This window comes from Microtus pennsylvanicus, chromosome 3 (assembly GCF_037038515.1).
Source record: "Microtus pennsylvanicus isolate mMicPen1 chromosome 3, mMicPen1.hap1, whole genome shotgun sequence".
Classification (NCBI taxonomy): Eukaryota; Metazoa; Chordata; class Mammalia; order Rodentia; family Cricetidae; genus Microtus; species Microtus pennsylvanicus.
The window spans coordinates 17308311-17449587 of record NC_134581.1 but is presented as its reverse complement, the minus strand read 5'-3'; the positions used below and the strand labels follow the sequence as shown (position 1 = coordinate 17449587).

Here is a 141277-nt window from a genome sequence, read left to right as displayed (position 1 = left end):
TGTTGTTGTTTTGTTTTGTTTTTTAAACTGTTCTCTGAAGGTCCTGCTCTTTGTGCTGGCCTGTGTCGTCACCTCTCTGCCTGTCTTGTATTGATCTGGGGTTCTGCCTCCCTCACCTACTGTCCTATCTTGAGGGCAGAGAAGATGCAGGCCTAGTTTATCTCTGGTCCTTAGCAAGGTCCCGAAAAAACTCCCAAGCAGTACAGTGTTCATTACTAGGTGTGTAAGAAAAGAGGGATAAGTGTACACTCCGGGGGCCGTGCCTAAGCCGGACGGGATGAGTGTACACTCCGGGGGCCGTGCCTAAGCCGGACGGGATGAGTGCACACTCCGGGGGCCGTGCCTAAGCCGGACGGGATGAGTGTACACTCCGGAGGCCGTACCTAAGCCGGACGGGATGAGTGTACACTCCGGGGGCCGTGCCTAAGCCGGACGGGATGAGTGTACACTCCGGGGGCCGTGCCTAAGCCGGACGGGATGAGTGTACACTCCGGGGGCCGTGCCTAAGCCGGACGGGATGAGTGTACACTCCGGGGGCCGTGCCTAAGCTGGACAAAGAAGGCCAGCCTCGATTAGAGTTCTGCCAGTGGCAGTAGCAGCAAGAAGCTGAGAGCCACAGGAGATCAAAAGTGTATTCAACCACTGTGTGGGGTGTGTGTGTGTGTGTGTGTGCGCGCGCGCGTGCGCTCACGCACGTGCAAGCAGTGCATGTGTGTGTGAAGATGCACGTATGTATGAGGGTCCATGTACACATGTGCAAAGGGGGTCCAGAGGTCAGCCTCACATGTTATTCTTCTGGTGCTGTACGATTTGGTTTTCACCGACCCAGCACTCACCAATTAGTCTGTGTCAGCCGTGAGAGCGCCAATCGTCCCCCTTCTCCCAGCCCCGGGGTTATAAAGGCGCCACACCAAGCTTTTCCACACAGGTTTTGGGATCAAATTCAGGCCACTGTGCTTGCATGTCAGGCACTTTAAAGACAGCGTCCTCTTCCCAGCCCCGTGTTTGCCCTTTTGACATCATGACAAACAGTGTCACCTGCATTTGAGATCTGCAATGGTGAGTTAAAACACAAAACAAATTACGCCAAAAATGAAAACTTCAGTGGACAGTTTTGTATCTGATTACATTCCCAGCTCCCCTGGGGCACATCAGGACGTGGGCCACAGACTGAACACACCTATTCAGATGAACTCACAATCCAGCCCTTCCCATTTCCATCTAGAGGATCATGCCAGGTCACTGTTCAGATATCAAAAGAGACCAAGGTGAGCTGCTACCTGGCTACAGAGGGGAGGGGGCCTCTTCCATGCACTTGTCTCTCTCTCTCTCAGACCTGCTTAAATTCAGACTGAGGCCTAGTCACATCTGATCAAGATGGAATATATATATATATGTTTCTTTCTTCATTTTTCTTTTTCTTTCTTTTTTTAAAGATTTATTTACTTATTTAATGTACATTGGTATTTTACCTGTGTATATATATATATACCTGTGGGAGGGTGTCAGATCCCCTAGAACTGGAGATACAGACAATTGTGAGTTGCCATGTAGGTGCTGGGAATTGAACTCAGGTCCTCTGGAAGAGCAGTCAGTGCTCTTAACCTCTGAGCCACCTCTCCATCCCCTTTTCTTTCTTCCTTCCTTCCTTCCTTTCTTTCTTTCTTTCTTTTTTTTAAACTAGACAGGGTCTCACTACAAAAACCTGGCTAATCTGGAACTCTATGTAGACCAGGCTGACTTGGGACTCCCAGAGATCCACTTGCTTCTGCCTCCTGAGTCCTGGGATTAAAGGTGTGTATTACCATGCTCAGTGTTTTGGTTTGTTTTCTGTTTTCAAGTTGCACTTATTTCCTGTGTATGTGTAGAGGTGAGCAAGTGCCGTGACCGGCTTGTGGAGGTCAGAGGACAAAGGTCAGGTCTCCTTCCGCCATATGTGGTCCAGAGACTGAACTCAGGTTGATGACGTAAGTTCCAGGAAAGAGGCTGCACATTCCACCTAGCCTTCTGCAAGGCTGATTAAAACGTCAATCACTGTGCAGAGGTCAGACTGTTACAGAGTCCAAAAACTAATCACAATTCTAATAAATTACAACTTACCTTAGCATTCTGACTGGCCATTCTTTACCTATCTCTCTGTCTAACCGAGTAAGATAAATGTGTTCACTTAACAAAAACATAGTTGTTTTTCCCCCACCAACCAAAAAGCTAAGAACGAGGTCCACCCCACCCCTCCTCTGCTTGAACCCACCAGTTTAATGTTTCCATCAGTGTATTTGAAAGGTGCCTCAACTTGTAGTGTTTTGTTTTATTTTATTTTTTTTCAAGACAGGGTATCTCTGTGTAGCCCTGGCTGTTCTGGAACTCACTCTGTAGACCAGGCTGGCCTCTAACTCACAGAGATCACTTGCCTGCCCACCAAGTCCTGGGATTAAAGGTGTAGACCCCAGATCTGTGCTTCTAATTTTTTAGGTACCGTGCAGATTTCGGAATGCAGCCAGTGTTCGCGGATAGGATCTGTATTCAATGAGTCCATTGACCTTGTGGGTAGTGCTGTATCTGGAGCCGCTAGGATCCCGAATCTGAGACTATTCTCATCATTGAGAATCAGAGGAGACCACACAACCTCACGGAGTTGGGGTCTGGAGGGGTGATGGAGAACTGAACCAGTTTGGCAGGCTTAGGCCAGTGGCCACTACGTGGGGGTGGGGGAAGAGTGCTGGAGCTAGGCACAGACAAACTGCTGATTTTGCAAAATGACTGTCAGCTTCTCTGTTCCCCTCTCCTTCCCCTGCATCTCCAGGGCATAGCCATGAAGGAAGTACAGTCCACCTTCCTCTTTTACTTGTGTGTGTATGTATGTATGTGTGTGTGTATGTGTGTTACTGTTGTCTGAATTCAAGACCTTGTATACGCTAGGACTTTGCCGCTGAGCTAGGACTTCTTTCTAACTCAAGCACAGGGGCTTCTGCCATGATATTTTTTCTTATATACTCAAATGAAAGACAGGACAGTGTATGGAGTCCATGTAGTCTCTAACCTGGGTGACTTGGACAAACAACAACAACAAAACCCAGGAGCATTCCTGTGCAGCCTGAAAACCTGGGGAAGTCCCCGTTGAGTGGCTCTGCCGTTGTTTCAGCCACAGCCAGAAGCAGAAGTAGGAAGCAGACTCCTGCCCAGGGCTAGTGTTTGGCTTGTTTATCTCCCAGGCCGCAAGGCTGCTCTCTGGCAGTTCAGACAGAGCGTCCATCTACCCGCTTGTCCATCCATCTCACACTAGCTCTGAGCAGTGAGGCTGGAGTGGTCAGAGTTATTATAGCCACAAGGCAGAGTGGGAACCAACCCTGCTGCACTGAGGTTAGAAGGGAAGTTTCTGGATGACTTCCGGCCCTCTCCCCCACACTGTTATTGGCTCAGCCACACCTGGAAAGAGCTAGGACCCTGGTCAGGCGGCCAGGGGCTGCATCTCAGCTTTGCCATTTGAGTTGTCTTGGGCAGGGGACTTCCTGCTGGAAGCTTCAGTTTGCTCGTCTCTAAAGAGGTTGGCAGAGCTATTCTGCTGGCTGTAGATCATGTGTATAAAGGCAGGGCCTCGGCTGTCATTATTGGGTACGGGGATTGATACTTGGAACCACTAACTGACAGGGCTCCAGTGTTTCTCTTTCCACCCAGAGAATGACATTCCTAGTCAGGAGTCCCTGCCCAGGTCACTGACGAAGTCTAAAGATGGGCATTGGAAGTCCTCTGTGAGAGAATCTGTGGGCCTTGGTGTTGCCCCCTCTGGTTGAGGAGCAGTGAGGACCAAACAAGCTGAACTCCAAAACAGGAAAAGATGACAGGAAGAAACTATCAACTTGAGGAAAGTCTGTATACTAGGATTTTTTATACACACTTGAATGTGTGGATGTGTGTGTGTGTGTGTGTGTGTGTGTGTGTGTGTGTGTGTGTGTGTGCGCGGGTGTGGATACACCTGTGGGAACGCGGGGAGGCTGGAGGAAAAGCCCAGGTGCTATCTTCAGGAATGCCGCCTGCCTCCTTCGAATCAGAGTCTCGTCTTGGCCTGATGCTCACCAATTAGGTGAGACTGGCTGGCCAGTGAGCTCCATGGGTCCTCCGGTCTCTGCTTCTGCAGCACTGGGATTATGGAAATCATCATGCATGCATTTTTTTAAGTGGGACGAGGGTCAAATCTGGGCCTCATGCTTGCAAGACATATATTTTGCTGAGCTATGCCCCCTGCTGGTCTACTGAGATTTTAACAAACAGCTCACTTGGTGCCCTAAGCCTCTAAAAATCTTGCAAACAAAACTTTCACGCCACCCTACAGTTTCACATTCCGTCGACTTGGAAAAACTATTGTTATTTTTAAGTAGTCACATGCCCCCCCCCCCCCCCCCGCTACCTGCAGACCCTTCTGTCCTGTGTTCTCATAACCCCAAGAAGCAGGGAGGGACGACAGACCTGCAGACCTCGTTCACCCTGCTGGTTTCATCTTAGGAAGGAAAAATGGGTCCTCTCAAGCATCTGGACATTCTCCCTGCCAAAGGCAAACAATCCCACTTGAAGGAAAGGCAGTGGAAGGTGTGCTAGGCATGGGAATGTGAGGAACAATTGTAGTTCTGGAAACTGGCACGAGGCCGCCATACTGGGAAAACCCATCAGGAAGGAAATACACTGTGGTTCTGAGGTGTGTGACTTCTCTCATGCCCAGTGGCCTGTCTGGGCATGATGGGACCATGATATAGCCAAGTTCCACATGATGCTGTCAAGTAAAGGGACATGACCTGTAGGTCTGGCCTCAGCATAACCCTGCCCAGTGAGAACATGCAGTTCTCCCATCTACAGCTGTGAGACAGAATGCACAGCTGGATTCTTATATTTCCAGCTGCCTGGCCTTTCCTCAGCTCAGTTGTCTTGCTCACATGATTTGGATGTCACCAGGGCCCCCTTTCATTCAATCAGTACATATTTTCTCAGCACCTACTGAACACTGGGCTCTGTGCTGGACTTGGAGAGGACAGAATGGAAGACAAGGCACCTATCCTCAAAGCGATATTACAGCCAGGTGGTTATAGCACAAGTAATAATATGCCACTATAGGCAATGGTGGCACACACCTTTAATCCTAGCACTCAGGAGGCAGAGGCAGGCAGATCTCTGAGTTCTAGGTCAACCCAGTTGACAGACAAAGTTCCAGGACAGGCAGGGCTGCACAGAGAAACCCTGTCTCAGGGGATGTGGGTGGGTAAGCAATATTACAACCATGTGTGGAAACCAGGTTATTGAAGGACATGGAAGCAGGAGGCTGAGAGAAGTGTGGTGATGTCAGAGGCTATTGCACAGGATTGTTCTCTGAGCCAAATGGCTGCCATCTGCAGGAATTCAACTGGACCTGCGGGCCAGAGGGCATCACAGCTGGGCTTGTTAACTTCAAAAAGGGTGTGGGGAGTCTCTCAGGACCCGTACTCAAGAATCCAGCCACCCCTCCTGTGGTAGTTTTAATGTAATTGGCTCCCATAAGCTCATAGAGAGTGGCAATATTACGAGGTGAGACTTTGTTAGAGTAGTTATGGCTTACTGGAGGAAGCATGTCACTGTGGAGGCAGGCTTTGAAGTCTTATATATGCTCAACATATATAAGTTGAACATGATGTGTCTCAGTTCACTTCCTGCTGCCTGTGACTCAAGATGTAAGATTTTCAGGGACTGGAGAGATGGCTCAGTGGTTAAGAGCACTGACTGCTCTTCCAGAGGACTAGGGTTAAATTCCTAGCACCCACATGCCAGCTCACAACTATCTCTGAATCCATAATCTGACACCCTCACACAGACATACACGCAGGCAAAATACCAATACAAATCAAATCAAAGTAAATAATTTTTTAAAAAAAATTTTTAAAAAGTGGTGGCAGCACTCAGGAGGCAGAGGCAGGTGAATCTCTGTGCGTTTGAGGCCAGCCTGGTCTACAAGAGCTAGTTCCAGGACAGGCTCTAAAACTACAGCAAAACCCTGTCTTGAAAAACCAAAAAAAAAAAAAAAAAAAAGATAAGATATAGGAATTCTCAGCTCCTTCTACACACCATGTCTGCCTGCACACCATATTTCCTACCATGATGATAATAGACTCTGAACTATAAGTCACCCCATGGTCATGGTGTCTCTTCACAGCAATAGAAACCCTAAGAAACCTCTTTAACTTGTATGTAATTCTGCCCTAATTGCGCATGGCCTGGGGTGTCTGGGAAGGGCTGAAGGATATAGGTGAGGAGGGATGAAGGGAGGAGGGAATTCCATCTTCTCTCTTTTTAAATAATTTTTTAAAAAAAGATTTATTTATTTATCATCTATACAGTGTTCTGTCTGCATACATGCCTGCAGGCCAGAAGAGGGCACCAGATCTCATTACAGACCGTGGTGGCTGAGAATTGAACTCTGGTCTTCTAGATGAGCAGTCTGAGTCAACTCTCCAGCCCCCGGGAATTCCATCTCTTTTGTCTGTTTGTTTTGTTTTTTGGTTTTCGAGACAAGGTTTCTCTGTAACTCTGGGGCCTGTCCTAGAACTAGCTCTTGTAGACCAGGCTGGCCTCGAACTCACAGAGATCCGTCTGCCTCTGCCTCCCGAGTGCTGGGATTAAAGGTGTGCCCCACCACCGCCCAGCAGGAACTCCATCTTCATAGGCCTGGGGAATAGACTGTCGTCCTAGATGGGTGTAGACCTCCCAGGTGGCTGTGTTGTCACCCACACTCTTGGCCATAAACTCCTATCTATTGCTGTGATGGTTTGAAAGAAAATGGCCCCCAAAGGGAATGGCCTTGTTGGAGGAAGTGTGTCTCTGTGGGGGTGGGTTTTGAGGTCTCTGTTACTCAGGCTTCCGTGTTTTTCTAAGACCTCTCAGACTGCTGTTGGGGTGGAGGCACAGGCAGAAGCGGGCAGCAGTAGCAGCAGCCTGGCCTAAGATGGGTTTGCTGCTATGTAAGAGAGCAGAGAGCTGGCTCTAGATGAGAGACTGCATCCCCTGAGCCAATGACGTGAGGACCAGGTGCAGAAGTGGCTGTGGGGGTACGGGGGGGGGGCAGAATGCTTTCTACACCACGTGGACCTGGGAGACCCCAGGAAGACTGTGTGGGGCGCCTGGTGAAGCAGGCCCAACAGCACTCATAGGAGCACCCAGCACAGAGGGACGCTACTGGGAGCAGGGAACGGCGTGGCTTAGACTTGGATGGGAAAGCTGTAAAGAAAACCAAGACCAACCGCTCAGACACCATGGAGGGATCTAGTGAGAGGCAGAAGAACCAGTGGCTGGGTCTGGCAAGACTGGCAATAGGGGTGGCAAGGGCTGTGCAAAGAGGGTGGGACAAAGACAGCTGCAGCTGTGAGGGGTCGGGTCTGGGTGCCAGCTTGGCTATGGGCTACAGGTCATGTCTGCTGTGGAGAAGAGACAGCAGAGGAGGAGAAGTATGTGACAGAAGACAAGGGATGGCTTTAGACTGCACAAGAAACAGCAAGACCCAAATACAAATGGAGAGGGCAGACGAGGTGCAGAAAGCCCTGCTCATTCTCTACAGAGGGCATGATAGGGGTCAGGGAGGCGCAGGACACAAGACTTGGTAAACACAGATGGGCCCTCCTTCAGGCTTGACTGAAGTGTGACTTGCGGTGGGAAGTGTGTGGTTGAGGCAGTGGCTGAAGGAAAGCAGGAAGGACAGAACTGTGATGGGGGCTGTGGGCACACCGAGACAGGAGGTTTAAAGGGAAGTCAGCAGCAGGTGGCATCATTGCTTGCAGTTACCGGGGCACCAACTGGCCCACCTACAGGCTCAGTGCGGTGCTGGTCAGACCTGAGCAGAGCACAAGGCCTGCAGGACATCAGTGTATACAGCCACAGCGCAGGCCAGCTAAGTTATTTCTCCATTCAGCAGTCAACAACAGAAACACCCAACACACAAGAATTTATTTTCAGGACTATAATTTTACTATAGATTAATATTTAATATATAATTTATTTCACATATAAAGACAATTCTGGCTACTATTTGGATATGGTAATGGCCGGGGGTTAGGTGAGTAACTGAGGTCACAGTCAGGCCTGGGCAGACACCATCTTGCTCATGCCTGAGAAATAGGCTTTCTCTCTCTCACTCATCACTTCGAAATGCAAGGGTCTCCTGCAGAAGTTGCACTCCGCTGATGAATGTGGCTTCAGCTCCAACCCTACTCGCTTCCACGTGACCAGCAGCTTCTCTGTGGGGAAAGACAGTGTTTGAGCCCCAAAGAATCAGAACACGTCCACACGGAAGCCTGCACCCCAGTATTCAGGGCAGCAGCAATCCTGACTTCCAACAGTGCAAGCATCCAGCGCCCATGCACGGATGCAAATAGGAAATCATATGGCAATGAAAAGAACAGAGCTAGTCAACACCATGAAGGTATCTGAAAACCTTTTTTTTGCTTTTAGAGATAGGGTTTCTCTGTGTAGCCTTGGAGCCTGTTCTAGAACCAGGTTGGCCTTGAACTCACAGAGATCCACCTGCCTCTGCCTTCTGAGTGCTGGGATTACAGGCATGTGCCATCACTGCCTTTTAATTCTGTATTTCAAGAAAGTAAAAATTTCTTTAATCCCAGCACTCGGGAGGCAGAGGCAGGTAGATCTCTATGAGTTCAAAGCCAGCCTAGTCTACAGGAGCTAGTTCCAGGGCATGCACCAAAACTACACAGAGAAACCTTGTCTCAAAAACCAAAAACAAAAAAGAAGGTAAAATTTATGGTGTGTGAATTAATCTCAGTGACACAGTTCTAAGAGTAAAAACACAACCCAGAGTTGGGTCTTACTTTACAAACCAGCTGCAGTAGCTGCTGCATGGTCAGTACGCTACCTGAGTATCTCAGGGACCTGGGGAAGGGGAGCTCAGGGGTGGATGGCCTACTTAGCCTGCTAAGACCCAGAGTTCAACTCCAGCACTAAAACCAAACCAAAGTCCTCTGAGTATCTTGAACATAAAGTCTATCCTTCGAAGTTACCTGACTTGGGAAGCTCCAAGAGGGCCTAGGGAGGCAATGGCCAACTAAAACTAAAAGCCCCTTCAGTGTCCACCTCAGGATGGACATGGCGGGTGGGGAGCAGCACAGAGCCACCAGAATGACGTAGTTCAAGGACCTCATATGGGGAAAGGGAGAGAGTGCAGAGGAATGTGAGCGGGATTCTAAAGGCCAGGGCAGACTTGTACCATCAGAGGCCTCTAGTCCCCTCAACAGCCACAACCCACATGACAGAAGAGAGGGCATGGGGGGGGGAGGCTCCCTGAGAGCTTCCAAACAGACCGTGCACACTGTCAAGTGAGTCACTACTGTTTAATTTTATTTTATTATTATTATTTTTTTGTTTTGTTTTGTTTTTCGAGACAGGGTTTCTCTGTAGCTTTGGTGCCTGTCCTGGAACTAGCTCTTGTAGACCAGGCAGGCCTCGAACTCCCAGAGATCCGCCTGCCTCTGCCTTCCGAGTGCTGGAATTAAAGGCGTGCGCCACCACCGCCCAGCTACTACTGTTTAATTTTAGAGTTTTGTCATGTGCCAGCCGAGGGCATGCTTAGCTGCTTGGGACAGGAAGAAACTACTGCCCACCTGAAGCATCAGGTAAACCCTGCCAGAGCTTTGTGCGGTCCCAGTGTGGTGGAGACATTCCCCGGAACCACTGCATCAACTCACCGAGGAAGAAGTTCATCATCTGGGGGGTGTGGTGTGGGGTGGGGGCGATCCGTAGGAGCTCCTCCCCACGCGGCACCGTGGGGTAGTTGATGGCTTGGACGTAGATGTTGTGCCTGGTCATCAGCTCGTCACAGATTTCTGTGTTTTTAGCAGCATCGGCGACCTAAGGTCCGAGACAGCAGGGGCAGGGTCAGAATAAGACATGCTAATTTGGCAGAGACAGTCAAGAACACAGTGTCCATGCATGTGGCTCAGGCTCAAGGCCAGACTGCATCCGAGTGTACAAGCCTGGAGGAGGTGGGCGATGCTGCCTGGACGCCTGCAGTTTAAGGGAGCTAACATTCGCAGGACGGGCTACAACCCTGGTACGAAATGTCACACAGCTGCCCTCTCAGGTCCTGTATGGTCAAGGAGGTGCTTTTGTTTTGTTTTTTTCGTGCAAGCAAATCCTGTTCCCAGGAGGGTCTGCCTGCTCTGGGGTACTAGCTATTTCCGTACACTAACCGTGATGTCAGCAGGGATGTGACTGCAGAGGGAAGTGCAAGCCCGGCTCTGAAACGCACCAGGGGGAAAGTCACACCTCAAAGCTGCCCGCACTTGGCTTCCAGAGCTGGCCAGACACAAGTTCCGTGTTTACCCTGTTAAGGTTACTGCTCTGGAGAGGGAATCTGTGCTCTAGCTCAAAGACTTCCTTCTTATTGTGAAGGCAGCCCAGACACTGAAGACAGAGGGCCACTGGGTGGCCCCAGCCCTAGCAATCACCCTGCACAAGCCCAGCTTTAGGAAGGTGGACAGAACACTGGCACGTCACGTGTGGAGTTCGACCACGGACAGGCCATTACCCGCACAGGGATGATGTGACTCGGGCAGTGGATGACCGGGAGGCCGGCGTCCATCAGCATCTGCCTCATCAGCTTGACATTGCGCTGGTGCTGGCGGCGGAGGGCGCGCCCCTCGGCACTCTTCAGGATCCGCACGGACTCCAGCGCTCCAGCCAGCAGCATGGGAGGCAGGGAGGTGGTGAAAATAAAGCCAGCAGCGTAGGACCGTACGGTGTCGATCAGCAAACTTGTGCTGGCGATGTACCCTCCGACACAGCCGAACGCCTTACCTGGGAGGAAGAGGAGCTGTTAGGTTGGCAACAGCAGTATGGGCGCCGAGAGGCACCACAGACTTTGCGGCCGTCACCCGGCTAAAGCGTCTGTGGCTGGACTGAACCCTTACTTGCTGTTCAAGCAAAGGGCAGAGTCTGGACAATTGGCATTTGCTGGATAAATACAAACACTCAGAACCTGTTAGGGCTGACTTAGGGTCAGGCTTGTTTTTCAGTTCTGGCCAAGGCCCTTGTATAATCTGTGTCTCATATTTCAGGATTAAGGGCTCCAAAAGGGTTGGTTCTCAGGAGCCTTAACTCTGTTCTGCAGTGAACATTTTTCTCAACCACAAGAGGATTAAGCAGGGGCAAACTCCTCGAGTGGAAATTTCTCTGCCTAGCACTTCCACCTCACTGGGCCACACCTCCACCATGTCTACCCCACACACTAGAATTGGCATTTAAATAGGGGGCTTTCCTCTGGGTCTGGAGGAGGCTTCACTCCCTTGACAGGGCTGGAAGACGCTGGGTTTTCCTTGCTGGTCCTTAATTAAGTATAGGTTCTAACTTAGCATTCACTGACTGCTACATGGGTTTCTCACTGCCCTTAAGAAACTCAGAATGTTTATAGAAAGAGAAAAGAAAAAGAAAAACCCTTGAATTTCTACAACCTCTCAGCAATTCTCACAGACGAAGGCAACATCTACAGTAATGAGCTATAAATACTCATTTATCTTCTCTCAGGAATCCTGATACAGCTCCCAGTGCTATTTCCATCACATTGATGGGGAGAAAACAAAACAAAACAGGCATGGAAAGGTCACACAACCAGGGAGCTGCACAGCCGGGACTGAGGGCCAGACTTTGGTGCCATATGAGGAGAGGAGCAGGCTGGGACAGCGGAGCGCTGGCTCCCTGGGCCAGGCACAGAGCACAGCATTTCCCAGCACCTGCTGGAAGAGCACTGGGGCACTCGCTCCTTCAGAATCCAGCAGCACAGAGTGAAGGCTTTTGTCACAGTATGTAGTAAGAGCCAAAAGAATGACTGGAATGAGCTCAGATGGCAAGTAATGTAATTCCTGTCATGTTTAGCTGTGGGAGTCTACGAGCCTCCATGTCCCCAGGGATGCTCCAAAGCGGGGCTAGCATCCACTGGAATAAAAAAATTCACTGCAAGATGGAAGTGGTGGCATGCCTACAGAGCCAGCACTGGGGAACCTGAAGCAGGAGGGCCATCGTGAGGTCAGCCTGGGCTATAGACTAAAACAAAATGCACCCCAAAGAGAAACAGTCTAGGCTTTACATGCTACCACACTGCTTCCTATCCTGATGCTGGTCAGACCAGCCAGCCGCTGGTCTTGTTATGTATCCGAAGTTCAGTGTAAAAGCAGAATTTACAAAGCACACACACCAAGTGTCCCAGAAATGATGTCCATTTTTGACATGACTCCATCCCGGTCACCGATCCCTCCACCTCGAGCACCATACAGCCCCACCGCGTGGACTTCATCCACAAACGTGACTGCTCCAAACTCATGGGCCACATCACACAGCTCTTCCAGTGGGCACACTGCTCCTAAAGAAAACCACGGAAAATATTAGTATTCGTGGTTAGAGCCAAAGCAGAGGACTTACATTCTTTTTCTGTTTTTCTGAGACAGGTTTCTCTGTATACCCTGGCTACCTTGGAACTCTGTCTGTAGACCAGGCTGGCTTTGAACTCAGTTCCATTAGTCTCTGCCTTCTGAGTGCTGGGATTAAAGGTGTGTGCCACCAATGCCTGGCTTGCCTTATATTCTGTGGGGTCACTTTTAGTACTGGAGAGAAAATGAACTTACCCCAGTACCTGTTTGCCTTGAGGTCCCAGTCTAGCAACAGCTAGAGCAGAAAACCCAGTTACCCCATCCATACAATGTCTCTCAATTACAGAATCCCAGCAGAGACAAAACTGCAAAACCAAAGGAAACCTCCTATTTTTGTTTGTTCCTGGCAATGAGTGTAGCACCGGAGACACCGCGAAGCAGAAGCCTGACGACCAGCTCTGACCCCAGGGCCCACATACCGCACCTTTTAAACAGTTCCAGGCTTCAGACTGGTCTCAGCATAGACTCACCATCCATGGAATGAACAGTTTCGAATGCTACAATCTTGGGAACTGCGGGGTCAGATCTTTGCAGCAGTTCTCGGAGATGGCTGACATCGTTGTGGCGGAAGATGTATTTTGGCACTCGACTGTTGCGAATCCCTTGGATCATGGAGGCATGGTTCCCAGAATCAGAGTAAATTTCACAGCCTGATGTGAGAAAAATGCATCTTAGGGGCAGAGGCATCAAAGACAACTGACATCCTGGACAGGTACAACAGACCTTTTCCTGCTGACAGTGCCTTGAAAATGTTCACTATGAAAGACACCGTGAGTCAGTATTTGTCCTGACATGGTAACTAGCTACTGCGTCTCTACTCGGAAAATGCAAAGGCAAAGATAGCCCATGGCTGTTGGGATGGAAGTCGGCTGCAACGCACTTGATTTAAAGAGCTGACGCCCTGCGTTCTATCCCAGCATCATGAAACACAGAACACAAAAAAACACAGAACATGGAGAACAATCCTTAAAGCCACAATGCCACATACTCAGAAGCCCAGCATTCTGAGGCAGGAGAACCAACAATATGAAGCCAGCCTGTGTTACACAGTGAGATTATGTGCAAAAACAAAAACTACCAAAAAAAAAATGGGTACCTCATTTAAACTCAATGAAGATGTGACTATATGCAATGAAGCATCTGCTAAAGGAGCTTCTTAGAATATGACTACAATCGAGTCAGGGGCTTGAGGGCAGGACCTTCTGACCACGTTCTGCTGGAACTCCCAGTCAGCACCTCGTGCTGATCCAGGCTGCCAGGCTGACTTGGAGGGGCCTTCTTAGTAGCCAGTGCTCTTGTCATTATGCAGACCTTCAAACGTGCTAGGATGCTGACACAAGGCCTCCTTACCAGGCATCATCTTAGCCAGGGTGAAGAGGGTGGAGTCGTTGGCTACGAAGCAGGAAGAAAACAAGAGTGCTGCATCTTTGCCATGGAGGTCGGCCAGCGCCTGCTCCAGTTCCACGTGGAACTTACTGGTGCCAGAAATATTCCTAGTCCCACCAGCTCCTGCACCATGCTGCTTCACAGTCTCCCTGTTAAAAATAAGTGAAATACTAATACTCCAGGGTTCAGATCTCCAGAACTTATTAAAGATTTACTTATTTATTATGTGTACAGTGTTCTGCCTGCATGAATGCCTGCATGCCATAAGAGGGCACCAGACCTCATTACAGATGGCTATGAGCCACCATGTGGTTGCTGGGAATTGAACGCTAGACTCCAGCCAGTTCTCTCAATCTCTGAGCCATTTCTCTAGTTCCAGAATTCATTTAAAATCCAGGGGTCTTACATTCCTACAACCCTAGCACTGGAGCAGAGGGGATCTCAAAAAACAAAGATAAAAGGCTTATGGAGTAAAGACCTAAGGCTGCCCTCAGGCTTCTAAGCACACCCCACCCCACCCTACACATACAAGTACATAGCACACATAAATACACACTATAACACACACTCTCTCTCTTCTCTCTCTCTCTCTTTCTCACACACACACAAACACTTTAGGGTTGGGGCTGGAGCTCAGTTGGTAGAGTGCTTACTTAGTATATAAAAAGCCATGGGTTCAATTCCTGGTACTGCATAAACACACATGGAGTATGTGCCTGTAATCCCAGCATACACACAAAACAACAACAAAACCATGATTATACTTCAACTAAGCAAGAAAACTCACGGTTCTATTTTTATTTCATTTAATTTTTTGTTTGTTTGTTTGAAACAGGATCTCACTATGAAGTTCTAGCTATCCTGGAACTCACTATGTAGACCAGGCTGGCCTTGAATTAACAGAGACCTGTCTGCCTTTGTGTCCCAAGTGCTGGGATTAAAGGCATGCACCACTATGCCCAATTTATTTTTTATTTTAAAAAAAAAAAAGAACCTTTTAATCCATGGTTCTAAACATCATATAAATTGGTCCTCTTTCCAGAACCCAAGAAAATGAAAATTATGCTGATCTCACCTAGGAGCTCTTTCATTATGAAACCTGGGCCATAAATCTTAGAGCGATTGTTAAGAATAAGTGTTCAGGGACTGGAGCAATGGCACAGTGGTTAAGAACATTAACTATTCTTCCAGAGGACCCAGGTTCAATTCCTAGTTCCAGAAGATCCAATATCCTCTTCTGACCTCTAAGGCACACACATGGCAGACATGCAGGTAAAATACTCATGCACATAAAATAAATAAATCTTTCAGCATAAGTGTTCATTTAACAGTCATTAAGACATATTAGCCATGTAACTTAAACTAAGGCTTCTTTTTCTAAGAATAATCATTGCCCCAACAATAAGTTAATAGAAAGCACACTCTAGAAGGCAGCAAAGCAGTCACACATTAGGACACATGCAAATGCTATTGCTCAACCTCATATGGGACTCTCTTTAGCAAGCCCTTGGAGAATTTGATGAGCAACTCTCTCAAGCCATGGTGGGCCTCCTGAAGGACAAAGATGGGACCTCCATCCTTTTAAACACGTCATCCTGAAATAGCCTTTTCCACTACCTTCATATTTGTCTCTAAGAAAGTCAACAGCGGTGGTTATCAAAGGCTGAGAACATGTGCCAGTGAGGTGGCTCAGCAGGGAGGGGCTTTGCTGTAAAGTATGGTGGCCTGCACTCAATCCCGGGACTCCTGGACCGGAGGACCGAGAGCTGTGTCCACAGGGAACAGCAGTATCACCGTGGCACACTTGCAGTGACTAAATATTCTCCCACAAAACGTCCAGCTGTAAAAGCCATCTATGTCTTGCCAAATAATGCCAGTTACTTACATAACTGCCCCACACACGCGCGGGTGGCGACTCATGCCTAGGTAGTCGTTACTGCACCAGACCGACACCTGCTTTTTGGTGAGGAGAGAGTCTGTGTAGTCATCAGCCATGGGGAAGATTTGTGCTCTCCGGTTCACAGTTTTAAAAACTCGGTAGGTATGATCATTTTTTTTCTCATCAATTTTCTTCTCAAAGAAACGATCATATTGAAAAGTGGAAACAGCTAAAATGGAGACAAACAAAAGACAGTGCAGTCTTTTAAGAAGACTCTCCGGGTTTGGGGAAAGACAGACCTGAGTTCAGGTCTCAGCTTGGCCATTTCATGGCTATATTCAGGACTAGAATGATGTCCCAGTACCGTGACAAGTGCAGGGTACACTGTCCAGTATATAGGCGAAGGGTAACAAAAGAGAGGAGGCCAATGATCAGTAGCATCAGTGCCACTGAGCCCAACAGTACTCAAGCAAGGACCACAGGGCTCTCCCGCACCATGCCGCTTCGCCTCCAATCTGACATACGGTTAACTCACAAACGACAAGACTCACATTTTGGCAAGTTATCCTGAAGAAGATGAGACACTCTTTCTGGCCTCTGCTTCCGCATGATATCCTGGAAGTTCTTCAGCTGCTGGCTTGGATCCTCTCCACCAGTTTTCACACTGGTCACACTGGGGGTCACAGAGTTTTGGGCAATTTCTATGGCAAAAATAACAAGAGGCATAAAAGATGGACTTTATATTCTTAGTTCACAATACCTTCTAGGCATAATAGTTAACGGGGGTGGGCAGGCACAGCTGAAGCAGTTCATCAGTTAAGAGTACTGGCTGCTCTCCTGGAGGGGGTGGGCAGGCACAGCTGGAGCAGCACTGACTGCTCTCCTGGAGGGGTTGGGCGGGCACAGCTGGAGCAGCACTGACTGCTCTCCTGGAGGGGGTGGGCAGGCACAGCTGGAGCAGCACTGACTGCTCTCCTGGAGGGGTTGGGCGGGCACAGCTGGAGTAGCACTGACTGCTCTCCTGGAGGGGGTGGGCAGGCACAGCTGGAGCAGCTCATCAGCTAACAGCACTGGCTGCTCTCCTGGAGGACCTGAGTTTGATTCCCAGCATCCACATGGTAGCTCACAGCTGTCTGGAACTAGAGTTCCAGGATCTGACATCCTCTTCTGGCCTCTTTGAGCACCAGGCACATTTTGGTGCACAAATATATATATATAAGCAAAACAGTAAAATCAATTTTTTTTCAAAAAAAAAATATCTTATTGTCTGGGCAACTTGGTACATGCCTTTAGTTCCAGAACTCGGGAGGCAGAGAGAGGCAGACCTCTATAAATCTGAGACCAGACTGTGCTACACAGTGAAACCCTGTCTCAAAACACAAAACCAATAGAATAGACTGTTGTCTACTTCATGAAAAGAAGCCAATCATAACCAAAGTCAGTTATAATGAGTATAGAATGTCTCCTCCTTCAGTGTGTTTATTATATTGAAGTATTTGATCCTGGGCTGCTTTGGGCTTTTCGAAATGTAGTACTGTAGTAGCCCAGGCTGGCCTTGAACTCAAGACCATCTTGCCTCGCGCCTCGCGTGTGTAGTGCTAAGGGTACAGGCTTCAGTGCCATTTTGTTTTCACAGCTACCAGCCAGTCCCAACGGACATGAATTAGAGCCTAAGGCTCCCAGCTGACCGGCACACCTTCTGGACTCTCTACAGCCTATTCCCCTCCTGAATACTTCTTGCATGAGGCAGTCTTCTTCTTTTTTTTTTTTTTTTCGAGACAGGGTTTCTCTGCATTGCTTTGGAGCCTGTTCTGGAGCTAGCTCTTGTAGACCAGGCTGGCCTCGAACTCACAGAGATCCACATGCCTCTGCCTCCCAAGTGCTGGGATTAAAGGCGTGCGCCACCACCGCCCAGCTCCCCTTTTTCTTTTTTCTCTTCTTTTTTCAAGATAGGGCCCCTCTAAGCATCCCTGTATGTCCTAGAACTGGCTATGTAGGTCGAAATTAAGCTCACATTGATCCTCCTGCCTCTGCCTCCCAGGTACTGGAATTAAAGGTGTGTGCCATGCTCAGCATGCTGAGGCTTTTAGGGGTGGTTGGGAGCTCGATGAGGGTAAGGTTGCTCTCCCATGACCACCAGAAGGACAAACAGCTTGGGAGTCCCAAGCTAGCGCTTACTGCAGTAATACTATGGTTCTATCTTCTATCCTTCGAAAGGGTAAGGAGTACCAAAGAGACAAATGAATGCTGGCCTCTGCTCAAGACGACAGGTTATTTCCAGAAAGTGAGCATGACTTGGGAAGCTGGCTACCTCCTATTCCTTCACCAGAAAGCAAGTCCCACATTTTGCAATACAGTCGGGATGGTCTAGCTTGAGGATCCCCTTCCTCTCTGGCACTAGAGAGGAAGGTATTCCCATTAGCACTATGCTGGCCTAGTAAGAGCTCACACATAAACCAGAGGTCCCAGGGGCCCAAATGACAGGATCCCTCTTCCCACGGGCCAGAGTAGTTTCTGTTACCTTTCCTCACAGCGTGCATTTCCTGCACATCCTCCTGAAGCTCCAGGCTGGCCTTGCGGAAGACACTGCTGCCTGTCTGGCTCATCTGTGCGGCCAAGAAAGGGCACTTGCTCCCAGAGCCCTGGCTTGTCGCGGGTGACGGGTGTCCTGACGGGAGCTGTGCGCCATCTGGAGTCAGCTGGGATTCGTCAGGAGCCTGCTGGACTGCGGCTTTGGCAGTTTTCTCTTCTGAGGGAGGAAATGGAAAGAACAGGCATCAGGACCTGCTTGCACAAGCAAGTCACCGAGTCACAGCACCTCAAACTTTATGCTCGTTCTAGTCTGTAACCCATGCTCGAGTTTCCTTTGTTAAACTCTGCTAACATCCATTCTCGCCCGCCTTGCGGTACAGCGGTCCTCTGAAGGGCTGGTTGGCCCAGACCAGTTAGCACCCAAACTCACAGGCATTCTTCTAAACCCAAGATCACTATTTTATACTTTCAGACAAACCAACATTCTTTTTCCATTTGTTAAGACAGGGTCTTACTATGCAGCCCATGATACTTGACTTGGCAATCCTACTGCCTCAGCCTCCAAAGTGCTGGGATTATGTGTGCACTTAGCCCCCAAAACTCTTGACTTGGATCACTGTCAGCAAATTCTACCTAAGGCAATTGGTAGCAGTCACCGTTACTCACTTCACGGTTTCTAAACAGATTCCCAGTAAAGCTCAACCAGTTTTAACAATACTTCTGAAAAAGAAAGAGGCCATCACTCAGATCTTCACACTGACCTCTCTCGGTTCAGACTAATAGTGTGCCGGAAAGGACGCAGGCTCCACGCACACAGCTCACCTACTTTCTCGTTTAAGTTCATCAGAGCTGCTGACCTAACCCAACGGGCTGGTTTGGGGCTCTAAGTTACAATGACTCCTCGATCCCTTGAGCAATGTGCTCACCTTCCTTCTAGAAAAGTCTCCCTTTATCATTTTGGAATACTCCCATGAGTCACTGGCTACTCTTTCTACAACTTGGATAAGGTGTCTCAATACAGTTTCCATAAAATTTTCTATAAAAGGAAGTTAAGAAATGTTATTTTGAAATTAACTTAATTTTACAAGTAATGTAGATGTGTTGTGGAAAGTCTAGACAACAGAAGGGAAATGAGCCTTTTAACTCAAACACGGTCACCACAGACACGCTGAGAAAAGATAACTAACTCCAGACAGGAAATCCCCTGAAGGACTGAGCCCTGCTCCCTTACAGAACAAACGTTCCTTTCCCACAGGTTCACACCAAAAAGAAGCCCGGAAGGCGAAACACTCACTAGGATTAGGCGGACTCTGAAAAGTCCTTCTCCTAGATATGGCTCGGTGGTTAGGAGCACTGACTGCTCTTTGAGAGGACCCAGGTTCAATTCCCAGCACCCACATAACAGCTCATAACTGTCAGCAACTTCCAGGAGATCTGATTCCCACATACAGACATACTTGCAGGCAAAACACCAATGTATATAAATAAAACTAAACAAAAAAAACCCCAAAAAGCCCCTTTCCTGGCAGAAACTGACCAAGACCACTCCAGCCTGTTCATTAAAGCTTATCTGCCTGAGTGGGTCCACGCATTGACAGCACTAACTCCACGCCGCACTCACACAGTGCACCCAGAGCGAGCCCTGAAGCTGAAGAACAGGCAGTAGGGTGGTGGGTGCCAAGCACTGGGGGAAGGAGTATGGTGGTTAATTAAGTTTGGGAAGATGAAGAAAGTTCTGGAACTGGATAGTGACAGAATGATACAAGCATCTGTAATACTACGGATTCACACACTTAAATGATTCAAACGGACACTGTAGTGGTGCCATGCTTATCATCCTAGCACTTAAAGGGCTGAGGCAGGAGGATTGCCACAGCTGGAGGGCAATCTGGGCTATGTTATGAGACTCTAATGGAAAAAATAAAAAGCTAAAATGGCAAGTTTTATGCTATAGGTATTTTGCAAACACACACACACATTTTACTTAAAGGGAAGAAAAAAAACCAAAAAAGATGGCTCAGTGGTTAAGAGCACTTGCTGCTCTTCCAGAGGACTCAGGTTCAATTTTCAGCACTGAGATGGTGGTACAACCATCTGTAACTCTCCAGAGGATCTGACCCCTTCTTCTGGCCTCCTTGGACACCAGGCATACAGTGGTGCAGTCAAACATTCATATACATAAAATACAATGAATACATCTTCTAAAAAAATAAAAACCTGGCAGCAGTAGCTGAGGTCTGTGATGTCAGCACTGGGGAGGCAGAGGAGGGGTCATGACTATGTGGCCAGTGTGAGACCCTGCCTCAAAATGCTAAGCAGGGCCGGGCGGTGGTGGACGCCTTTAATCCCAGTACTCAGGAGGCAGAGGTAGACGAATCTCTGTGAGTTCGAGTCCAGCCTAGTCTACAGAGCGAGTTTCAGGACAGCCAGGATTGTTACACAGAGAAACCCTGTTTCAAAAAATTAAAAAAAAAATACTAAACAGATTTTAAAATCACTACTTTACGAGTCAAAGGCCAAATCTTCATTGAGGAACAGACTGCAAGCGGCTGCTCGCAGCAGACAATGAGGAAACACTAGAGCCCAGCAGACCTGACATGAGATCCAGAAACCTGTATTGTTTCTCAAAAGCTCCTAATCCAGGAGTCAGAGGGCAGTTACACAAGAGGACCCCCTCCCATGCACAGTGCTGATCCCTCCCCTAGAGTGGCCCTTACCACCAAGGAAGTGTCTCACTGCTAACTCTACTCACTCTCGTTGGCTGGAGGGGTTTCTTTGGTCTGCTGGCAGTGGATTGCTGACGTGGACAGGGCTCGAGGGGCTGGCTTGGCTCCCACTTCCATCATCATCTTGGGGCAGTTTTGAGCATAGAACAAGAGAGATTTTCCTGCCTTCTGCAGAAAGGCCTGAGGAACTCGCGATAAGAATGGGCATCTTCGAACCACAGTCTCCATGTCTGCAGAGGGTGCTGGCTCCTGGAGAAGAACCCACTGTGAGTGATGTCAAGGGTGCCCTGGGCATACCTCTCACTCAAAACCAAACCAAACAAACAAACAAAACTAACAACGACAGCACCGACTGCACCGAGGTAGGACTCAGTAAAGGAGTGGCGGCCACACTCTACCCAGGTCACCACTTCATTCTCCACCTCTACATAAAAGCCCTCGGGCAAAGCAACTTCTCCACAGTAAATTGGGACGATTAATAACCAAGGGGGGGGGAGATGAAGGACAAAGCAGAATAGGTGTGGGAGGCCATAGGCTCCTCGAGGAGTGTGCACCTTAGCAAACATACAGGGGCAACAGTGAGGCCAGCGAAGAAGTCACTGTCACCTAAACAGGCAGGGAGGACGCCTAGGGACCCTAGCAACCCGAGGGAGGAGAAAGAGTCTAGACCAGCCTTGAGTTCCCGAGACAAGGTCATGCCCCTACAGCTGGAATCGGGAAAGGGAGCAGAAAGAAGGATAGGGTCAGGGCTGACTCGGACAGGAGCAGGGCTAACCAGCCCAGAGAGTGGGGCTGGTGGAAGAGGGTCAGCGGTGAGTCAGAGGTTCCCCGGGGTCGCAAGGGTAGGAAGGAGATTCTGAAGCCGCCTGTCAAATGCCGAATGTCACGAGAGGACGGAACCGGGCCTCTGAGGTAGCCTAAGCGGTAAAGATGAGGTGGTGGTGGACGCTGAGCCATGGTGGGGGCCAGAGGGGGATGGGGCGTGTGGCCGCGGTGACGGGGCGCGCCGGCTTCCCGTGACCACCGAGCGCGATCCTTACCTGCGCGGGCTCTCGACGGGACGGCGGTGGGCGCTCTAGTGGAGGGCGCTAAATGGACCAATGCCCTTGTCCGCTATAGCAGCCTGGGGGACGCAACTGCTGTGTGGCCCTAATATAGAGCCAGAGTGACCGCTGCGCATGCGCTGTGGGCGCGGCCTCTCCGGCGCACGCGCACCGGAGTCGACAGAGCAGGGAGGCTGGTCTCTCCGTGTAGGGCTCTGCTCCAGCTGGTGGACTGTGACTCAGGCCTAGGCTTCCAAGACCAGGAGGGCAAGGTGGTGGGCGGGCGGGCAAGGGCGGACGGGCAAGTCCCTTTTTGGACTCCATCCTTCGGTCCTCTGTCACCTTCCACGTACAGCCAGCCCTGTGTGTCAGACCCCTAGCCCCGGTGTAGAGCGTAAACCAACCACTCAGAAACTTGCCTACTAAAAGGGTTTCTTGGATTTAGAGTTAGGGGTTACAGATCCTAGAAATCTGATTAGCTAGGGGCTTAGTTTTGCTTGTGACAATGACAGGGCTTTTCTACTGGATGGATGGCCCAAGAATAGAATGGCCCTGGTGAGGATGTGCTGAGGGGTCTTGGACATCGGACTGAAGAAGCAGCAGCAGAAGGGAACCCAGTGGCAGCACATTCTGGTCCGAACAGAAGAGAGAGAGAACTGAGGAACTCGCTAGTTGGAGCCCAGAGCTCCAATGCGCTAGCCATCTAGGTGGTGAGGGCGACATTACAGCAAGGGCCCGACACAGGGTTTAACAGCTGTAAGTTATTGCTCTTGGATTTTGTTGTGTTTGCTGTTTTGAGATAAGGTTTCTCTGGACCCGCCTCTTAGACCAGGCTGACCTCGAACTCACAGACGTCCACCTGCCTCTACCTCCCAAGGGCTGAGATTTAAAGGCCTGTGCCACAACCTCCCGGCTCTTGTTTTTATTTTGAGACGAGGTCTTCTGTAGCCAATCTAGGCTGGCCTCAAAGTTTTTAAAAAAGGATGACCTTGAACTTTTAGTCGGCTTGCCTCTGCCTCCCCAGTGCTGGGATTTACAGCTATGAGTCACCATGCCTGGTGTATGTAGCACTGAGGATTGAACCCAGGGCCTTGTGGCAAAAACTCTGCTAGTTGAGCTACAGCCCAGACCCTGTTTTTGTTGTTTTCACGAGCCAGGGTCTTGTTCTGTGGACCAGGCTGCCTCAGACTTCCCCAGATTCTCCTACTTCTGTCTCAAATGCTGGGGTTACATAAAGTGCTGCAAAACTTAATTAGCTCATTTTTATTTTTATTGAACACCGTCCAAAGTCCTTGCTGGCCGTGATGTACACCAGTTGAATGGCTTAGTGCTCCATTCTGTATTAATCCCAAAGATGGGAGGAGTACACCAACCCAAATCATCTTGGCCAAATTAATTAGAGCAAGCAGTTAATTAAGGCAAGTTTTTTTTAAATTTGTGTACATGATCTGCCCCCTACCCCAAAGCAGGGTTTGAGAAGTCAGCATTGGATGTGAGGAAGCATGGTTTTCATAGCTCAGGGTAGGGGGTTTCCAAGTGGGGAATTTGGCAGGCAAAATAGGCAGGGTTACAGCAGCGGAACATAGCACAGCAAGTGAGTCCTAACGACCTCTGAAACAAAGACATGATTGCAAGGTGGTCATAAGGTGATCATAACAACAGGTAGTCATAACAACCTTTTGAAACTAAGGTATGCAAGATGATTAAAACTGAAACAAAGACACAATTGCCATTTCCTGGAACAGGCAGTGCAGAACCATTTGTAGTAAAGGTTACAGGTCAGGTATAGCCTAATCCTTGAGAAACAGATTTAGTCATAATCAGGAATGAACTGAGTTTGTCTTTACTATAAGGTGGCTTTTAAGCCTAAAATGGAGGCAGGTTGATTCTTCGCCTGGAAGAATCAGAGTTGAGTCCTGCCTCCTTTGAGACTCCTGAGACCTTACCTGAGGGGAGGGGCCTGGCAGTCTCTCAGGAATGGCAACCTGGCCTCCTTATTCCACACCCTTCTCAGCTTGCCCCAGACTGGATCTGTGCCAGGCCAAGAGCTGCCCTCCTGCAGTTGAGGAAAGAACCATTCTGGATGCTTCTTTCCCAGCTGGACATCAATAAGCAGAACAAAGTCCAGAGTAATAAAGATGGAGGTGTGCCTGGGTACTTCCTGGTTTTCCCCGAATGCCCAGTTAGCTGGCACAATGAGCCTGTGACTGCCAAGGAGGCACTTTAATCCGTAGTGGCACTGTGAGCACGCCAGGACGAGGGCTCCGTTTGAGTTGTCCAAGACCTGGCTCCCACTTTGCTCTGGGGTAACACCTATCAGTCAGAGAGGAGAGAGAAGGCCAGCACTTGAACTCAGAGCTTAGACCTGGTGCTGAGTGGATTGCACTTGCTCGGGGCCTTGCTTTCCTTATCCGAGCAATGGGATCATAATGCCCACTGCCTGGCTGTCTTAGGAACCGTTTGGGTGGTGAGTAGCAAAGCAGAAGCAGAGCAAACTGAGTATTGGAGCAGACATGAGTTCTAAACCCATCTCTGAATTTCCAGTGGCTTTGGCCTTCAGAGCTAAGGCTTGATTTCCTCATTTGCAAAGCTTTTCCAGCTCTGCAGCTTGTCATGGGCAGCAGTGTCAGGGTGAAGTCATGACTGCAGGGACTTATTGTTTAAACTCGGGGTAGCCAGCTCTCTGGGAATTTCCTGTTTAATAAGGGGCGGAGGCTAGGGGACGAGGAGGCCCACCCACAAGGAAAGTGAAATAGGATGTTGTAAAACAATCCCAAATAGAGGAACTATTACTTCAACAGGAAGGAGGGAGACTCCAGTCACCAGGAAGGCGTCCTGAAGAGAAGTAGACGCTGGCTGGAAGGGTGGGTCTTTGTGGTGTTGGGAGAATGCTGGGTAGAAAAAGGAGTGGAGAGTCCCAGGCCTGTGGGAGGGGAGCGCGATGTGTGAGTCAGCCTGAATAGCTTGGCCACTTGTGTGCAACAGCCAGAGCGGGGACAGGAGGTGAGAGCAGACAGGCCTTAAATGAGCCACAGGGTCAGAACCCAAAAAAAGGATCATTACCAGGGTTCTGCCCAAAATGCAGGGCTCTGGGCTACACTCCTCGGTTGTTTTTGTTTAGTTGTTTTTTTTGTTTTGTTTTGTTTTGTTTTTTCGAGACAAGGTTTCTCTGTAGCTTTGGTGCCTGTCCTGGAACTAGTTCTTGTAGTCCAGGCTGGCCTGGAACTCACAGAGATCCGCCTGTCTCTGCTGGCGAGTGCTGGGATTAAAGGTGTGCGCCACCACCGCCCAGTTTACGCGCCTCGATTTTTTGAACCAGGAGTCTGTATTTTAAACAGACCACCCTTCTGGTTTGGTGGGCATTGGGTCTCTTAGGGCCACATATTGGGATATGCCATTCTAGTGGTTTGTGTTTAAGACCTCAGAGGACAAAGCTAAATTTAAGAATCCTAATCCTAGTCCTGCTACAGTCCAGCTTCCTGAGCAGATACTCCATTCCTCAGCTTCCATCTTTGTGAAGTAGGAGTGACCTCACCTGCCTTGGTTTGTGCCTCAGTGAGCCTGTGCCGGTCCAGCAGCCATCCTCCCTTGGGTTGCTGCTTCCAGGCTAAGTACTCCCTCCTTCAATTTCTCTCCCCACCCTGTCCCCTTGCATCCTCCCGCCACCCCTCCTGACCTGCAATATGAACTCTTTATCCATTGCTCTGGCCCTGAGCCGGGTGCCCAAACCGCTAGAGTTCAGGCAAGGTCAGCCCTCATTCTAGGAATGACGTGCAGACCTTACTACTTCTCAGCCGGCCTGCGTCACTGTCACGGTCAAGGACTGCCGCACAAAGCACCCAGCCAGCGGTCAAGGCAAAAGGAAAATGTCAACCCTTGCCCCCAGAATCCCCACTCCTTACTCTGGGCCCCACAAGCTGTTTTCAGGAGCACCCCTCCACAACAAGTTCACTAGCCAATCTTACTGATTACCACTCTCTGGCCTCAGTTTCCCCTCAAGGAGACCCTGGTAGCAGGGGGCAGTGATACCTAGCATGCTCACTGTCCTAGATTTAACTCCCAGCAATGCAAAGCTAAACTGAAAAGAAAAGAAAGCGTTCCAGCCCAGGCTGCTGCTGCTTCCTGTAGCTTTGGAGCAGAGGAACATCTTGGGCCAGTACTCGTATGTTAAAGTAGGTGAGAGGGCTACCGGGCAGCCTGGCTCTGCCCTGGAGGGCTGGAATGTGAACTGCAGGTTTACAACAACAGGGCTCAGGAGCCACTGTGTGAGATGGGCTGTAGAGGCCGAGGAGAGAGACTGAGGTACCCACTTTGCTTTGTCCCTGCCTTTGGAGTGACTTCAGGTGCTGGTTATCTTGGGGCAAGGGGAGGGGTGTAGACTCTGACTTCTGTTCATGAAGATGAGTGTGAGACTGGGGACTCTGGCTGGAGGGGAGCTGTAACAGGACCCCAGACCTTAGCATAATTGACTCCATGATGGAAGTACCTACCATTCAGGCTATAAAACTCAGCACACAGACAGTACCACCTGCCAAAACTAAAACAAAGGCTTAATCCATCAAAGTCCGTAATTCTGGGGAAGTTTCTAAAGTACTAACTTTGCTTTTTGGCTTCTGTAGTTCCTATTCTGGCTAACTGTTCTTATCAACTGAAATATGTCAGCCCAGGACATGGTTTTTGTGCTTAAAAGTCACTCTGAGAAGCCGGGCGGTGGTGGCACACATCTTTAATACCAGCACTCAGGAGGTAGAGGCAGGCAGATCTCTGTGAGTGCAAGGTCAGCCTGGTCTACAAGAGCTAGTTCCAGGACAGGCTCCAAAGCTACAAAGAAACCCTGTCTCAAAAAATAAAAAAAAAGCACAAATAAACAAACAAAAAACCAAAAAAGCCACCCTGAGAAAGGTTCAGTACTACACTGAGATCTCAAACACCCAGTGTAGTTGTGGACCAGCTAATAAAGACTCTATTGGCTTAAACCCACGTCTGAGCAGTCTTCTCTGGTGGCTATCCCACAACAGAACAAGGCTGTTAATGCTTCCAGAAGCAGGTTTTCATAGGCTTCTTTCAGGACAGCCCACCCCAACCCCATTCTAGAGATTAGGAAATCCTCAGAAGGCTCCAGAGATCCCCAGAATCTAGACTTCCAGCCATATACAACAAATTATAGCCTAGATATCTGCTTGGCTAAGATATCTTGTATTTTGTTTTCATTTTGTTTTTGTTTTTATGTTTTGTTTTTAGGTTTTTTAAAAAAGAGAACCTACATAACTTGTTTGCTTGTTTGTTTTTACTTAAAAAGCAATGCCAGGCTAACCAGATGGCTGGCTGCCAAGTCTGACAGTCTGAGTTCAATCCCTAATATCCACATGGTAGGAGGGAACCACCTCCTGCAAGTTTTCCTCTGACCTCTACACACATGCATTCAAACACTCAGTAAATTAATAGAAACATATTTTACAGCCGGGTGGTGGCACATGCCTTTAATCCTAGCACTTGGGAGGCAGAGGCAGGCAATCTCTCTAAATTCCAGGCCAGCCTGGTCTACAGAGTGAGTTCCAGAACAACCAAGGCTACACAGAGAAAACCTGTCTCGGGGGGGGGGGGGGACAGTAATTTACAAAACCGATGTCTCTACTGCAAACAAATCTGGGTCAAAATAGATGACGTCAAAATGATGTCAGTCCCATTTGGGTGTAGGGTTTTCAGCTAGCCAAAGGCACTGTCAAATTTGTTATCATTGCTTCCATTTCTAAACTATCCTTGAAGAAATATGGGGGTCACATTGTCCTCGAGGTAATCCAGAAAGTGACACTTGCTATCTGCATTCATGTTTTGTTTACCAGTTAAAGAAGTAATTTTTTTCTTTTCTTTCCTTTTTTCTTTTCTTTTTCTTTTTTTCTCTCTTTCTTTCTTTTTTTTTTTTTTTGAGACAAGGTTTTGCTATGTAGCTCTGGCTGACCTGGAACTTGCCATGTAGACCAGGCTGACCTCAAACTCACAGAAATCTGCCCGCTTCTGCCCTGGCTTCCGCGCGCATGCATGTGAAGGGTTTGTCCTCTGGCTTGGCAGTAAGTGTCTTTACCTGCTGAGCCATTATTTCTCCAGCCCCTTGTAGGCTTCTTTTGTGAAGCTGTTTCTTGTCATGATTCATGACAACATCAACCAGGGATTTTAGTAAAGGCGTTTTCACCAATGGGCAGGTCCTCAGGCCGAGCCTCCGTCCTATTGGCCATCTTCCACTATGTCCAGGCTCAGGCTGTCTTTGATCTCTCTTCTCACCTTGACTGATGGTCTCCTGTGCTGTTGGGGAGGCAGAATCCAGGAAAAGACCCAGTGTGGGCCACGGTGCTGGGGGGAAAGGAGGTGGGAGGTGGATTCTGGTCAGAGCTGAGGCCTGGTATCAAGGAGAGGCAACCTGAGACAGAGCAGTGAAGCCAAGGATTTCATGAAGGCTGGGAAGCCTCGTGAGGAAGAGGAACATGATAGACACTAGCGAAGCTTGAGCCAATCAGACAACGGGGAAGACAGATATAGTCACAGATGGGAAGGTGGCAGTCCCAATCAGCTGCAGCCTGATTTCCACTGTTAGTCAGCTGCATGCCATCGCCTGCAGTGGCCTGAGTTCCATGCAGACCTCTACTCCCTGGAAGAGAGATTCTTGACTTGGCTGAAGAAGAAATTTTAGGAAGAGCCAGTGTGAAGCAAAGTTAGATTAGGGAGAAGGTTGAACGTTGTTTTCTTTGTTGTTTTAACATAGCTTTAAGTAGAGAGTTGGTAGAAAAAGAAGTTCTTGGGGAAAGACCACATACACCCAAGCGTGGATGTGGAGAGAAGAAACAGGCACTGGAGGACTTTTTTTTTTTTTTTTTTTTTTTTTTTTTAGCCTTTTTAGCTGCAGGGGAGTCAGCCTCTGGGGAAGTGACTGTCTACACCTTTTAGCAAGTCAGTTTCCATATACCAAAAGTTCTTGTCTGAAGCTCCCAAAGAGGCAATGCCAATGCAAATCCCTAGCTTCCAAGTTTTGCAGAGGTTTTAAACCTTTAGGAAACTCTCAGATAAGACTTACATACTTCAAAGAGAAGATACCAGATACTGCTAACACTCCCTAGCCAAACCAGCTGCAGAACACTACAAGGTCTCCCGAAACAATTACTCTTCAGGAGTAATGTCCAGCCCTCTGAGTAGAGAGCCACAGACCTGACTTGGGAGCTCTTAAAGGTCCCTCCCAAATGGTTGCTAAGAAACATCTGCTTTTCTTTCTTTGCCATCTTCTTTTTATTATAATTTTCTTCCTTTTCTTCCTCCTCTTCTCTCACCTCCTCTTCTTCTCACCTCCACCCCACCTTTTTTTTCCCTTCAAGACAGGGTCTCCCTATATAGACAGGGTTAGTCTTATGAACTCACTGAGATCTGCCTGCCTCTGCCTCCAAAGAGCTGAGATTAAAAGTGTGTGCTTCTACACTGGGCTTTCTCCTCCTCCTCCTTCTTCATTCCCTTCCTCCTCCTCCTCCTCCTTCTTTCTTTCTTTGAGACAGGGACTCATTGTGTAGCCCTGGCTGGTCTAGAACTCACTATGTAAACTAGGCTGGTCTTGAACTCATCAAGATCCATCTGCCTCTGCTGAGTTCTGAGTTCAAAGGAGTACAGCACCACACCAGACCCTGTCCTCTCCTTGGATAAATGAAAGTATCTAGAGGTGCTTAGGACAGACTACAATCTGGAAAGACAAAAGCATTGAGCCACAAGGGTTTCCCAAGGGTGTTAGGATCCATCTTTTACTGTAAATGGAAATTTTTTGTGATATTTCTAGAAAACAACAGATTTATAGCTGGCAAAGGAGGAAGACCGTATATACACCCCACCTAGACCCTAGAATGATTCATTGCTATCTCAGAATTCTTATTTAAAATATCTTTGCATAAAAGGAATCTTGTCTCTGTATGGGCAACCTTCATAGCAAATGCTGTCAGTTGTACTGGAATATTCTTAAGCTATTTTTTAACATTTATTTATTTTAGGGGGAAGCGTACACACGGCATGGCACACACGTCGAGGCCATGAGAGGACAACTTTCCGAAAGAAGCTGGTTCTGTCCTTCCACTGTGTGGAAGACGGAACTCAGATCATCAGGCTTGGTGGAGAGCATCCTTACCTGCTGAGCATCTCATCAGCCCTGTGCTAGACCTGGAAGGCTTTGGCGGACTCCGGGACTAGCCCCTCTATTCCCTTCCCACGTCCCCTTATTTCCCCCGTCTTTCTATCCTAAGCAATGTGATTATCACCGACAACAGGGGCCTTGGCCTATGATCCCATAGACATTTAAGGGCCTACTCTTCAACTCTTCATTCTTTCTGGAACAAAAGGGAGGGAGAAGCCAAGAGAGTGAGCAAAGGCTGCAGTGTGGTGGCAAAGCCTGCAATCCTAGCACTCTGAAGGCAGAGGTGGACAATCTTTGTGAGTTCAGGCCAGTCAGGGCTATCTGAGACCCTCCTGTCTCAGAGAGAGAGAGAGATGGAAGGAGGGAGGGATTAGGGACTCAGAGGGGAAGTTGATCTAGGTGTGTATGGTCAGGGAGGACAGTTGGGGGGAGTTGCTAAAAATTAGTTAGCAAATACATTCATGTGTTTGGCCAGATGCTGTTACTGTTGCCAACTTCAGGTTCCTCTTGAAGCAACCGTACAGGATAGTGCCACAATTAGTCCCTATATGGTACAGAGTCCAGGACAGGTAACTTGTATGCAGCTTGCAAGAGGGAAGTGTGATTGACTGTTGGTCTTAAAGACCAGTTTTTCTTTCTTTTTTTTTTAAAATATTTATTTATTTATTATGTATACAATATTGTGTCAGTGTGTATGTCTGCAGGTCAGAAGAGGGCACCAGACCTCATTCCAGATGGTTGTGAGCCACCATGTGGTTGCCGGGAATTGAACTCAGGACCTTTGGAAGAGCAGGCAATGAATGCTCTTAACCACTGAGCCATCTCTCCAGCCCCAAAGACCAGTTTTTCAAACCTAGAGAAAAACTTCAAGAAACCAGGCTGTAGCTGCATTGAGGGTCTTGGGTCTCAGTGGAGGTGTTTCTGTACTTTGGGTGCCTGGTCCATTTGGAGTCCGAGGACTACACTGTAGCCATCCAGAATCTCAGGAGGCAGGACTCCTTCCAGACCCCATACACTTGGGGACATCACCCATTCCCATCAGTGTATGGTCAGTGACTCTGAGCTTCTTCCCATTTGGGGAGTCTCTGGAAGGAGACAGGCTCTTCTGCCCCACACCACATAACTTTCTTCTAATAAGAGAAAACAGGATCTTGTTCTTTCTGCCTCTTTGCCTAGGTCCAACATCTCTATCCCTTCTGCATGCTAACAATAGAGGGGTAACAACCACTACCTGTCATGGACATGAGAAAGCCAGTCAGGGGTGTGTGTGTGTGTGTGTCTGTGTGTCTGTGTATGTGTTTCGTGACAGAGTTTCTCCATGTAGCCCTGGCTGTCCTAGAACTAGATCTGTAGACCATGCTGGCCTCCAACTCACAGAGATCTGCCTGCCTCTGCCTCCTGAGTGCTGGGATTAAAGGCGGCTAGCATGTGTGTTTTAAACCTGATTCTTACAAGTACCTATCCAGTGTCCATATCCAATATTTCCCCTCCAGTCCCAAGCAGTCAGCACAAGCCCTCACTTCCCTCACACACAGAAAGCGAGTGATACTTCTGTGATGTTCAAATGTCCCATGTAACCTTAGCTTGAGCACGGGATCACTGTTTAAACACTGTCTAGATGTTGTTGTGACTGACACCTGTGAACAGCTGGTTTTAAAGGAAGGAGATTGCTCTGGATAAGGAGGGTGGGCCTCCATCAGTCAGCTGAAGGCTTCCGGAGCAAACACAGATTTCCTGGAGGAGCAGGCTTCGTGTCACAAGCTGGGAATGCAGAAGTCTGGCTGGAGTGTCCAGCCCACCCACTCTTCTACAGAGTTCAGACGTGTCAGTCTCTGCAATCACTCGGGTCATTTTCTCCCTCGCCCTCCATCCTATCGCTTCCATTTCTCAGGAGGACCCTGACTAGTTTACATAGATTGGGGTGAAGACTCAGTGAAAGGGACAATGTCTTTCTGGAGTCAACTCTTCCCGGGAGCAGCAGGCAGGAAGTGTCAGTTGTTGACTGCAAATGAGAAAAGTGAGGGCTGGGAAAGTGAGGCTTCTAAGGCCTCAGAGAGCTGGAGTCAGGATCCCAGCCAGACCTGCCTTTTCCTTGTCACCCACCTCCTCACAGGTTAGCCAAGGGGCTCACCACGGGGGCTCTCTTTTCCCAGGAGTTCCCTTCTGGTTTACTTTAAGCCCTCAGGCGCTGGTAGGGGAAGTAAGACCAGAAGCCCTATTAGGACTCTGGTATTGAACTAACTGATTCTTGTGCAAGAGCGGTTGGGGGTGGTGGCTTGCCAAGACTTATTGCTGCAAAACTGTCTTGTGGCTTTGAGATAAGTGAAGTTAACGAAGGAGCAGCGACAGCTGGGAAGCCTGGCCCATGTCCCAGCAGCCCTAGGGAGCGAAGGTCTTTGAGAGACAGACCTGGGATCCGCATCACAGAAGCCTTTGGGACCCACAGAGGTGAGGGCAGTGGAGGAGCCAGAAGGCCCTAGTCCTCCACACTCTCAGAGGTCCTGGAGCCTGGTGCAAGGGGTAGCAGGGCACTTCTTTACCCGGTTCCTCTGGCTTCAGTCCTCATCCTCAGCCCTTCCCCCAGATCCTCCCTTGGACTTTATCTGTTTGGTAGATGTGAGCAGTTTCAGGCACTAAGGGACCCATAGGGCTTGGGCACACAGAGAACAGATGGGCACAGTACTTCTGGCTTAGTGGAGAAGGAGGTAGGGCACGACAGCCTAGTGGGCAGAGGCACTTGCCAGGAAAACCTACTGACCTGATCCTCAGAACCCACATCGAGGTGGAAGGTGAAAACCAACAGGTGCCCACACACCCATATCATGCACACATGCAATAATAGCATAAAAATATAAGAAATAGTCATGGAGACCCTATGACCATAGATTATCAAGACAAACTCTACTACTGTTAATATTTGGCTGCTAATTTTTTTGTTGTTGTTTTTATTTTTCGAGACAGGGTTTCTCAGTAGTTATGGAGCCTGTCCTGGAACTCGCTCTGTAGACCAGGTTGGCCTCGAACTCTTAAGATCTGCCTGTCTCTGGCTCCTGAATGCTGGGATTAAAGGTGTTCACAAGTACTGCCCAGCTTTTTTAAAACTTTTTTTGGGGGGGGGTTTCATGACAGGGTTTCTCGGTGTTTAATAGTCCTGGCTGTCCTGAAACTCACTTTGTAGATCAGGTTGACCTCGAACTCACAGAGATCTGCGCGCCTCTGCCTCTGGAGTGCTGGGATTAAAGGTGTGCGCCACTACTGCCCTGCCTCTAATTTTCTCTTTTTGAGACAGGATTTCTAGTCAAGGCTGGCCTCTAGTTCCCTAGGTCTAGTTAAAGATGACCTTGAACACCTGGTCTCCCTGTCTCTATCTAAATGCTGATTTATGCAGTGTCAGGATTGAACTCAGGGCTTATACACAATAATCAGGCTGTCTAGCAACTGAGCTACATCCCCAGAATGATGGGAAATGCTTTTACTTTTTATGTTTACTTTTTCTTATGTGTATTTATAAATGACTGCATGTATGTATATGCACCTGGTTGTAAGACTTCATGTGGGTGCTGGGAACTAAACCCAGGTCCTTTGCAAGAGCAGCAAGTGAAACCTCACCAGCTCCTGGATGGCACATTCTCATTGTGAAGGCACCCTAAAGGTGGTTTGCAGTGATAATCTGTTCGGAAGTAAATTGTCAAGAAAATAACTCCACCCAGCTCGGGACTGTGCTGCGGCCCCTCAGTCAGGGCTTGCTAATGGAAGCTATCTTCTCAGAACCTGCTGAAAACCATAGGGAGGGGATCCCCTCTGGTCCTTCCATTCCTGTGGGTTCTTCTCAGAGCCATGGTGGGAGGCATGATGACAGCAGCCCCTGGCGATGGGACAGGGGAGGAAAAGGGAGAGAGGCCTGAGGTCACCTCAGAAGTAAGGTCACCTCAGAAGTTACAAGCTACTCAAAACAGACAAGATGGTGGGGTGGTGGGGTGGGAGGGGGCTAAGAAAGTGAGTCTAGTGGACTGGGCTGATGTGCTTTCAGCTTCTAGCCTGCCATAGCAAAAATTACATGCTTCAACTACAGGGTCTTGTTCTGTGGGGTGAGAAGACAGCTCTGTAGTCTTGGGGTTCAATCCCGGGCAAAGCAGGCCTTAGGGTCAGCAGAGTGAACTATGTTAGACCCAGCCTGGGGGGTGGGGGACCTGCTGGCAGGAGGGCATGGCCACTTATCTTCCTAACCTCCAGAGTCCGTCGGCTTGATGCAGTTACTGGTTGTGACACCAGTTCTGTGCTTCCCCCCAACTAACTGCCACAGGTCACTAAGCCCCAGGTTCCTCTTTGCTTAGCCTCCCTCACAGAGGTCTGCTGAGCTCGCTGTGCCTTCATTACCCTGACCTGGGGCTTTGGAGGGCACCATGCCAGCACCCTCCCCCCACAACCCTAGGGTACACAGTGAACACTTGTTGAATGAATGCATGAATGCATGAACGAATGCAGTTATAAGTGAATGAGGATTGTATGCTGACTATGTGTGAATGAGTTTGACGTGGTTCCCTAGGCCCCAGAGAAAAGAGTAGTCTGTTAGTCTTTGGGCATATTGCGTCAGTCAAGAAGTCAGTGTGGAAAGCTAGAAGCGGATGGCTGATCAGCAAGGAGCCTCAAGAGAGGCTGGGGAACATTTAGTGAGATCATGCACAGGCCACCCAATTCTTGGACACCCTCAAGGGCCTGCTCTGGTAGGTTCCATAAGTGACAGGTCTGGATACCCACCACCACATGCCAACTAGGCATTATATATACATAATATATATACATGCATGTATGTGTATATGTATCTGTGGTCATACAAGCCCTCCAGTGTGTCCTCTGATACATAATATATATACATACATGTATGTATATATATATCTATGGTCATACAAGCCCTCCAGTGTGTCCTCAGCAGACAGCAGCACCTTTTGCTATACTGACCCTGGGAAGGTCTGCACTGAGTCTTAACCTGTGAATATGAAGTCAATGGAAACCCCTTGGAACTGACTTAGGGTAGAGGTTGTAAGACTGACACAACCATAGCACATGCATGTGTGCTGAGTCTTTGTTTGATTTTGTTTTTATTTGTTTGTTTTTCATGACAGGGTTTCTCTATGTAGCCCTGGCTGTCCTGAAACTCACCCTGTAGACCAAGCTGGCCTCGAACTCAGAGATCCACCTGCCTCTGCCTCCTGAGTGCTGGGATTAAAGTTGTGCACCACCACTACCAGGCTTTCCTTTATTTTTTTTGTCATATGGCAGATCTTCATCTCAGACCCCAGTACTCCTTCTAGGCACTTCTCCCATACCCTTTTGTGGCCCGTTCATTAGAAGATGACTGTGGCTAGGCGTGGCACTGAGTGGTCACCCCACACCAGGTGCAACACTGGAGCCAGAGGACACAAAGCCCACACTCTGAACTGGCATTTTTCCCTATGACCAGAAGGCTATTGGAGTGTTCTGTGGTCAGCTAAGTTGGTGTATTATATAATTCCCTTTGCGTTAGCTGTATTTCAAAAACAGTTTTCCTATACACTGCCTGCGTCTTAGCAGGCCAAACATCGCTGGCCAGCTCGAATGTGACAATTCAAATGTGAAAGATTTTATGGTCAGTTTCCTTTCAGGATAGCCTGCTGATTGCATTCACATACACAAACCTGGACAACTCTTGGATGCATGCACAATCTCAGCCCATGAGTATGCAGAGAGACACAGACTCCCATCACATATGGCCATGTTCCCAAGCCCCCATTACCGGGATAACACCACAAATGCCAGCTGCCTTGGGTAGCCAGCCTGTCACATTGTTACAAGTGACAGTATAACCAATGTGAGCCCCAGGATTGATAGCCACAGTGTGCCATGGTTGTGACTTCACCATACACACGTGGGCTGAGTTGAGCACTCATAGCCTTGCGCTGCTTCACCTCCACTGTGTTGACCCCCAACCCCACCCCACCCCCGCCACCGCAAAGGGCTTCTGGGATATGTCATCACCTGCACTCCCAATGAATCCAGTGGAATCATAAGGCCTGTCTGTCATCCCCCTGTTACTTCCTCAGTAGTCCCTGCTCAGAGCTGTCCTGAAGGCCCTCAACATGCCCGAAAAAGTATAATCAGACTGGAACGTGGACTCTGGGATAGCGTGATCAAGCTGAATGACCCTCACAGCCCCTTTCTTTATGGGTCTCAATTTCTCCATCCACCAATGGGAATATGAATGGAGCAGGCAGTCTCTTCTAGCTCCTGTGATAGGGACATCTCCAACTCTTTGGCTCCTCTGACATTCCCTAAGTCTCTACTCCAATGGTATTGCCTGAAGCCTGTTGTTAATGAAGATCCCTGCAAGGTACCCTTGCCCTAACCCTAACCAATCAAGCCATTCCTGAGGCCTGGGAGGGGCTCCCTGGGGCAGAGCTGGTGTTTGGTTGTCTACAGAGCTGGGAGAGGGACTCTTGAGCTCACAAGCAGAGAGATTGCTGGGTGACCCACCTAAAGCCTCTGGAAAAAATGCCACCTGAGCTCAGAGGGTTAGTCTCCAGAAACAAAGGAGAAAAGCCTTCCAGAGAAGCTGCCTTGCGACCTGGCAAAGGACTCAGGCAAGATGGGCACTCTGGGCATGCATCGGTGGGTGTTGTTCTAGGAAAGTCAAGGTGGTGGTCTCCCTGGTGTCTTTCTTGTTCCTCGCTCTTCCCAGATGCTCAGCCTTCACAGACAGTCCAGAGTTTTGATGTTTGAAGCTCTGTAGCCAAGTTCCCTTGCCCCTGAGTCTGGGGAAAGGTCAACTGATGTGTACCTAACCCAAGTCCTGTCAGGGTCACCATGAAACAACTGAAACTTTTCTTCAAAGGGCAATTGAGTGGTCACTCAGTGAGAACACAAACAACATTCCAAACTGGTATTTTTCCCTGTGACTAAATGTTTACTGGGTGTCCTCGAGCTTTCTGTGGTGAAGCAAGTTAGTGTGTTATATAATTCACAAGTTCTGAAGAAAGGTGAGCCGGCTTCATTTCTGAGGGTTTTGGCAGGCGTTGTGAGTACACTGTGTACGTGGGGATTGTTTAGGGATGTGGGCGGAGGAGACACTCAAGTGTGCTTTGTTTCCCTCATAGCTGAGCCCAGAACTTGTCCTAAGAGCATCTAGGGAGGTCTAGCCGGGTCAGAGGTCTCCAGAAGTACTTGAGGGCTGGGGACCTAGTTCAGTGCTAGAGCACTTGTCCACCTGACCCCTAGCATGACAAAACAAACCAACCAACAAAAAACCTTAGAAGCCCTGGAGTACAGCGAGCCTTCCCGGCACCTCCCCCCACATTTAGATCCACATCTGTGTGGTCTCAGGGTTCCTTTAGCAGCAGGTGCCTCTCTGCCCACCACACCTGAGAGGACAGATGTCAGTGACCATATCAAAGAGCCCTTTCAGAAGCCCAAACTAACACTGCCCTTCCACAGCTTAGAGTAGACTAGAGGCTCCTTTTTAGAAGCTATTTCCTCATAGGACTCTCTAAAGCCTAGCTACTTTATTGACAGCCCTTCATCTTTCTATCCAACTAAGAAATCCCTCCCTGGGGCATCTTCCTTCCCTCCGTTTGAGGGTGTGCCAGCCTCATGCTTTCCTTCCCCTATTTCCCCACCCTAGTGCCTGCTCTTCTACAAAGCCCTGGCTGGCCACTAGGGCTTTTGCCATCCTCTGCCCCTCCCCACCTTGCTCTCAACTTTCCTCTCTATGCCTGAACTTTCTGATCTCTGTAACCCCAGTCAACTCCAGGAGGATAAAGCTTGTTGACGGCTCCACCCCACAGTACACAGTTCAGGGGTGGGGGAAGGGATCCATTATCAAATGAGAGGAGCCTGGAGCAGCCCAAGGAGCCCCCACAGGCCTGATGTTTGGACCTCTCAGGCCAGCCGGGCTGGAGAAGATGGAATTCTCCCACAGGAGGGAGCAGCCCCTTGACAGGTCTGGAGTCCTAGGACAGTCTAGGCAGGGAGCACAGGTATCTAGACCTGGACAAAGGGAGTGGTCCTGTGGGTCGTGTAACCGGCTCCATGAGTCTTATCAGTGTGAACCTGTGTCCTAATCCCTGGAGCTTGTGGTGTTCCTGACAGCGCACACGGGTCAACGCAGTACGGATGAACTCGGCTCACCCAGTGATCTGAGCTCTCCACAGTGAACCTGATAAGCTCCCAGGCTGTCCCTGCAGTAGAAGGTTCTGAGTGGAACAGGAACCTGACAGAAACAAGCCTGTCCATCCTAACCCACCTTCCTGGCCCAGGAGGACTCCAGTGGGCAGCTGTAGGAAGAAAGGTTTAGCTTGGGCCAGACTGATTTCAGATATCTGAATGTTCCAAGGAAGGATGGGGAGGGGCAGACCCTCTGACTCACTTCTTTCTTTAGCAGGAGGTGGTTATCCATAATCTCCATTGAGGTTCCCTGATCCCTGACTCCACAAGTGGCAATGCCGGCTGGACTTCCCTCCCACCACACACACACCTCCTCCATCAAGTCAAAGCTGTGCTTCGGGGCAGCCTTGGAAGTCCAAGGCTCTCCTCTCTGTGCGTCTGCACAAGACGTCAGTTCTGGCCTTGCTTAACGTTCCTAAGGAAAATTCTGTGGAGCATAGCCCTACTGGCTCTTTCACAGAGGAAGCTGACACTGTGCCCTGGGCCTGGCTTGTAAGCTGTTGTCCTCTAGGCACTTAAGCCAGACCTTGGATGTAATGCCATGACTGTATGTAACTTCCCAGGCACACACCCGGATGCTCTGATGGATATGTAGGTACTTGCATGAAAAGTTTCCTGTCCATTCTCTCTCAGCTTCCCCTATTTATTCTCGTTTCAGACACCACTTGTTGACAGGTAAGAATGTGCCAGGCCATGGAGCAGCCCCATGCCCCAGGGTTGTATTCCCCTAAGAGATACATCCAGCTCCATCCCCCTGCTATCAGTGAATCTGATCTTATTTTGAAATAGGGACTTTGCAAATGTCAGATTAAATAAATTCATCTTAGATGAGACTGGGCTCAGAAGACGAAAATCTGGACATGTAAGGTAAGATAGCCACGCGAAAAAAAAAAAAGGAGGCAAAACATAGAGATACTGTTCACAGGGGCAATGTCTAGATGGAGGTGGGAAGTGTGCCCCTCCTTGGCATGTCCAGCACACCCTATTGCCTATAAACAGAAGGTTCATGTCCCCTGTATAATCTTCAAAGCCTCCCTGGTTACTGTCCAGGCTCCTGGGGCCCACAAGGTTGAGAGAGAGGAGGCCCAGGGTCTAGATTTAGCATCTTCTCAATAGGAGTCCCCATCCACTGCCCTGTGCCCACTGCACTCTGACTCCAGTTTCCATACTGACCTGAGGACAGGCCCTGCTGCTGCTCCCCAAGCAGACCAGAACAACCTGGTCCATCTGTGGAAGCTTGGCACGATTTGGTAGACCCCGAGCCAGGGAGGGTGGGGAGGAAGAAAGGGCAAGGCCACGGCCTGCTGGCTGTTGAACTGATCTTTCTGTGAACTCACAGAGGCTGGTACAAATAGAGGTTTCTAGAATCCCTGTGCCCATGAGCATGACAGGGCACCAGCACACTCAACAGCATGGATGTGGGGTATAATGGTTTATATTGACACTCCATCTGGTCCCCTCTGTCTTGCCATTTTGCCTAGACAAGCCTCACTTCCAAATACAAGGACTGGAGACCCTATGCATGAGGCCTTTCTTTGTCCCAGGAACCCTGAGGCCCAGTATAGGGCAGAAGGGAAATGCCGGGCTCAGCTGTGCCTGTTAGGAATGGGTGGACAAGTGGACTCCCTCACTCTTCAGGGAAAGCCTTGGGCATTGATTGTTGTGTGACATGCCCCAGGGGCTCTTCAGTGACAATGAGTGTTTGTCACTCAACATGGTAACTTTCATAGTAACAAAACTACCTCTGTCGCTTTCCCTTCCCTGTAGGGATATTTTGTTTGTGATCTAAGTGACCTGGAGACCAGAGTGCAGAGCTAAGCCACTAGAGGCCAGGCAGTGGTGGCACACACCTTTAATCCCAGCACTAAGAGATATGACTGGGGAGAGAAGGGAATATAAGGTGGGAGGAGACAGGAGCTCAGATGCAGTCTGAGGATTCAGTCTGAGTGTGCAGTCTGAGGTTTTGTGCAGACAGATGCAGTCTAAGGATTCATAGGAACAGGATGGCCCCTTTGGTAGAGGTAAGAACTCTCTAGTGGCTAGCCGCTCTGCTTCTCAGATCCGTCAGGTTTCACCCCTGATAGCTGACTCTGAGCTTTTATTATTAAGACCAATTAAAATTGGTGCTACACTTCCCTGCTCACTTTCTCACACCATCCTGGTATTTCCTATAGGCACTCTCCAGATAAATAAAAAACCTTCTAATCCACTGGTTCCCAACCTTCCTAATGCTGCGACCCTTTAATACAGTTCCTCATGTTATGGTGACCCCCTAACCATACAATTATTTTTGTTACTACTTCATAACTGTAATTTTGCTACTGTTATGAATCGTAATGTAAGTTTATTTTTGGAGATAGAGGTTTGTTGAAGGGGTTGAGAACCACTGCTAGTCCTTTCTCCAGGTCAGCCAGAAAAGCCCAGGTTAAAACACACAGGCTTACATAGGTACATACACACACACACACCGATCCAGGTGCACACAATCTCAGACACAGTACAATCCCACAGATCCATAGACTCACACACAGCTGCTGTGAAACAGACACATGCACACAGATACGCAGCCATAGATACACAGGTGCAGCCACCCCCAGAATACCCATTAGTGTGTGCACATACAGACATGTAAACATGCATTGGTAGAGGTGACACATGCACACATAACTGTCCATATGCTTGCACCCCATTCCATATGATGAAGAAAGGATCTAAATGAAGCAACTGACTCCTCCAGGAACAATCAGATCCTCAGCTAGAACAAGATGGGGTCCCAGGCACCCCAGGAGAGATGAAACTGGCCTGAAGGAGTCTGAGCAGCCTAAGCTCTACATGTTCAGTGATGGGCATCCACAGAGCATGGAGACATTGAAGACCCCGTTCAGGGTAGGGGTCAGGCTTCCCCTGCACACTTCACAAAGTATTTATTAGGCAGAGGGAATATATAGAGTAGGGATAAGGGTGGGAAAATGTGGCCCAGGAAGTCATCCTAGTTGGGAGGAGCACAAAGGGAAGGTAGAGAGGTGACAGGGGCTGAGCAGGTGGACAATGGGGAGTCTGGCCTTATCCTGGCCATGGGGAACCACAGGCAGACTTCAGCTGAGGAGGGACCACATAGTGGGTCCAGGGAGGCGGGCAAGCGCTTTCTCTCTCCGGCTCAATCTTTGCCTTATACAACCTGGTGGTTCTGTGACTCATGACTGAACCTGAATGGGCTACAAAAGTGACCCTTCATAGAGAGTTTCGCCACCTGTGTGAGCCCTTGCTTCTCAGAGCTGGGCTGAGAGGTAACAGTCCCTGAGAAGTGAGTTCACCCTCTAGGGAGAGTTTGTCCCTGCTTGACTCTCTGACTCTCCCCTGAACTTTCCCCCCTCCATGTTTCTCCTGCTCTGCCACTGGAGTGCCTCCCTGCCCCCATGCTGAGTTGACCTCCAGTCAGAACACTCACCAAGTTCAGCCTGTTTGGCGGCCCTTTTCCTGTCTGCCTTCCCTTTCTCAGACACAGTTAGTCACCAGCCTGGCCTGCTGAACCAGGTACAGGAGCTGGGGTGCAAATGCTACTCCCTAAATGTGTGGATCCTGTAACCAGGTTGAGGACAGAGCAGTGTTCCACAAACACCTGTGGAATTAAATTGCTTGATCCTGAGCACACAGGAAGCCCTTCCCTGAGCCCAGGCTTCACAGGGGATGGTGGAAAGGATCTCCAGATGTCTGTAGATTCCAGGGGTTGACTTGTTAGACAAGTCTGGATGGCTTTTCCTGTGCCCTGTCAAGGGCAAGTGCCCAAAAGCAGTCAGTCTCTGCCTGCTCCCAGGAAGCTCCAATTCTAGCGATGGAAGAAAAACCCAACCACCTAAGCTGAGAGGAGACTGGAGTCTCAGGGTGCAGTCTGGGGTCATAGAAAGCATCTCCGAGGAGGTGATGTGCAGACTAGGCCTGGAGAATGTGATCTCACAAAGTAATGATTTGGGGTGAGCCAGGCTGGCAGAGAGGAGAGCACGTGCAAAGGCCAGTGTGGTGCAGTGAGACCTGGATGTGTCCCTTGACCACATCCATCCACTAAGACCAAAAAAACTCTCCCTTGTGTCTGGCAGTCAGGCAGGCCTGAGGTTAAACCCCGTCCACTAGAGTGGACGGAGAGAAGGAGAACAGACCTGGAACTGATTGTTCTAAGACCCAGAACCTTCTGGCTTTGACCGCAGGGCAGTCTGTGAGCTTGCGAGGATCACCCTGGGAAGCTGTGCGCACTGACATGGCACAGAAGACAGCCATCCAGACTTGTTTAGTCTGCAAAGGGAGGCAGCCGAGGGAATCGTGAAACAAGATGAGGTCACAGCTGGGACTTGTTTTGTACCTCTGGTCAGTCTCACAGCCAGGTGATGGTCCCCTGCTTCCTGAGGACAAGACAGGGATGTTCCAGTGAGGCCCCAGGACTGTCTCACAGCCACGATGGGGACTTTTGCAAACTCCTGCCATCTTCCCCGACAGAAGCCAGCTAACGCAGGCCTGAGAACTGACACGCACAACAAGACCTCTGTGGAGTCTCTACTGTACCCTACATCCCCTGGAGGCCTGGGTGGACTCACTCTGTTTAATGACCAGCTGAGTAGTCAGGCATGGCATGGTGGTGCACACCCAGAATCTGAACAAATACTCAGGATGTGGAGGTAGGAGAATTCTGAGTTTGAGGCCAGCCTGGCTACATCCTGAATTCAAGGCTAGCTTGAGTTCCATAGTGAGATCCTCTCTCAAGAAAACAAGGTTGGGTGTTGATGGCACATGCTTTTAATCCTAGCACCCAGGAGGCAGAGGCAGGCAGATCTCTGAGTTTGAGGACAGCTTAGTCTACAGAGTTAGTTCCAGGACAGCCAGGGCTACATAGAGAAACCCTGTCTCCAAAAAACTAACCAATCAACCAATCAATAAATAAATAAATACCAACCAAAAAACAAAAGCAAAAGCTGTCAGCAAGACAGTTCAGCAGGGAAAGGCCTTGTCACCAATGATGCAAGTCTGACAATCTTAGTTTGATCCCAGGGACTGAAGGGACAAGGAAGACATTCCACAGAGTGGTCCTCTGATCTTCACAGGTATGTTGTGGCAAAGTACCACGTTAAAAAGGGCCAGCGAGCCGGGCAGTGGTGACACATGCCTTTAATCCCAGCACTCAGGAGGCAGAGGCAGGCGGATCTCTGTGCATTCAAGGACAGCCTGGTCTACAAGAGCTAGTTCCTGGACAGGCTCTAAAGCTACAGAGAAACCCTGTCCCGAAAAGCCAAAAATAAATAAATAAATAAATAAATAAATAAATAAATAAATAAAGGCCAGGGATGCCAGGCGGTGGTGGTGCACACCTTTGATCCCAGCACTCAGGAGGCAGAGGCAGGCAGAGCTCTGTGAGTTTGAGGTCAGCTTGGCCTATAGAGTGAGTGCCAGGACAGCCAAGGTTCCACAGAGAAACCCTGTCTTGGAAAAACAAAAACACAAAGCAAAGCAAGCAAGCAAACAAACAAACAAACAAAAAAATGGCCAGGGATGTGGCTCAGTGATAAAGAGCATGCTTAATACAAGCAAGGTTCTGGGTTTGAATCCCCACTACTGAATATAAAAATAGTCTTAAAAAATACGACCAGAGACTGGAATCACACATAGCTCAGTGGTAAGAGCACTGGTTGCTCCTCTGGAGGACCCCAGCACCCGCATGGAAGCTTACAACTGTCTCTAACTCCAGCTCCAAGGGATCCAACACTCTTCTCTGGCCTCCACAGGCACCAGGCACACATGTGGTGCACCAACATGCATACAAACACCAATATGCATAAAATAAAATTACAAAATATGAGCATCTGCGTGACAACTCCGAACTGACTGGTTGCTTTAGGACAGTCTTGGCTCCATCTCTTTTGTGGGGGCAGGTAAGTCTCCAGACCTCCCCCGCTTAAGTATTGCAGAAGCCCAGACTGGCTCAGATCTCCTAGTCATTCTCCTTGAATACATTAGGACTAAGAAGTCAGGCCCGCAGACAGACGAGTTCTACTCCTAGTGCCTCAGTTTCTCCAACAGTAAAATGAGCTTAGCTCTGCACTGCTCCTGGGGTCATGGTTAAGACTTCATTTGCTTTAGTTATCTATCCACTCAGCAGGTGAGGGTTGTTTTCTGCTGACAGTCTGGCTCCAGGCTACTTCTTGAAGTCCCATTATGGCCTGACCTCTTTGGGCATATATATTCTTAGCTCAAATCCTCTGGAAACAGTCAGAGAAGTCCTTTTATGCGACATAAAAAGTTATGGCCAATCTCATTCTGTCCTGCTCCAGAAATCTAGGTTGGACTAATATACCTGAACCCTTGCCTTTCCTGGGATAGTGGGGCATAGGCCAAAAACCTTCCACAGGTACCATAGATTGGGCACCACACCCTTTCATGACCTTACCGGAAGACTGAAGTCCAAGTGGTCAATAATTTTCTTGAGGCCACAGAGCCAAGTCATTTCTGGAGCTGTGCTGCAGTACAGTAGTGGCAATACAGTAGCCACTAGCCATACACAGCTAACTATGTTTAACTGAATTAGGCAAAACAAGCAGAAGGATTCGGTTCTTCAGCCACAGTAAGCACATTTCAAATATTCCATCCTCACATGTGACCAGTGGATAGCATGTTAGACAAAGCACATGACATTTGCACAGCCCTAAGTGTTTTGGTCACCGCTGGCCTAGAACCAGAGTTCTCAGCCCTGGCTGTCCACTGGACTCACCTGGAGAGCTTTAAAACACTAATGTTAGGCTATGCATGTTGAGCAGAAAGATCTCTGTGAGTTCAAAGCCAGCCAGGTCTACAGAGCAACTTCCAGGCTGGCCAGGGATATATAGTGAGACCATGTCACAAACAAAATCAGTGATGTTAGGCTGGACATGTAGCTCACTAAGTAGAATGCTTGCCTAGCGTGTACAAGGCCTTACATTTGAGGCTGGTGTCTTTTGTTTTTAATATTTATTTATTATTTTATATATATGGGTGCTGTATCTGCATGTATGCCTATAGGCCAGAAGGGGCATCAGATCCCACTATAGATGGTTGTGAGCCACCATGTGGTTGCTAGGAATTGAACTGAGATCCTCTGGAAGAGCAGCCAGTGCTCTTAACCACTGAGCCAGCTCTCCAGCCCTGAGGCTTCTGTCTTAGACCATACACCACCACCACCATTACCACCACCACCGATGCTGCCACTGCCACAACCACCCCGTGCCATCCTGGCATTATGAGATCCTGGTTTTGATTCCCAGCACCACATAAACTGAGCATAGTGAGGCATGCCTATGATCCAAGTATTTAGGAGGCAGAGGTGGGGGGGGGGTTGGAAATTCAAGATTCTCTTAAAGTGGCAACATGATGAATTTGCTGACAGCCTAGTATACAGGAAACTGTTTAGAACAACAAAATACACCGGGGCGCTGGTGGTGCATGCCTTTAATCCCAGCACATGGGAGGCCAAAGAAGACAGATCTCTGTGAGTTCGAGGCCAGCCTGGTCTACAAAGCAAGTTTCAGGACAGCCAGGGCTACACAGAGAAACCCTGTCTCAAACAACAATAAAACTAAAACACTGATGTTGGAGCTTTCCTCGCAGAGGCTGTGCACACCAATCAGAGAGCTGCTATTTAGAAGCTATTGGAAAAGATCTACACTTTGAGCTCAACCTGTGCGTATTCACACCCTGCTCTCAGCCCGCACTTGCAGGCCCACAGCAGGAAATACTGTTGAGAAATTTGCCCTCATCACAGCTGGGATTCACAGGCTCATCCCCTAGCCTGAGACTTTTGGGGACAGAAGGGAAAGAGCATAGGCCAGGTTAGGGGCTATGAATGGAAGGCCTGGAACACAGAAGTATCCCCCATCTGGCTTGAGAGGACGGTGCAGTGCCGGATAACTGTCAGCTCCATGTCCACATGCTGATTAGAAACCAATTGGAGGGGCACATGGTTCAAAACCAGCATGATTTTTTTTATTTCCAGGAACCACAATACAGTTCTAGTCACATCACTGCCTGCAACATGGGAAGATGGGCCAAAGCTAGAGAGACCCCCTCTAATGCCCCACTGGCAGGGGATATTTTCCCAGAGTGACCACTGCAGCTGGGAGGAGGAGCTGGGGTAGGCAAGGCTGAAGACCTATAACCCCATTGGCTCTCTTCTCTCTCTAGGCTGTGGCCTCCTTCTAGAGAAAGCTGACTCACAGGGTCATGCCATCTCTGCAATGGGTACCATGAAACACAGAATTGCGTGGCACTCCCTGGGGAGGGTACTCTGCAATGTCACTCCCACAGCAGGTGGGCCATAGTCCCATCTGAGGGGTGCAGGGAGCACTGCTCTTTCCCTGTAGCTCTGGGGCAGGGTATGTGGTTTACTGGGGACCGATTCCCAAGGATCTGCTCTGCTTTTCTGTCCTTCCAGTCTGGTTTTACCCTGCTCTCATTTGCTTTGTCCTGATCCCCAAGTTTCTGTTTATTTTTCTTTTCAGATCTTTCTTGAGTGTGTTACCTACAGACAAACTGTCCTTCCTCAACCAGATAAGGCAGCCCACACCCGAAATCACAGCACTTGGGACACAGGCAAGAGAACAGGAGTTCAAGATCACCTTTGGCTATATAGTGAATCAAAGACTAGTCTAAGCTTTGTGGGCTCTTGTCTGAAAACACAAAAATAAAAACAAGGCTGGTTGTGGTGGCACGCGCCTGCCATCTCTATGAATTCAAGGCCAGCCTGGTCTACACAGTGAGTTTCAGGCCGTCCAAGCCTACATAGTGAGACCCTGTCTCAACAGCCACAACAACAACAGAAGACAACGATGAAATAAACCCCAGTGTGCCAGATGGTAATAAGTCACTGGGGGACAACAAAGCAGGGACAAGGGAGGAGACGACTGACGCTTTAAGTTGAGAGGTCATGATGTTTGAACAAGTATTGATGGAAGTGACAGAACTAAGTTGTCACTGGCACTGAACCCAGTACCAAAGTCCCGAGCGTGGAGCCAGGCACACTGGTGTTCAATGACTGCTGAGGCCGATGAGGTTACCGCACCGAGAGCTGGGAAGAGTAGGAGGAGCAGGGACAGCAGGTGTTGGCTAGACTGTTGGCGCAGAGGAAGTATGAAGTCACACAATTAATATTTAAGTGACAGAGAAACATCAGGCTTCAACATGAATTAATAGCTCATGGGATGTCCCCACCCTCACGCAGCAGGTATACTATAATTGAGAACACAGAGACTAGAAGAGGCGATGTGACTCTTACTAGCTTATCCAGCTTGTAGGTGGCAGAGCCTGGGTGCATCCTCAGACCAGCCCAATCCTGGGGACAAGCCCTGAGCTGCCCTGAGCTGCCCTGGCATAGAATTTCAAGCCTGGGCCATCTGCAAGTAGAATAGATCGCCGGACTGGACTGGGCTAGGTTGGGGAGTGGGCTCTCTTCCTTTCCTATTTCTGTCTTCACCCCATCCTGGGATGTCCTGAGAATCTGGATTGTAGAGTGAAGATAAGATGAGATTCATGTAGGTGGGACATGCCTGTGCCCTCTGCACCAGGATAGAGACTTCCTAATTCAGAGGCTTGAAAAGCCAGTGCCTCTTGCAGTTCCCTTAACATTAAGCTCCCTCCAGCATGGCGGCTCCTCAAATGTTGAACTCTGACACAATACGGAGGCCCAAGTCAGAGCTGCTGTCCAATCAATGGAGCTGACAAGCTGCTCACTGGTGTGGGGCTTCTCTCATCTCTCTTCCCGGGTGGACAGGAGTAGAGAAGACTGGGATTGGGAAAGATCTGGAGGAGACCTGGAGACAGAGCAAAATCTTCCATGTCTCTCATTTGGAGCAAAACTAACATTTGAAAACTATTTTATTTGATTATAAATGTTGCTGGATTAACTCAACATACATATTTTGAAAATGCTTTGACTTCAAAATTTAAGTCAAAAGATATGTTACTTTGCTTTAGTTTCCACAGGAAAAGAGAGGCTGTGGATTCATTTCTGGTTAAGAAATATCAAGTTTGATCAAGGAAGACCCCAAGACCCTCCCCCAAGTCTCCAATAGGAGAGGATAGCCCAGATGTCTGAGTTCTACATCTAGAACAGTTTCAAGACTGCTGGATGAGATGATCAAGCCTCATAAAATACTCCAGTCAGACTTGATCATAATTCTAAATTTCTTTAGGTCTCCATAAGATTATCAGTGCCCCCAATCAGGAAAACTATGCCCATATTCCCCAAATAATGGATTATGGATATTTATCTTTGTTTAGAGTTTGGTTACAAGATATTATGGATAATGGTCTAGACAAAAAGCTAAACAAAGGATATTAGATTCAGAGTTCTTGTTTTGAAAAAAAGGGAGGGAAGTGCTGTGGGACAATAGTCTTTTATCCTGTCACTTGTATTTTAATAAAATGCTGATTGGCCAGTAGGCAGGCAGGAAGTATAGGTGGGGAAACCAGACTAAGAGAATTCTGGGAAGAGGAAAGGCCAGACACAGTTGCTACCCAGATGCCGAGGAAGCAAGACGAGAATGTTACCCTGATAAAAAGTACCAAGACACGTGGCTAAACATAGACAAGAATTATGGGCTAATTTAAGTTGTAAGAGCTAGTTAATCATAAGCCTGAGATAACAGGCCAACGAATTTATAACTAATATAAACCTCTGTGTGTTTCTTTGAAACTGACAGCTGCAGGACTGGGTGGGACAGAAATTTCCGTTTATAAACTTCCATAAAGATGGGTTCTGTAGACTGACTAGCTCACAATAAGGGTTTGGGGGAAGATTCCATATGGTCTTGCCACACACATAAAAAGGTTACCAGGCTATTAACCATATTCACTCCCAGGCTTCTAGGTGGATAACAGGTTATATATCCCTTCCTTTGAAGGATCAAGCCTGTGTGTTTAACATTCCTGGTTCCCTTAGTGCTTTTCTGTGAGCACAAGGACCTCCATACCTCCCACACCTTCGAGGGATTGAACTCAAGTCACTGGGCTTGCTTGGCAGCATGCACTTTTTCCTGCTCAACCAATTCATTGGCCCTTTCCTATAACTATATAACCATAACTACATATATATATATATATGCATATATAGTTAGTTAGTTAGCTAATTAGTTAGTGTGTATGTGTCTGTGTATGAAAATGGAGGCCAATAGAGGGGGTGAACCAATGAGTGAGTTTCAGAAGATAGACAAAGGGTTACTTACCTACCCTTTTGACTTTTTATTTTGAGACAGGGTCTATTGAATTTCCCAGGCTGGTCTCACATTCACTCTGTGGCCCAGGCAGGTTAAGAACCCATAATCACCCCATCTCAGCTTCTCCAGTAACTATGATTACAGGGCTGAGGCACTGGGCCTGCTTAAACCCAGTCTTCTGAACTGAAGATTCTTAAACTAAGGGTGTTTAACAGGTAAAACAGACAAACCTGCTACTGCCCAACAAGAAAAATCCTAAATTTAGTAGACAAACTTTTCTGCACCACCTCCTATCCTACCCCCTTCACTTCCCAACACGTGCCTTGAATATTTAACTGGCTATGGAGATCAGGCTGCGTCAGTGGCTTTCCAGCTGGGTCCTGCGCTAAGTAACTCCATGTTACACAGCAGCAGCTGGCTTTGTTATGAATGCAAACACAGAGGCAGAATGACTCTAAATTTCCTTGTGCATGTAGGTTAACACTACCTGTCTAGGCATCAACCATGATACACAGGCAGATAAACATCTTATTCCTGCAAGTAAAAAGTTACCACCTTGTCAAAGTAGAGCAGGAACACACAGGCACATGTGAGTTTACAACCATCCAGAGCTGGGTGGGGGCGGCACACACCTTTAATTCCAGCACTCAGGAGGCAGAGGCAGGCAGATCTCTGTGAGTTTGAGGCCAGCTTGGTCTACAGAGCGAGTTCTGGTATAAGGCTCCAAAGCTACACAGAAAAATCCTTTCTTGAAAAATCAAAACAAAACCCAAAACCAAAACTAACCAACCAAAAAACACAAAAACAAAACAAAACAAAAAAACCCCATTAGGCTTAGAACTTGGTTGTTGTTGTTGTTGCTTTGAGACAGGGTCTCACTGTGAAACCTTGGCTGCTCTGGAAATAGCTGGTCTCAAATTCACAGAGATCCTCCTGCCTCTGCCTCCAAAGCGCAGGCACTGAAAGCATGTGCCACCATGCCCAGCTCCTTGAGAACTTCCCAAACAGACGAGACCAATGAAGGGTGCAGCATCCTCACCCTCACCCGGGTCCCAGAAAAAGAAGATCTAACACTCCAATGGTGACAGCTGCACCGATCTTTCCGCAACCAGTCATCCAATCACTGAGCATATGTGTCAAGGAGCCAACAGAGAATCCACTGTCCTCAAGGCTTCAGCTCATCACAATTCCCCCTCACTAACTTGGCCCATTCAAATGGCGATGCCTCCGCTTGTCCTTCCATCTCTAGGATGCTTCTCTCTGCAGCTTGGCCCTGCAGCTGGGCTCTAAGAACCTCCAGCAGCTCTCCAACAATGCTCACTAATATCACATATAACGATGTACAGTAACTCTCTGCATCGGTATCAGTTCTCCGCCTCTCCTTCCAGCAAGTCTTCTTTGAACTCTGTAGCCTCTTCAATTCTTTTGTAGTCATTTTGTAACCTACATAATACATTGTGTGTGCACATAATTATGTATGGACACACCAACACCCATATTTACATATATATTTATTATGTAAGGGAAGAGATCTGGAAGTAATATTAGTAATTAGGATTGGGATCATGGGGCTCAGCTGAGTCACTACTTGCCTAGCATGCATGAATGCCTGGGTTCAATCCCTACTATTGTATAAACCTAACCTGATAGTACAAGCCTGTACTCCCAGAATGGAAGCAGGATCATCTGAAGTTCAAAGTTGTCTTCAGCTATGTAGTGATCTGGAGGCAGGTTAGCCTGGGCTACATGAGACCCTTCTTGTAACAGGGCCCAAGGACTTAGTAGGCTCCCAGACCTTAGCACAACTGACTTCATGATAGAAGTACTGTACCATCCAGGCCATAAAATTCAGCAACAGACAACACCACCTGCCAAAATTAAAACAAAAGTCTAATCCATTCAAGTCCATAGTTCTGGAGAAGTTTCTAAATGAACTAACTTCGCTTTGAGGCTTCTGCAGTTCCTCTTCTGGCTAACTGTTCTTGTTAACTGAAGTATGTCAACCCAGTTTATGGTTTTTGTGCTGAAAAGCCACCCTGAGAAAGGCTCAGTGCTACACTCGGATGCCAAACACCCAGTGTAGTTGCCAACTGGCTAATAAAGACTTTCTATTGGCTCAAAGCCAGGTCTGAGCAGTCCTCTCTGGTGGCAACCCCACAACATTCTCAGTGAAAAGAAATCAAGAAAAAAGAAAAAGAGATTAGAATAAAATTAGAATGAAAAAGAACTTGTGTTTGGGGGCTGGGGAGGGCAGTAAAGAGCACTGGTTGCTCTTGTAGAGGACCCTGGTTCAGTTCCCAGCACCCACATGGCAGCTCTAAATGTGTAACTCCAGTTCCAGGAGATCTGATGTCTTCTGGACTGTGAAGACACCAGTCATATGTGTGGTGTATATACATACATGTAGGCAAAGCATTCATATACATATATCTTTTGTTTGTTTGTATTTTGTATTTGGAGACAGGGTTTTTCTGTGTAGCTCTAGCGACTGTCCTGGAACTCACTCTGTAGACCAGGCTGGCCTCAAACTCACAGAGATCCGCCTGTCTCTGCTTCCCGAGTGAGTGCCGGGATTAAAGGCGTGCACCACCATTACCCAGCTCACACAAATCTTAAAAAGTAAAAATAAAAGAACCTGTGACTGTCAGAGACAGAGGCAGGAAGACCTCTGAGTGTGAGGTCAGCGGGGTCTACAGAGCAGGCTCCAGGAAATCTAGAACTACATAGAGACCCTATCTCAAAAACAAAACAATGACAAACTAACAGAGCTTGTGAACTTATTGCTATTCAGAACACTGTGAATTGTAGAAACATACAAATGTGTTCATCCTGTTTCTGGCATGGTGTGCTCATGACACTTATAGACAAGAGAAAACTGAGTATCTTTATTGGAAGGCTGGGAAATTGTCCTCTGAACAGTGCTGAACAATCCAGACTGTTCTGTGTACGTGAGCAACTATTTTTGTCTTGGGAATTTCACAGTGTCTAAGTTAAATTAGCCTAAACATTTCTAATGTAAAGGAACCAACTCTATGCCAAAATAGTTAAAAATAGCATCAGATATAGATCCACTTCTTGTATCCCTCCTCAAGACATTTTAAAAAATTATTCTTTTTAATTAAGTGTACGTGTGTGTCTATGCATGTGAAGGCAGGTGCCCCAGGAGACCTGAGGTGTTGAATTGCCTTGGAACTGGAGTCACAGACAGTTGGGTGCTGGGAATAGAACTTGTGTCCCCTGTGAGAGCCGTTTACACTCTTAACCAATGAGTCCAAATATACTCTTGCACACGCCAGTTTCTGAGTTTACTGTCTCTGCAGATTTAGGGACACAGTCTCAAGCCTAGACATGTGGGTTGAAACCTCAGGACACTGCCAGATCCTAATCAGTGTTGGAGTACGGACAAGTTGGCCTGCCCAGAAGAGGCGATAGAAGGTTCTTGAATCTTACAAAACATCCAGTTCTGGTCAGGTGCACATCGGGAAGATTCCCATAGGAAGTCGAGTAGAAAAAAGGTCACTCAGGGCCTTCTCGGCTTTCACTGCAGAAAGTGAGAAAGGACGGCCTCTGCTGGTCAGGCCCAGGACTGCGTAGTTTACCCTCTTTTTTTTTTTTTTAAGGTAGGGTAAGATTACGTCGCACGAATCCAAGATTCTCCCCAGACTATCCAGTGATGGGAATACAAGGACTTCTTTTTGACACAGAATATGTGAAGAAGGCCGGGCTGCAACCACAGTCACTTTTAAGACAAATGGGGAGACTGTCCTCGGAGCAGACACGCTTTTCCTGAGGTCACCCAGTAAAACCATGGGAAAATTAAGAATTGAACACAGGTCTCTCTACTCCATGGTTGTGATTCCGAGTGACTCCAGCTCTTTTAAATAGACACTTAGGAGCCTTCGGAGGCACGAACCATTCCGAGGTCCCGAGGGGCAAATAACTGGTTCTCAATGGCGCCTTAGGCGGAAGCTTTAAGGCATCACCAAACACCACCACCAGTATTCTCTTTCCGGGATTCTTAAGGCCGCCACTCCTAATGGTAAAGCTCCGCCCGCCCCGAGGCATCTCGGGAAATGTAGTTCTACTTTTATTAAGACTGTAGGGTAAGCGCTATGTAGAACTTCATTTCCCGGAAGGCTGCGCGCTCTACTACCTGAGCTAGGCGATGAACCGTAGGGCCTAAACCTTTAGCTAGGATTTTTTAAGTTCTCAGAAGGGAGATGTGACTGCGAACGGAGGCTTTTGGCTGCTAGGCGGGTTAACTCATCTGTGGAGCTGGAGGAAGAGAGCGTGACGACTGTGGAGCAGGCCCACTTCCGGTCGGCGGTCAAAAAGCTAGGACTCTTCTCCTTTAATTGCGGTGGGCGGGACGCGGCGACGCCACCGGCGTTGCTATTGGCGGCGATTGGGGGCGCGGAAACTGAACAGGCACAACTGCCGGCGCAGCTTCCTCGGGCTTTTGAGGTGCTTCTGGTCCTGCCAGCCCCGCCAGCCCCGCCAGCCCCTCCAGCCCCGCCAGCCCCGCCATGGCCGCTCCCAGCCCGGTAAGTCTCTGGAGAGTGGGCGCCTGGCTGACTGGAGCAATGGCCACGAGAGGGGCGGGTGGTGACGCGGGGTTCTGGGGTTGCCTCCCCATCTAAGGTTACGGGGTGGGTCTGGCATTGACTCAGCGTCCCAAGTGCCAGATTAGATGCTGGACCACTCTGGCGAACAACCAAGCCCCTGCTTCTGGGATTTATGATTTAGCGAGGAAGATACAAGCAAGGCCCGAGCCTTGTCGTGGCCTGGGACCAGTGTGAGCCTCGTCATCCTGTCCTCTTCTTGATGTCTTCTTGGAAGCAACATCCTTTCTAACAGGCTGAAGCAGTAGGCCATTGGAATGCCTGAGGTGTCGGAGACCTGCAGTATGACCTAGGCCGGACCCTGACCCCTCTCCCAGTCCAGAAAACGGACTCCAAATTGGCCTTTTAAATAAAAGTTTGCATCCAAAGTGCCTGGTGCTCTGACGAGGTGGTAGCCGATGGCCCCGGTGCACCTGAAGACTTGGGCAAAAATGGAACCTAGAATTTTGATTACCAATCTGATCATATGTTGACATCCATAACAACACGCTGGTTTTAGGGGAGGGGAGGCCCACATGCAGGATGAACGACTCAGGGAAGAGGGCATCGGGAAGGGGTCCCCACTGATCAGGGCTGGACCTTTCTGCCCACTGAGCCTAGGATAGACACTGCTTTGTCCTTATTTTTCCAAGAGGTTCAGATGAGGCCGAATGTTCACTTGCTGCTTTGTGAGAGCCCTCCCCCTGAACTACCACTCCATCTGTTAAAAGGCGTGGCCCTGCAGGTGTGTTGGGGGTGGAGCTGGGCACTGGGCCTCACCTTTGTTTTGGGTACAGCTTCGTGGAGTAACGGTGGCTCTGCTATGCCGTAGGAATGTCCTTTCCCAATCTGGGTTCCTTGGAGCTCCTAAAATGGGCTTCTGAAGTTTTTGATGTTTGAGGTGGAAGGAGATACCTTAACTCTGCATAACTCCTAAGTCTTGTATACAGCCATGGCCATCCTGGAACTCGCTCTGTAGACCAGGCTGGCCTAGAACTCACAGAGAGTTGCCTGCTCCTGCCTCCCGAGTGCTGGGATTAAAGATAAGTGGCACCATGCTCGACCCACATGTGGCTTATTTGTTGTGATTTGTTTATTCATCTGTTGATGGGTGTGTTTGTAGACTGTCCCTTTCCGTACTGCACTCCTTTATTCTAACAGCTTTTAGTGGATTTCTTAGGGTTCCTTATAGACAAGATATAAAAACACTTGAGGGGCCGGGCAGTGGTGGTGCACGCCTTTAATCTCAGCACTCGGGAGGTAGAGGCAGGTGAATATCTGTGAGTTTGAGGCCAACCTGGTCTACAGAGTGAGTTCCAGGACAGCCAGAGCTACACAGAGAAACCCTGCCTCGGAAAATCAAAAAACAAAAAAACCACTTGAGTATTTTTAACATCTCCTGGTTATAGGAAGAGTCTTAGTCCCAAAGAAGTCTTTTACTCACTTGACCTTGCTCTCCCCCAGGAGGACCCCTCACTGGAGAGGCACTTTAAGGGCCACCGAGATGCAGTTACCTGCGTGGACTTCAGTCTCAACACAAAGCAGCTGGGTAAGTGAAGCCATCTATCTTGTCTCAGGTTCTAGATTCTAAATTTACAAGGATTGGTATGGGGATGCCAGAGTACAGCAAGGACATGCTGTTTTGTTTAGTCCTTTGTCTTGCTTCTAATGTGTTAGCTTTCTGAACACTGGACTTACGAGGCTCCGTAAGCTCCATTGTGCGTGAATAGAGTGTAACACCCAGAAAGGTTAGGAGCCTTGTCAGGGTCATGCAGCCTTTGTTTAGTTTAATCTTTTTCCTTTTATTGGAAAGATTCTTTTTCTCATAAAATATATATGATTGCTGTTTCCCTCCCTCTACTCCTCGCAGTCCCTCGCCGGGCGATGGTAGCACATGCCTTTAATCCCAGCACTCAGGAGGCAGAGGCAGGCAGATCTCTGCGAGTTCGAGGACAGAGAGGCTCCAAAGCTACAGAGAAACCCTGTCTCAAAAAACCAAAAAAAGGGGGGGGGGAGAACCAGGCTTCTAAGGAATAATAATAAAATATAATAAGATAAACAAAAACTATCACATCTGAGTTGGACAAAACAAGCAAACAAGGAAAAGAGTCCAAGAAGAAGGCACAAGAGTCAAAGACACGCTTGTTCTGCACACTCAGGAGTCCCATAATGACATTAAATTGGAAGCATATAGTATATATGCAGAGAACTTGGTGCAGACCCATGCAGGCTGTGTGCATGCTGGTCATGCATCCTTTGAGAGTACAGGGTCTAGGTTTTCCCCTGTGCATCCTGGCTACTTCTTGGGTCTGCTCTGGGGTGTGGACCCCAAACTGGCTCCTTTTCCTGAGTCTTCAGTTTGATTGCCCACAGTAATATGGCACATTTTCTTGTTACAGAGACCTGCTAGTGAGAAAGATATTTAACAAGGCCCATCTCCCACTCCATACCACTTCCCCTTCCTTGTACACACCAGGGTTCCTAAACAGCTTTCCTGACTGCAGGTTTCTTTTCCCGTGGGTTAGGTTTGCCTCCTTATCTTGTTGCTGAGTTTCCCTGCCAGAGGCTGTTGGTTTGCTCTAAACAAAGAGGGAACTGAAGCTATTTTGTTGTCTGTTTCTCCTTAGGCTTCTTACTAAGTTTGGTTCTTTGTTTTGTTTTTATTTTTAGATTGGTTCATTTTATTTATGTGGTTGTTTTATCTGCATGTATATCTGTGCACCACACATGTGCCTGGTGCCCCCAGAGTCCAGAAGAGGACATAGTTAATCACTGAGCTATCTCTCCAGCCCCAAGTTGGCCCTTTGAATAGAAAATGTCTTCTATATCTAACTGGCTTCTGGAGCGTTGGGAGGACTGGGCCCCTGTGCTCTCAGAGTATCCATGGGAGACCCCACAGGGATGAATTTCATAGGACCCTGGGTTGCAATACGGAAATGGCATGTGAATGGTCTGTCAGTGTGGTTCCTGTGTTGGCCTGCTGCATGGAGAACTGCCAGGCCATAGCTGGCAACCTTTCCATCCCAATGGGATCCTTTTTGCTCTGTTGGAGATGCTTGTGAAGGTGGAGCTGGGCCTCCTGTATCCCAGCAGTGAGGTGGGTGCCCAAGGTTCTTGAGGTCTGAGAAACATCTTGTTACTCTCCTTAGCCAGCGGCTCCATGGACTCATGCCTCATGATCTGGCACATGAAGCCCCAGTCACGTGCCTACCGCTTCACGGGCCACAAGGATGCTGTAACTTGTGTGAACTTCTCCCCGTCGGGACACCTGCTTGCCTCAGGCTCCCGAGACAAGACTGTTCGCATCTGGGTACCCAATGTGTGAGTTATGGACCTCAAGGGACTAACAGCGTTGAGGGACCTGGTATAAGAGTTGTCCCTCCTTAGGTCCTTTCCTGGCTTTGAGCTGGTCACTGGGACATGTGACCTTAGATGCCAGCAGAGGGCTTCAGCTGGGGCTGTCTGCTTAAGCTGGAAGGATTCACGTAAGGGTAGAGATGGGGAGAAGCACTTTGTTTCTGGTGGAGAGGCTCTTGCCTTTCGGGGGCCCCGGGACAGTGAGGCCTGGAGAGGTAGAGAGAACTCTGGTGCACTTGTAGGTCCTCGTGTCACTGCTGTGAATCTTCTGAGTCTGGGTGTCTGTCCTCATAGCAAAGGTGAATCAACCGTGTTTCGTGCACACACGGCCACAGTGAGGAGTGTCCACTTCTGCAGTGATGGCCAGTCGCTTGTGACAGCCTCTGATGACAAGACAGTCAAGGTGTGGTCAACTCATCGCCAGAGATTCCTATTTTCCCTGAGCCAGCACATCAACTGGGTCCGCTGTGCCAAGTGAGCATTGTCTGAGTGGAGAACCTGGAGGGCGTCGGGGTGGTAGGGGACAGAGAGGAACCCTTGGGTATCAGCCTATAACCTTGGGCAAGTTACACAGCTTCCCTTTAATGTATCCCTGAGCCTTGATTTCCTAATCTGTAATGTGTCAACAGCTGTGGTTGCTACACTGAACTGGTCAGGAGCTTCACTGAGCTCATGTGTGATACCTCTTAGTCAGCTGTGACCCTCTGTCAGGAGTGCTGAGTACTCCCAGGACAGCAGCAGTAACAGCAGCAGCAGCAGCAAGCTCCTGTCAGTATCACCATGCAGTGGCTCCTTGTTCCTTTGGACGGTTCTGCTATCTGGGTAGCATCGTTCTCATCTTGCAGAAAAAGAAACAGGCTCAGAACAGAACAGTCTCTTGCCCTGGGGCCCGCAGTGGGTACGTGGTGGAGCTGGGGCCTGAGCACACATTTCTCTGGCACTCGGGTTCGCCTACTTCCTCAGAACTTAATTGTGCTCTAGAGCTGCTAGGTGGGGCTTGATGCTGAGGCTCTGGCTTTGGTGTGGGAGGCAGTGCTGTGACGTGGCAGACACAGATTTGCCTGCCTGTGGCGTCTTCAGCTCCTTTCAGCAGAGCTTTCTCATGTCACAGCTCTGCTCCGGAAGAGGGGGTTATGGTGACCAGAATGCAAAGAAACCATGAAAGTCAGAGGTTAGGGACCATTGAGCTATCTTCCTCTGTGGATACCATGGAAGTTACTTAGTCCCTAGAACAGAACTATTCTTTTTCTGGGAAGGCCCTGTTCTGAGAGGTCTTATGGTCAAGGACATAAGAACAGAGGACGGCAGGGGTCAAGTAAACAAAGTGGGGTATGATATCCACAGTAGTCCTTTGATGGTAGCTCCCAGACCTCCATGTGTTTTTGTTGGCCCACTGTGTTTTGCTAATGTACTGATGTGGGACTCGTGATCTCCTCCATACATCAAACTAGACCAGTTGTGTATCGCTACAGGCCATGTGCCTTCTGGGTATTCTATGCAGTGTGCTACTGCGTGATTACTGCGGGCACTGGAAAGGATGGATCTCACAGAGAGGGAAGCCACTTGCCCAGGATCACTGAAGGTCTTAGAGCAGTGTACCATCGTAAATGAATGCAGACAGAAATTGTAATAAATATATACAGCTTTAATTGGGAAAATAGACTTACAGAACCAGAGGTTCCAGGGGAGAACAGGAAAGCAGAAGGGGCGGCCCGGAGCGCGGGAGTGCGCCCACAATCTTTATAAGTAAAAAATATCCTCGGGGGACCCCGCCCTACAAGTAAGGTGATTAGCTGGGTCTCTCCTACCGAGCAGGGCATGTAACCCTAGGTCGTTCCTGGTTCAGGTAGCTGGGTCTAGTGGTGCACACCTATAGTCTCAGGAGAGGCAGGAGGATTGCCACAGTTTGAGGCCAGCCTGATCTACATATAGAGTGTTGCAGGCCAGCCAGGGCTACATAGTGAGACCCTATGTCAAAATAACAATAACATAAGAATCCCAAAATGCCCAAAAAATTCCTGGATCAGGTAACAGCATGCTGGGAGAGATGGCTATAGAGAACACGGTGTGATAGTCAAAGAGTCTGTTAGTCATGTGACTTATTCTGTACTTAACTTAGGTTTTCCCCTGATGGGCGGCTCATCGTGTCTGCCAGTGATGACAAGACTGTGAAGCTGTGGGACAAGACTAGCCGGGAGTGTGTCCACTCTTACTGTGAGCATGGCGGGTGAGTCCCTATGGTCATCCTTAGTTTGCAGGTGCTCCTGCACAGGTCAAGACAGAAGTCCCAGTGGCCTTTGGGGCCTGGGACTGCGCATGTGGTAGCCCTGCTTGCTGCTCTTTGGCTGGCTTGCTTTTTTGTATGAGCTTTGAACCTTTTTCTTTGTGGGTAGACAGTTAAGCCCAGTCCCCACCCCATGGATAGCAGAAACACTTCACCTAAGGTCATGCAATAATTTGGCCTCTTTTTCCCTCTATAGTTTCTAAGTTCTCAAAATTCTATTGTGTCTCTCAGAGCATTGAATCAGCTCCCTAAACTGCATGTTAAACTTAGTGTTCCCCAGGGTAATGATTTAGGAAGGAAAGCCTCCAGTTCTTGCAGCAGTCAGTGGCTCTTTGTTCTCTGTCACATCATACATGGAGAATGGGAGTGGCCTGCATCTGAGCATGTTCCAGGTTGAGGGAGCCATGTGAACAAACGAAAAGGGACAGGACACTTCTGTGTCCATCCTAACCAAGGAAGACCTCTTACACTATGTGACTGTCCCTGTCTTCCAGTTTTGTCACCTATGTGGACTTCCACCCCAGCGGTACCTGCATCGCCGCTGCTGGCATGGACAACACAGTGAAGGTGTGGGATGTGCGGACCCACCGGCTGCTGCAGCACTATCAGCGTGAGTGGTAAACAGTACCCTAGGCCGCAAGGAGCTGCGGTGAGACCATGCGGGCATTTGCTTCATTGCCGCAATGATCGAACAGGCCAAAGGCCAGCCCTGAGTCGGGAGGCATCTTGTGGCTGTTGGGTTAGCCAGGGTGAATAGTTGGCGGAGCAGCTATCTTAGCTTGGGATGTTGATCACGAGGTACCCTTCTATGAGGTAGCAGAAGCTTACACACTCAGCTGAGGAGTCTTCAGTGGGTTTCTGTCTAGGACTGTCCGTGAGGGTACTTCTTGAGAGCCTCCCACTGCTCATTTCTCCCTATGACAGAGATGACTTTCCAGGGCTGCTCAAGAGGTCACTGGTGGGACCTTGGCCTCAGTTCTCTTCCACCAGTCTGCCTAGAGTTATGAACCATGTAGAAGGTTGACCTTAGCTGGGGCCAGGCTCTGCTTCCAGGCCCAGGGCCATGGCCCCTTATTGTCACCTTTGGATGGCAAAGCAGCAGGGAGTTGACACTGGTTTGGAGCTCAGTCTTTAGCACTCTCTACCCAGTATCCCCATAAGCACTTGAGTCACTGAGGTGAGTCGACCTGGAAAGGGGAAAAGTGTGGATTCTGTAGCGAGCTTCATCATTCCCAGCTGTGTGACACTGGGCGTGTCAGTTGACTCTTTATCATTATCCTGGGAAAATAATAGGGTTCATCTTGCAGGTGGTGAGACAGGGCTTGAGTTTATGTTAAAAATGGAAAGTGTGCTGGGCGGTGGTGGCACATGCCTTAAATTCCAGTACTTATGGGGGCAGAGGCAGGAGGATCTCTGTGAGTTCGAGGCCAGCCTAGTCTACAAAGCAGGTTCCAGGACAGCCAGGGCTGTTACACAGAAAAAACAAAACAAAAAGAATGGAAAGTGGCTGTGACAACATGGCAGCAGTGACGGAGCTGCTGCTGCTCCCAGTGGTCTGCCTGGACATACAGTACACTGCGCCACCACCAGGTGGCAGGCCTTAGCCGCAAGAACCAGGTCTCTCCTATTCAGAGCGCCTAGGCATCAGCCCTTGATGTTCTTTCAGAGGCTTCTAGAGCAGAGCAGCGGTGGGCTCAGTCTTCCGCCTGAGAGGGGTGGGCCCTACACTGTTTTCTGTTCCGGCCAGGCCTAAGTGAAGGCGCAGGGTGGGAGACTGGACCCCACACTGACTGGTGGAGGTGAGGCAGGAAAGTGACAATGGCATGCAGTGACCAGGGGTACAGGCCGTGTCCTGTGAAGGGGGGATAGATAATAGGACCTCCAGCACGAGGTGGGAAGCTGATGAGAGTACGTAGAGGTATTGTAGTTCATGCTTGGTGTGGTACCTGCCACACACTCCTTACACTGGGAGGAGAGCATTTCTAGCTGTCTCTGGAGGAGTCCCACTCTCGTGGTGGATCAGGAGCCTAGACCTGGTGTTCATGAGTTATAGCCGCATGTACTCATTGGAAGAATCTTGAATGCCACCTTTAAATCTGAGGTTCCAAATACTAGTGGCTGGCAACTCTGGGGCATGACAGGTAAGGAGCAAATGGATGAGGTCATTTGAGAGGACAAATATAGAGTGAGATTCTAGGGTGTGTGGTTGACAGACCCTGGCCACTGGTGTATGGATGTCCAGTGCAGAGGGGTCAGGCCAAGGGGACTGCTTATGTGCAGTGAGTAGAGGCAGGAGCTGATGCTCTGGTGGTGGAGGGGCCAGCTGGGCCCTGGGATCTAGGACATGAGAAGGGTCAGTGCCATATTCTGGGCCCTTATGATTGGAGGACCACTGAAGAGAAAAGGTCTCCAAAGCAACCAGACCATGACATAGCTGGGGGAAGGCAGAGCTAGAAGGAGAATGAACTCTCAGGAGATGGAACAATACAGAGGAGGTGGGGGAGTGGGCTTGGTCATGGGCAGAAGGACAGCTCAGTGCTAGCAGAGCTAGAAGGTGTGTGGACCTGGGTGAGCATCAAGGCCAGGTTCCAAGTGGACCAGAGTGCTTGTTACCCACAGGTTCCCCGGAAAGCTTTCAGTGGGCATTTGCTGCTGTCCTTGCCTCTTGGGATGGAACTCCTCAGCAAGGCTGCAGGGGCATATTTCTCAGCTGTCCTGGTGTGTGTTGGAGCCTTGTGGACTCCGTGCAGTCTATAAACACAGCCATCTTCTCTTGTGCTTCCTACAGAAGGCTGTGGCACCTGGTGGGTGTTCACATGAGGCAAACTCACCCCTTAGCCTGGGTAGGGGCAGGAGAAACAGCTCTCACTCTACCTTCTGACACCAGGCTCTGGAGCGATCTGCTCAAGTCTAGGGCCTTCCCAGAGAGCCCCGTGGCTAAAACAGTGCTTGGGAGGCTCACACATCTTCAGTGTGCCCATAGATCTGTGTGGGGGCTGATTGCTCAGAAAGGCCTCTCAGCACTGTGGTGGCAAACCTCTGATCTCTCTCTCTGTCCCAGATCCCTAAGGAAGCCAGGTGAGATATTTCAAGGACAGTGATTTTCAAATGTCTTCCCTGGTGACACTGGGTGGTTGCCAGACACTTCTAAGTAGCTTTCTCATTTGAGAGGACGATGGGCTCTTGTAAGAGTGTGGTTGGTGCTCCTGCAGTGTGCATCCAGCCGCCATGGCCGTGCTTCCTGCGCTTGGCTGGGTTGTTGGAGTAAAGCTTACTTGGGCTTTCAGCTACAGCATAAACCACCGCTGTTTACCTAAGGCTGACTGACTGTCCTCCCAGGCAAGGAGTTTCTTGGCTCTGGCCTATCACTGCAAGGAGCAGTTCTGATTTCCCAATTCAGTATGGGTTGGTGGAGCCCTGGGAGTGCCAGTTCCCATGGAGGTGGGTTAAGTGCCATATGCTCAGAGCCCACGTTAAGACTGTTCAAACATCTGAGCAGCAGCCCCCGCCATCCCAGAACCCAGAATTTGCTTTGTGGTTTTACAGGCATGTGCGGGTCCATGATCCAAGCACACTGGGTGACTAGCAAGACACGGGCACTCCCCCTTCACCCACAGAGAGTGTACGGCGTGCCTACAGTCACGCAGCTGGAAGGCAAATCTAGCTCTTCAGTAGAAAGGGCCTGGGAGTCTGCCCATCGTTCCCACTAGTGTTTTATTCACAGGGTTCCTAGGAGAGAGAAGTTTCTTGTTCTCTCTCTCTCTTGTTTTTGTTTGTTTGTTTGTTTGTTTGTTTTTCAAGACAGAGTTTCTCTGTGTAGACTAGGTGGTCCTAGAACTCACTCTGCAGACTAAGTTGACCTCAGATTCACAAATCTGCCTGCCTCTGCCTCATGAGTGCTGAATTTAAAGGCATGCATCACCAGCTGGCCAAGGATGGTTTTCCTAGCTGGCTTTAAGCAGGCTAGTCTTTGTCATTTCCAGGAGCTTCAGTTGAAATTCTTAGTCCTGAGTTCTCTGGTCACTGGTTCCTAAGAACATCTCGGCACCCCTACCTACTCAAGAGGTGTTTGTTTAAGCTTTCTTTGTTTTCATATGTATGGTATGGGTGTTTTGCCTATGTGTATGTCTGTGTGTCGAGTATGTGTTTTGCCCAAAGAGAAGAGAGCACTGGACCCCTAGGACTGGAGTTACAAATTGTTGTGAGCAGCTATGAGGGTGCTAGGACTCGAACCAGGGTCTTCAGAAGAGCAGCTAATCCTGGAACTAGCTCTGTAGACCAGGCTGGTCTCGAACTCACAGAGATCCGCCTGCCTCTGCTTCCTGAGTGCTGTGATTAAAGGCGTGCGCCACCATCGCCCAGCTTGTTTTATGTTTTTAATGTTGTGCTAGGGAGTGAACCTAGGACGTCAAGCGTGCTGTCACCAAGCCCTATCCCTCAATCTGGTCGTGAAGGCTTTTTTGCTTTCTTGTTATTTGTTTGTTTTTTGATTTAAAAAATTGTGTGTGTGTGTGTGTGTGTGTGTGTGTCCTGGTACCAGCAGAGGCCAGAATAGGAAGTTGGATCCCCTGGAATTGGAGTTGTAAGTTGTTGTAAGCTGCCTGACGTAGATGCTGGGAACCGAACTCAGTTCCTCTACAAAAGCAGTGCATTCTTAACTGCTGAGCTAGCTCTCCAAGCACCTTGTTATTTCTCTGGCCCTACTTGGTGTTTTGAGATTGAATGTATTGATCAGGAGCAATGCTGGCTAACCTACCTCACTGTTTCCTACCATCCTAAAGTGGCCATTTATGTGAACTTTGCGAAGAGGGGTCCTTGCAGGTATAGACAAAGTTTCCTGGAAGTCCAGAGGCCGGTGAGTCACTGGAAACACTAGTCACCATCAAGAGGAGCCGTGCTGCACACTTGGAAGTGAGCAGCACTTCCGAGGATGTGGAAATGGAACTCAACCCTGGCACTGTCTACTTCAGAAGGTTTCATCCTGCCCAGCCCACAGGCATTCTCTGGACCCCTTGGCCTCTCTGTACTCCCATCAGGCCCAGGTTTGCCAAAGCCTTCTTCCTGTACACAAAACAGTATAGGCAGAAGGACTGTGTAAATATAAGTCTATCTTCAGGTTATCTGCTGCCCACAATTTAAAGCCATTTCCTGGTGTTTAGGGATGGGGCTGTAGGACCCCATTGGCTCCTGGTGGCCTGTAGAAGCTTGCTGCTGTGCATCTCTGACACTGAATTACATTTCCCTCTCTAGATCACAGCCAGGAGCTTACAGCTCTCAATGATAGTCTGTGTTGTCCCCGATAGCTGCCATTGCGCAGGACTTCATGAAAAGTAGATTGTTCTTGGATTGTCACTGCTCAAGGCATTGTGAGGGGAAGACTCACCCCTTTGTGGGACAGGGATAGCTTGTAAGGTCGGGCTTGATTAGAAGCAGAGTGGGGGAGACTGTGGCCAGCAGATGAGGCAGGAGAGCAAGTGGGGAATAGGGATGTCCCCCAAAGCCTGACATGTCAGGCTCAGCCCTTCTTGGGGGTAGTGACTGTAGATATTGTGTTTCCTGGCATTTGGAATGGGGTGGGGCTTCTGTTGCTCTTTCTCTTAACCCAGTTTCCTCTCTCTCGTAGGCCTGACCAGAGGGGAGGCCATAGTTGTGTCCAAACAGACTGGGGTTCGGGGGAAGCCCAGGACTCCCTGAGCATGCCTCACCATGTTCCACTTTTCTGCCATTGGCTGTACTTCTGCTTCTTTGTCTTAGGTGGCGCTTGAGTGGCTTTCCTTCCAAGGCAGGCTGAGAGGTCTCTGTTCTCTCCAGGAGTGGGCTGCAGAAACCTTCAGATCTTCTCCAGGCTTGTGTCAGTAGAACGTGTTGTTCAGATATAAATACCAGGTTACATAAAGCCTTGGCTGTCTCCCCTAAGTGTGCTTGGGAACATGTCTCCATACTCCCCAACACATCAGTACACCAATGTGGTTAGCATCTAAGAGGCTTCCGGTAATCCTTATGGGCTCTGCTGAGGGCCTTGCAGAGGTTCCTGCATCCTTTTGGAGCCCAGGTGAGAGCCTCTTTATTTGTGGCTGTGCCAGCCCATCAGGGTCGTGGTTATCTCGGCTCCACTGGTTTCTTCAGCAGATTAGTGGTAGTGAATAGCAGATCCATGTGTTGGCTATGATGTTGCTCCTTCCTCATGGGGACCACATAGCTCTGTCCATCTCTATGAGCTCCGTACACAACATGCCTTCAGCCTTAGAGAAGGGCTGTGTAGCCTCAGGGGCTTCCTTCTGAACAACCATCCTAAGTAGCCTCTTCCTCTCCATTTTCTGTGTCCCTCTTGGTGAAGCCTTGGCTTAGTCTCTGTCTGATGAGGTGATGTCAGAAGACAGTGGATGTGAATCTGAACGCAGCACATAATGAGAGGGTAAACTTGCATGAGCCGTGTTAGTGTTTTGGAAGAACAAATAAAGGGGCCCCCCAGAAAGCTTCCCAGGGGAGATGATTTTAAGTGGAGAGCTTGAAGATCAGGGACAGGGCAAGAGACTTTTAGCCCATTGGGAATAAGAGGTGAAAGGTTTCACAGATGGGCAAGCCACCAAAGTTGGGGTGACTGATTCTTGGAGAATGGGGGACACCAGAATAGGGTGGTAGGCTTGGGTAGGGATGGTGGGGAAAGGAGTCATGAATGGGATGGAGCTGCTAAATGGGTAGTGTAGAAGGGCCCAGGGCCCAAAGGAGAGGGATGCCCGTGCTGGCACTGGGGGCTGAGGGTTCAGTTAGAGATTAACTAGTAGCATTTTCATAGCAGCCCCAAGAGTGCCATGGTACAGATGAAGAAACTGCCAGGTCAGTCAGGGTGACTGTTCAGGGTCACAAGGCAGGCCACTGGGAAAACCAGGACGGGAGCCTGAGCCCCACTGGCTCCCGACAGTCTGCATCCTCTGCTTGTTGTGCCCACACAAGGTCTGTCCTGTAGGATAGCACATTGTATTATATTTCGAGGGTTTCCCTGCAGTAACAGAACGTAAAGCAGATTTAGCACTATAATTGCCGGTTCTCTTCCAGTTTCACTGCTGAGGTATAGGAAAGGTAGAGGATCATCTATCCTCTTGTGTATTCTCTTTGTTTCTTCATTGTCTCTCTTTGCCTGCCCTTGGTCCCCGTCCATAAATGGGGCTGTTTTCCTGGGAAATCCGTGAGGAGTTCCCTACCTCAGTCAACAATGGCCATCCTAGCCTGACCCCCTGAGGCCGATGCTGAGGCACTGTTGACTCTCATCGCCCTCCCAGGCTTCAGCTGTGTTCTGCGGGCCTCCCAGCCAGTGCCTGATGGCTGTTCTTTCTCCAGTACACAGTGCAGCCGTGAATGCCCTCTCCTTCCACCCCTCGGGAAACTACCTCATCACAGCCTCCAGTGACTCAACCCTCAAGATCCTGGACGTGTCGGAGGGCCGGCTGCTCTACACACTCCATGGGCACCAGGTAAGAGGTACTGGCATGGCATGGGGCAGAAGCACAGCTTTGATGCAGGTGCAGGGCTAGGTTTCACTTAAGGGGGGTTCTTCTGAGGGGTCCTCTTCCCCTGGAGCCCACTGTGGTTCCATCTCAGCCTAGACAACACAGTGAGATGCAGACAGGCCTGGCATCTGCAGGAGCTGGTAGAGGCCTTTTTTGTGTCCTCAGTTGATTGCTAGAGTTGAACTTGGTATGCCTGAGAAAGGGAGTAAGGAACTAAGATTGGAAAGGTGTGGGCTGAACAGAACCAGCCCCCTAAAGAGCTTAGGCTCCTTGGTTTGGTGGGTGAGTAGCATCTTAGAACCCTAGTCACCGTTGGAGTTCTGGGTTGCACTGATTTCCATGACCTCAAAGACAGACGTTTCAGAGGTTGGGGCAAGAGAGGGAATCTGTGTGTTTGTTTAGGAATTTCTGGCACCGAGTCAAAGGGGCAGAAGCTTTCTGTCTTAGTGGCTTCAAAGAGCATTGGCCCTCTGAATTCTCTGGCGGGTCATCTACAGGAGCCAGGCTGCCTGCAGTTCTCACCAGCAGCTGGTGTGGAGCTAGGCCTCTCATGTACACCCCGCCAGGAAGTTGTGATGTAGCTGTTTCCTGCCAAACAGATCAGTCGCCTAAGTGTCTTCTGTTGGAACACAGTCACCATGTGCAAGTGGGATGTCCAGAGTGTGGAGAGCAGAGATTTTAAGTGTGTCCTTTCTCCACCTGGGAGCTGGAGGAAGGCAGGACAAGGAGTAGGTCAGGTCCTCAATGGCTAAAGGGAACCCTGAGAGAGCTTGCGTACCCTCCAGCAGGCTGGAGTTATGTAGCTTAGGGCTCCCCGAGCTATGTTTGAATCCTGTTATCTTCTGTTGGCACATATGTAGGCCTTGTGGCCATGGCTCAGAGGTGAGGACATAGCTTTTTCTTCTTTCTTGGGACCTGAAAGCTGTTTGCTGTCTCTCGTCTAGTGGTGAGCCCTTGTCTTCCCTGGGCCACCACAGCCAGGTGCAGTGTGTCCTAGGGTGTAGTGACTGCAAGCCAGTTGCTTGCATTGCAGCAATTAGATCATGTGTAACCAGTTTGGGTCCACTAGCCAGGAGGACCCATGAAAGCTACCTCTCCTGCTCTCCATGGGCAGAACAAAAGCACTTCTCAGAAATAATATGTAAGCAGGTGCATACCAAATCAGACGTTCCCTCTCTTTGTGAGCGTCCTTTGAAGAGGGGACCTCTCCCAGCCCAAGGACACTTCAGTATGGGTGGCAAATGTTCTGGTGCATTATCCAACACATAAAGGCAAACCTGTTGACATTGTTTTCCCTGCATCTGTCTGTCACCTGCTCCCTGCTTAGTGGGTCAGACAGGAGGGACACAAAATGAAGGTTGTGGTCCTACTCTTTGGCGCTCACAGCCTGGGTTGTGGAGGACTCTGTTAAGGCAGAGGTGTTAGAGACTAGGAAGGACAGGTGTGTCCTATAAAATACTCAGAGGCTTGGCTGAGAGTGGGCAGGCCCTGCTCACTCCCTGCCCGTTTCTCACAGCTCAGATGAAGTTGAGAATCGGGATCTAAGGCCGGATGTTTTCCTCTTCCCATCCTCTAGACTCCTGTTCAGTACAGAATAGGATTGCCACAGATTTTATAAGTTTCTCTTGTTGAGGTCTCTGATGCGTAGCTTTCTTTTGGGGTACCGCAGGCTCGGGGCATCCCTAGGCTTGGCTTCTTTAGAGTTCTGCAGGCTGATCAGGAAGCCAGGTTTGCCCAGACTCTACTCCATGCTCATGTTTCTCATAATCCTGCTCTTTCTAGAGACACTTGTTCTTTGTCTGCCTCCTTTCTCTTCAGGGCCGTTAGTGAGGCCCCTGACTCTCTCAGCTGGTGCTGGCTGCTCTGTGCTGTTCTCCACAGCCAGTTTCCTCACCCTGTGTGGCATGCTTTCTTTCGGGTGCTTACTAAAGATACAGAGTGCTTCTGGTTTGAAAAGTTGAACATCAGGGCTGAAGCAAGGGAGTGCGTGTGGGGGTCAAGGCTGCCTGAAAAAGAGCCTTTTTTACCCCAGTCCAGTTCAGCTCTGCCCTATTTGGAGGAAGTTCAATGTCAGCTTCCCAAAGAGGAGGATGTTGCAGGTGAAACAGCCTTGCTTATCTGAATAGCTGGTTCAGACATAAAGCCCACCAGCTGGACTGAACTCCTTGTGCTTTTGGAGAGCTGTGGCCAAGAATGGAGTCTGATCTTCTGGAAGTGCAGGTGGGCTCTGGTGACTTGAGCTTTTACACTCTGTTCAGGAGGTGATGACATGATGGGGGATGAGGCCCAGCTGTTGGTAGCCCCGCCCGGCTGTGTGTGACTTAGCAGTTCTTGGGCAGATAAGCAGGATGGCAGATTTGAAAACACTTGAGAACAGGTGACACTGAGGGCCTTGTGTACCTCTCAGGACAGCAGAGCTGAGACAAGTGCTCACATCCATTCTTTCTGCTGCGCTCTCTTGCCTGTCACGCATGTCTTTGACATTTGAGTTGTGGTTTCACCCTTGGTTCCGCATCACTGGTCTGGATAAGATGCCAGCAGGTCTCATGGCTGCTGTATCCCAGCACCCTGATCTGGTCTATTAGGACAGAGACCCCATAGAACCAGCTTAAACCTAGGAGGTCCAACTAGTGGCAGTCCCCAGGCGCAATCCCTAGAAAGTTGTCACAAGGAAGTCCATTTGGCAAGAGGGACAGCAACTTTCTTGTGCTTCCTTTTCCACACGTGTAGGAAGAGGATGATCACAGGCTAAGGGTGAAACCCTGGGGAGGACAACCTCAAGGTCACATCAGGAAGCAGACCCTGACAGGAGGGAGAGGGGCTGTTGTGTACTGGAGAGCTGTGCGGAGACTGTAGGGGAGTCCTCTCCACAGAGGAGGAGAAAGGGTCAGGGCCACAGTGCTCTGGGGGGTGTTCTTATCTGGGTTGAGGTCACAGCGTCTCCTTAGGTGCAAGGGCACTAGATGAAGTAACTTGTCAAGTACCAGGATGAGTCACGACCACCCTGTTAGCCTTGGGTTTCTTGGATTGGAGCTATGTGGGGTTGTAGGCCAATATCAGTCAAGGAGTCTAACCACATGGCAGTTTTGTCATTCTCTGGTGTGTGATGAGCAGACTTCCCAGTGGCCCACTTAAAGGGCTTTCTGTATATGCAACCTCTCCTGTTGAATATATATGAGATACATATGAACCCACAAGGGGTTCAATATACAGTGAAAGACCCCCACTTTGAGGCTTAGGGTCTCACTGTGGGGCAAAGAACTTGCTTTTGGGTGAGTGAATTACTTTGCTGAGCTAAAGGCTGGGTTAAGGGGCATACTCTTGGGTGAGGAATTTGCTCTGTGTGGCATGGGGCTTGTTCTATGTGGGAGGGTCTTGTGTTGGGGTAAGGACTTACTCTATGGTTGAGGGGCTTTCACTGTGTAGTGAAGGGCTCACTCTGAGGGGTAAGTGGGGATGTTTAGGTTCACTTTTGGAACACTGTTGCTCTGGGGACTAAACTTTAACATGAATTTTTAGAAAGAACAAAAACATTCAGACCATTGGAGGGCTAGAAATTGGTAAGTTTATTGTAGGCATAAAGATTTCTGATATTCTCACATGGCCCTGGCTTTGGAACAGATCCTGTTGCTTGGCACCTGGAGCATGTGAAGCTGGCTCTTCTGAGGTTCTGTAGAGACATTGCTGAGTGACCTGACAGACCAGAGAGCTGGAAAAGTTCTTTGCTGGCTTGGACTTGCATGGGTCCTAGCCCTTTAACACTCCTTAGCTTGGAGCCTCTCAGCAATGGTGGGAGGCAATGAACTGTCATTAAGCCTCTAGGTGCAGCCCTGAGTGGACGCTGCTACTCTGGCCAGTGGATCAAGTCAGCTCCAGAAAGGGGCCTGCCCTGAGTCTGAGGCTTGGGCGGGGGTAGAGGTGGTCCTGCCACTATGGTGGCAGTTAAGCAGGAAGGAACGAGTCCCAGCTTCTCTCCCCATGCAGTGCAGATTTGGGGAAGTGAGAGCTGTACAGGAGCTGCAGTAAGCCCCCTCATTTTACGTCAGGGAACACCGGCAGGAGAGGGAAGGGCTTTCCCACCGACTGCAGCTGTCATTTGAAGCCTCATGCCCTGAACAGGGCCCTCACAGATCTGTGTGGCAAGTGTGGGGGCAAGGTGCTAGAAATATAGATTTATTTTTCTGTATTTTCTGAAACATAGTCTTGAGCCATGCTCATTTGGTTTAAATCCTCTAGAGCTATTTGGGAGAGGATGGTGGGTGGGCCGTGGGCAGAGTTAAATCTGCTATTAGTGGCTGTGCAGTTGGTATGCGTGTTACTGCAGAGTGTCGCTGTGGAGTGACTGAGCTGCACACCATCCGGCGAGCGCAGACAGCTACCCTAATGTGGGTGGGAACACTTGCCATGGGCCTAGACATGGGCAGAGGCTGCTGACTGTACTCGTGGCAGGAGCTCAGGCTTCTGAGGGACCTACAGATGTATTCTGGGCACTTGGGCCATGCCAGGCCCTAGCTGGGGTTGGGGAAGTAAAGGAAAAGAATCTTAGGTGCTTAGGTTTCTCCTGGGGCTGCAACAGTAGAAGAAACTTCTGGAATGTCTCTTTGCCCTGTGTCTTGAGAGGACTTAGCCCTTGTCTAGTTGCTTTGTTCTGAGGAGTAATTTGATAATCGATAGGGTCTTACCTGGTATTGATTGGACTCCTCTGCGAAGTGTAAGGGGCCATGAGGACAGAGTAGTAATTCATGTGTGCCATTGTAAGAAACCCAGAGTCAGCCTGGCTCTCTGGCACCCTCTAGCAATCCAGAGTTAAGAACTAGGGTCCTGGGTCAGGGTGGAGGGAGAGCTTTGCTTTCCGTAGGCAGCACCTCCTACACAGAGTTGTAATATCCCTATGGCTCACCACTTGGATATACAAACACCTGGTGTGCCAGACTGTTTCTGTACAGGGTCAGAGGTCAGAGCACCCACACCAGAAGTCTCTTGGCCCCCTTGGTTATATATATGATGGCCACTCTGCCTTTTCACATACCTGGGGAGTGTGTGGGATGACAGCCCTGTTTGTTCACTGGTACATGGTGTGTTAGGGTATCATACTGGACTTTGGCCAGTGTAGCTCTTAGGGCCCCATGGTCAGAATTCAGGTGCCACAGAGTCTGTCAAGTATGAGGAGAGTCCAGAGATCTGGACAGGCTGCCTAGGGTATCAGAGCGTGCAATCTAACAGAGTCACTACGGGCTTCTTTTTGCCTGATGCTTGGTGTTTAAAGGAAATGGATAGGGAGCTGGCCAGATGGCTTGTGGGTACAGGCCCTTGCTGCCAAACCTGATGACCTGAGTTCTTATTTTTCTTAATGTGCATTGGTGTTTTGCCTGCATGTATGTCAATGTGAGGGTGTCAGATCTTGGAGTTACAGACAGTTGTTAGCTGCCATGTGGGTGCTAGAAATTGAACTCTGGTCCTCTGGAAGAGCAGTCTGTGGTTGGACTTTTTTGTCAGGACCATTGGCTTCCCAATAATGACACACAGACTTATTATGAGACTTACTAATTATGAAAACTCAACTGATAGCTTAGGCTTGTTTCTAACTAGCTCTTATAACTTAATCCATTTCTTTTCTATTTTCTACTTCGTGGCTCTATTACCTCAGCTCTATAGTGCCCATCCTACTTGCTCTGCATTTCCTGGCATCTCTGCCCCTCTTCTTCCCAGCGTTCTTTGTGCCTAGAAATTCTACCTAGCTATAGGCCATTTAGCATTTTATTAAACCAACCAGAATGACACAGTTTTACATTGTACAAAAAGATTATTCCACAGCAATAGTCAGTGCTCTTAACCATCAAACCATCTCTCCAGCCTCCTGATGATCCAACTTTTATACCCAGAACCTATATAGTAGAAGGAGAGAACTGACTCCTGAAAGTTGCCCTCTTACTTCCACATGTGTGCTATGGTACATGTGTGAGCATGCTAAATAATTAAATGATGTAGAGAAAAGAATCGGCAGCATAGCTCTCATGAGTCTGGAAATTGACAAGGGAGAAGAGGTGTGGTGAAGTGACTGGGTGTGAGTTCAGCCAAGTATGATAGGGTCAGGAGACAGAAAGGGAAGATACAATGTGTATACAGTGTTCATTACAGATTAAGAAGGATCACCTTGCAGGGCAGTGGTGGCACACGTCTTTGATCCCAGAAGCAGGTGGATCTCTGTGAGTTCGAAACTAGCCTGGTCTACAAAGTGAGTTCTAGGACAACCAAGGCTACACAGAGAAGCCCTGTCTCAAAAAAAAAGTAAGAATAAGAGGGAGGGGGAGGAGAAAGAAGAGGAGGAGGAGGAGGAGGAGGAGGAGGAGGAGGAGGAGGAGGAGGAGGAGGAGGAGGAGGAGGAGGAAGAGGAGGAGGAGGAGGAGAAGAAGAAGAAGAAGAAGAAGAAGAAGAAGAAGAAGAAGAAGAAGAAGAAGAAGAAGAAGAAGAAGAAAGAAGAAATCACCTTATAAAACACCTTATAAAAAAACCTTTAGGGGACGGGAAGGGGCCCTAGCTGAGCTTGTAAAACATCTGCATGGGGGCTGGAGAGATGGCTCAGTGGTTAAGAGCACTGCCTGCTCTTCCAAAGGTCCTGAGTTCAATTCCCGGCAACCACATGGTGGCTCACAACCATCTGTAATGAGGTCTGGCGCCCTCTTCTGGCCTGCAGACATACACACAGACAGAATATTGTATACATAATAAATAAATAAATAAATAAATAAATAAATAAATAAAAATTTAAAAAAAAAAACATCTGCATGGATGTGGTCAGGAGTAGACAAGGGACAGGGTCCCCAGCAGGTAGGCCACTCTGCTGCTGGGGGTGCAGTGCAGCTGGGATCTTTGCTGCCTAAGGCCCAGCAAGAGATGATGCTCAAGTCACGCTCTGGAGTCCCTGTGGAGGCCCCAGGGTAGGCCTAGCCTCGGAATGGAAGAACTAAGCCACATCCCTGCTGGAGCTGGCCTCCAGCGCACCAGGAATGATTGATCAAATGAAAGGAATAGGCCACCATGAAGCTTGAACATACTGTATTTGATCACTGACACTTAGAGAAAGGAACTCCCCAAGTTCCCTTGGCTTGAAAACCTTAGATTCATTCACTTCCCAGTAACTGATGGCCTAAAGAAGAACTTGAGTCAAAACTGACCATTAGGAAGGGAATGACAGCGAAAGTGTACAGACTGGAATCTTCAGAGACAGATTTGTAGCCTTAAATGAGTTTATTTAAAATGAAGGAAGATTTGACAGTGACTGAAGAGCTCAGGGTTAGAGCTTCAGGAGGAGCAGGAGAAAAAGACTTTTTTTTGGCTCAGCCTTTGAGAAGCAGTGAGCAGTAGAGTAGACTAGAATGTTGGTGAAGGGCAAGATCAGTGGAGGCTGACTTGTCCAGACCCTGAGAGCCAAGCCCCAGAACACAAAAATCAGCCCAGGTAAGTGGGCCTGCTCTGTATAGTCATGGTCTGAGAAACACATCATGTGATTTTGTCATCGGGCCAAATAGTTGATACTTTCATAAACTGAGGTGGCTGCAGTGGCGTGGTGATACAGTCTGATGGGAACACAGGCTGCGCTCGGCCTCAGGCTGCTTGCTTGGGCTCTGGGCAGACCAGCAGAAGCCTCTGATGAGCACTGTTCTTTCTAGGAATGCAGAGGCTCCTGGTTACAGGAGCCTTGCTACCTCTTAGCCAACAGGCAGGCACTACTGGGGAAGCGTGTGGGCCCCACAGAGCCTCCTGGTTGCTTGCTTATCCCTGAGTCCCCTGAAAGACTTGGTCTCCTGGGGGAGCCCCAGAACATTAGCACCTGCCCTCTGGCCCTAATCCCCCTGTAAGCTGGGTGCATTCTCGGAGCCTGCTGCTATTGCTGCTGACATCTTGTTCCCAGCTTGGCATCTGGTGGCTGAGTGATGACAAGCAATGAGAGTGAGCCACAAGTGTGTTTGCTCTTGTCATTGCTGGCCCTTCTTGGAGCTCTTCCCATGAGCTCTCGGTGGGCAAAGGGCCTGTCTGCTTTTGAAACTCCGTGCACTGGTTTCCTTCCCTTTTCTTTCTTCCCTCTTTGTATTTTTCCTCAAAATGAAAAACGTTCTGTTGTCTTATTTTTTTTTAATTACAGCATTGCCATACATTAAAAAGTTCCAAGTATGGCTGCCCTGGCAACTTACCCCCCAAAACAAAACCAAATTTAAAAGAAAAACCAAAAATCAAACCAAACAAACAATAACAAAAATGTTCCAAGTATGAAATTGTCACAATGTCACAATTGTCAAGAATCAAGCAGATGTTCTTTGAAAGCGTACCACCTTCTTCCATCAGCCTTGTAACACCTTGCTAACTTTCCACTGGAAGGGACATTCCCCATGCTGCAAATACAGTCAGTGTCACTCAAAATGGAGCCACGTGGTCCAGTATGGCTCGCACCTGGTATTTGACACTCACTGCTCGTGGATGTGAGTGGCCATTGTTCCCTAGCAGGAAAAGTGGGTCCACTTTATCTTGGTTAGTGATAGGTTAGAATTCCTGGGCTGGGAACCACTTGTGTGGAGAAGGGAGTTAACAGGCAGGCGTAGGCTTTGTATTGGGTGCTCTTGAGCTTTGTTCCGCCCAGCTTGGAATGGTAAAGGCACACGCTGTCCTGGGCGTTAGGTGGGTTAACACAGGTGCAGGGCTCCGAGCCAGTGCTAGCCACATGGAATTCTTTCTGTCTTGTCACCCCAGTATGAGCGCCTCTGAGAGGAAGAACTAGAAATGGATTCTGGAAGCCAGAGCGGTATACCCTTCTGTCTCATGTGCCTGAGCCTGGGAGGCATGGCTCACTGCCTGCCTCCAGGGAGAAAAGCTGCTTGTGGCTGTGAGGTCTCTTTTCAGCCTAAGCCGTGGTCCTTTTAGCACTCAGTGCAGGGTATTTTCCTGTGTTTCCTTTGTCTCTAGCCCAGGCTCTGTTGCTGAAAGCCCCTCCTGTGGACATTTCTTTTCTTTTCTTTTTTTTAAAATTTGTCTAGGTTTTGTTTTGGTTTGGTTTTGGTTTTTCAAGACAGGGTTTCTCTGTAGCTTTGGAGCCTGTCCTGGAACTAGCTCTTGTAGATCAGGTTGGCCTTGAACTCACAGAGGTCTGCCTGTCTCTGCCTAGGATTAAAGGCATGCATCACCACCCCCGGGCTGTGGGCAGTTCTTGTTATACTTTGGTGGTCCAGAAGAACTGAGGTGATCTTTGTGACAGATCTCAGAGAACTTTAGTCTGGTTTTGCCTGCAGAATGCCAGGCACAGGCTATGGTAAATGCTCAGCTGGAAAGGAGAGAGTTGTATCTGTGGCTGTGACCTTGCTTGGCATATCTTTCTGGAATGGATTCCAGGCATATGGGGAGGAATGTTCTTTCTCTGCGAGGAGATGATGGTCCCCTCCCATCCAGAGTGTGCTTGTTGGAGAGTGCTGCATAGCATGTACTTGAAATTCCCCTTTAGATGGTTGCTCTGACCTTTTGTACATAGGAAGCCAGCAGAGAACATTGCCCTGCAAGGCCCAAACTTAAAGAAAATGACACGCACATTGCAGGGACATTGGTGTCATTTTTTGTTCACTCCTCAGGCACCTTCAGTAATTCCTTCCTCGGCTTCCTTCCTGTTGCTCAGGCCCCTGACTTTGCCTTGTTCATTTGAGCCATTGGCTTCCCTTGGGGCTTCCACTTCTCTAGGCTACACACTATTAGGCCTTTAGCAGAGAAATCAGTGTTGAGCTCAAGCTGTGCTCTCTGACCTTCTTCTCATTAGGGCAGCCATGAAAATGATGCCTGTCTGGCCAAACTGCCAGTGTGAATGTCCTGTTCCCTCCTCTCTTGTCCACCCTTGATCCCACAGCCTGGCCTTTGTCTGTTGAGGTGTCTGGAAGCAGAGATCCAGTAGCAGTTCTTGTACCTGATCACATGCAAGCTTCCTGGACAAAGGCTAAGGAGGACTGGGTGCTGAGTGAGTACCCAGACCTTTGCCCACTGCTGCTGTCATTCAGGAACTGTGCATTTAGACTTGGTATGATCTTTTTGGAGGGGGTTGTAGGATGTGTATTAAGATGGGGGTCTTATGTAACCCAGACTGGCCTGGAATTCCTGATTTCCCTGTGTCCACTTCTGTGATCTCTTGTGTGTTACCATGTCCAGCTGACTTTTGGTATTTATTCTGTTTGTTCTGCTAGGGACCTGCTACCACTGTTGCCTTTTCAAGAACGGGGGAGTATTTTGCTTCTGGAGGCTCTGATGAACAGGTAAGAAAGAATGGCCTAAGGAGCCTGAGCTGATCCTGCTCAGAACCTCGCAGGAGGCTGCAGGTCATGTGGAGACGGGCCTTCAGTGACTACAGCCATGGTGAAGATCACATCACAGTGGTGATGGAGCTTGTAGGGGATGCTCAGGGCCAAGGCTATCCCCAAGCAAGTCTCCTTCAGGGACAACTGTAGAAGTATCTCAAACTAGAATGGGTTGGAAGGAGTTTGAACTAATTATCGTGGTGAAAAAGTTGAAGATTTTTGAAGATTTCAGTTTTAGTTTTTTTTCCCCTTTCTCCTGATTACATAAAGAGTGAAGAATTACTGGGTACTTACTGCAGATCTGGTAATGTCATCAGTGTGGCAAGGATTTCATAGCTCATTTAGTTCTCCTGAGTCCTGTGGGGCAAGTCTTCCTATTTTATTCTTATAAATGAGGAAACAGTCCCAGCAGGTGGCAGAGACAGGGACAAGCACTGAGCCTGCATGATTGCAGAGTCTTGGTTTTTCCCTGGAGCCTCTACTTCATTCTCTGCTGCCTTTTGCTTCCCTGCTCATGACATGTTTAAAGGGTCAGTGTTTTCTGTATCCTTGACTGCAGAGAGGAAGTCCTGTCCCATCTCATAACCCTTGGCACTGAGCCTTCATCCTGACATCCCTGTGCCTCCATGCCCAGGCTGCTAACTGCCAAGGGCTTATCTGCTGGGTGGGGGTGGGGGTACTCTGACCTTGGTGCCTAGCTCAAAGCCTGGCCCAGGAGAGGTGCACCTAGGAGTGCACCATCCACAGTCTCCAGAGTATCTCCACAGCCCTCTGTTTCTGAAGGATCGAGCAGTGGCTGTGAACACCGTTGATCTGGTGGACGTTGAGAATGTTCATCCTTGGGTCTGGCCTCGCCCTGCAGCTCTGCTGCTCAGCCCAGCCAGGCCTGTGGCCTTCTGTGAGTCCCAGCTGCAGTGAAATGTACTGATTTTCCAGTAAAGCAGAGACTAGCTAAAGGTTCTTTGTCCACAGCCTGGACAACAGCCAGCATGTATCTTACCATCCCAGCACTAGGTCCTAGCCAGCAGCCAAAGAAGAGGAAGGTAAAGGAGAGCCTTGAGCCTCCAGTGATTGTGGAAAACGGAAGCTGTATGGCAGATGCACATGTTAACTGTGCAGTAGATGTACATGTTAAATAGCCATGCTAAAATGGAGTCACACATCACAAGAGGAAACCTGGGGGAGAGCTTCCACCTGCCGTGGCCATCCTCAAACAGCGAGCTATCAAGTCCCTGATTTTTTACACCTGCTCATGTGTTTCCCGGGTATTGGTGTTATCTCTGTGTTCATGCTAGCCACTCTGTTCCTAGAAGCGTTAGGTCTGCACAGCTATACAAGGACCTTGTACGTGGGGTATGTATATGCCAGCGTTCTGTTTGTAAGTTGATAAATGAGGTACCATGTGCCCATCCCCTCTCCTGGGCGGACGAGAGAGCTCTGCTTTCTGAGACACACGCAATGAAGCTCCGACCCAGGATGGACATGGGCTAGAATCTTTCCTGGTAAGACTGGTGCTACTTAGATTATTAGATATGGGTTAAAGCAAGATATGAGAGTTAGCCAGAAGAGGCTAGATAGAAATGGGCCAAGCAATGTTTAAATGAATACAGTTTGTGTGTTGTTATTTCGGGACATAAGCTAGCCAGGCGGCCGGGGTGCTGGGGATGCAGCCCTGCCGCTCATATTACAACACACTTGCCTCTGCCTCCTAAGTGCTGGGATTAAAGGCGTGCGCCACCACTGATAACTTTTTTGTTTTTAATGTGTACTAGTGTTTTGCATGAATGTATGTCTGTGCACTACATTCATGCAGTGCCTGGGAAAGCCAGAAAAGGGAGTCAGATCCCCTGGTACTGGAGTAATAGGAGTTGTTAGTAGTTGTGATGGGACTCAAACCTGGGTCCTCTGGAAGAAAAGCCAATGCTCTTAACCACTGAAGCCACTTTATTTATATATTTGTTTATTTATTTGTTTGTTCTAAGGCTGAGTCTCACTCTGTAGTGCTCACTCTATATTGATTGACCAGCTTGGCCGTGAACTCAGAAAACTGCCTGTCTTTGCTGCCAATGTTTGTACCTGGCTAAGAATATGGTTTTTTTTTAATGTTAAACTTACTAGGCTTAGGATTATGAGTGTGTTAGCATTCATTCCCTGGTGCCAATGACTGTTACACACTGTGTCCTGTGAACCTCCTAGCAGCCCTGTGAGAGGAGAGCTGGGATCTTTTCAAAGAGGGCCCTAGGCATAGGCTGAACCCCTCACCTAAGCCTCACAGTAAGTCAGTGGTTCTCAGCCTTCCTAACAAACACTGCTACTCTTTAATACAGTTCCTTATGTTGTGGTGGCCCCAACCATAAAAATTTCATTGCTACTTCATAACTGTAATCTTGCTACTATTATAAATCATAATGTAAATATCTGATATGCAGGATGTCTGCTATGTGACTCTCGTGAAAGACGCCCAGAGAGGTTTCACCTACAGGTTGGCAGCTGCTGCAGTGAGGGTTGAGACAGGACATTAACCCAGAGTGTGGCTTGGATTTTATGTCTACCACTTCCCACAGTGTCATGAGCAGGGCCACCACCCTCAGGAGCTTCCTTTTCAGAGAGACATGATAAATGGGGAAAGGGAACAAATGGATTAAATAGTGATTCTGACACTGAGATGTCTAGGACACTCAGGTAGAGGGACAAGCAGGTGTTCAGGCCTAGTCGTGCTGTATGGCAACATCATGATATTCCGTCCTGATGCCACGGGTCTGTCCCCGAAGCCCTGGGGATGTGGGACAGGTCCTAGAGTTGAGTTGAGCTGTGAAATGGGGACCACTGTGATTCAGAACTTTGGGGTTGATTTATGGTCCCATTTTCTCCCCTCATTCTCTGTGCCTATTGCTCTTGGCAGGTGATGGTTTGGAAGAGTAACTTTGATGTTGATTATGGAGATGTGAAAGTACAGAGGCCTCCACCCCTGGCCAGCTCTACTGGGAATCTGGTAAGTGACTTAGCAGTCAGGGCTTGAGCCATGTGACTCTGGGATGGTCACAGTAAACAGCACTGAGCTTGGAGATGAGGAGGCCTGCAGGCGTCTCTGTTACAAGAAAGGCACCCTGGGAAGGTCCATCAAATAACACTTTGGGCCTTGACTCCAATCTAGAATGAACAGATGAGCTATAAAAGGGTGGTGTCCAGCACCCTTTTGGTGGGGAGTGTTGTCATGGTGCATGCTGCTGGAGTGAGACCAAGGATGCTGCCCTTGGATCCCAGGACCCAAGTCCTGGTTCCTAGAGGGCTCAGGACACAAAGCCTCAGCTGCAATGAGTGGGAAAGACCCTGGTTTGGTTACTCTCACTTCTTTTTTTTTAAACCATGGAGAGGAAGTTCCTCAGCCACAAACCATTTTTAGTACCTTTGTTGGTAAAAGGGCATTCAGTGTTCCTGAATAAAAATAACTAATTTTGTAGAATAAATATTTGGGAGAAAAATGTTAACTGATAAAGGCTCATTAAATAGACCCATACTCAACTTTGGTTGAAGCAGGTCAAGATTGTAATCCCGAAGGTTTAAGCTTCTATGGTGACAGACTGTTTAGATCTTTTTTCCCTGAACCTAAGAAGCACCATGGTCTCCCAAGCAGGAGGAAGCTGGCCTGAACAACAGGAAGCGACTCTCCCAAACCCCAGCAAGTCAAGGCTGGGACTCAGAATAGAACCAGGAAGCCTCCTTAGTCTGTCTGGGCTCACTGTGGCTCCACAACTAAAATCTCCCTACTGCACGTGCCCAGTCTGTGGAGCTGCTCCAGAGTAGGCCACAACAAACCTAGATTGTTCTCCAAGGGCCTCCCCCTTGGCTCATCGCTGTGGCTGGGAGGTTTTATTTCTCCTAAGTGTTTGCTAATGAGCCCTGAGCTGTGGGCTAGTTGGGGCTCTCTGGGGTGCGCTGATGCTCTCCTTGCTGCTGATTCGTTTTTTGTTGCTTTTGTTGTTGTTTGGGGTTGTTTTCTTCATTTCTTAGTCGGTTTTTTTGAGACAAAGGGCCCATGCTTTGCAAGATCATTTCAAAAGTTATATTCCTCTTATAAATTCTTCCCTCACCCTTTTCTGAAACAGGGTTTCTCTGTGTAGCCCTGGCTGTCTTGGATCTCACTTTGTAGACCAGGCTGGTCTCGAACTCATTTAGATCTGCCTGCCTCTGCTTCCCTTAGTGCTGGTACTAAAGGCCTGCTCCACCACCACCCAGCTTGTTGATTCATTTTTTACCTAGAAGGATCCTGTGTCGATTTTGCCCTCTGTCCTATGACTCTTTGACTGTCAGGAACTCACGTGAGATCATCACTGCCAAGATCTTTGTGTGTGCTCATTGCTTGCAGAGTGGGGAGGTGGTTCCTGTTCTAGCTCTCAGGGGAGACTTTCAAATGTAACCATGCTGTCTCCTCTGAGCAAGACTAAATAACCATGCTGGAGGCTGCTGGTGGCAGGAGCTGCTGATGGCAGGGGCTGCTAGGCAGCTCTTTCCTATCCTAGGAGGGTCCCATCATCTACCTCTTGGGAATAGTTAGTATCCAGTAGGTGCAAGAAAAGTCCACATTTTTTAAAAGTATTATTATTAAAAGGAATTTCATGCAAATATTGAGCATATTTCTCCCAGCCGCCTGCTCTCCCCTTTTTCTCCCCACCCCCTCCAGTAGGCTTCTTTGTTCCCTACAGTTTCACTTCTACTTCTGTGTCGTGTATCTGTCTACAACTTTATGAGGCTATGTGAAATCTAGGAACCACAAATGAGAGAAAACGTATGGTGTTTGCTTTCTGAGACTAGCTTGATCCAGTTAATACGGGCATTGCTGGTTGCATCCATTTGCCTGCAAACAACGTCACTTCATTCTTTTCGTAATTTAGCTGTTGTAAGTGATGCTGCGTCTCTGTGATACACTGACTCAGAGTTCCTCAGTAAATGCCCCCAGTGGTGTAGCTGGGCCATACAGTAGATCTACTTTGAGTTGTTCTAGATGCTTCCATTCTAACTTCCACAGTGGATAGTTCACATTGCCACCAACAGCATTTGTTGTTTATTTCTTAATGGCTGCTATTCTGACTGGGCTGAGATGGAATCTCAATGTAGTTTTGATGGCTATAGTAAGGTTGCGTATTTTTTTTCTTATAGTTACTAGGAAAATAACTTGGACAAACTGCTTGTTGTCCCTCAAACTCCCTCATAATGGAGAACATGTCACCTTGTTTCCCAGAGCTTCAGGGCCTGAGAGTCTAGGGTGTAATCACGTGAGAGAGGTGGCCAGCAGGACAGGATGGGGCATTGGCAGGTGAAGGGCTCAACAGGACTCAAGGCAGCCAGTTGTCCCCAAACTACTCTGAGGTCCATGTCAGGGCTATTGTTACAGTCCTGCCAATGGTCTGCCCTACATGGCACTCAAGCAGGGCACAGGATATAGATTCTAGCTTCATGGAGTTGGCTTTGAACCCTGCTGGATAGCCTGGGATGAAGCAGCTCATCTCTCTAAACCTCCATTTCCCCAGTGGGTTCAGAGTACCCATGGACTGACCGATTCTGAAGAGTCCTGAAGTGACACCGTAATCTTAGAACCACTCTTGGGTAAGATAAGCACTGCTTGTTCTTTGTCCTTCTAGAGCCTTGAGAGGACAGGTAGGCCTTCTAGACACTCACACACCCACGCACCCACACCCACTCCTAATGCTGTCTGAGAGGCTTCCCTGAAAGGGAAAAGGAGGAAGGCCAGGGTATTGAGTCTTCCCCGGCACTCAGATCCCCTGACTGTCCAGAGTGCTCTGTTCCTCAAGGGAGCCCAGAAGCACTGCTGTTCCTGTGACCTGAGTCTGACATCCTTCCATGCTTCATTTCTGCCCACATCCCATCCTTTCAGTAACTCTGAGCTGCTCAACCTCAGCAAATCATATCTGGAGTAGATATTTGAGTGTTTGCTGTCCTGTGTACTGAGATCTTTAGTGGCATCCCTGGCCTTTACCCAGTGGGTGCTGGTAGCATCCTGCTCCCCAGTTTTGGGGACCAGAAATGTCTTCAGATATTGTCAGGTAGGAATCACTGCAGAGCTTCTTCCTCAGGAGGAGCCCAAAAGGAAGGCCATGGGAGAAGTGTGGAGAGAGACTCAGGGGAGCGTCTAGGAGCCTGCGCAAGGACTCCGCTCAGTTGGCTGAGTTCTGGCTCCCACCAGGTGCGCACCAGAACTCTCAGAGAGTCTCTGGTAGTCCGTTTTCTAAGAGTGCTGTTTGGCTATCAAGTTTCAGGGTCTCAGAGATGTTGGTAAACAATAAGAAAAGACTCTTCACCTTTAGCAACTTGATTTTCTTCAAATTGGGCGTGTTTCTTGCCTTGCCTGCCCAAGGCTACCTGGCTCAGCGATAACACCTGATGGGAGATTTAGTGACTGGCCCGAGTGGTTTGATTTCTCAAAAGACCCATGAACACTGCAACCATGACCAAACTGTGCTGTGTATCCAATGCCCTTCATATCCTATCTCCAAATCACCTTAGGCACTAAAACGCGTGGATGCTCCTGGGCATTTGGGGTTTCCAGGGAGTTCGTGGGAACTTCTGACCATGTACTCTCTCCATTGTGTCCATTGGAAGCCTGAGGGGCAGACCTTGCCTGGACCCCACGCTGCTCCCCCACTAGCAGAGAATGTCAAGGACAACCTTGTGCCTGTGGAGGTTCCTTCACCCTTGAGCCCCCCTGCCTGTGACCTCTTCTCTGACCGTGGCGTTTCGGCTTTCAGATCTTGGAATGAAGGCTGTCCTTAAACTCACTCCAAGCAGAGCTCTGTTCACTGCAGAGCTATTTTCAACCTCTGGTTGAAATTCACAGCTTATTTTTAGGCACATTTCATGTTGAAAAGCAAAAGCCATTTCCCAGCCATTCAGAAGGAGAATAATGGGTGCCATTTTCCTTCTGTTCTTGGCTGAGTTGTCTAAAGGAGGGATTTCAGGGCTTGCGGCTGGAACACTTTCTCTGCTTGGAAAGTTGCACATGAAGGATTCTAGGTCATGCTGTGGGCTGAAGGGGGGCAGGAATCTCCATGCTCTATTCTGAAAGAAGGTGGGAAGGGCTGCTTTGGGGCAGATGGGTGTCTCCTAGAGAGGTATGGGTGGGTACTGCAGAGGGCTTCTCTGTAGCAGGTGCTTGTACTGATGTTTCAGGGCTCTGATGTTTATCCCTGTTTCCTGCTGCAGCCCTGGCCTTCAGCCCTCTGTTTTTACCCCCTTGCTCTCTGTTCTTAAGGGTCTGTCCCTTAGGCAGAAGGACCCGGTTGTCTTAGCTGATTTTAGAGTAGGAGTAGCATCTTGCTTACCCCAGATCTCAGCTTCTCCAGAACAGATTTCTACCCCAGCTACAAAAGTACTTTTTAACATTTTTTTGAGGGGGGGCAAGGTCCCATTATGTAGACCAGGCTGACTTTGATCTCAGATCTGTCTGCCTCTGCCTGCATGCTGGAATTAAAGGTGTGCACTACCATGCTCAGCTTTTAAAGCTACTTTTAATTAACAAAGGTGCATTATTTGGATCTACCCTTATTTTTGCCACAGTCAGAGGCCCATTATGCAACTGAGAAGGTTGTACTAGTGGGGTAAGGAGGAAGAACACCAAGTTCTAGGTAATTCAATGAAACTGACAGACAAAAAAGCCAACCCACTTCCTGAGTTCTCAGGGTTGACTGCTCCGGTTTAGACATTAACCTTGATCTCTAGGGTTGAGGGCTTTTCTCTGTTCACTTCTCAAGATTGCATTTGAAGGAGAAAAGTGCACCTGTGGTTAAGACCTTGGCTTCTGGCTTCCTACCAACCAGTGATTGAATCCTGTCCCTACCTTGTTTGTGCTGTGACCCCAGGCAGTGGCTGGATCTCTGAGGTCTTGGTTCCTCTTCTGTCAACCTGGGAGTCACTGGGTCCTCCTCCTTCCATGAGATTTCACAGGTGGCATGCCAAGCAGGTGGCCAAGCAGCACTTGGCCCTGTTCCTGGCACATGGCAAGTGCTCACCCAGCTGTAGCTATTTCAAGAATGTTCCTTTTTCCCTCTTCCGCCTCCTAAGAGCCAGTCAGAATGATCAAATGTTCAGATCTTTTGGGGTGGGGGCATTGGACAGGGGTGTGGGTGATTGCTGACTGAGATAATTTTTGGTGCTGGCTCCTCCCTACAGGTGGTCCTTGTAGGGACAGGGGTAGGTTTTAGACCCCTGCAAGCATATGTTGTATTTTTAAATGACATATCCCAAGTCTTCTGAGCTTGCAGATAAGAAAATAAACCCCTGAGATGGTTAAAAACAACACACACCCTTCTGCCACCCTCAACACTCCTTAGAGCAAGATGCCCAGGAATCTCAGAACCTTGGTGCTAGAACCTTCCCCGGAGAAGGGGTTGGCCCAATCAAGAATATCTGCCCTTAGTCTGAGGCCTCCTTCTTACGGTCTGCCTCTTTCTTTTGCCTTGTGCCCCAGGATCTGAGGACAAAGGTCTCATCACCTGCTATACCTGTGTTTTGTTTTGGTTGCTGCCATGGAGTTCTGATTTGGGGTGCTAAGGGGATCTGGTTCCTACTCCATAGATACTTGCCCATGCTGAGGATCTGGGGGGTCCTAAGTGCTTGTGGTGGTTTCTGAAGACCTAGATTTTCCTTATGGGAACCTCATCTAAGAAGACAAAGAAGCGACCCATTTCCACTGACTCTCAGGTCTTATCTTTGTGCCTTTCAACTACTATAGACTAGGGCAGCTTTTAAACAGAAGTTCATGTTTCACAGTTCTGGAGGCTGGGTGGTGCAAGCAGGGCATTGATAACCACTGGGGATGGTCCGGTAGTAGAGAAATAATGCCTTCCTTCTGTGTCTTCCTGTAGTAGACAATGCTGGCTGAAACCCCTTATAAGGGCACTAATCTTAATCATGGCAGCTCCGTCCTCATGACATAGTTGCCCACCAAAGGCTCAATTCCAAATATGTTAGGGATTATGATTCTAACATAAATTTTATAGGGGACACAGATATTGGAGCTATTAGCAATTTGATTTCCAGACTTGGGTCTGTTTCTTAGAATATAGACTTCTATTTTGGCATTTGCTTTTTGTAGTGAGAAATAATAATAATTCAAGCTGGGTACAATGACAATCTCAGTCCTTCCTTGGAAGGTGGTGGGAGGAAGACCAGGAGTTCAAGATCATTCTTGACTATGTAAGAGGTTGGAGGCCAGCCTGAGCTCAAAAACAAAACACCACAAAATAAAAAAGAAATTTAGATTCAAAGGCATGCTTAGCAGGAGGGTCATTGAGTGTATTTGAAGCAGAATGAACCCCAGATTTATGTGTCTTAAAAAGGAACTTCTCCCTTCTCCACTTGACCCCATTTCTGGCTCCTTTATCTTTTTAAAAGACTGTTAAAGGGAATTCTTGGCTTTCTGCCTGCTGCCAGTGAATCAGATGCACAGCTTGGAAAAGGGTTGATTTCACTGGGCCCATCCTCTGACACAGAGAGCTGCCTCTGCCTCTGGGTCCAGGGCATCTCTGGTAGTCGAGCTGTATATCTTCAGATGTCGTATGTTGTGCGCCTGCTGAATAACTAGCTTTGTCCACAATGTCCCTCATCTCTGTGGATGAAAGCTTGGTGGGAAAAACGGGGAAGCAGACCCTCTCCTGAAGGGCCCACATTCCTCCCTGTTTGCCTCTTGGGAAACTATGTAGATCTCAGAGGGCTTTGAGGGGTGACTTACTTGGGGACAATGGGGATGCTGTGACTTACCTGGTTGTGCATCTCTGTGTGGCTCCTGGTACAATTCATTCATGCCTTCTGCTTGTAGAGGAGGAACCTAGACTCAGAGGTCATATGACATGCTGGTGAATGGTTCTCAACCCAGTCTGCCCGCTTGAGTGCAGCAAAACCAAGAGGCATTTGAATGAAGAAGCAAAAGGCGTCCCCCATTTCTCCTTCAGCATCCCCAGACCTAGGACAAATGCACAGGCTCAGTGTGTGTTTGAGTGCACACTCATGTAGGGAGTCACATTCCTACCACCTTTGGTCAGGTGTGATCATCAGTGCCTCCCACTGCTGTTTATTTTCCCCCCTACAGATACGGGGTGCTGTGGGTACAGGGGATGTCAGGTAATCTGGCTGCTCAGGTGCCTTCCTGTCATGAAGAAGGAAATCTTACAAGGATGATGTGGGATTCTCCTCTATATGCTGTGAATGCCATTTGTTAATAAAGAAGCTGCTTTGGGCTTATTGCAGTGCAGAATAGAGCAAGGCTGCAGGGTAGGGCAAGGCTGGAGTTCCAAGCACATAGAGGAGGAGAGAGTAGACAGAGTCAATGAGAAGCCATGGAGCTTCCGCAGGAGACAAATGCCGAATGGAATCTTACTGGTTGGCCACAACCACGTGGCAGTACACAGATTAATAAAAATGGCTTAATTTAAGATATAAGAACTAGCCAATAAGCAGTGTGAGCTAATAGGCCAAGCAGTGTTGTAATAATACAGTTTCTATGTGGTTTTTTGGGTCTGGATGGCTGGGAAACAAATGAGCAGCCTCCGACTACGTAAAGATGTGTTTGTTTGCACAAAGGAACATTTGCAGACATCCCTAAGACATCTGTAGGCCATGTTAGCTGGACTTTCCTGACAGTATTGGGATCAAAACAAGCTTGCTAGACTGTCTCACTATGTAATCCTGTTATGTGGCCTGGAGGTCAGGCTGGCCTCAAACTCATAGGGATTTGCCTACCTCTCTCTGCTTCCTGGGTACTGGGATTAGAAGTGTGCACCACCATGCCCAGCCAAGACAGTCCTCTTAACTTTTGACATTTATTATCCAGAGCTCCTCCAACTGGTTTTCAAACTCAAGTGTGCATCATAGCCCACATAGGAATGTTAAAACTTGCTACTGAGCCAGGCAGTGGTGGCTCCTGCCTTTAATCCCACCACTTAGGAGGCAGAGGCAGAACTCTGTGAGTTCAAGGCCAGCCTGGTCTACAGAGCAGGTTCAAGGACAGAGAAACCCTGTCTTGAAAAAAACAAAATAAACAAGAAAACTTGCTGCTGGCTGGGCCGTCCCCAGCACGTCTGATTTGGTAGAGATCTTATACCCCTAACACATTTCCAGGAGATGCTGATGCTGCTCGTGCAGGGCCCCACTCTGCAAACCATTAGTCTATTGAAAGGCAGTGTCCAGCAGTGTCTGGCATCCTAGACAAGGAGTCTTTTTATATCGTAGACATTTCTGTGGCTGGTAGAAGCTACAGCTTGAGAGAGACAGTTAAAGACCCAGCATCCCTTTCATTCCACTCTAGAGGAAAAGGGTTGTAGGGGAAGGGGTGTAGATTTGGTTAGAATCTTCAGGATGGTTCAGAGAGATTCCAGTGCTGTCCCATGAGCCCCTTAAACCTATGGGCATCTTCTAGTCTGCTTAGAACAGTTTATTACCAGAAGCAACTGTCAGTAAGGAAAATGCTGCCCTGCCATAGGCCTTGTTGGCCTGTCTTCCTCTCTTGCCTCCTGGCTGCCACTAGATGCTCTGCCTCTAATCTAGTCCCTTGTTCTTAAATCTCCATTTCCAGGCTGCTGCTTTCTTTCTTTTTCTTTTTTTTCTTTTTTTTTTTTTTTTTTTTTTTTTTTTTTAGTTTTTCGAGACAGGATTTCTCTGCGGCTTTGGAGCCTGTCCTGGAACTAGCTCTGTAGACCAGGCTGGTCTCGAACTCACAGAGATCCGCCTGCCTCTGCCTCCTGAGTGCTGGGAGTAAAGGCGTGCGCCACCACTGCCCGGCCAGGCTGCTGCTTTCTGCACTGTCCTCAGTGTCTCCTTTTGTGCTAACTCTGACTCATACCTCTCACACTGTAATTGTGGGTATCTAGGCCAGCTCCTATCCTGAAGAGAGCCTGCTGACTCTTGTTTTTTTTTTTTTTTTTTTTTTTTTTTTTGGTTTTTCGAGACAGGGTTTCTCTGTGGCTTTGGAGCCTGTCCTGGAACTAGCTCTTGTAGACCAGGCTGGTCTCGAACTCACAGAGATCCGCCTGCCTCTGCCTCCCGAGTGCTGGGATTAAAGGCGTGCGCCACCATCGCCCGGTCCTGCTGACTCTTGAATCCACACGAAGTCCAGAGGCCTCAGGTTCAGTTCTGCATGTATCAGGGCTTACCCAGCATGTAAATCCGACCATCATACCTCTTTTTGAGTTCTGCTAACTCCTTTGGGAGATTTTCCTCCTCACTGTGGGCTCAGGGCTGTTGGTAGCCCCACTTTTGCACGTGAGGAGATGGTTTCAAATCAGAGACAACAATGGGGTGGCCAGACCATTAAGCTTCACTGTAAGGCACACACAGCCCTCAAAAACCTGTCATCTCAGCCACTGCTATGTTACTGCCATTTTGCTAATGGTGATGCCAAGCCACCTATAGCCCTGTCAGTTCACACTTGCAAGTCACCTCTCTATGTAAGAGCCAGCAGAGGCCTCAGCACAATCTAGCCAGCTTTGAGTGCAAAGTAGAGAGTACATGAGAACTGGGGCTTCGGGCATTTAAGACTCTTTCTCTTTTTGGTTCTATTCTATTTTTCAAAACCCAGAAAGCTGAAAGTAGAAGAAACAGGCCACACGTAGAAAAAGCCCAGATGCTTGAGTCTAGCTCTGTTCCTCTGGGACACTGTCACCTGTTCCCAGCAGTTGCTCTCAGCCATTGAGGCTCTTTCCTCCTTTGTGTGGTCTTCCCCAGGTGTTTGGAAATGCTTCTTTTCATTCATTCATTCACTGAGGCAAGGTCTCTCTTCATAGCACTGGCTGTCTTAAAACTCACTATGTAGACTAGGTTGCCTTGAACTCACAGAGATCTACCTACTTCTGCCTCTGCCTCTGTCTCCTGAGTACTAAGATTAAAGGCATATGCCACCAAATCTGGCCTTTTTTATTTTTAAATAGGTGTATGTGTGTTGCAGTGCAAGTGTGGAAGTCAGAAGTCCTCTCCTTCTACCATGTGGGTCTTGAACTCAGGTCATCAAATTTGGTAGCAAGCACCTTTGCTCACTGAGCCATCTCAGCAGCCCTAGAAACCCCACCCAGAGCAGTCCCCTCCCCAGAGTAGCCCCTCTTTTCTACCATCAGCTATTCATAGCCCTTGGACTGAGTTGTGCTCTCCCCACAGCAGCCAGCATGTGCCTGGAAAAGGATGCTCAGGAAATCAGGGTGTGGAGGACACATGCCTGGATCATTGAGCAATGTGGCTGAGTATGTACGCCTTCTGACTGCCTTTGGCCCTCTCTAAGTATTTTTCATGGTCCCTGACTAAATGAAGAAAGTAACTTTCTGGCTTCATTTGTCCCTTTGGCAGCAGGTGGTGTGGGGTGATACAGGCAGCCAGCAGGCCACAAAGGTTGGTAGAACTGTGTGTCTGGACTAGAGTGCCAGAATTTCTTTTCATTTGAAATGGAAAAACCCTTTTTGCATTTTATATTTTCCAGATTGGCTAGTAGTGTTGACCATGTGGTGTAAGGGTGTTGGATAATACTTATGTTTATGTTCTTATTGGTTACCATGGCAAAAAAAAAAATCAGAATAGATGGTTTCCATGGAGATTATCTTACAGTTAGTTTCTGTGAAGGTTTGGACACTGCTGTGAGTTCAGTGAACGCTGTCACTGCCATCAGGGGCTTTCTCTATGCAGTGCCAAAGGCTCAGGCAGACATTCTTTGGGCTTAGGCAAAGCCAACTGTCTCCCATGCTTGCAGACTCAGGGCCCCCAAAGGTGGAGGTGACCCTGTAGCTCTGCTTCCTGCTGGGGTTCTCCAGCCTGGCATCAGCCCACAGCACTTGCTATCAAAACAAACAAAAGCCTTTGTGTGACAGAAATGTTCAGCCTAGCCCGGGAGTGGAGCAGGAAGCAGCATATGGGCCTGGGAGCCCTCACCTGGCTTCTGCAGAGGCCAGCCTTCCATCTTCCCCACACGCCTTAGAAGCCCTAGAGCGTGCCTCTAATTCCAGATACCGCATTTTACTCTAAACAAGGGTTTTCCCTAATTATGTAACTGTAAAGCTCTTGTCAAATTCAGCAAAATTAGTGATTTCTTCCTAACAATACTGAGAGCATGTTCACATTTTCCCATATTGTGTCAAGAATGTCATTTTGTGGGACTGGGGATGTGGCTTAGTTGGCATAGGACCTGCCTATCATGTCTAAAGTACTGTTTGTTTCCCTGCACCAAATAAAAACAGGTGTGGTAATGAATGTCTGTAATCCCAGCTCTTGGAAGCAGAGGCAGAAGGATCCTAAATTGAAGGTCATCTTTGGCTACATAGCAATTTCAAGGCCGTCCTGCATTATATGAGACCCTGTCTCAAAGAAAAAAAAAAGAAAAATCATATTTGTTCTCTTTGCTCAAGTAAGAATATAAAAAAACATTAACACCCGTGTGTGTGTCATGCTATTATCTGAATACTCCTCTTGGTCCTGCCTGCAGTTCAGGGTAGAGGGGTGTAGAGTCTTTGACCTGCACCTGGGGTCAGGCCAGGGACAAGGGGAGCTCCTGGACCCACTATCCTCAGGGAGCCCTGTCTCTTCCTGGAGCTGTGGTGGGCAGGTAGGCAAGCTGCTGCTAGTGACCCGGGATAGGCATCAGATAAGATGTACTGGCCCTCTTTGAAGCCTGTAGGAGTAGGGGGAGGAATGATGTAACTATAGTTCATTCTGCTGTCTGCAACTTCATTTTCTGGGAAACAGAGAGGCCATGAGACTCCTTGGGGTGTGGCCTCCCATGAAGCATGCGGCACTGGCAAAGGACTCTGGCTGGCTAATCTGAAGCCAGCTACCTCTGCTGATTGGATAGTCGGGCCTGGGTGTCTGTCTTGGCAGGACTAGTTCGTGTACTATTATGCTGTGTGAAATATGAATTAACTGAGCTTGGGAGTGATGCCTGGGGTATGGTTCGTGGCTCTGATACTCTCCATTGAACTAAGTGCAAAGAAAACTTAAAATAGTCAGCCTTTGTTCCCGGAGTTTTAAAATTCAACTCCAGTAGTTACAATGATCTGTCTTCAAGTGGATCTATAAATAAACTGCTGCTGCTCCTCTTTGTCACCAAAAGCTTCCGCGTCTTCCAGAGACGTCTCTGCCACTCATCTTCATCAGATGTCTCTCATCTCATCTGTGGGGCAGCTGCAGCCCTCATCAAGCTGGGCTGGCAATGGAGTTTGTAAAGACAGCATGTTCCCTCTTTAAAATCCAGTTGCCCCCAAATTAACTACACAGGGAGAAATAATAGCTTTGCACTGGAGAGACTTGGAGTAGGGACAGTCCCCACTGATGAGGTCAGCACCCTCAGCATTCAGTCCTGTCTGCCCAGACCCTGCAGTGTTGAAATGTGTAACCTGAATCCCATCACGTGAAGCATCATTCAAAACCAAAGTGAGAGAGCCACTTGAGAAAATAACTGACCAATATTCTTGAAAAGGACAAAGGAGGGTTGAGGAGCTGACACAGATTGCGGGAAGCCGAGTGGATAATAAAGCACGAGTGAGGGGCTGGGGACTGGGTCAGCCCAGAAAGTGCTCTGAGTGTGGAGCCCCAGCACTCGTGAGAAGCCAGGCGTGGCAGGGCACATCTATGGTCCCAGTGGTGGGAGGCAGAGGTAGGAAGATCCCTGGAGCTCGCTGACTAGCCAGCCTAGCCAAATCAGTGAGCTTCAGGCTCTGTGAGAGACCTTGTCTCAAAAAATACAGTGGAGAGCCCTGAAGAAGACAGCTCTGCCCTCCGCAGTGTGCAGGCGCACACATGCACACACACAGGTCCTGGATAATATTCTGTCTAGACGGGCGATTCAAGGACATTAGCCACAGAAACTGGTGAAACTCACACACGGCTATTCACTTTGGCTAGTGGTATTTCCCAGTGCTAATCTGATCTAGATACTGCCCTATGGTTTTGTAAGATGCTAACCCTGGGGGTGGGGGGTAGGCATATTGTAAATTCCCTGTGCTCTTTTTTCTAACCTTTCTAGTCTAAAATTAGTTAAAAATAATTTAAGCTTTTTTTTTTAATCCAACTATAGTCAACACTGAGGCCTTATTAGAATTCTTGATCTGCCCTCTCCCTGGCCTCCAGGCACTTGGCATATGAAGGGCAGACATTTCTAGATAGCCCTGAGAGATTCAGTATAGTTGTAGTAGACCTTCAGGAATGTTTGTGGGATTGACCTGACTAGGAACTACCGTGATTGGAGACCCGGCGTTCCAAGGGAGCGCTCTTTCCCAGGAGTGAGTCTGGAGTTGGCACATCAGCTGCACTGTTTCTTTCGTAAAGTCCCTGTGGTCTCACTGTTCATCTTTATTCTGGTTTGTCTTCCCTAACTATGTAATATTCGCTCATTTTTAAGACTTTGTTTGTTTGGGTTATTTTTCTTGTTTGTTTGGTTGGTTGGTTTTTGAGACAGGGTCTCTCTAAGTAGCTATGGCTAGCCTGAAATTCCCTATGTAGACCTTTGCTTCCCAAGTGCTGGGATTAAAGGTGTGCACCGCTGCCGCCAGGCCCCAGTTCTCTCTGTGTGTGGTCTTGACCCCTCCCCCCCACCTTGCTGCTGAAGTGTGTGGCTCTGGCTGTGCGATGGCAGTGATGAAAACTTCAACTCCAGAAGACCAGCTGTTTCTTAAGGTCTCCGCTGATTTAAACTGTTTACCCTTCTCGGTTTCATCTTGCTCCCCTCTCCCTTACCCCTGTGTCATTTCAGGATAGACCTCCTTACTTTTCCTGAGAGTCAATGTGAACCCTGCCTGCCAGGGTGCTCCCTCCCCCTTTTGAAGACTCCCCATTCTGTGTGGGAAATGCTTGGAAACTCTTGGAGCCAGGTTGGTTGTAAACCTGGAGTGACTTTCCAGACCCTGGGGCAAGCAGAGTGGGGCTCTGTGCTTTGTCTGTGTATCATTTGCCCATGCCCACAGGCCTGAGAGTAGCCCAGATGTAGTGGAATCACCTGCACTCCCTACCTCTCCAAGCATGTCATGAAATGGGGACCATGTTGCTTATGGTCCCGAAACCCAGATTGCACTGGTTCTGCGTGGCAGGGAGGGCTTGGCATCAACGTGTTGATCAGGCCTGTGAATTCCTTGCAATCCATTTAAAGACAAGTACTCATCTTCCCAGCAGTGAGAGTTTATCAAGTCAGGGTGTAGCCCTGAGACCTGTCTGGGGTCTTTGGTTGCAGAGTGTCCCATTCAGCTTTGAGGCTACTACTTAGACCTCAGACCTTGTATCTCTCTATTCCAGGACTTAAGCAAACGGCCCAGCACTCTGTCCTCCCCAGAACTGGTGTAGGGACCGGGCATGTTGATAAGTCTAGAAAACCAGCAGTGGTAAACAAATCCTAGGCTCACGCTTGGGCAAACATTGGCCAGACTGCCAAACAATTAGATGCTTTTAGGAAGCCAGAATTCCTTGTGGCTTCAGAGATATGTTTAGAACCAGAAGTTTCTTCTCCTGTGGGATTTCAGGCTGGAACCCTAAATTACAAGACAAATATGGCTATAGGATGTTCAGTCTGCAAATATATGTGATTTAAGAAGATAGCCCTGCCTGTTCCATGTGAGAAGCTGGGCTTGAGGCTGAGTCCAAATGAACTCTGCCTTTTAATTCCCTCCCCAGGGCCAGGTTAAGCATACATGAAGGCAACTGTTAGCTTCTGAGAGCAGCTGAAGGCCTGACATCAGGACAAAGAAACACCTTCTGAACTCCTCTTGCTAAGTGAGCAAATTATGGTGAAAGGTGTGTATGTGTGCGTGTCTGTGTGTATGTGTCCATCATTCCTTCCAGCGTGGCACTCTGCCAGTCCTCAGAAACTCAGTGATATGCTCTGGTGTGTTGAGTGGGCAGGGATCAGGCAGGCAGTTCAAGAAGGAAATTAGAGCCTGAGAGCCCAGCCCTGGGTCACCTCAGCTTCCCCGTTCTGGCTGCATCTGAAACCATGGGTCAATTCTTGGACTCTTGTCCATTTTAGGAGCAGGCTGGCCAGAGGACAAGGTCCAGGGTGAACAATTAAAAGAAAAGGAGAAATGTACTTTGAGCAAATGTTAATCATCACCCACCCACCCGCCTGCGGGACCCATTCTGTTAGCTCAGCTCAGCATCTTCCCGTCAAGTGACAGCCGCTTCTGGCTTCTTGCCCACTGTGTGCAGTCCTTGCTTGACTCGGCATGGATCCCTGTGTGACTAAGGGCTGCTTGGGAAGCCCTGCATCTGGGGTCAGCTTCTTCCTCCCTTCCACTGGGGAGACTGCACTGAAATGACGTTCTCTGCTTTACACGTGTGGAAATTAACTTCCATATTGATGGCAAGCCTCCTGGGCCTCTAGAGTTGTCAGCCTTGGCTTAGCCCCTTGGCGATGCTCTGTGTGTGTGTGTGGGGGGGGGGTGCTTTTCTCCTTGAGTGCAGAGTGGCCGTGATGTTAAGAATGTCAAGTGTATTGTGTGCTGGACAGGAGGGCTCCTAGGAGCATTGTAGATCTAATAGTATCTTTGAAGGATGATAGAACTTTGTCATTACAAATAGTAATATTCACATTGAAAAAAATGATCAGTTCTGAGCTTTGGCGAACAGATACAGTTAGGTAACACCACCACCCTACAAACAGTCAAGGTACAGAATATTTCATTCATTCCAAAAAGTTTCCTTTGTGCAACTACTAAATGACTTGCTTGTTGTGGGTTTTAGTTTTTGAGACAGGGTCTCACTGTGTAGCCCTGGCTGGCCTGGAGCTTGCTGTGTAGACCAGGCTGTCCTTGAACTCATAGAGGTCTGTCTGCCTCTGCCAAAATTAAAGGCATGTGCCATTATGCCCAGCTGTTGTGAGGTGGGTTTGTTTGGGTTTTTTTTGCATATATGTGTGAGTAATATGTAAATGTGTGAGTACATGTTATCTGGATGTGTGTATACATGCTTGTGGAACTGTACTTGTGGGCTGGTCTTCATTGGGAATTTGCTTATCATACACTGAATGTATTAGTTTCTTTTCTCCTGCTGTGGACAAGTACCTAACAGAAGCAAATTAAGGAAGGAGGCTTTATTTTGGCTCACAGTTTGAGAGGATACAGTCCATCATGCTGGGCAGGCAAGGTGGCAGAGCATGAGATGACTGCTCATACTGTGTCTGCAAGTCAGGAAGGGGAGACAGAAGGTGCTGTTCCACTCAGTTTTTCTTTTTGTTCAGTCTGGGACCCCAGCCTGTGGGATGCTGCTGCCACGTTCAGGGTGGGTTAAACTTTTGAAAACACCTCACAGGCATGACCAAAGGTATATGCCCTGATGACATCAAGAATAAGCATCACACCTGAGACCCGCTAAAGCCCCTAGGATGCTTTGATGTAAACAGGTGTGATCTTTCCACTTCAGCACTGCCGTGGTCATTCTGCCCTTGTCATTACTCAAGGCCCTGCTACTCTGAGTGCTCGCCCTGGCACTTAGCTTTCCCATGTCTGCTTCCGTCCCTGTTCACCACCAGGCTTCACAGGAAATGCCGCAGCTCTCAAGTGCTGGAGTGCAGATGAGTGGCCATAGGGCTGCGGGGCAGGGCCATGGCCCTCTGTTGCAGTGCAGACACTGAAGAGGTTCTGTCACAGGAATTCCACTGCACCTGTGGGGTGGGCTTTTTGAGACATCAAGTATTTGTGGAGGGCCTCTGTTCTCTGCTTCCAGGCATTCCAGGACAGGCAGGGGAGCAGTGATGGAGAAACAGGCTCAGAGGACCTCGTGACCTCCAAGAAACACTAAAGCGAAAATGCACAGAGAAGTCCAGCTGCAGCCAGTATGACCTGTCACCTGTCACAGGCTACGTGATACCCAGGAAGTTTATGCTCTGAGATTAGATCTCAGCCTGGTGATTTTGAGAAAAGCACTGTAACCTGCCAGAGTGATCTTTCCTGAGAGAGCACTTAGCCTGAGTGTTCTCTAACTGAAAAATAATAAAACAGTTCCTACTATGAAGGACCCTCAAGGACTTAGTGAGGCGACATTAAATCAGGGCCTGCAATGATGGTAGGTAAACAGCAGTGACAGCCCGGTCAGCCTTCAGTGCTGTGGTGCTAGGGTTTTGTTCTTTTGAGACAGGATGGCCTAGACCATGGCCTTAAGTTCACTGTGTAGCTCAGGCTAGCCTCCACACTTGTGATCCTCCTATTTCAGCTTCCAGAAACCCCAGATTCTTTTTAAATTTTTTCTTTTGTTTTCTTACTATATCTTTATTCTTTATTTAAAATTTTATTATTATTGAGTATGTATGCATACACTAGCCCGTGTGTACAATGCACACCCGCATGTATGGAGGTTAGAGGACAACTTCTGGTCAGTCAGTTCTTTGTCATGGGTTTGGGATTGAACTTAGCAAGTGCTTGTCCTCACTAAGCCATCTTCCCGCTACTCCAATCCCCATATGTAGCCCAGGCTACTGTGGAGTTCACAGCCTCTTGCCTTAGCCTCCGGGTGCTGGGATTGCATTTCTTTCCTCAGTTTCCCTTGTTGTAACATGAGGACAGCCCATGTGAACGCATGGTATCCATGGGAACACATTTCTCTCCTAAAGCCGCTTCTCCAGCTTAGAATAAATACTATGGCTCCAGTCCTTGCTGCTCCCTTGGATCTGCTCAGCTCTGGCTCAGAGGGAGATTGCTAAAGTTTGTGCTCACTCCCCTCCCTCACCTCATCATCCACTGTTTCCAGAAGCCCAGTTCAGCACTGGCAGCTTCTGGGCTGTTCTGCAACAACACTCAGAATTTCCATTCCCTCCTTCCCAGGCAGCAGGCAGCGCCATTCTGGCTATCCTCATGGAGATGCCTGCTGTGGGGCAGGAAGCTTGTAACCTTCTCTCAGTAGTCTTTTCTGGTGGGACCATGGGGACGCGGCGCCCAGGGGAAGAGTGTGTCTGTCTGGAACGAGTAGGCACAGGACTGAAAACAATTTTCAAGGCTTGCTGGTGACTTCAGATGAGTTCAGTCATTGGCTCCATTTTTCAGATGAGAAGGTAGAGGCACTAGCTGGTCAGTGGTGGAGCCAAGGCCTCTCTGGCTTCTCCTTCCTCACCAGTGACAGAACTGCCTGAGCCTGGGGATCACTGTGGCTGACACAGCCTTCCTGGCAAGGCTAGTAGACTTCTTAAGTATTTTCTTTTGGAATGGGCTTCTGGGTGGACACTGTACTTCTCAGTCCCTGCTGTGCAAGATGGGTGTATGAATCTCAGTGTGTTGGAAGGGTATGTGTCCTTTTTCCCTGCTGACACTGAGAAGCCATTTCCTCAGGTTTCCTGGTTTCTCAGATAACCTATCTTTGTTTTGTTTGTTTGGTTGGTTTTTCAATACAATGTTTCGCTATAGCTTTGGAGCCTGTCCTAGAACTAGCTTTTGTAGAACAGGCTGGTCTTGAACTCACAGAGATCTGCCTGCCTCTGCCTCCTGAGTGCTAGGATTAAAGGCGTGCACCACCACCATCCGGCTTCAGATCTTCACCTTTGAAGATGACCCTCTCTCCTTTTGTTTCTAAAGTATTAACTAGTCTGAGGGATTGTTCTCTTTCTGTCTTTAGCCAGAAATGGATTTGCCTGGCCCACCAGGCAGAGACAAGAGTCTGGAGTCAGCGCAATGCCAGCCCCAGGAACCTGTCAGTATGCCCCAGACACTGACCAGCACACTGGAGCACATCGTGGGCCAACTGGATGTCCTCACACAGGTAGGTTCTGATGGGAACAGGTGCTCATATGCGTACGCGCACACACACACACACACACACACACACACACAGACAAACATGCTCATCTATCTACATTGTTCTAGCATTTGAACCGTTTGATGTTGGTTGGCAGGTACTGGTACTGAGTTTTGTTTTAATGAGCCAGGGTCATTTTACATAGCCTAGGCTGACCCTGAACTCGAAATCCCCTTACTCCAGTCTCCTGAGCACTGCTGTAACAGGGTGTGTGTGTGTGTGTGTGTGTGTGTGTGTGTGTGTGTGAGAGAGAGAGAGAGAGAGAGAGAGAGAGAGAGAGAGAGAGAGAGAGAGAGAGAGAGAGAGAGACCATGCCCAAGGAACTGCTGGGTTTTTTAAAATTAGAAGCTCACAGTGCCTTTGTGTCCCTTGTGGACTCATTGTGTCCTTCTCTGGATCAAAGGCATGCTGACTGTCTTGGTTATGTTTTCTATTGTTCCAATGAAACACCATGACCAAAAACAAGTTGGGGGAAAGGGTTTATTTGGCTTATACTTTGACATCACAGTTTGTCACTGAAGAGACACAGAGCAGGAACTCGAGCAGGACAGGAGCCTAGAGACAGGAGCTGATGCTATTAAGAGGTGCTGCTTACTGCACACTCTCCATGACTTGCTCTGCCTGCTTTCTTACAGACTCCAGGACCACCAGTTTAGGGGTGGTCCTATCCACCATAGGCTGGGCCCTCCCCCATCAAATACTAATTAAGAAAATGCCCTACAGACGTACTTGCTGCTTGATCTTACAGAAGCATTTTCTTTTGGTTTTCAAGACATTTTCTTAGTGGAGAGTCTCTGTATTCTTGGCTTTTCTAGAACTGAACTCACTCTGTAAACCAGGCTGGTCTCAAACTCAGAGATCCTTCTGCCTTTGCCTCACGAGTACTGAGATTAAAAGCATGTGCCACCACCATCCAACTGGAAGCATTTTCTTTTCTTTTTTTTTCAGATTTATCTATCTATTATGTATGCATTGTTCATGTGGTTATGTGGTTGCTAGGAATTGGACTCAGGACCTCGGGAAGCACAGCCAGTACTCTTAACCACTGTGCCGTCTCTCCAGCCCCCAGAAGCATTTTCTTTTCTTTTCTTTCCTTTTTTTTTAAATTTATTTTTTATTTGTTTTATTTTTGGTTTTTCAAGACAGGGTTTCTCTGTGTAACAGCCCTAGCTGTCCTGGAACTCACTCTGTAGAGCAGGCTGGCCTCAAACTCACAGAGATCCGCCTATTTCTGCCTTCCGAGTGATGGGGGTTAAAGGCAGTGCGCCACCACTGCCCAACCCAGAAGCATTTTCTTAGTGGAGAGTCTCGCTTCTCAATGACTCTGGTGTGTGTCAAGTTGACATAAAATTAGTCAGCAAAGAGGCTGACACCTTTGATTTTAGCCCTGGGGAAGCAGGGGTATGTGGGAGTCTGTGAGCCAGTTTGCTCTATATATTAACTTCCAGACTGGCCAAGGCTGCATAGTGTGAACTTGCACAGTCTTTTATTTATTTGTTTGTTTGTTTGTTTGTTTGGGGGTTGTTTGTTTTTAAGATAGGGTTTCTCTGTGTAGCTTTGACTGTCCTGAAACTTACTCTGTAGGCCAGGCTGACGTTGAACTCACAGTGATCTGGCTTTTAAAATAAACAAAATGTTTCTGCACGTGTGAAGGGGGAGGGGAAAGAGAAAGAAGGAGAGAGAGAGAGAAAAAAAAAATGGACCTGTTTTCCAACCTACATTAATGAAATATCAGCGTCTTCCTGGGATCCTGGCTGTTGGAGCTATGTAAACCGCAACCACCAGACTCAAAATCACACCTAAGTTTCCACCTGAGTTTGCCCATCCTGGTGTGGCTGGACCACAGTGGTGCTTTGGGAGAAGTCCTGTCCGTTCATCTCACTCTTGCCTTCCAGAATGCAGGAGCATTAAGTGGCCATTTCTGCAAGCCTGGGTTTGGACTCAGTGTTGGTTTTTATTCCCCAGGTGTGCTTGGTTTCCCAACCCCTTTAGTTCTCTAAACTCCAGTGCCTGACCTGTAATGCACAGGTTCCCTGGGCACTTGGCCTCCATGTTTGTGGTAAGGGTCAGCAGATTTTGAATCAGTGCAGAGTTTGGCTCACGCCTGGCTCTAAGTGTGTCTATTGAGTGAGTGTGTACTGTGGTCCTTCTACCCATGATCTTCATCAGTGAGGTCAATGTGGCTCCTACTCTCCAGAGCTTAACTTTCATTAGCAACTTGCAATTTATAGCATAGCAGCTTTGGGATGAACAAAATATCCTGACTTGAGGTAGCAGCGGCACTGGGGAATGCCCAGAGGAGAGTCACATGAGGGAGGCCCTGACAAAAGAGTAACCTGCCTATGGTTTGGAGGGACCATGCAAATCCCGGGGTAGCTGACGTGTGGTGCTGTGAGCAAGGCAGTCTGAAAGATCCTCTGTCCGCCTGGAACCTGGGCACTAGCTGCCAGGCAGGGACTCTATAGGTCCCTATATCCCATGCCGGCTTGTGGTTAACGAGGCTGTGAGGGACACATGGTCTGCTAGGACGGGTTGTAAAAGTGGGAGAGGAGTGAGCAGCTCAGGTCAGTCCTATGAGGGAATGCAAGGGATGGCCAAAAGAAATGGAGCTGAAACCTGGTGCTGTTCCCTGACTCTGGACCTCGGGCTGTGTCTGTCTTTAGCGGAATGTCAACCTTGGGTCCGTAGATGGAAGTACCCAAGGGAGAGGCAGGTGTCAGGGTGTGGGACTCCAGAGCACACTGTGGAGACATTCTGGAAAGCCTGTTAGCCCCCGAGAAGAAAGGCTGCTCTGAAGAGATGTGAGCAACGTGCAAAGTCTTTAAGGTGAAAACCCCACTTCACGCCTGACAGAAATCGCCTCATGCTCTTCACAGCCTCGTGGAGTGAGAGGTTGGGGGAGGTAGAGTCCTTAGGACCTTACAGGCTAAAATTGGAAATCAAGTCTGAGAAGGTGGCTAAAAATGCAGAAGCACAGCACTGAAAACTCTTCCTGCTGCTGGTTTCGGAGCACACGTGGAAGGCTTTGTTTTGTTAGCAGTCAGGAGTATGATAGTAGCTTTGTAAGGCACTCATAGAGGGCAGGGTAGCCCACAGCTCAGTACCTGACAGTGTTTGGTCTCTTTGCAAATCCACGGTGGTCTTATCCTCTGTTCCTTGGTGCCACGAAGTGAAAAGTGTCCCCCTTAGACCCACTGTGTCCTGAGGAAGCTTGGGTTCCTTGGAGCCGCACACAAGGCCATAGGCCCAGCCCGCTTTTGTACAAGGTACATTGGGTCCTCCAAGAGCTCTTTGGAGGCTTGGTCATCAACTATTTTTTAGACCTAGTCCAAACTGAACCAGCCCTCTCCTGAGCTCTAAAACCAGGTAGCCACTGCCACCTTCCCTTCAGCTGGCTCATTCAACCAGGCTGCCTGTTTAGTCTGTGAGATCTGGCCTGGGATCTCCCCCTCAGCAGCTATTCCTCACTGTGTGCTTAATCCTAAAGCCCTCTGTGCTCTGGCCACCTCAGCACAGACTCCTGCTTCAGTGATGTCCGTATGAATCGTGTGTTGTACAATCTGAACTTTACTGGCCTTTTCCTTCTCTTCAAGGAAATCTACTTGTGCGTGGTCTCCTAGGAGATGGGTCCCTTACATTTCTGTCCTACAGAACATCCTTTCTGATATTGCAGTGGACAGGGATGATTCCTGAGTGAGTCACACAGGTCCTCCAGTGCCACCTTAAAAAAGGACTAAGGTGCCAGGCGATGGTGGCGCACGCCTTTAATCCCAGCACTCAGGAGGCAGAGGCAGGTGGATCTCTGTGAGTTCGAGACCAGCCTGGTCTACAGAGCTAGTTCCAGGACAGGCTCCAAAACCACAGAGAAACCCTGTCTCAGAAAAAAAAAAAAAAAAGGACTAAGGTTGTTTTTTGGTTTTGGTTTTTCAAGACAGGGTTTCTCTGTATGGCCTTAGCTATCCTAGAACTTATGCTGTAGGCCAGGGTGGCCTCATACTCACAGAGATCCACTTGCTTCTGCTTCTCAAGTGCTGGGATTAAAGGCGCATGCCCCACACCTGCGCAGGTAGGACCCTAGTTCTTAAAGCTAAATTCTTAACTCACACTGGCAATCCTTGCACTTGGAATGCTGAGCCAAAAGGACCGATAGTGTAAGGCCAACCTGTTCTACAGCATGAACCAACAGGTTTCTCAAAATACCAGAGAATTATGAATAAATAAAAACCTACCTCCTTGTTCAACAGTCTGGGAGTGTGGGTATACAGCTCAGTGGGACAAGGCCACTTCTGAGGGCTTGTAGTCTGTTTGCCACCAGTCTGAGGGACAGATGAAAAAACCTCAGCCCTCTCTAGGGAGACACCCTCCCACATTATTTCTTCTAGAAAGAAAAGTCTTGGAACTAAGCAAGTCCCCCTTGGGGCTCAGTGTGTGTCCGGCTTCACTGCAGCCTTACCTGGTGATTCAGGGAAACCTAAGCCTCCTGTGCCTTAATCTCTAAGCCTGGAATGCAATGCTGTTACCAGCACCCACTCTCCAGGCCTCTGGGAATATAAAATGTGTCCACCTGTGGAGCTCATCAAGCAGTGCCCAGCAATGCTGTGCATTCCTGTCGTGTTAAGCAGCCACCCCTGGTGCTGCCACTGCTTGGCTTGCTAGGGACAGAGCCTTCTATATGACACCACCACAAGGCCATCTTCCCAATCTTCTACTGCCTCCAGAAGCTAGATCTTACCCCTGCCCAGAAAGCCATTTCTTAGCCCTTACAGTAGAAGTGGTGGTTCTCTCTATGCACACACATTTACTGAGCCCATTCTCTGTTTGCTCCTGTGTGAAACCCTGTCCCTTTCCTGAGAAGTCTCCTTGACTGAATTTGATGCCAGAGCAAGGCTTTAAGAGGGAGCGGGCAGATGGAGCCATTGAGAAAGCTAGGAGCAATGGATGCATAAGAAGCCCAGGCGTGGTTAGACAATGAACAAAGCCGAGCTGGAGCCTGACCCAGCGAAGCCAGAGGGATGCAGGGTGAGAGAGGAAGGACACAAGAGAGGTCAGGATTTAGCAAGAGGCAGAGCTGTCACAGGCTTGCTCCTGGGAAGCAACTTCATAAAACCTTAGAGCTAGATTTTAGGGCAGGTCAAGGAAGCGCATGGTGAGATCAGCAAAACAGTGAGGCATCTAGCCTCCCTAGCAAGCAAACCCCCCCCCCCCCCGCCCCAAGCCAAGAGATCTTGCAGGTCTGTCAGAATTCCAACTGGCCTTGGGGTTTGTGCAGCATCAGAAATCAGTTCTTGGGGGGAGGGGCGGTTGAGACAGGGTTTCTCTGTAGCTTTGGAGCCTGTCCTGGAACTAGCTCTTGTAGACCAGGCTGGCCTCAAATTTACAGATTCACCTGCCTCTGCCTCCTAAGTGCTGGGATTTAAGGTGTGCACCACCACCACCCGGCTCAGAAATCAGTTCTTTAACACATGCACATGTGCATTGGGCCTTGCTGGTTTTACCTTTTAGAGAATCCCATTTTTATAAAGTGCACTCATTACTTTTCAAAATTGCATTTATGAGCTAGGTATGGTGGTGGCACATGCCTTGAATTCCAGCACTCAAGAAACAGAACCAAGTGGATCTCTGAGTTCAAGGCCAGCCTGTTCTACAGAGCAAGTTCCAGGACTACACAGAGAAACCCTGTCTCGAAAGGGGGTGGCATTTATGAGAGGAACATAACTTTTGAAATGACTTTGCAAGGTATGGACCCTTTGGTCTGTCTCCTGCTGTCTGTACTTCCAATAGGCTGTCTTTAGGTTCGCCTGGCCTTTCAGGTCTCCTCCAATCTTTTTAGATGGCGAGTCCCTGAGAGCATCTTTCTGGTACTTAGCTGAGGCCTCAGCTCTTCCAGGGATGTCCTTTGCAGCCCTCACTTGATCTCGCCTTGGGGTTCCCCAGCAGTTAGCATCTTGTCAGGTGTTGATAAGGCCTTCATAATGACTTGTTGTACCTGGATCCACCCTGGAATTCAGCCAGTCTGTGTTTGACCCTGTCCTGATCATAGCGTAGGCGGAGCATCCTCTGCATCTCTCGCTAAACAGTTTGGGTGGGATTTCATCAAGAAGTTTCCTGCACTTGCTGTGCACACCTGGAACCACATAAAGGTGAGAGGAGAAAACTGGCTCCTCAGAGTCCTCCGACCTCCACACACACACTGTGGACTTTGTGCCCCTTTCCTCAGTAATAAATAGTGGAAGAGGAGGAGGAAGAAGAAGTTGTAGTTCAGGGCTGGAGAGATGGCTCAGCAGGTAAGAAAGCGTAAATCATAAACACTGGGCACCTAGCTCGGTGGTCATGCTTGTCCAGAATCACAATACCCCAATTTCCATTCCCACTACTACCCACCACAAACTTTCCCTTTGGAACAAACTTGACCTTCCTGAAGGAAAAAGCCGCAGTTCTTGGAGTTCAAAGGCCTGCCCCTGAGGCCACCTGCAGAGAACAGCCGCCACTCTCTTTCTCTCTCTCTCTTTCTCTTACACTGATATGTGCTCCACCCCTCTGAGGCTGCTACTTGGGGCTTCACTTATTGCTCTGCTTAGCTCATGGAGGATCTGATCCCAACTGGATGCCATCCATATTCGGAGTAGCCAGGATTCTTCAGCTGCCTTGTCCACCAACTATGGAGAGGAATGGCTCCCTCTTGGGATTCACAGATGTTTTCACTGAATGAACCACCTGCCTATCAGATGCCTCGGCACCTTTCCTTTCCTGGATTTGGAGGCATCCTGGGTATCTTGGACATTTGGTATCATTCCCATGGCCTCAGTTACCTTTCTTATAAATGGGGATAGCCAAACCTGCTGTGGTCCTTAGTTAACTTGTAAACTGGACTGCGACAGTTGTTTGGTAAAGATCAGTAGTTATTCCAATGTTGTCTGAGGCACTGTGAGGAAGCCCTGAGATAGCCTAAAGCATGGGAGCAGCAGAAGTGGACGCCCAAGTCCAGGAATCCTGTGAGCTGCCAGGGAAATGCCAGTGTCTGTCTATGATTATCAGAGGCTGTTTGTTCGATCCTGGCTGCCCTGACCCAAAATATTCACACAGAAACTGTATTAATTACGATACTGCTTGGCCAGTGACTTAAGTGTATTGCTAGCTAGCTCTTGTATCTTTGGTTAACCCATTTCTATTAACCTGTGAATCGCCATGTGACTGTGGCTTACCGGCAAGGTTCTAGTGCATCTGCTCCAGTGACTACATGGTGTTTCACTAGACTCCACCTACTTTCTCTATATATCTCTTCCAGCCTGGCTTTACTCTGTTGAGCCATTGGCCAAAAGCAGCTTCTTCATTAACCAAATCAATAAAACATTCACAGCATACATCACCTCCCACATCATGTCTAGTTGTGAAGGGAACACAAGAAGTTGGGGTGAGGCTGTTGAAATTTAGGGATCGGTCTTTGAACCTGGACTACGGCCCTCAGGGCCAAGACTGAAGCTCTTCAAAGATGTCTGCTTCTTGTGATAGCCATTCTTTGAATTGAGTTACCATGTAGCCTGGGAGGCTGCTGTGAAAAGTGCCATATGGGCCCGTCCAGCAACTTATTGTCTTCGTCTTAGACACCAGCAGTAGCTGGCTTGGGGAAAATGTAGGGATTTCTTTTTTCGTAAGATTTATTTATTTTTATTTTATGTGTATGGGTATTTTGTCTGAATGTATGTCTGTGTATCACATGTATGTCTGGTGCCCATGGAGGCCCTAAGAAGGTATGAGGTCTCTGGAGCTAGTGTTATAGATAGTTGTGAGCTGCCTTGTGGGTGCTGGGAACCAAACTCAGGTCATCTGGGAGAGCAGCCCAACGCTCCAACGCTTAATGACTGAGCCATCTCTCTAGCACTGAAATGCCTTTTTTTGGGGGGGAGACAGGTTTCCATGTATAGCCTTGGCTGACCTGGAATTCAGCTCATAGAGATCTGCCTGCCTCTGCCCCCTCTGTCTCTCCCTTGGAGGACTTTGCTATGAGTTCATCTTCAATCTTATTACCTCCACACCCAACACATGCCTGTTCAAAGTGGCTGCTCACATCACTCTCTTGCTGAGCCTGCCTGAGTCTTTTTTTGCTGACAAAGCTGGCTCCACCCAGAAGTCTGTAGGGTCTACAGAAAAGCCAGGAGAAGGGCAAAAGGGCCTGGCTGCTGTTGTTGGGCTTTGCTTCTTAAGACTTTCTCTAGGATGAAGCTTCTGGTTCAGCAGTCAGAGGCCTGTAGGGTGTCCATTCCTGCTGTTTCCGCCCCACTGACCACCCCACTTTCCCATTTTGCCCTTCACAAACATGAACATAACCACCTTGCTGCTACATAGCATCTGCCATTCGGTCTTGCAAGGTGGTCAGCAGACATCAGCATCTCTGGTAGAGCCATGTCTTCCCATGAGGCCTTTCAAAATCTGCTCTGCCACCACGCCAGTTTTGTAGCCCTCGTGGCAAGATCTGAAAGACTCAGGCCAGACCACTGGGCTGCCAGACCTGCTTACTTGATGTCAGATCCTGAGGAACAGCAGCACAGGCTCTGAACTGCGTGTTCTTTCCTCTTCTTCCCTGTAGAGATGCTGGAAAGCCTAACTAGCAGGCAGGTAGAGTCCTGGACAAGCTCACTGCTCCAGGGGCTCCTCTGTGTTCTTCTGTGGACTCGCAGAATCCTAGAGGATTGCTGGGCAGGGCCTAACTATCCTCTCGAGCATTTGAGGCCCTGGGTCTCTCTGCTGGAGATGTGGATAGTGACCAGGAGCCTGGGAGGCGGCTGTGAGCAGCCCAGCACAGACTTAGCCAGTGGCCTGGTGGTTTTGTTTCAGAAGCCAACAGCAGAGTTATTTTTGATTTCAGTTCCACATCTTGCTGCTTTTTAAAAATACCAAGCCATGAAATTCTTGCAAATTCTTGTTCCAGCTTTTTTTTTTCCTAGCGTGCAGTACTTCAGGCTAGCCAGCCATGCTGTGATGTCACAGTCAGGTTCCTATGGCTCATAGAAAATACTAGGCTCTAATCTAAGACTTGAATTTAAGCAAGAAGAACCAAGCCCTACAAGCGCTGCTGCTTTGGGGCTCCTTGGCAATTGAGTGTGCCAAATGTTCAGGTTCCTGAGCTCTGCTAGTATCACCCAACAAGGCCAAGGGTTTTTCTTTGATTCCTTTGGATACCTTTAACTAATCCTGCCTTGCTAAGTCCTTGCAGTTCCCTGCTTAAAGGACTACTGGATAAAGTGTCTAGTCCACACTAGCGGGATTACTAGGCCGTGTCTCTGTGCTGTGGGCCAAGCTGCCTGGCTACTCCGTGGGGCTTTCAGTGTCCTTCTTTGCTAGGCAGGGCAGCCACTGTCTGCAGGAAAAGAGTCTGGATTTTTAGTAGTTATACCATTTTCTCTAGGGTCAGTCCTCCCATGGGATCCCAAACCTAGTTTGTCAGGAAGGTACAAAGCAAGTCCCCTTGTGTGCCTTCTGCAATCCCTGCTTACAAGTGAGTACTTGTTTGTTTCCACCAAAACCATCCTCTGCACATCAGCGTTTGCTAACAAGCACATAACTACCACACAGACTTGGTCCAGAGCAAATTTGTCTTCCTTCTCTCTATATGGCCATTCATGGGCTACCCTTTCAGCCACGGTCAAGTTCAGAACAGCCTGAGCCCCTGCCACTTGGGGGTTTGCAGACAAGAGGCTTGTTTGTCTCTCTGTTAAGAGGCTACTTCCTAGGAGACAAGGGACTGAAGACATTGTGTAATCTGTGGTAGGGACAGGCCTGATGCCTGCCTTTAGCTAGTTGCAGAGGCACCGGGGAAGAATAAGAGCATCTGTCTGGTTCTCCAGCTCCTCCTCCCCATCCCTGTTGCTGGCTTTGGCATTCAGTCCACAGGTTCCTGTGGCTTTACAATAGGGAAGGGTCGGGGAGGCTGTTCCCTCCTCAAGTACCAAGTCAGGACAACATGCAGCCTCCCCTCATGGCACGCAGCTTACTAGCTGTACTCCAAAACTAGCTCGTGTTTATTACTGCATGGGGGGTTGGATGGCAGCTTCCTCGGGGATCTGGCAGACATCTCTTGCTTTCCATCTTCTATCCTGTCTGCGGTTGTGGCAAAAAGTAACCCCCCACACACACACACACAAAGAAGCAACAGATTGAAGTGGGCTGGGCAATGGCTGTGGTTACCTCCGGAACGGGAATGTTCACGGTTGGTCATATGAGATTTCTTCTGAGGCTCCGTGCAGGCCTAGAGGAGTGGGGAGGGCTGAGACATATGAGACACATGTATGAACCCCTCATTCAGGCTGGTGTAGGATGTGCTTAGAGATGGGTTAGGGGACTCCAGTAATTTATTCTTGTTCATCTGGAGCCCTCTAAAGGAAGGGTTAAGCACAAAACACAAGAAGGGGCCTGTGTGAGCTTTATGGCAGGCAGCTGCAGACAGGCCTGTGGTGCTCTGAGATTAATCAAGCCTCAGCTGACCCTGTGGCTGCCGGGTGCTCTCTCTGCTGACGTTCCACTACAACAAAGCCAGGGAAAAGCTGCGTAGGGCCTGCTCTTTCCATCCACTCACTTTGATCCAAGCCTTTACTGTAGGCACAAACCCTCTTTATACCTTAGGGGATGGAGCAAGAGGAGAAAGACGTGTCAGGTTTTACCTAGCATGACACTTGGAAAGAGCAGTTCTTTGCCTTGTTCTGGTCTGCACTGATCTAGAGTCACTCTAGCTGGTACCTCTAGAAAACTCAGGGCAAGGAAGCAGATTTTCCCTGGTGGATCAGTGGACACCTGGCAGGACAGGGAAAACTTATGAAAACCACCCTGATGACACATGCACTTCTCTGTCCCCGCAGTTGTCCTGTTGGGCCGGGGCTGCAGCCAGCTTGCCAGGCTACACTGGGATTTTTCAAGCCTCCCAGCTACAGAGCAGCCTCTGAGGCTTGGGGCTGCAAGAGGTGTTCAAGGTTCATGCCCCTACTTAGCTCTGTTGGACTTCATATAGAATCAGTGTAGCAGAGCCACTGGACAAACTTGCCTGGCATCCTGTACTGTATCTTGGGTTCTGTCACCACCTGACTTCCCAGGTGGGCCACACATGGCTGACAAAGAGAGGTGCCTAAACCCAGGCCCATGTTGGCAAGACTGCGGCTTGGTATCCTCTGTGGTGTGAGCAGCACTCCTTAGGACCCGGGAGCATCTGGCTTCTCAGGTGCAGGTGGGCCCTGTAGAGTGTCTCCTCTAAAGGAGATACTGTTTGAGAGGAATGGCTATGAAGCCATGAGAAGGTAAATTAGTCAAAATGCCTTAATCCAGTAGCTAATCCACTGAGAGAAAATAGTGTTTCCTCTATGTCCCAAAGAGAGCTAATCCTCAGTAGAGATGAGGCCTGGGGCATGTGAAAACATCAAAGAAATCCTATATCCCTGAGATGATGTGAAACAGAGCTCAGACTCATGGCTCCAGGTGCCAAAAGCTTGTGTTGCTTTGCAGCAGACTGTGGGCTGAGTGGGGAATAGCTAGAGATTCTGAGGGTTTTCTGTAGATTCTTACGTTTTATGGGCCAGCTGTGTGTAAGCCTGGGTACTTCAGCATGTCAGACATCATCATAAGAGGGACCTCCTCAATTCCTTCCCTCCAAGTTCAGGCCTTGAAGCTTTAAGCCATCAGATCAGAGCTGAGGTTGGACAAGGAGGAACCCACAGATTCTTTGACTCCGGTTTTAATTTTGTATCCCCCATTTCCTGCTCTACTGAAGTTGGGGAGTTTCTCCCCAGGCTAGCCAGAGGAGGGCCACACTAGGGTAGGATGTTAGGTCTCTGTCACCCATATCCCTCCCGTGTCATCCCTTCAAGCTTGCCATATCCAGGGGTTAAGGTGAGTGAGTGCTGTTCATCAGGCAGGCAGACTCATCAACAAACTTGGGCTCTCTTGGGTCTCAGGGAACTGTGTTCTTGACACTTGCCCCACGCTCAGCACTCAACCTTTGTCCATCAAGCACTTTCTAAGTGCCACCTGTGTCTTGGAGCTTGTCTATGAACAAGACTTGTACAAAACCTAGCCCTCATGATCCGGACACTGGACGACTGGCAGGCTGCTTGAAGACTAGCATCGGCACCCTCAAGAGTTGAGAACCCCTCTGCAGCAAGTCATTAGATGCGGGCCGTGACCAGTCTGGGAGGCAGACTGAGTTGTGGGAAAGATTGAACTCAAACCAGCAGCCTGTCCCCAAGCTGCCCCTCCAGCCCCTAGTCACCTTGACACGTGACTGACCAGGGCACCATTAGCAAGGCAGTGCTTCCTATGTGCACATGTGGGCACACACATAGGGACATGTACCAAGACATTAGGCTGGGGCTTGCTAGGGACAGAGCAGAGCTGGGACAGGCTGCATACTCAGTGTCCCTACTTTGATTTGATAGCTCACAAGACCTCACAGTGGAGAGAGATTCCCCCATTTACTGCATCTGTTTTAGATGCCGAGAATCTGAGCGGCGTCAAACCATGCTACAGTGAGATTATTTCCACATTCTGTATCTTTAAAATCAAACCAAAGGAGCTAGATGTGTGTAGCACAGTCCGGTGGCCAGCCCTAGAACATTCCCCACACCTGCCACTTTTACCCAGAGTGGTGTGCCAGGGGAACTGCACCCAAGAGCTGCTAGCACCCCTTAGCCTCTAATAATTGAATCCTCTGTTTGGTGGGGGAAGGAGGGGGTTACTGGGGAACCTAAGACCCTCCAGAGAGATCTCCTTGGGGAGTGCAAATCAGCCACAGTCCTGGAAATCATTAAAAACAGCTTTCCATCGTGAGGGAGCTGTAAGAAGCCACAGAGCACTGTGCACCCTCTCAGGACTGACCACAGGTACTGTCTTTGGGACTTCAGTGAGTCCCTTCTGTGTCCAGGCTTTCCCCACTATCCCAGAACTCAGCCACGGCAAGAGCTGGGGCATCGTGTTGCCCACAGTGCACCCACCCTATTTACAGCCAACAGCAAGTGAGTAAACACGAACTGTGGGTGGGTGAGCGTTGCAGCAGCTCTGAAAGCTGCATTTTTACATACAGGGAAACTGAGTCAGGGAACTTAGCCAAGGCCAGTTGCAAGCTGATCAAGTTCAAATCTGAATACGAATCATCACAGTCTGGAGCCTGTTCCTTTGTCACAGCGAAAGCTGAAGCTCCTCAGTGGGAATCGCTGTGACATTTCCCAGGGGCTCACACCTCTTCTACAACCACAACATGCTGAAGGGGAGGAAGGCAGACCCCAAGCATGGACTGAAGTCTAGGAGGGAATGCTGGGAAAGAGGTTGGACTGGGTCTTTGGGAAGCAGTATTGAGCTACCACACAGGGCCACAAGTGCCATGTGAGTGTCACACGAAGGAATCTGAAGTCTTGGGTAGAAAAGGAATATGTCAGAAGCAGCAGGAATAATGGGAGTCAAGGGTGGCCTAAGAAAGGAAGTCATTAGGAAGCCGAGATGTGGCTGTCAGGGGACAGACGGGGGTAAACCCCACAGTAGGACAAGGAAGGTCCACAGTGCTGGCTGGATGTGGTGTGCCCTGGTGCAGAAGGACCCCGATGGTGCATAGGTGGCCCCCTGAATCTGTCAGTAGTCCCTTGTCTACAGAGCCCTCATGTAAAGGCCATGCTCTGGCTACCTTGGTTGCTATAATAAAAACAGACAAGTACTACCTCCGCCCAACAATCCTGCCTTTTCCTAGCCAGAGTGGATCCCTGTCTTGCCCCATCCGACTAGGAAAGATACCCTAGACCCCAGCATTCCCTGCTAGACTAGTCCCCCCCCCCCCTTGCTCAGGCAGAAGGCTTCCTAAGTGTGTGACTAGGTGTCAGCATTCCACTTCTGTCTGGTCACCTGGCTTAGCACCCTGTCTATTGTGTGTTTCCTCCTTTCCAACTCATGGAACAAGCCAAGAAGGTCCCTCCTCCCTGGAATCTGCTGTCTCCCCAGAGGCCCAGGAATCTACTTGGAATAAGATCTGGGCATAGGGAAGTGCACTGGCCAGGGTGAGCAGCAGCTGCTGGGAGGAAGGACCTCAGGGCCGAATGAGAGTAGGGTAACCAAGGGAAGCCCCTCTAAGAGTCTAGCCATGTGTATAAGAAGCATAGCTAGAGTGGCTGGCCTGCCACGTGCCTAATAACTCACTTCTTCCTTCCTGCTAAGATGTCACTCACCATCAGTGATGGTGGAGCAGTTTTGCTAAAACTTAGCCCTTCCAGACTTGTGCTGGTCACAGCAGTGTCTAGAAGCCCTCAGGAGCCAGAGTCCCTTGTGCTGCGTAGGCACCAGGCAAGTGTGTGGTAATGCAGCTGTCGGATATCCTGAGTGGGTCAGAAGGACCCTGTGAGTGTCTTGTGGTCCTTCAGGCTCCAACTTCCACAAGAGAGGCCTTCTGCGTAGCTGCTGGTGACAGTGGCTGTGGGAGAGAGTAGCTGCTGAGGTTTGTGGCTCTGAACATGGGCCCTGTGTTCTGAAGTGTCATCTACTCCTCTGCTTGTGGAACCGAGTGGCTAGGTCTTTGCCCAGAGTTCACTCAGCAACCATCAGCCTGCACAATGGTCACAGCACCACATCGTCTTTCTGAGAGTACCTGTTAAGACCTGTGTTTCAGTGACACAGCAGCAGGAAGTGGAGGCTTCCTCCTTCCCTTTCCTTTCAGGCTGCAGGTGCTGGGATCCCTATTCTAACTTCTTTCTTTCTTTTTTTTGCGGGGGGGGGGGGGGTATGGTTCAAGACAGGATTTTTCTGTGTAGCCTTGGCTATCCTGGAACTCACGCTGTAGACCAGTTGGCCTCGAACGCACAGAGATCCACCTGCCCCTGCCTCCCTAGTGCTCGGATTGAAGGTTGCACCCCCAGCGCTGGCATAACTTCATTATTTGTATTGTATATCGCTTTCTCCCCAACCACACTGAACTCCTGACAGCTTCCCAGGTGTCACTTGGCCTTCCACTCATCCTATACTTGAGAAGCACTACAATCTACCTGGCTTGTAACATTTCACCACAGTTTCCTATCGGAGATGGCACCCCACCCCCAGCACCGGCAGCTGTGGCCTGAGCCCAGAGCAGGTGAGCTGTGTCAGGGGCACTGTCCCAGTGGGTCAGACAAAGACCGTGCTCTGCTTTCTTGCCTTATTCCAAACACAAAGTGAAAAGTAGGATAAAAGAAGAAATAAACAAGAATTAAGAAGAAAGAGTTGTAGAAAGATGCGGGGCAATCCCACCTCAAGAGAAAACCAGGCCAGAGAGGGAAACCCAGGGAGAGAGTATGTGGCTGTCATGGTCTCTCTTCTGCTCCGAGCTGTGGCAACCAGGCAAGTTGTACCTTTTTCCACTTTTCACCTTTTCTGAGGGTTCTGGACTTTCTCACCTCCTTTCAGTACTCAGAAAACTCTTCTCTGGAATACGAAGAGCCTGTGAGTGCTCTGTGGCCCCCACGAGGCCCTGTAAACTTGCCCTGGCTTCCTGTGGTTCTCTCACATACCTGAATCCCAGTCACACCAGTCAGAGAAGCCAAGACTATCTCCTCAGCCACCTCAGGCCAACAGATACCCGAGCTCAGGTTCAGTCCCATGCAGGGCATCTGATATGGCCTGTATGGGCTGGTAGTCCTGTTGAGAACAATGCAGGAGCTGGATTCAGCTGTTTGGGATCCTAGCAGCCTTCAGCACATGCCCCATAGCTACTGCCAGTACAGAAAGGCATCTGTGAGGACGACCCTGGTGCTGTGTTCCTCTGACATTTGGGGTGGGAGCCCAGGTGCCAGACATCTCGGGCTTGGCGTGTGGTTCAGCTGTTTTGAGAATTGCCATAGTTCTTGGGGGACTAAATATGAAGGCTGTCACTTTAAAGTCGGTTCCTTTTTTACTGTTTAGAAAGCCCTTCAGGGTGTCACATTAATGTTTACTATCCTTGAACTGTGAGAGAAGACGCACTTGCCCAGTGGCCCTAGCCAGAGACATCACTGTCTCCCCTCCCCTTTCAGGAAAACCAGAATGGAAATAGAATACAATGTTGAGCCAATCCTAGGAGGATTTTCCTCCAGAAGCCCGGGATGAGTCAGACTGAAAGTCCCACCCGGTAGCCCAGCTCTAGATCCTCATCTGCTGCCCAGAGCCAGGGGCTAGCCCAGCCGCTCCTCACTGTGCTCTTGGTTTTGGTCTCCAACACCTTAAGACTTTCCTCCCGTCATTTCCTGTGGGTCGGGCAGTCCCTCCCTGGCAGTGTCCTGAGCCTTGACAGGGTCCTTGGCCCTGCTAGACTGGATTCTCCTTTCCTACACCAGGGGCTTGTGGATTCACTGCCTTCCCATCCTCAGAAACACATGCTGCAGCCCTCTGTGCCACTTCTCAGACCACTGCAGGCCTCACACTCTCTTGCGCTCTCTTCTCCACTAACCTGAGTCTTGCCTCACCCTTCAGAGCACTGTCTAATTTTGTCTCCTTTCCTCTAGGGCTTCCCTTTCTGCAGTCTGAGCCCCCACATCCCATCCTTGGCGCAGCTCTGCAGCGCCCTTCCAGACTGTTCCTAGGCAGCAGCCAGTGTCTCCCAGCCCTTTCCTGCTACTCTGAGGTGAAGATAAAGCTCTGCAGGGGGCTGTGGGACCCGAGAACCTGTCTCCTTGGTCTGCAGTGCTCTGTAGCCTCCTGTGGTTGTCTCTCTTGCCAGTGAGTTCCCCTCAACTCCTGCCTGCCCTGCTTCATTTCCTTGGCACAACCCCTGACCAGTGTAAAGCTTCCCGTTTGCCTCCTTAACCCAGTGGGCACCTGTTTGCCCACTGAATCCTGGATAAGATTGTCCCTATAATATTGCCTCTTTTTTTTTTTTGAGACAAGGTTTCTTTATGTAACCCTGGCTGTCCTGGAAAACTTGTTCTGTAGACCAGGCTGGCTTCAAACTCACAGAGATCTACCTGTCTCTGTCTCCCAAGTGCTAGGATTAAAGGTGTACACCACCACCACTCGGCTCCTTTAAAAAAAAAAAAAGAGTCAAAGGACAACTCTGGGCATTTGATTCTGAGGATCAGGTTCAGAATGGCAGCTTTTTGTGGCAAGTGCTTTTACCTGGGCAGCCATCTCACCAACCCCCAGCATTTATCTTTCCTTGCTTTTATGACTTCCTCCATAATTCCAAACCTAAGTGTTTAAGCAAATAAAAGATCATTTGGTTGGGGGAAGGGACGCTTGTGATCTGGAAAGTGCGCCTCGGTGTTGTGAGGTGTGTAACAGGGCTGCTGGGTAGTCCTGAGCAAGGTCTTTGGACTGATGGTGTTTAGACACGGGGCTGGAAGTTGTTGTGACAGGCACTCTCCCACTCTGGCGCCCTTGTCACCTGACCTGACACAGCTCCCTCTGAGGGACTAGGCTGGTTGAGAGACACTGGGAAGGCTGGAAGGCTAGTTCTCATCTGCCTTTGTCGAGAAGAAAATCAAAGCTGGAGGCTGTTGCGTGGGCTCCTAATATCACAGGTATTGCCTTTAAAATGCCCCACTCACACTTTAAGGATAAAGTATGGCTTTGTTGCCCAGCCAGACCAGACCCTCTGTGACAGGAGAATTTCCAAGGTAGGACCCAAGGGATTGAAATGAGGTGAGCAGCTAGCCACCCATGTGACTTAACTCCCCTGTGTGGGCGCTGGGCAGAAAAAGGGAACAGCAGCTGCTCTTGTCGTCTGGACACTGAGGCAGTACATATTCATTGAGCCTCTGAGTGACTGACACTGGTGTAGACATGTGCTCCGCACAGGTAAAAGTCACACTGTGAGAAGGCACATGAAGTGGCCTAAGGTTAGTCCTTAACCAGGGATGTCCCAGATGTCTTACATGTCACCCCAGATGCAATCTCCCCCCTGCCCCTAGGTCCTGCTACAGTGGCAGCCTATGCATCCTACACTGCAGTGCTGGGGCGGACGCAGACCCTGCCAGGGCCTTGCTTAGCCACATCATCAGATGCCCTGGCGGGGCATTCCATTGCTGAAAAAGCCCTCTTCTTTGTAGAAGAACAGCACATTGTGCACTGGAGATGTGCTGAGTTGGTAAAGGGCATGTATCTAGCATGCACAAAGCCCATGGTTTGATACCTAGCACCAAACTGGGCATTAATTGAACTTAGTGACTCATGTATACCTATGATCCTAGCACTAAGAGGGGGAGACAGGAAAAAAGTTCAAGGCCATGCTCAGCTTTATAGTGTGTTCAAAGCCAGCCTGGACCACAGGAGCCCTTGTCTGAAACAAAGGAAAAAGAAAGAAAAAACTAGAATTTTTCTGGGATGGTATAGAGTCTGAATTAATGTGAGTCATAGTCTCACACTAAGATACTGCAGCAGAAGTCAAGAATGTGGTTCCCGGGGCCCAGCTCTGTTGTGGGGATCATTGTTTTCTGTGAAAATGAACTTGTGTGCTTTATTAGGGTAGAGTTATGAAGCCAGAGATGCCAGGCGGCATCTAATGGACAAGTATCTAGAAAGCCCATCTTCAAGGCTCAAAACACACTGATATCAGATGGATCTTGGAACCACCTGGTGGTGACTGCCACCTGACCCGTTGGCAGAACAGGCTTGGGGCAGACCAGACAGTTTGGACAGTGTAGTCCAAACACAAGACGGCATGCCTCTTCAAGCTTGCCTGGCAGGGAGTGAAGCTAGAGAAATAGTGGGGGAGATGCAGGTATGACGGGCACACTATGAGGTGTCCCTTGCCAGGCATGGGGTGCTTGTCTAGCATCCTAGCAGTGGAAAGGTTGAGGCAGGAGGATTGAGTTTGAGATTAGCTTGGAGTATCTACACGAAGGCTACAAAACAAGGGAGGAGTCTCCCTTTAGAACTGGAAGCAAAGTGACCCCCCAGTGGGCCCAGCACCCTCCACTAGTGAGGGGCTGGCTGTGAAACAGAGGATGCTTTTCTATTCGATTTAATCTAATATGAACACATTTAGTGCCCACATTCTTGCTGGGCTAAAGTATGGGCCTCCCTCCCAGGGAACCAGGTGGAGCCCCCATGTTGCCGTTGGTCAGCAGCTCTTGTTTTCTGAGTCTGTGATCTCTGCATTTGGAAACTGGGTTCCTGTTAAAATGTTTAAAGGACGGGGTGGGGGGGCAGCAGAAAAGGAAATGCTACCAGCCAGGCTCTCCCACTGTGGCCTCGAGTCCCGACTGTCTGTGGAAAGGGTCTGGAAGAAGAATGAGTTTGGCAGAGGGAGTTTCACAACAGCAATGGGAACTTCCAGGAATGCTGCTCGGGCCAGCCCGGGGCTGTTTCCACTGCCGCTTTTACAGCAGACCCGTCCTGGCTGCCTGGCCAACTGGGGATATGATGAGTTCCCTCAGCTTAGTTCTGCCATCCCTGGCCAGCCATCAGACGGCGCAGGATGCTGTAAGAATTTACATCTGCACAGAAAGGGAAACTCCCAAAATGTCTCTGTTTTCTCGAGTACATGAAAGCTCGAACCTTCTTGGAACCTCGGGGAAGGGGACAATGTCTCTTGAAAGACATCCCTGGTGAAATTACGTGACCTTCCTAGTGCCTGTAGGAATCAAGCCTGCTGTGCTCACGGTGGCCTTCCCTGCAGTGACCTTATCCCCAGTGGCTGGGGTCGCCTTCATGTATGCAGTAGGCCCTCAGCGGCCCTCAGTGGTGGAAATGAAATGACCAGCTGAACATGGATCAGCCTAGCAAGTGTTAGGGTAGGTGTGACTGGTGGGGCTAACTGGGATGGGTAGCCTTTGAGAAGTATGCAGCTCCCACTACTGATACCACCCAAAGCCAGAGGGAGTAGACAGGTTTTCACCACCTTTGTGGGAGCCCTGTCTGCAAGACTGGTCTTGGTCCATTAAGTACATGCAGCCTCAGGAGACTGGATCCATAGGCAGCCTTTGTGCTGGGTGTGTGGATCAATCAATCACTTGCCAGGGATCACCCTCACCTCCAGGTGGCGCTGTCTCACTCTGCCCTCATAGGACCCTCCCACCTTGGGAAGCGTGCCCTCAGGATCAAGAAGTACTCATGGCGCAACTTCTTTCCTAGATAGAAGTGGTCGGTGGTTTCTGGTGTTGTACAGTGCATGGCCCGGACTAGGGGTTAGATTTCCTCCTGCCCTGGTTGTCTTGGGGGAATGACTAAGGACTGTGAGAGCTACAATCTGCTTCCCCTCAAAGGCATCTCTTCCTTCCCACAAACTCCAGAGATGCGCGCAGAAGGCATGAAAGGCCAGGCAGGGCCTGGTGGGAAGGGAGGCACCTGGCATTTGGATAGGAAGCTGATGGCTTATCCGTTAGGGCAGCAAGGTGAGCCCCCCATCCTGAGCCTGGCACCTTTTATTTTGCAGACGGTGTCCATCCTGGAACAGCGGTTGACACTGGCAGAAGACAAGCTGAAGCAGTGTCTGGAGAACCAGCAGCTAATCATGCGGAGAACGCCATTGTGATCAGGGAGCACATCAAGAATCAGGAGCTCAGTCGATTAGGACAGCAGGCCAGGGATTTGTACGGGGGCTTGAGTAAATAAATAAAGGGATTTGGCCCTGAGGGAGCCACATCTGTACCCAGTCTGGGATTGGGTGCTCCTGCTCCCCCATCCGCAAGTGCTCTTAGTACCTGGAGCCTCCCCACCTGGCCGTGGGAAGCTCCCTGTGGGCAGAGCCACACAGAAAGGAGGCTTGAGTCCCAGCTGAGAGGACCACACTCAGTTTAATAAAAAGGGGCCACTGAACTGTGTACTTCTTCCGAGTCCTGAGATGGTGGCACGCTGTCTGGAGAGCCTGGCTAAGTTCTCATTCAGCTCACCGCGGTCCCTTGACTGACTCCTAAGCTGGCAACTCATTGCTTGGACGAGCCAAGAATTTTCCCTCCAAACGACAGCCCCCTGCGTGCGCGCGCACAAAAAAAGAAAGCCCTCAGTGGGCCATCTGAGTCAAGATGCTCAGGAACCAGCTTGGCAGAATGGGTAGGGCCCTTGCAAAGGCTGTCGTTTCTGTCGCCCCATGTTTTCACCAGGGCTTGTGGCTTCTTCCTGTCTACATGCATGAGAACAAAGGAATCTGAAAATTAAAACTAATTTGACTGATCTTGCTGCAGGAATGGCTTGTTCTAGGTAACACTGGTTACAGTCCTCGTGTCCCAGGGCCCACAAAGGGAAAATGAGCATTGTTTCTGAGACTAGGGACACCCTCTTTTGCAGCTGTTTAGGGGTGCTGGAGTGCAAAACCTTGTATACTACTCACCTCTGGCGTTTGCAGGGATTTGGAGACCCCAAGCACCCTGTTTCCATTCATTCATGAGGGTTTCCAGGGCCCCATCCTCCACATCTGGACTGGGAAAGCCAGTGTACTTCCATGTCTGCATTGCTGTGCCTTCAGCATCTTGGGGTTTAGCCAACAAGGGAGGTCCTTGTCCCTAACATACTGCCCTGCCCTGGGGTGGATGCAGTGCTAGAACCCCCCCCCCCAAAGCTGTCAGGACTGGCTAGTTAGCATGGTCACTGCTCCCAGGAGAGGTAGAGCCTGAAGGGTGGGAGGTTGCCTCCTCCAGGAGAGCTGAATTCCAGGGTCAGAGCTTGGTCCTGCCCACCCCCAGTTGTACCCTCAGGACTGCGGCTGAGGCTCTGATTGTTAAGGAATTTTAAAGCAGTGACCTCTGTTCCTCTAGGTGCTGCACCCTGCCCAGTGCAGAGTAGTTGCTCAAGGGAACCTGTCACTTTGTCCAGTCCCACTAGATGGCAGAGCCTGTTGTCAGGGTTCCCTGGGAAGCTGCAGTGTAGGAACCTGGTAGCCTGCACTGGCAGGAAAGCCCCTCCACTGCCCTGAGAGGTAATGAGCACACCACCCCATGAGTCTTAGCTGGCTGCCAACTCAAAGGGTGCTTCTGTGAGGCCAGTCTTGTCATCCCCTCCCATGCTGGTTCTGCCACCCAGCATGGGCTCCCTTGGAGGCAGAGGCAAAGGCAGGCGGATCTCTGAGTTTGAGCCTGGTCTTACAATGAGACCCTGTCTCCAAAACTAGGTAGAGGTGGAAGCCAAGAATTGGCATTTATCCCCTTCTGCTACCCAGCTGTGGGTCCAAGGTAACCAACACTTCAAGTTCAAGCTGCCATGACTTCACTGCCGTGATAGACCATGAGCCAAATAAACCTTCCCTTCCTGAAGTTGCTTTTGCCAAGTACTTTGTTAGAGTGATGGAGAGGGGCCTTCCTAGGATGTTTCTAAGCCACATACCTCCCTTAGTGGAGCCGCAGGGATTAGGGAAAGTGCAATTCTCAGTAGGCAAGCATTCTACCACTGGGCTTCCCCAGTCTACGTACGTAGCTCTTGGAATGATCTTGATCATGGTGGTCTTTCCTTCCATGCCCAGGACAGACTTATGAAGGACTAAAGTTCTCCCACAAAATGGTCCTTTCTTCTCCCACGAGTCCCAATTCAAAACTTCCCTGCTCCAAGAACCTGAGGACCCAAGTTGCACCTAGTTGGGGAGGGGGTCTACAGGCCCCTTGCCACTCCTACCCCTGTGAAGACTTATGGGCTCCCTGAGCTGGACAGCTCTCTGGAGTGCTAGGAGGTCCAACACAGGGGTCCTTGGTTTACTTGGATGGCTTGGAAGGTTGGAGGTCATGTAATTGGGCCTTTCTTGCAGTATTTATCTCCCCAAATGATACTATCAACCCTACCCGATAGCTGCTCTACTTCTACCCCCTCCCTCTTGCTGTCAGACACAAAAGCAGCCCTCCAAAAGTTCAGCTGATGGCTCCAGACTTTGGATGCTTTTTGCTGTTTGGGTGGCTTTGCCAAACCCAAAGGCAAACCTGGAGGTGGAAGGTCTTCTGTAACCATGCATCTTTTTGAGGAGCTAAAGGATGCTGCAAGAGCTGGCATGTCTCTGTGTTAGAAGCTCTTGTGTTAAATGCCGTACTCTCAGATCTGTAAAGGCAATTGAGAATTGGATACCATTACCTGTTATATTTAAACTGGGCATATAAGCTAAATTTAGACGTGTATTTTATTTATCCAATTAGTTACAGTAAATGTAAGAAGATTGAGATGAATATTTTAATAAGTCAAAGAATACTAGCAGGGAGGAGGGGGGAAATAGGAGGAGGGGAGGAGGTGGAAATTTTTTTAAATTTATATTTAAATTTATATTTAAAATAAATAAAAATAAAAGAATACTAGCGGGCTGGAGAGATGGCTCAGCGGTTAAGAGCATTGCCTGCTCTTCCAAAGGTCCTGAGTTCAATTCCCAGCAACCACATGGTGGCTCACAACTATCTGTAATGAGATCTGATGCCCTCTTCTGGCCTACAGGCAGACACACAGACAGAATATTGTATATATAATAAATAAATAATTTTTTTTTTAAAGATACTAGTACAGCTGGGCGGTGGTGGCACACACCTTTGATCCCAGCACTCAGGAGGCAGAGGCAGGCAGATCTCTGTGAGCTCAAGGCCAGCCTGGTCTACAAGAGCTAGTTCCAGGATAGGCACCAAAAGCTACAGAGAAACTCTGTCTCAAAAATCCCCCCCCCAAAAAAAAGGAATACTAGCACACGTGAGTATTCTTACCCAAGATGGCAGAGAGGTCAAAATGGAGGTTTGTATTTTTCCAGAGCTGTCTTAGTCTGGAGTTATAAATTTTACTGATCTGAAAACGTGCACACAGAAACATAAGCCAAGCATACTATGAAAACACACCCATATATTCACACAGACACACCATGGCCACATTATTCTAACAGATAGATAAAACACTTGTAGAAACCTATGTCAGCTGACCAACTTAAAATCCCGGTGTAGTTAGGTGGCGGAAACCAGGAGAGTGGAAGGACGGGGAAACAGATTTGTTTAAAAAAATCCTAGAGTTGCCAGGCAGTGGTGGTGCACATCTTTAATCCCAGCACTCGGGAGGCAGAGGCAGGTGAATCTCTGTGAGTTCGAGGCCAACCTGGTCTACAAGAGCTAGTTCCAGGACAGACTCCTAAACTACACAGAGAAACCCTGTCTCATACACACACACACACACACACAAACAACAACAAAATCCCAACGTGAGACAAATGGCAAATAGCTAGAGAGCAGGGTGGGGGAGGGGAGCAGGGAGGGGGCAGGAGCATGCAGGGTGGGGGAGGGAGCGAGGAGGGGGCAGGAGCATGCATTTAGAAACCATGGACTTTTGGAGCCTTGTTTGCTTCTATGTTAGATGTTAGATAGCCCCAATTTAAAAGGATTTTTGTAAAAGGCAGCCCAAGGGCGTTTGAGGATTCGACTTTGAATAGCAAGAACCCATTTAGAAGTCTAGGCCTATTGGGACTCAAGCCTGTAGCAATGCGTCCACCGAACAGGGCTCTTGAGTCAAAAATGGGGGTTTAGGAGAAATGAGTGGCAGACATCTCCAAACACCAAGTCTCATCTCAGCAAGGCCTGGCTCGCCTTGTGGGTTAGACTACCGGCATGGCCACGACTTCATTGGAAAGCCTGAAAATTGACAAAAATAAGCATGAATGCCCCCCCCACCAGCCATATACTCCAAAAGGGGAACTCACTGAGATGAAGCCCATCTTAGCCTAGCAGAGAGAAGGTCATTTTCCCAGCACACGGTGCTGGGCCTGCAGGAAAAACGGATCCCCTCGGTGGAAACCTCCATATGTTAGGTATATTTCTTAAGAAAAGCCTTTCTGACAACGCAAGTTATTCCAATCAGACCAAATTAGACTGAATAAAAGATACCCATGTTTAATTAATGCAGCGCTCCCGGATGGGCTGGAAAGCGTGTGGGGGGGGTAACCATGCAAAACCCAGAGACCATGTGTTTCTTTTCTGGGCAGCAGCCTAAATAGCCTGTGGGAGTGGTTCACAGCTTGGTGGGCTTTTTTGACCCTCCCTGGGGGTCACTGGTTGGCCGGCTTTCCCGGAGGTGGAGTCTGGACCAAGGTAACTCCCAGGGGAAAGTTGAAATGGAGTTTCCTGCTCCAAGGATGGGTGCCAGGGGCTGGGGTGATGCTTTCACCCAAACATCCTTGAAAAGACCCCCTAGCCGGTCAGTGGTGACACACACCTATAATCCCAACACTTGGAAGACAGAAGCAGGTGGATCTCTGTGAGTTCCAGGATAGCCAGGACTGCACAGAGAAACCCTGTTTCAAGAAAGAAAGAAAGGGACTGAAGGAAGGAAGGGAGAGAGGGAGGGAGGGAGAGAGAAGCCCCCTCATATTTTCTGGTTTCTGTAGAATTCTCAGCGCCAATGTGGACAATAGATGACTGACTGCTGGCCTACAGCCAGGTCTCTTCCCTGGTACTTGGCTCTACATATCAATAGGGGACTTGTGGTCCTAGGGTCTCTGGCTCCGATTCCAGGTGGCCTTCATTTCTTAGGCCAGTAGCTCCTACCACAGGCTTCTCCAGGGGCAAGAAAGAAGTTGGGAGTGTGAGGAGGTAAAAAGCCACCTCTTCTGCCACCACTAGGGCTAGCACAGGTGGGGGTGGATATTGTGATTCCAGGATCCCGGAAACCCAGCCCTTTGAGCAGGCCAGTGTGTGCTGCCACCCTGGCTCCCTGTCATTAGCCTCCTCTTCCTAACGATTTGCTCAAGATAGGCCCTTGATGGCCCCAGCCATCCAAGGGGGACGGGTGCTACAGGGGCAGCTTCTCACCAAACAGCCCCATGCCCCCTGCCTCACCCCACCCTCGACTTCTAAAGAGAACTGAGTTTGCTGAGGGAGCTGTGTCAGGCTGGTGGCAGTGGCATTGACTCAAGGCCTAATTCCACTCCCTGTGACATTGCTGCTTGGGCATGGGGAGAGGAGACTAACCCACCCCAGCCAGGGCACCGTGAGCACACTAAGTGAGTACTTCCACCACACCAAGGAGAAGCTTAATGCTCCCTTTTGTCCCAGGATGTGGGGCACTCACGGCTAAGCTAGGGATGGGCCCTTGAGGCAAACCCAGAGTGCCTGCTGCCGCCTAGCTGCTAGGAAGCCTGGGGAGCCAGCCCCTCCTGCGTGTGGAAGCATTCTCCAGAGAACCTTTTTACAGAGCAAGGGTAGGTGTTTTCATTAAAGTGAGGCCACCAGCCCATGGCCTGCAGTCAGTTATGGAAGAACCCCCGCCCCTCCCCCAAGCCCACCCCTCCCACTCCTTACTGCCTGGAGAAGTCTGTTCACTGGGAGGAAGGGAGGAAGCTGGCTTTCCTGCCACTTCCTGTTCTCAGCCTCCGCTTCTCTCTCTCAGACACAGCTTGTGTTACTGGAAAAGGTTCCTTTAGTTTGTGTGGTAGGTCCCCTGTGGGCAGAGCCTGGGCCCACAGGTCAGTGTCACGAAGCCACACTCACCAACACCCCATCCGTGTCCACCTTCCAGATGGGCATCTGCACTTCGTGACTTAGATGTCCCTAAGCTCCGGGACTCATGTTTCCCCAGGCCTGTGTCTTCCCTTGATCTCAGGGCTAGCCCTAGCAGGATGGTGTCCCTGCTTCTAAATGCTCTGCTCCCCTGCCTCTCATAACCCTCTGCCCTCCACAAGGCCTTGGCCTAGGGCCTTGCTGGGATTTGGCAGATCTCTCTAGAAGGACCATGCTCTTCAAGAAACGGCTGCTGTAACCCAGCTCACCTCCACACTGACAGTGTGACCCCAGCCGAGGACGGACTAGGATCCTGCGCTGGGCCTGCTCAGTTCATCTCTCCCAGCCCTGCTGCTGCAGGCTAATCTCTGAAACCTGGAGCTGAAAAGCAGTGTAGTTAGCACTCCTGCCTCTCCAGGCAGAAGCTCACACGCACCCACACCTAATGCCTGCTCACTGGAAACAAGGTACTTTCTGTCCCAGAAACCTGGCTGCTGTGGACTCCGGCAGGAGCTGGGAGACGGCCCCCTGTTCTGAGGCTGCCCCTGGAATGTGAGTTGTGACGTCTTCTCCAAGGAGTTGGGATGCACCTAGAATAAGGTCAGTCCTGAGATCCCACAAGGATGCTCCCAGCCCTTTGAGAGATGTCCTGTTGAGAACCAATGCCTGTGATCTGAAGGAGACACAGTTCCATAGACCCCTCTGGTGGGAGGGGAAGCCTCAGGCGGGAATGCCAGGTGAGGACCACCAGCCTCCCCAAGAGCATGAGCCTGTTCAGCCCTCCTGCAGATCAACGGCAAGCCTGGCAAAAGGAGTCGAGGCCTTTCCAACCCGGTCTCCGGCACCTGCCCAGACTACCCCATTGGTTCTCAGCCCAGTGCCCAAGCTGCCAAAGGGTCAAGCTAAAAGACAGTGAATAACAGAGGGATTGCAAGACAGCTCATGGCACTCCTGCTCAGCCTCCTCCAAAGACAGGCCAAGTGGGTCCCTCGTTCCTATCCCCGCCAGAGCCAGGGCCTCTGCACACACTGCTCCTGCAGCCAGGAATGCAGCGCTTCGCCTCTGAGTCTCGGCCTTCATACTGCTAGCTTCGGGTGACACCAGGAACAGCTTGTGGGCTGCTGGAAGACTTGCTGGGACAATTCACGCACAGTTCCAAGTGCTGGGTTTTCTCCAGTGGAGTAAGAGCCACGGCCCAGGGAATAGATAGGAACCCAAGAGTTGGGCCTGTATTCATGGGGTCCCCATGCCAGCCAGCTCAGCCTCTGTTGACTATCTATGCTAACTGAGGCTCAGCCAGCATTCCTGGGAGGGTTCCATTGTGCCCCACGATGCCTTTCACGCTGCTTTGCCCGGCTGCCACACGTCTTTTACTGGACTCTGCCACCTACTGCATACCAGCATGGCCTTTTCCCAATGGGACTTCCAGGCCAAGCCAGGAGCCTCCACACAACCCCATGTGCCAGGCCTCCCGATGCAGGATCTGAGAAAGCCAAGGTGGGGTTCAGGGTGGTGGTTAGCTCCTCAGACCAGCAGGGTTGGTGGAAGGGCAGGATTTGAGAGAACACTGTCACTAGTCACCGGAAGTGAGGAGGCTTCTGTCCCCATCCTCACCTGCTCACCAGGTCCGATACCCCCACTCGCTATGGTCCAGGACCCTAAACAAGTAGAGCTAGGAGTGGGGCTTTTTCCGGCTGAGATTTTCTCCTCCTAGGGGCCTCCTAGGGGCCTCCTGCACCGCCCCCATTCGACCACTGGCCTGGGGCCTCCTGCAGGGGCCTGGGAGCCTGTCTGCCAATCTGGGATGCTGTAGAGCTTCTGGGGACGGAGCCTGCTTTGGCTTCCTCCACAGCCACATGTTTCTAATCCCTTCCCAGGCCCCTCTCCCGCTCCCCAGCCCCTTCCCGTTTCCTCCTCAGCCATCCACTCCATGTGGAACTAATTAAGAGACCCTCAGGGCTAGTAACCCAACTCTGGCCCCGGCTTGGGGAGGGTACTCCGTCCGCAGCCCGTGTGCAGAGATGCAGCTTCCCCAAGCACATCCCACCTCATGTCTGTCTGGCCCTGAGTAGCTCTAAGCTGAGACCACAAAGAACTGGCCATGACCAAAAGTCAGCTGTGCAGCTGAAAGGAAGTATAGCCAGGCCATCTTGGCTCTTCCTTTTCTCTCCCTTAAAGCACCCCAGCTTCCCAAGTTGCTGGGCCAGGAGCTCTGATCCCAATGGGTAACTGGACCAGTGTGAAAGAAGCCGAAGGATGCTTGAGTCAGGCCCCGGGCCCTGGTGACTCCCCGCCTGATCTTCCTTCCTCATGGGAGAGCAGGCAAGTGGGTGGGACAGCAGAGGTACTGAGGCCCGGGCCGTCAGGCAGGGCCTTTCCCATGCCATGAGACCTGCACGGGCAGGCCCAGGGTGTTGGGAGTGTCCACACTGCCACCCCACGGCAATATCAGCCTGGGGATGGGGCAGCCACTGGCTCAAGCTTCAAAAGAGCTCCTTTGTCTCTGCTTCCCACCTGGTTGGGGCCAGCCTCTGGCCAGAGCCCACCCTACCTACGTGCTGGCACAAGTGTGCCACACCCTTCTGGTACTCTGCTCCAGAGGCCTCCCCACCAGGGTCCTCCACTAGCCTGTGCCCTCTCTCCTGTCAGAACACAATGAGGGATGAGCAGGGGAAGGCTAGGCCTGTCGCGCGCACACATACATTCGCCTTTCCTGCCTCATGGAGGGCTTGAATGGCGTCCCACAACCCACTTCCAAAGAAAGAACAAGTTGGGGGAGAGGCAATGACGGCCTGGGGCTGGAACCAGCTGTCTTGGGATTTCCAGTTTCACCCCACCCCATGTCATCCGTATCCTATCCTGAAGTCACAGGACAGGGCCTGGCAGGTATCTATACTTGACCTTGTCTGACAAAGCCAGATCAGGCTTCTACTGCTACCTATAGGCGTGAGGACAAAGCAGTGTCTTTGCTCAGCCAGCCCCCTTGGCCACAGAGGTGCTTCCCCAATATTTCCGGCTAAGAACCTGCCGGGCTTCCCTCTGGAGTTAGCTAGGCAAACAGAGAGATGCAGAGTCAAGGGCTGGAGCCCTGCCTGGAGCCACCCAAAGCTACAGCACAGCTGTTTTCTCAGCTCTCCAGGTCTTCATGTCGCTCTTGGGGGCTGCCTGAAAGTCCCACATCCGGGCAGAGCCTGGGCCCTGGGGAGTCCAGCCGCTTCTCAACCTGAGTTACTGCACTGGAACAGTGGCTCTGGACTGGCTGCTGCTCCAGAATCTCTGCTGAGTGTTCCAGCTATCACCAACACCTCCCTAGGGCCCTTTCCCCTGCCCTAGGGTCCAGACACCACGTCATCCTGCCTGGAGAGAAGAATCAGAACAACAGTTTTGGTTTTGGTTCTGCTGTTTCCCTTCTTCCTCCCTCCCTCCCTCCCTCCCTCCCTTCCTCCCTCCCTCCCTCTCTCTCTCTCTCTTTCTTCTTTCTCTTCTTTTTTATTTTTACTTTTTTTGGGGAGACAGAATCTCACTGTGTAGACAAGGCTATCCTTGAACTCAGAGATCAGAGATCCACCTGCCTCTGGCTCCTGAGTGCTGGGATTTATGCCTGCCCCTTAGTCTCTTCATGAGCTGGGTACCAGGAGGAAGACAGAGTGGCTCCCAGCAAGGTCAGCCTCTTGCCCATCCTGCCCTCACATTAGAGAACAGAGTCCAATCTCTGCACCCTTCCACAACACTTTGTGTGCTTCATGGGGTGGAGGGGACCTTCCCTGGGACACTTGCTGGTGTGGCAGGAGTAGGACTGGGCACAGTCAGGCCAGATAGGGGCACCCCCAATCTGTTTCCTTATGCCACCAAACTGGGGACAGGCAGTCCAGCTCCAGGATAGACCAGCCTATATGAGATGTACTGAGTATGAGACCTGGGACAGGGACCTCAAGCCAGCATGGTGTCTGGCCAGGCTAGGTGGTTCCCAGGCCATTTCCCTGGCATCATCATGGTCACTGTCATTGTCACCATCAATGCCTCATAGGAGGGATTCCTGAAAAACAGGGCTGCGTAGGCTGGTAGGGAGGGGAACAGACAGGCCCAGGCGACAGGCAGATGCTAATGAGGCAATTAGGCCTAGCAGTTACTGAGAGACCTGCCCACCCAAGGCAAGCCCAGCCCAGGCCCCTGGCACATCCGCCAGCCCAGGCCAGGTGCCCTGGGAATTCCTGGCCTGCTCCATCCTCCCAGCCTCAAAGGTGGGACTGGCTTGATTGTCAAGAATCTTTTTACTCCAGCTTTCCTAGTTCAAAAACCATCAGCATGTCTGGGGAGACAGAACCGGGGACCCCAACTTCATCACGACTTTTTACAGTTGAGTTAGGGGAGTTAGCGGGGGCCTAACCCATAGGTACCCTAGGCCCTTCCTGGCTGAGGCAGCTATAAAAGGACCAGAAGCTCAGTGCCAGAGAATAAGGATGACAGGGTGAGCAGTAGCAGGCAGCTAAATACCCTGCCTTCCAAGCCTGTGCCTCCCGCCGCGTCCATGGTGGGCTCATGGAAGTGCTGCCTCTAGCCAGGGGCTTTCATAGAGGAGGGAAGGATGGAAAGGGGTACTTCAGGGCAGGGGCCCCTTTCCCTCTCTGCCCGGCCTGCCTCTGAGGCCCAAGAATATTTTCAGCAGTCTGCCTGACTCCCCCATGCTGTGGAGCGGCTTCTCCTGGCTCTCCAGAGACGACTTTAGTGTCAGCAGATGAAGCATCTGGCTGAGTCAATCCCCTCACCCCTTCTTCTGGTTTAAGGGGTGCTGGTATGGGCCTGGAGCCCAGGCTCAGGGCACTAAGGATTTGAGTTCCACAAAGAGGCCAGAGTTCTGGTTCAGCCTGTAGAGGAAGGCTATGCCATACTGATCCTGGCAGGGAAAGGAGGAGCTCTGACAGGAATTTGATGCCCTGCCATGGGGGAGAACAGGGGCTCAGGGCAGGGAGCCTTTGTTCTCCAGGTTCTCCTACTGAGCAGCTCCAGGTAGGTCAGATGGGGAGCGGAAGTGAGAGGCTTCCAGAATCATACCATGTGACTGGGGAGGCATCAAAACATTTTAAATCATCAGTGCACATGCTTATGACTGACAACATAGAAGCTTCTAGAAACATGCTGGGGTGGGTTCTAATCCTAACACAACCACTTTACAGGTATCAACTCTGCTCAGAAGGGGACAGGTGGGTCTGGGGAGGAACAAGAAAGTTGTCCAAGGCAAAGTGGGAAGGCACGTTCTAGCAGAGGGACTTGATAAGCGCCATCAGCACCCAAGCAAGAGCCAGCAAAGGTGTCTGAGAGAGGCTAGCCAAAGAGTAAGAGAGAGTGGTAGACAGCTGAGACTCCAGGTGTTTGCCATAGAAGCAGAAAACCAACCACCCTACAGCTCATCTATGGGGGAATGTAACTACCTATTGCCTCCTGCCCTCAGTCTTCCCACATGGTGACAGTCTTCTGACCTGGGGATGTGGGGGAGGATGTGGGGAGGTAGGGGGGACCTGGAACCTAGTTAAGAGCCCCTAGCAAAGAAAGAGGAGCTCTGAATTTTAGTCCAGACCATGGCCTTGGTCATAGCTTGGCCTGTGACCATGGGCCTCAGTTTCTTCATCTGTCAAAGAAGTTGGCAGTGCTCCCAGAGCTGACGCAAAGCCCAGGGAACATGTTGGGCACAGTCAGAGGTGCACCTGGCCAGTAAGCCCAAGGGGGCTGGTGTGTGGGAATTCATACTGGGAGCCCCAGGCAGTCCTCCACCCTCTCCCTAGACTGCCCTTCCCACTTGCTCATGTTTGTGTGTTTCCTTCCCATCACCTGGGCCACCATGACTCACCCCCGGCCCTGTGGGTATATGAGTAACTGGCTGGGACCCGTGCCAAACCAATGGGCAAGACACTTCCCCTCCTGGGCCTCAGCTTTCCCATCTGTAGAACGGTCAGAGCCCTGCTCCGCTCGCCTCACTGAGAAATCCAGGACAACAGCAAGGCTGAGGAGGTAGAAGCAAGAGGTGAAGAAAGGGCAGCGCAGGTCTCACCTGCCTAGAGCTAGCCGGTGCAGCAGCCCCTGGCTTCTCAGAGATACCAAGACCTTGGGCAGGCCAGCGGGAGGCCTGGCTACTCCAAGGTTCGGGCTCGAGTAACACTTAAGTGAAGAAAGGGACCAGGCCTTTAAGCGGTAAAGAGTGGGACCTGCTGGACCCAATACGGGAGAATTCGGAGGTTAAATTCTACTGCGGCCAGGTAGAAAAACTTCCTGAGCTGGGAGTCCCTTGGGAACTGAGATGTGATGAGGGGCACTGTGGCATCGACGTGTAATTCCATCAGAGGGGATGCGCCTGAACTTGCAAGTTCAAGGTCGGTCTTACGTACAAAGTGAGACCCTTTCTCAAAAACAAAACAGCCTAGAGGTGTAGCTCAACGGCAGCGTGCTTGTCTATGGCGTGAGAGAGTCCCTAAATTCAATCCCCAGTACTTGGGAAGAGGATGAAACCGGACAAGTGGGGACAGGAACACTGTGTCCTCGAACAGGGAGTGGGAGGGACAAGATGACAGAGCTGGCATAGCTGTGAATTAAGAGTCCACCACCAAGAGGGGGTTTTGTTTGGTTTTGCAGTACAAGGGCATGAGAATGGAGTCAGGGAGCAGCTTGGTGCCCCCCCCTTCATCATGTGGGTCCCTCAGATCGAACTCAGATCCGCAGGCTCAGTGGTAAGTGTTTATAAGCGACGAGGCCTTTCACCAGCCCCTACTTTTTATTTTTGAGCCAAGGTCTCACTAAGTTGCTCACGCTGGCCATCAGTTCACTCCATAATCTAGTCAGGCAGGCCTTGAGCTTGTGAACCTCCTGGATAGCTGGGGACTACAGACTGTCACCAGGCCTGGCTGCAAATAGGCTTTATGTCCTTTTCCCGTCACCATTATTTGGCCTGGTAATGTTCACTGTAAAGATTTTGGAAGCCAGCATATGGCTGAGCAAGAAGTGCTGCAATTAACTAGTAATGTCTGCTTGGAATACAATATGGAGGATGACTTTCCCATGTGGATTCCTGCCTCCTAGTTCCCATTCGCAGACTGGTTTCTGTAAATGGGCCTATCGCTGAGAAAGGCACGGACTCAGAGTGAGTAGCCATGGGGACTCCATGTAGAGAGGTTCTGCTCAATTCTGCTGCGTGAGAAGGACTTACATTATTCTGATCTTACATGAATGCCCATCCTGTCTTGTATCTTTCCTGACACAGGGCAGGCTCTCAAAAAGTGTTTGAGAAGCCAGGCAGTGGTGGCGCGCTCCTTTAATCCCAGCAGAGGCAGAGGCAGGTGGATCTTTGTGAACAGAGCTACTTCCAGGACAGCCGAGGCTACACAAAGAAGCCCTGTCTCAGAAAACAAAACAGTGTTTGAGAAAGAGCAGGTGGGAGGCTGGCCTAAGACCTGGCTCTTTTCTCCCCATCTCCTTTGCTTCTCTAGGCAGCCTGGGGGGATCAGATTCCCACAGACATGTCCTAGGCCCTCACTCTGTCCAGTCATGTTTTGTGCTCTGATTGACCTGGACATGGCCTTATCTCTTGGCTTTGGTTATTTGTTCCCCAAGGCTCTGCATTCTCACCTGCTCAGCCCACACATCTGGACAGATGTGGCTCCCAGATACTCTGTGCCCTAGGACTGTCATTTGGGGCCAGGAGGAGGGTAGTGGGCAAGCCAAGGGTGGAATTCTCATCCTTCAAGAACTTCAAACTACTGAGACCCTAGAATCAACCAACAGGAGACAGTGAGTCTGGTGAGTTGGGGGAAGGGTGTGGTTCCCATTGTTTGGTGGGGCAGCCCCTCTGACTAGCCTAACTGCCCCACCTAACAGGAGCCACAAGTGCCAGACAGGGGTGTCTTGAGGCCTATGTTGTAGGTTTGAATGGAGATGCGAATGGAGATGCGAACACGTGAGCATATATAGCAAGAGTTCAAGACTAGTCTTTCATTAGCTCTTTCACAGATCACTGCTGACCTACTTGTCCGGACATCTGCCCAGGTGAGTGACCCACCAAGGGCTGAGCAAGCTGTTCAAAGAGCCAGGGTAAGCAAAGTGAGTCTGAGTTTCCAATGGTGGCACGGGGGAGTGCCACTGGGCACAGGGTGGTTGAACCAACAGCAGCAGGAGCCATTGACTGCAGTGTTCCTCACAGCCCCAGCCCCTGTTCATTCCTAACGGGATGATAGGTAGATCTGCTAAGAAGCCACCGTCTGAGCTGGAATCATAGGATACACCTGTAGTCCCAGCATTCAAGAGGAGAAATGAGGGTTGTAATTTGAAGCCAGCCTGGGCTATAAGCCAGGCTACAAAAGAGAGGTATTGTCTCAAAACAAACAAACAAAAAAACAAGTAAACAAACAAATAAAAACAAAAACAGATGAAGGGATCACAGAAAGGAAAAAGAATATATAAAGTAAATAGGCACTCACCCTAAATGTATGCTAGCTTCTTTGGGCTCAGAAGGATAGGAAAGTGACCCTTACCTACAGGACATGTTTGTCCATCTTGAAGAAATGCATGTTTAATGACACAGCAGTGGGGTCACCAAGCCACACAGTGGGGAGGGCACACCAGTTCATGCCTGTTCTTGGAGCTCTGCAGCTCTTCCCAGAAAACAGCAAAGGGCAGGAAATGCCCCCCATCATGGCTAGGCTTGTCCTCCTTCGTCATTCTGGGTTGGATGTGCACAGACAGGGAGAGCAGCTTCAAACGTGCCTTGTGGGTTCCAGGTAATTAGGGATGAGCCAGGGACATAGGAAGTGGATAACCATTCACGCCACTGGGCATCCAAACTGAGGAAGTCTATAGGCATACTGCCCGGTAGCCGTGATGGAGTGCAGACAGGATGGGGACAAGGGTCCTGGAAACTCACAGCAGCTAACAGGACTGGAGGATCAGAGGAGACTCCTGGGAAGTGACATCTAAACTGAGATCAGAAAATAGGCAATGGCTAGAGGCAAAAACTATCCAGGGCTCTGCAGGAGATGCTGCTAGTGCACAGTTTTCTCTGCGATTCCAATATTCCATCCGCAGGCAAGCTCCTTAAGCAGGAAGGCAAACACTCAAAATAGCGGCAGGAAGTCCCTGACACCAACCAGATTCACTAGGCCCCACCCTGTCAGGGTAAGAAAGGCTGAGACATCCTCACAGAAGAGCAGAGACAAGCTGCAAAGAAGGCTTTGAGACCAGAGCAGCTGCCTGGGAGAAGCAGAAGCCACCTGAGCTGCCTGGAAGGGGTTTTGATCACAGTGGCTTGGAAAGGATACTCTCCAACCCTCTGATCTGCCTGCAGGCTGTGCAGGGTGCTCTAAGTTCCCAGTTTTTGGGAGCAGTCACCTGTGCCAGGATGGGCTTTGGTGACGCAGCTGTCTTTGAGTCATTTGTGCTCCTGTAAGTGACCCCAGTAAAATTCGTGGTTCACCAAGTTGGACTTTGGTGGTGTCTGTACTTTGGTCTGTCATGGGCTCCCTATCTAGGGTGAGTAGATGTAAGTATTACCATCTCCTCAGGAAGTTTTGTCACACAACAATGGTGCAAAGGCCTAGAAGTGTGGAGGAGGCTCACTCTGCCTGCAGAGAGCTAGGATAAACCCACCTGCAGACTCCTTCTGGGGCCTGCTGACGTCGGGGGAGCAGACCTGTGAGGGAAGCCTTCATGTGTTCTTCCTTTCCCTCAGGGACACCCTGGTAAGCGAGGCACGAGACACGTCTGTGAGATACAAGAGAGATTGAAAAAAAAAAAAAAGAATGTCTGAAGGGAGGGGTCACCAGGTTCCCGGAAAAAGAGAGAGCATCTCTTTCAAGACCTCCCAGGATCTATGAGAGAGACTCACGCCCCCAGAGCCCACTCAGAGCCAAGGCTTTGGAGCTTCCCTTCAGCCTGGGTGATAGAGGCCCTGACCCTGCCAGCATCTCACAGGCTTCTTCTCCTGTCACCCCTTTGTCCCCACAGTCAACCTGCCCCACAAGCTCTCCCTCACCCAAACTGCTTCTTTTTCCACCCCACCCCCACCCAGGAGCATTTCCAATTCCCATAATCCTGAAGGTGTATGCCTCTTTGAAGGACTCCAAAGTGAGAAGAGACCAACAGGTAGGACATCACAAACCAGCATGAGGGATGGTAGACCTCCTAGCCTCCTCTAAGGCAAGTGGTGGAACTAGGGGTATTCCCAAAAGGTGTCTCTTTCAGTTGAGCAATTACTGGGCAGAACCCAGCTAACTCCCCATCTCCCATTGGCAGGCCCTCAGGAGCAAGCATGCCTGCATATAGTGGGACCTCGTCTTAGCTGAGAGCAGCAGGAGACTCTTGTTAATGTGACTCTAGCTCGCCCCTATGGCGATGTCTCCTTGACAGCATATTAGTAAATCATGGACTCACCTGATCTTTCTCCTAAAGAAAAAGGTCTCTGGGTTTGATTCCCAACATCTACACAGTGGCTTGTAACCATCTGTAATTCTAGTCCCAGGGGATCCTGTGCCCACTTCTGGCCTCTGTGGGCATCAGTCACCCCACCCCCTAGTGATACATGAACACTTAAACATTTTTCTTAAAAGTTAAAGCCAGGTGGTGGTGGCCTTTAATCCCAGCACTCAGGAGGCAGAGGCAGGTGGATTGCTGAAGAATTTGGGGCCAGCCTGGTCTACAGAGCTAATTCCAGGACAACCAGAGCTACAGAGAAATCCTGTCTTGAAAAACAAATAAACAAAAAATTAAAAGCAAAGGGCCTCTTTAGGCTGTTGAGGGTCTGAGGGGAACAGAGACGAGCATTTAACCCTGGTAGCACAGAGGGACAAGCACCCAGGTTGCTGGAACTGGTGCACGGAGGAGGGGGTGTTGCTTCAGCCCCAGGGTCCCAGCCCTCAGGTCTATGATTCACAGTACACATTCATTCTCTCCTGGGGGACTGAGACTGTACCCATCTCCTAAGACCAGCACCCTGACTGGCCCCCAGGTCAGCCTGAGAGGTTGTTCTCTACCTGGGAGGATTCTGCATGGGTAGACTGACTGGGTCTTGCCACTCGGACTCTAGCTCTGTCTAGCAGAAGTGTCCTGCAATCTCAGAACAGTACTCCCCAAAGGGTCCATTCTCCTTTACATCTATCTACAATCCCCCCACCCCGCAACGAGACCTTCCCTGGCTGCCCTGCTGTGACCTTTCTGAGACCGAATGTAGAAGAGGGCTTCTAAGGCTGTCTGGGAGGAAGCCCTCTAAGTGGGAGCTGGGCACTGAAACTACAGCCCGACCTGACACCACTACGCCCCATCCGGGGTTGAGGGCAAGGTGGCTCAGAGACGACTGGCCCAGGGCAGAGTGAGGGATTAAGCTTCAAATTGGACCACGCTGCCTGTCAAGAGAATGCACCTGGGGTTTGGAGGGAACAGCTCCCTCCCAGAAAAGACCACCTTAGTTTGGTAAAGAACGCGCGGTGGGTCCTGCGCACGCGTGCCACCAGAGTCCAGCCGCTTTGTTCCAGCCCTACCTGCAAAACCATTTACCTCAGCCCCGCCCACCTGAGAGCTTATATAGCGAGCTCCGCGAGACCACGCCCACTTCCAGCTGGGTGGAACCCGCTGCGGGCCCCGCCTCCTTCCCCCGCAGCCTCTTTCGGCCGTGATTGACTATCTGTCGCGCCATGCCCGCCTACCACAAAAGTTGATTGGTGCATGGAAAGGGAGGTAGGTGAAGGAAAGCAGATTATGGAGCGCTTTCTCCCTCCCACCCGCCCTTGTGGGAAAGTCACGTGGCGGTAGCCACAGCCGCATTTATAAAAGCTTTCTTAAAGAGCTCGCGTTCCTTTAGCCAGGGATAGTCCCTTCAGAATTTTTTTCAGCTGTGCTTGCGGTAGGTGACAGTGGTCCTTGAACTATCCTACCCCCGAGTCACCTAGGTGATGATTCCCTTAGCAGACTTGCTGGGGTAAGACCCTTCTGGAGCCTATGGCCATGGGGGGTGATGCGATTTTCTAAAACTGCGGCCGCCCAACACAGAGCACGACACGTAGTAGGAATTCAGTTTCCATTTGTTGAATGAACGAGATCCGAGAATGAATGAGGGTAACACACCAGAGGAGGAAAGGTTGGCTCTGGGTGACCGCCCCCCACGCCCCAGTCCTGGAGAAACTCTGCTTCTGTAAATGTTGGGTGGGGTCCCCGTGTAGTCTTCCTGCAGGGCACAGATCTAGGCGCTCAGCCAGAGGGGATCCACGAGGGCTCCTTGGCTGGGTCCCCGGGCAGGTCTTAGCCAGGTCCCGGCGAGGCGGGATCGCAGGAGCCGGCCGAGGGCGCTCCCGCGCAGCTGGCGGGGGAGGGGCTGCGGAGGCGCGGTGCCTTTAAGCCCGGGCGCCGGCCTCGCGGCCCCGCCTCCCGGAGGACACCCGGGCGCGCGGCCGCCGGAGCCGCGGTTTAATTGGGGCTGTCAGGCCGCGGCACGCGCGGAGGGCCGGGCGGGACTGAGGCCGGAGGCTGGGAGGCCCGGGCGGCGGGCGCGCGGCTCGGCGGGAGGCGGGCGCCCGGAGACGCGTCTGGGGCCAGCGCGGCCGGGGCGCCGTCCCAGGGCTGGGTTGCCCGGCCCCGGCCCCGGCCCCGGCCCCGGGCTCCCCATGAAAAACCAGCTCCGCGGGCCCCCAGTGCGGGCGCACATGTCGGCTTCGGGGGCGGCGGCGGCTGGGGGCACCCGGGCGGGGTCGGAGCCCGGTGCGGGATCTGGGTCCGGCGCAGGCATCGGGGCGGGAGCGACGACGGGAGCGGGGGCCATGCCCTGCAAGAGCGCCGAGTGGCTGCAGGAGGAGCTGGAGGCGCGCGGTGGCGCGTCCCTTCTGCTGCTGGATTGCCGGCCGCACGAGCTCTTCGAGTCGTCGCACATCGAGACGGCCATCAACCTGGCCATCCCGGGTCTCATGCTGCGCCGCCTGCGCAAGGGCAACCTGCCCATCCGCTCCATCATTCCCAACCATGCCGACAAGGAGCGCTTCGCCACGCGCTGCAAGGCAGCCACCGTGCTGCTTTACGACGAGGCCACGGCTGAGTGGCAACCCGAGCCCGGCGCTCCTGCCTCGGTTCTCGGCCTGCTCCTGCAGAAGCTGCGAGACGACGGCTGCCAGGCCTACTACCTCCAAGGTGAGGGCAGAACCTAGACTCCAGACGGCATTGGGGCTGCGCTGCTGCTCCCTGGCGCCCTCGCTGCAGGCTGTTTCCTTTCCATACGCTTGGCCAGGCCGGGCGCCACGTCGCCCCTGGCCCGAATCCGCCCTTCTTCTGGGAGCCATCCCCCAAGGTGTGGGTTTAGCCAGGCACAGGGGACCCAGTCTGTGTCCTCTTTCTCAGCACCATTTGGTGATTGAAACAAACTTTTTTTCTTCCGATTTATTTTTTTACCCCTGTTGATGGGGAGACAACAGCGCACAGGCTTCCGCTGAGCTCCTCAGAGATCGCAGCTGGAACCCAGAAAGGAACAGGGCCCACAGGCTAGCATGGAATTTGTGTCATTAGAGGGCTGGAATCGGGAAGGCACCTTTCACAGAACCACCCAACCTCCTGTGCTTGGGGGCCGTTTTATGTCTGTTTCTCTGGGATCCAAGTATGGCCCCTACCTACCAGGATTGCGGCTTCTTGGAGGCACTTGGGCAGGATGTGGGCAGTTGCCCAGGTGTGTGTATGTGTTGGGGGGGGGGGTGTCTTCCCATTGCGCCTGAGTTTATAGAAGGGGGAGGCTGGCAGGCGGTCGGCAGGGGGGCTAGTGGCTGCAGCCGGTGTTTCCAATTAACATTCCAAAATGGCCTCTTGCTGGCAGCACACAGGCAGGGAGGGGAGGGGAGTCCTGCTGCACCCTCGGGTGCCGCAGGGCCATGCCTAGCTGCATGGTGCTCCTTGTCTCTCCTGTCCTTGTATAGCCCCCCATGGCTCTTCTCTGTGAGTCACGTATGGGGGGGGCGTGCTTGTGTTGAGGAAGGGCTCCAGAGAAAAGTGGATCGCTAGTACCCGTTTCCCCCCTTGCTGGGGGAGAGGACCAACAGTACCTTCACACCACTCTCTACAAGTGTGGTTGCCTAGGCTCTCTGCCTCCGACTGGTCCATATGTGCTCTGGCTTGTCTCTCATTTTGGAATAGGGCTTTGCTGTCCTACAGGTGCTGGCCTGGGATGGGATTGTTGGCTCTTCTCGATCCAGTAGCTACTGCTGAGCCCCCAGGTGTGTTAAGTATATGTGGGTGCTACAGAAGGGATGTGAGCTGGGCCTGTCCTCAGGTGCTCTGTTTCACATGGTATGGTCAGTTTCCCTGAAGGATTATGGGAAAGGGCTCAGAGTTTAGGCCTCGGTTTCCTTACCTGTGAGGTGGCATTAGTTTTGACGGCAAGAACACACGAGTGGGTGCATGTGTAATGTGTTTGGCATCACATTGTCCTTTGATGTGGACGTGTTGTGGCCTTTGACATGGGGAATCCTGGCCTTAATAGTCTTTTGTGGCCCTTTTGGACTCACCAGACCCCCATTTTGCCCTGGCCACAGGTGGTTTCAACAAGTTCCAGACAGAATACTCAGAGCATTGTGAGACTAACGTGGACAGCTCGTCCTCTCCGAGTGGCTCGCCACCCACCTCCGTGCTGGGCCTGGGGGGCCTGCGCATCAGTTCTGACTGCTCGGATGGCGAGTCAGACCGAGAGCTGCCCAGCAGTGCCACTGAGTCGGATGGCAGCCCTGTGCCATCCAGTCAGCCAGCCTTCCCAGTCCAGATTCTGCCCTACCTCTACCTCGGCTGTGCCAAGGACTCTACCAACCTGGATGTACTTGGCAAGTACGGCATCAAATATATCCTCAATGTCACACCCAACCTGCCCAATGCCTTTGAGCATGGTGGTGAGTTCACCTACAAGCAGATCCCCATCTCTGACCACTGGAGCCAGAACCTCTCTCAGTTCTTCCCGGAGGCCATCAGCTTCATCGGTAAGTATCCTTGTGCACTGGACAGAGTGGGTGGGTGGGCGGGCGAGGCAAGGTGTGTGAGGGACGCTGGGTGTCGCCCCTGCCCAACTGGGTACCTCTGGGCCTGTCAAGACCTGTGTGTGCTCTGCATGTGCCAGCGTGTGCCCGTGGGTGTACCCGTGCTTGCTGTGACTCACTGAGTCCCTTGGGCCCCTTTACCTGTTAGGACCTGAGCATTCCCCTGAATCCTGGGCTCCCCCAGCTCTTAGCGCCTCCTGGGCTCTCTGTGGTCCAGTCTATGTTTCTCTGGCTTTGCTGTAGTTTCAATGCACCAAGCTGAGACATCACAGCTCGCAGACTCCCACGGGTCTCACTGGCTCTGCATCACGCCCCGACACATGTGCCTCTCCAGGATGGGGCTGTCACGATGCCTCTTTGAGCTTTATTGTGGATCTGAAAGGGCCAGACTGACCCCAAATGGGCAATTTCGGACCTGTGATGCCCCCAAGTGCCTCTATGGGACCCAGATGGTCTCAGCTGCCTATATAGAAGAAGGTGGAGGCAGCTTGAGGAAGGCCTC

General features: G+C 49.8%; 4 protein-coding genes across 4 annotated transcripts in view; 3 read left to right on the top strand and 1 right to left on the bottom strand.

Moving 5' to 3' along the window:
• The window catches only part of Tlr9 (toll like receptor 9), a 6397-nt gene extending 4293 nt beyond the window's left edge, over positions 1-2104 (top strand). The window contains exon 2 of the mRNA XM_075964781.1: positions 1-2104. This exon is cut by the window's left edge and continues 3428 nt beyond it. The gene's annotated coding sequence lies outside the window, so the exon portion shown is untranslated.
• A 5850-nt stretch (positions 2105-7954) lies between these two features.
• Alas1 (5'-aminolevulinate synthase 1) lies at positions 7955-22140 on the bottom strand. The gene is made up of 11 exons (XM_075964780.1): positions 22007-22140; positions 20993-21215; positions 18230-18457; positions 16260-16409; positions 15715-15937; positions 13794-13978; positions 12914-13093; positions 12212-12376; positions 10550-10818; positions 9708-9870; positions 7955-8246 (listed from the first exon to the last, which is right to left on the bottom strand). Exons 2-11 carry the CDS (start codon positions 21192-21194, stop codon positions 8086-8088), a joined length of 1926 nt encoding a protein of 641 aa, XP_075820895.1. The 5' UTR covers positions 21195-21215; positions 22007-22140; the 3' UTR covers positions 7955-8085.
• A 31537-nt stretch (positions 22141-53677) lies between these two features.
• On the top strand, positions 53678-120494 carry Poc1a (POC1 centriolar protein A). The gene is made up of 11 exons (XM_075964785.1): positions 53678-54132; positions 55654-55738; positions 57339-57510; positions 57841-58020; positions 59666-59773; positions 60325-60440; positions 67169-67302; positions 77553-77621; positions 80566-80655; positions 99231-99374; positions 119749-120494. Exons 1-11 carry the CDS (start codon positions 54115-54117, stop codon positions 119845-119847), a joined length of 1215 nt encoding a protein of 404 aa, XP_075820900.1. The 5' UTR covers positions 53678-54114; the 3' UTR covers positions 119848-120494.
• A 17536-nt stretch (positions 120495-138030) lies between these two features.
• Positions 138031-141277, top strand: part of Dusp7 (dual specificity phosphatase 7) — a 7175-nt gene continuing 3928 nt past the window's right edge. The window contains exons 1-2 of the mRNA XM_075964778.1: positions 138031-138895; positions 140284-140718. Coding sequence (XP_075820893.1) covers positions 138379-138895; positions 140284-140718 — 952 coding nt within the window. The 5' untranslated portion in view covers positions 138031-138378. The remainder of the gene's footprint in view (positions 138896-140283; positions 140719-141277) is intronic.

Coding starts and splice junctions, on each gene's coding strand:
- Alas1 (XM_075964780.1), bottom strand. CDS start 21,194: ATGGAGACTGTGGTTCGAAGATGCCCATTCTTATCGCGAGTTCCTCAG. Junction 16,410..18,229: donor AATGCACGCTGTGAGGAAAG/GTAACAGAAACT, acceptor TTTTTGCCATAG/AAATTGCCCAAAACTCTGTG. Junction 15,938..16,259: donor TCAGGATAACTTGCCAAAAT/GTGAGTCTTGTC, acceptor TCTCCATTTTAG/CTGTTTCCACTTTTCAATAT.
- Poc1a (XM_075964785.1), top strand. Junction 77,622..80,565: donor CTGGAGGCTCTGATGAACAG/GTAAGAAAGAAT, acceptor TGCTCTTGGCAG/GTGATGGTTTGGAAGAGTAA. Junction 99,375..119,748: donor AACTGGATGTCCTCACACAG/GTAGGTTCTGAT, acceptor TTTATTTTGCAG/ACGGTGTCCATCCTGGAACA.